Source organism: Carassius carassius, chromosome 29 (genome assembly GCF_963082965.1).
Source record: "Carassius carassius chromosome 29, fCarCar2.1, whole genome shotgun sequence".
In the NCBI taxonomy this organism is placed as follows: Eukaryota; Metazoa; Chordata; class Actinopteri; order Cypriniformes; family Cyprinidae; genus Carassius; species Carassius carassius.
Window position 1 is genome coordinate 17826748 of NC_081783.1, and position 144179 is coordinate 17970926.

Below are 144179 nucleotides of genomic sequence, written 5' to 3' on the forward strand. Positions count from 1 at the left end.
ATCAGGACCCTCCGCTGCCTTCTCCCTGGTTTTGACTATTAAAAGTTTACAAGTTTCAGAAATTCGACAGATACGTTCTATGTGTATACTTATTTGAAACGAGCATTACTTCAAAACAGTGTTTGAAGGCGATTACATTCATGACACGCGCCCTAAAGACGCACGCAACACAATATTACACATTCCTGATGTGTAATATTTTCTGATTTCCTTAATGCTGGGACTCGCTGAAAGAAATGAGTCACTGGTAAAGAAAGGAAGTGCAGCGGTGTGCGAGTTTAGATCTGTAAGTGCCACGAGACGCGCCCTGGACAGACACATGGAGTAAAGAACACTCCGCTTTTCAACAAAGAAGGTATGTGATTATTATCAACTATGTGCTGTAAACAGTGTGTTTCATTTCAGTTTATTTATTACGTGTGATCGCGCGTGTAAGAAAAGCTTTTGAGGAGAATGACTTGACTACGATACAGCGAAGAGTTTACCCATTTTATTTCATACATTAACATGCATTTTAATATTTAATGGTTGATAGTCCACTATTAAATAATATAAAATTCCATGCAACTTTATTGGAACTATATTTTTCTATTTGAATTAATAATTTTCTATTTGATACGAAGCATCATATAGTGTTTAATTATGTATTATTACAAAGAATTACCTGGAGTTGTACATTAATGAGCGTTGGTGATATGTAATTGTGAAATATCCCTATGTGGAAACTGAAATGAGGTAACAGCTGCGCATTGGCCTATATTGCGCAATGTTTTTAAAAATGGAATTTGTATCCCACAGAATGTATTGTTCTCCATGCGGCTACTGCTTCTTCTTTTTTTAGTGTGATAATATAGGGCAAGATGCCCTCCAGGACAAGATAACCTCCCCATTTTTCTTTTTTTTTTTTTTTCTTTTTTTTTAAGGTTAATTGTTTTAAATTTGTGTCCCTGGAAAACAGTTATTTGTGGCATTATATGTTGAATATTAAAGCTTTGTTTTTGTGTGTGTATTTGTTAATAAGAGATTTGTGGGCGTACTGATGTTTCTAGATTTAAAGAGTAAAAAATATTGTTTTTATTTTGAAGTAAAGACGATTTTGTAATTTTGGGGATTATTATTCTGTAATTCCACAATTTAGATGCACATTTCAGACTAATTGATTGAAATTACATGGTTTGAATTCAGTTTTGCTATTATGACATATTGTCAATAAAATAATGCACATGTAGCTATATATGAATATGCTATTTAATTCATAGAATAAATGTACTGTTCATTTTAATCTTTTACTAAGATTCTGCTTTGTCTGTCCTTAATTATTTATTTATACAACTAAACTGTCATAACAGAAAAGAAAATAGATCTGATTATATATTATTATATCAATTACAATGAGAAAATATAAAAATAATAAGAATATATAAGTAGGGTGGTAAAATTGATATTTCTGAATAATGTTACATTTTGTGTTATAACAACTAAATTGTTTATATTGGCAAATGTTTATATGTATATTTCTTCACAACACATTTGCTGCTACATCATCATCCAACACATGGTAAACTTATATCTAAATATGTTACAGTTTAAAAATAAATGCACATTATCTTGCTCTTTCATACCCTAATATTGATGGTGTTTCATTTAGAAATAGTGTATTATACATATCTACTACCGAAGCCCAAATGACCATATTTTTATGGTGTGTCTATGCTAATAGATGTCATTTGATTACTTGAAGAACATTTTGTCTGATGTTACTTATTTCTATATATTTCTGTATATTCTCTTTAGATAACCAGATGGAGAGCGATGGAAGCTCCAGCACACCGTCTCCACCGGACGTGCACGTATCTCCTGCAGATGAGTGTGTCGGCTCTGAGGAGACCCAACAACAGCGTTTGGGACGATCAGATGGGGCTCAGGATAAGAATGACACCCAGATCCATGCTGCTCTTCCTGATGAGACCTCTACCCCCCTCAGAGGGACACCCACTTCTTCCAGCACTAAACTATGTGGCTACCTCAACAAGCAGGGTGGACCTCTCAAAGCCTGGAAGTCCCGATGGTTTGTCTACGAGGAGAAGAGCTGTCAATTGTTTTACTACCGTATGGCACAGGATATCAATCCTCTGGGTAAGGTGGATCTGTCTCGTGCCACGTTCAGTTACCCGCTGCAGGAAGAGGAGGGAACCTTTCACATACAGACACCAGAGCGCACTGTCATTCTCAAGGTAAAGTAATCACATGGTTTGAAATAACAGATAAAAAAATAATAATTATTGTGAAGCAACAAAGGGTGACAAGCTAGGAATAGGTTGGTACAGTAATTGTGAAAAAATCACTGAAATGAACAAGGCAACTATAGATTATTTTAATTGAAACTCATTTTATTTAACTACACAATAACATAAAATAAACATAAACATAAACTTGAAGGAAAATTAGAAATGATGCCTTGGTTATTTACTGAAATAACAATTAAGTTTGTTATTGCTATTAAAGCTGAAAACAAATAATAATTAAATATAAAGTTGTAGTACTTTAAATATTACAAAAAGTAAAACCAATAAAAATGAGAGCAGCACATAACAATTACTTAAACTTAAATAAATTGACAGTATGTTCAAGAAATTGAATCACAAATCTGTATCGTCAGAATTTGTCTCTGCAGTTAACTTTGCAGTTGTTTGTAAGTCTCATTGTCCCAAAAGGGGATTCTCATTGAAAACTACTGTTAGTTGTATTACTTAAAGGGATAAATCACACAAAAAATGAAAATTCTGTCATGTTGTTCCAAACCTGTAAGAACTTCATTCATCTCCCGAGCACAAATTAACCTGGCATAGACAGCAAGGGAACTACCACATTCAGGGACCAGAAAGGTAGTAAGGACATCATTACAGTTTTTCTCAATTGCTTTGGCACATTTTTCGAAACAGTCTTAACATTCTCTAAACTGTGAGTGCAAATGTCACAACTGTTTGCAGCAACTTCAAAACTTTATAGCATGTCTGCAAAATGTAGTTACCCAAAACATTTAATTCATGCTTCAAAACCTAGTTATTGTGTCAATAATTTGGCCAAGGCCACCAAAATCTAAAGTATTTTTGTCATTTTGTGACCCACACTGGTCAAAATGTTTAGTTGTTTTTTCACCACAAAAGTCAACCATGAAAATTAAGGGTTTAAACAAAAATCTCATATTTATTGAGAAAAGTCAATAGTATGTAGAAAAAAAAAAGTCTATGAACATTTGTATTTTTACAGTGTTTATTTTTGTACTTCACGTGTATATACACAATACAAGTGTATTTACTGTACATGTAAAGTAACTGACAAGAGTTACAAGATTTCACTTTACATTTCATATTTGTGTATCACCACAAATACACAAACAACAAATAACATTCATGGGGAAAAAAACAAACAAACAAATTATTCTTGGTGGACATCTTGTCGCTCACGTTGGTCAGGCCAAAGATTTTCATCAACATAAAGCAATTTTTCGTCCACATAATTTTTCGTCCACAAAAACAAGAATCTGGGTCGTTTCATGTACTTCTAACTCCATGATTCTCTATGAAGAAACAAAAATGTAACAGTAAATGTATTTTCTTATGGGTTTCTGAAACTTACAGTAAAGGAATACAGGCATCTTAGAAAAACAGGAAAACTCACTAAGTGCACACCAATGGTTTACCTGGACATACTGGTACTGCAACGCCTTGACTCTCTCACTGTTCCTCTCAAATGGCACCTTATAGAGCTGTTTCATAGTCATCTGATGTCTTTTTAAAACTCTGTCTATGGTGGAAATGCTGACAGAATTCATATTTGCAAAGACATTATTGTCATTTATGATTGCACTTTGGTTCTCTCTTAGCCTGATGGAATTGTTGGCTATGACCATGTTGCAAATTTCTTGTTCTTGCAGTTGGTTAAATACTGCTGCTCTGCCACCAGCGCAAGGTTGTCGTGCAATTCTAGAGAATAAATAAATAGACTTGCATTTACCTTTACAATATTGTTGTTTATACTGTAAAAATACTTTACATACTGTAAAACAAAACAAAAAACATATTTACCTGTTTTCCCTACGAAAGGTTTGCACAATTGATGACACTGTGGACCTGTACTCTTCAACCAGCCTCTTCCATTGTAAAACCATGATTTATGACATGATCCACAAGTGTGGCTCTGATTTCATCAGACACTCTGACTCTTCTATTTCCACCTCTTCCTCGATTATTACTTCCTCTACCACCACCACGTATTCTTACACGCCTTCCAATTGCTCTTCCACGAGCATGTTGCTGCAGTTCAGGGTTGTGAACGTCCTCCATTCTCAAAAACTTCTACAGCAGTGATTGTGCTGTGGGCAATCTACATATATATATACGTATATATATATATACTCCCAAAGTTGATTGGTTAAATGGTTAAATGGTTGATTCATATTAGAGGTAATTTGCAATTAGATTGCGAATGCAATTAGAGGTCATGTGCCAATTTAGCAGACATTACAAATAATGTCAATGTCAGATATATTTTAGAATATAGATTCATGTATACTAATTATGATAATTGAATAGATCGTTTTGAATGTGATGGCTTACACAATAAAAAATGTCTGAGAAGTTCTGAAGTGTTTGACAAGTGTAAGTGAGAATCGAGTCATCAGTTTTGATCAACAAGCCATATGCAATTATTTGTTGCCCAAACTGCAGACAGTTGTATGTACTCTTTGCACACATGTGCCAAAGCACTTGCAATTTGCTCAGATCAATAAGAAATTCCAATCTGATGTGAAAAAGAAGCGAATTGTTCAGAGATCTGAACTTAATGTTTTGGGAAATAAAAAAATCATTTGAGAACTGAGCCAAAGCAATTGAGAAAAACTGTAAAATTATCTGTTAAATAGGTAAAATAGTAACTAATCCCTTAATGTTCATTTGTGGGTTAACTACCCCTGTAAATGAGCATATTGTATATTGAAGACAATACATCAAATACTGTCATTATGTATAAACACTTAACTATTTATTTATTGCACCACAATAATGAGCATTGGAAGAAATATATGTTTCTTTGTAACATATACTGAATAAATGCCAGTGTGACTGGGAATGCCCCGTGGAAAAAAAAAAAGGTGAAAGCAAGTTTTATGACTGAAAATTTTTTTTTTATGACAATTACTGATTTAAGATTAGCAATTCTAAAGGTCAGTTGCTTTTCAAAAACGAGATTGTAGGGTATAAATGGGGGAGGTATCTAATACTTTCTTTCTTTCTTTCATTCTTGTCTCCAAAGAGCTTATTATCATTGGGGTCAGACAGCTTTTAAAAGGGCACAGTGATCACATGACTGCACTTCATATTACACGCACCACATACTAAAGTATCAACAGAGAGAAAAGGCTGCTAGATGTACACATTTCGATAAAGTATAAAGTTCTGATAATTGGTCATTGGTTATGTTTTTTTCTTAATTCTTAAAATATGATCACCCTCGAGTCTCTCTTTTGACTGTTACACATTAGGGTTATGTATTGATGAACAACAGTCAAGCATCTTGAGTAAGACAACAATAGTTTCCTCTCAACAGTCTTCAAACATGATTTTGTTTTTAGGCAGCTAACAGGGATGCCCAGATGTACTGGTTGCAGCAGCTGCAGTTGAAACGTACCTTATACAGGGAGCAGCATGCTGAACATAAGTCCATATCCAGACCAGACAACCACAAATTGGAAAGCACCCCATTAGCAAACAACTGCCATGGTAAGAGCCTAACATCTTAGTAATAGTGAAACACTGAATACATGAAACTAAAAAAGACTTTTACTGCATCATGGAAATTACACTGTTTATGAAATATGATTTGGTTGAATGCACTTTATTTTTCCAAGTAAAGTTCAGTTGTTTGGCCAGTCATGTGATACTAAGTTAATAGAAAGTGAAAGATAATCAGAGCCACTCAGATCATGAGGATTATTCCAGGACGCTTGGAATCTGTGCACCAAAATAGTGTTTTAACTGACTGTTTCTATTGCCAGAGGAGCTACTTCCCCTTCAAACTGATCAGATTATAATGAAAAAAGATGAAAAATGAAAACTCAAAATGTTGCCTTGTTATAATTACTAAAATTAAAAATAAATTACATTTAAAACCTAGTAAAAATGTCAAAAGGCACTTAACAATGAACTAAAAATGTAATAAATACTATAATGATATGTACTGTATAGACTACTAAAATATATTCTAGGACCATTATGTTTTTAATTTTTTTGTTTCCTTTTTGTTTTGTGACAGTATTTTCAAGACAAATAAGCACATTTGTATCAACATTTTTATTATCAGAGTGTCACTTCATTTAACTTTGTTTTAATTATTATTATTATTATTGTTGTAAATCTCATTATTGTCAAAACTGATTCTCTTTAAAAATTACTGTAATTTTTGTATTTATTTTTTAATGACGGCAAATACTACCATAATGTATATACTTTTTTTTTCATTAAAAACTGAAAATATAACTGAAATACTTTGATTGCTAGAGTTACTTCACCTTCAGACTTTTATAAATTCTTCTTTCAATATTCTGACTGGGTGTTACACCCAAAACTACATCTGGTGTTCAAAAGAAAATAACAATTTCCCAAAATAGAGGCCATTGTTACTAAACAAAGTTACTAAACCATGGGCTCTGGATTATGAGCACAGTCCAGAGACAGAGACAGGAAGCAGAGTCAAGAAAAGAGGGAGGAAATCAGCAGATTAGCTACAAGGGAGCTGCTAAAATTGACCAATCAGATGCCACGCCACTCTGCAACAATGTTATAGTTAGTCATCATGATCTGTAGCCCCAGGAGGAGGCTGCAAAAGCTCACTCTGATTTTTCGTTTGATATGTCATCAGGACTCATTCGGTCTCCAGACAGTTTGTGCATGTACTGTCTACCCTCATTCTGTTATCTGTCTTAGCAGAAGGGTGTGGAGACATGACTGAAAATGTTACGCAAACTTCAAGACAACATTTAGCAATTCTGGAAAAAGGGTGGGATGGATATTGATATCCATCTGTTTTTTTTTTCATTATACACTACATCTCTAAAAAAAATAAAGAAAATTATAAAAGTGCATGGTCACTAAAAAACATAATATATGGTTTTTGAAGTTTGAAATGTAATTTAAACTGATTTTTGAGGCACCCAAAATGTTTGCCATTTAAAGTGGAAATGTGGCAGCAGTACTTTGATACTAATTGCTTTTTAGTCTATAACAGCTATATCCAGATAACTGGATTAATTAATGAATTAATTGCAAGTTGTTCCCTGTCTCTTATCTTTTCCAATGCATAAATGCATAATTTCCAGGAATCCCAAGTATACAGGGTTGTGCTTCTCGTGCTAAAAGCACATTCATAACTTACTTTCACAGCCATCCCCTTCCAACCTCAGGCTGTGGTATCCAGGCATTAAGCAACAGCTTTCGAATAAGAGTCAAATGCAGAAAAAGAAGAAGTGAAAGTCTGAGCAGCTGAATCTGTAGAAAATCTGGAATATTGCATCACCAGACAAAGACAGACAGTATGGATATTTATTTATTTTTTAATCAATGCTAACTTGTGGTTAGCATACAGATCTTTTAAAGAGTACTTATGTGATAATTAGACATTCCAGGCATGCTGGGACATGTACTGTACCTCACCCTGTGCTAAACAACATTGTTTTGTTCTGTCATTAGAAAAAAGGCAGGCAAAGCAAGATAGAGAAGAAAACAAATACAACATTGTAATGAGTTTTTTATTTTCTCTGTCTTACTCTACCATTCAAAAGTTGGGGGTCAGTAAGATTATTTTTCTTTTTAAAGAAATTAAGAAATAAATACATCTATTCTGCAAGGATTCATTAAATTGATCAAAAGTGACTACAATTATACAATATATATTTCAGATAAATGTGTTTTCTTTTTTTTTACTTTATATTCATCAAAGAATCCTGAAAATAAATGGTTTCCACAAAAATATTAAGCAGCACAACTGTTTTCAACTTTAAAAAAAAAAAAAAAAAGAATGTTTCTTGAGCAGCAAATCAGCGTATTAGAATGATTTCTGAAGGACCACGTGACACTGAAGACTGGCGTGATGCTGAAAATTCAGCTTTGCATCGCAGGAATAAATTACATTTTAAAAAATATATTTATATAGAAAAGTTATTTTACAATTCTCAATATTACAGTTTTATTATATTTTTATCTAATAAATGCAGCCCTAAGCATAAGAGATTTATTTTCAAAACATAAAATCTACTGTGATCCCAGCATAAAAAAAATGGTTGCATGTGTTTCTTACCAAACAATTAAGAAACTCATTAAGGAAATCTCATTATCTGAAAGCATGTTTTGTTATACTGGTCTAACAGATGTATTTAACGCAGTGGGTTTGCTGCTGAACATACTTTCTGCCTTCTCTTACACAGCTGACTTCTTGCCCATAGTGAAGACACCTTCTGGCCTAGTGGGTGAAGAAGCAGCCAGTCTGCCTGCACCTGGGTTAAACAGCCCACTCAACATGTCAATCAAACATCCACTCATTGAGCTGCAGTGAGTACATGTGCTTATGATGTTTACTCTGTCTGTTCTCACAGAACAGATGGGATATTACTTACAGTCTGCGTCAGTGCCTTCCAAAAAAACTGTTTTGTATTTCTTTGAATTTCTGTAGAATTATTATTTTAAGGAAGTTAGACCCACAAGCATATATGTCATTTCCTGGGATGTTATTTTACACAGTGGCCGCGTTGTTTTATGTTCTCGTACTAGACAACATCAGATAAGAGAAAACAGTTATGGGATTTAAACCTGGTATTTTAAAAGGCAATACTTATTTTAATAATAAACCAAGAAATATGGGCTTGTTTTGTTCAATGTATAATGTGGGCATTGTACCAAATAACTGATCTAATATATGATTAGGAAGTAATATTAGTTTCACCTCTGTCTCAGTGAAAGTGGGAAGTTGCTTCTATTTCTTAATAAAACACATCACGACAAACACTATTTCATCGTCATCTTCAATGTCAAACATTATTAAACCGATTACATAAGCATACAAAGGAGCCTGTAAAAAAAATAATTATCAGAAAAATTCTGAAGCATCGCTATTGCTGTTACTTGCATTTACTTTTGAGACTGAAACTAAAAAAATCAGCACTTGACTTACACCAAGTGAGCTATGGGCATGATACAAATCATAAGGTTGGTGCAGTTACTTTTAACCATGTAAAGTCTGACATATGAAATAAGAGTCAGAAAAAACTTGTATGTGTGTGTTTTGTTGAGTATTATATTTAAAGCATCAGATTTTATGACTCATACAGTGTGATATAGGAGCATTTACATCTCTTATTCGTGAAGGGGAAAATAACAGACCCAAACTGAGGAAAAAATATGCAATTTGTTGCTGATGAAGGAATTATACATTTTGATAGCTTGTAATGGTGGGAGTTTTTAGAATTATACTAGAATACAACAAGCTTGTTTACAACAGGTTTTGCAAGAAAAGTTTGATCATGTTTATAATTTACAGGCCTTAGAAATTTGCCTATCAAATAGGCTATAATCCAGTAGAGATTGATTAGACTTTATCTTATGATTAATAAGATGTGCATTGCACAATTAAAACCTACAAAGAGACCAAGACATCCCTTTTCTTCCAAAAAATAAAGTTATTATTGCTAATCAGTTCTTCAGTTGTTTCTCTGTTTGATTTATAGGAACACAATGCGCAGTTTCCGTAACCGGCACTCACAGGAAATTAGACAAAGTGTTTTCCATATTGATGACTCCACTGACAAACAAAAAACACCCTCATCTAAGACATCCAGTAAGTACCACAACTTTCTGACTAGAAAAATAATAAACTATTGTTTCAAATTAAAATGCTCATGGCCACCATCCTCCTTAGCTTTAGCAGTTCCCACAGCCAGTTCTTCTCAAAGCCCAGAATCCCCTTCTAATGCCAGGTCTGAGCAAGATCTCTCCACCATTTCAACAATCAGAAAGAGTAGCAAAGAAACGTCCAAATCACTGGAGCTCAAGGACACATCTCGACTTCAACATGAAAAACTTTACCTGGCAGAAGAGGTCAAAGCGCAAAAGGTAAAGTGAGAAAGTTAATAACCTCTTCAGATTCTCATATAAGATTAATCAACTGAAAGTCATATATGTATGTGTTGTCAGGAGTTGGTGTTGCTGTTGCATAAGGTGCTAGAAGCTGCTCAGCTGGAGAAGCGCACCTGTGCTCAGTTCCTAGCCTCTGAGGGGGAGCAGGAGCGCTTGGAGCTCCTCAGACACGGCGAGCGGCGTGCGGCCGAACTGCGAGACCATCTGGAGTCCCTGCAGCAAGAGAATGAAAACCTGCGGAGGGATCTGAACCAGAGGGACGCCCATATCGCCGAACTCCAGGAGAGTGTCCAGCTCCTGATGTACAAGAATCAGGCCAAACAGGAAATGATATTGAAGCTATCTGAGAAGTTAGCAGTCTGTGGGGAAGACCAGCATTGCAGCAATGGGCTGCGGTCAGAAGCCTTAAAACAGCTAACAATCGAGAATGAGAATTTGAAAGTGAGAAAATACAGCATTTTTACATACAAATATATGGTATTACAATATATTTTTCTATATTTACATAAAATATTGTTATCCTTTTTGTCAGTATTATTTTATTATATACTATATATATATATATATATATAAAATATATATATATAGACTTCTATAAAAAAAAACCTACAACAAAACTTACCAACCCCAAACTTTTGAATATATATCTAATAATATAACTGTGCATTTTTTATGAGCAGTTTATCTACATTTTATGCTTCTGAAATGACTGCACTAAGCAACTTTACTCTAAGCCCAAACATGATCATATCTCTATTTCAGGATGATTTGAAGGCATATAAAACTCAGAACCAGTACCTAAACTCTGAGATCTATCATCTGACGACACTTTGGAGAAAAAGTTGCGCACAGGAGCAAAGTCTGATAGTAAAGGTACATTATTTTTCAGTCAAGGTTTCTTGCACCAGAAACAGATACATTTTTGCTACTGTCTTTACTCTTTTACTGATTGGCTAATCTAAACACTAAATGGCTCTTCCTGAACTGAGAGAATAGTGTTTTGAAACTTCTATATCAAAATTATTACATTACATTATTATAATATACATTACATTTTTATAATATAAGCGCTTAAAAATGGGTCAGAGCCAGTTGCGATGGTAATCTGAGATAGTAAACATCAAGAAGTGTTTGAAAGTTGGATTTAGTGTTGTTACTGTGTGTGTGCCAGTGTGCTGTTCTGGAGGCCAGTAGCTCTCAGATGGAAAGCAGATACCTGGAAATCCTCCAGAAGCTCCAGGAGAATAAGGAATTGAATCCAGAACAGAGAGAAGCAGTCAAGAAGGTGGTTAAGGATGCAGTTCGGGCAGACCTGAGCACTGCTGTCAAACTAAACTCAATCAGGTAAACAGTCCCATCAGTTTACCCCAAATACAAATTCTGTTCACCCTGTTTTTTTCGTCTGTGGAGCCTTGCTGTCAGCAGGCCTTAATAAATCACAAACATTTTCCCATAAATGTTTGTCAGAGTTCTATTTATGTTGGAACTCACAGTTCCCCGACATTCCACAGGGACTACGATGAATATGGATTTAGGATTGCAATGGACTATAAAGTTGAGGACCTAAAGCTCCTTGCTAAGATCCAGGGCCTGGAGATCCGATCCCAAGCCCCGCTAAACCAGGAGGAATGCGATGGGCCATTGTTGGCTCGTTGCGCTCAGCTCCTGTTTGGACGCCCTGAAGGAGAACTGTCTTCATCCACAGAACTAAAGAATCACCTCCGGACGGGCTTACCACGCGAGTACCGTGCGAGGGTTTGGCGTTTTATGATACAGACTAGGACCAAATCTCTAAAAGAGCGTCATCCCGACTGCTATCAGGAACTGTGCGAGAAGAGCAGAACCTCGCCTCACCTGGTGCCCAGACAGATCCAGCTGGACCTGGATCGTACGCTGACCTCCAATCAATACTTTTCTCCTCCTTCAAGCCCCTTGATTCAGAAGCTGGAGAGAGTTCTGCAGGCGTTCTCTTGGCAAAACCCCACCATCGGCTACGTGCAGGGACTCAACAGGTAATTAGCCTCCATAGACATAAAAGAGATTTGGCTTTGATTAGAGGTGATTATAGAACTATTGTGAGTAGTACAAGTAATGGCCTGTCACAAGACCTATTAGACTAAACAGGCCACTTTCTGTTAAAAAAATTAAAATAAAAATAAGGTGTGAATTGGGTATGTTACAAAGAACAAAAAAATGGCAAAAGCTGAATAAGGTTTAAGACAACTATTTGAAAATCTGGAATCTGAGGGTGCAAAAAATCTAAATATTCAGTAAATCGCCTTTAAATTTTCCAAATGAGGTTCTTAGCATTGCATATTACTAAACAAAGGTTCCATTTAGATATATTTACAGTAGGAAATTTACTAAATATCTTCATAGAACAGGATCTATACTTAATATCCTAATGATTTTGGGCATAAAAGAATAAATGATAATTTTGACCCATACAATGTATTTTTGGCTATTGCTACAAATATCCCAGTGTGACTTATGACTTGTTTGGTTGTCCCAAGGTCAAAAATTTGCATAAAAATAGAAATAAATAAAATATAATAATTTTATACAACCCGAATTCCGGAAAAGTTGGGACGTTTTTGAAATTTTAATAAAATGAAAACTAAAGGAATTTCAAATCACATGAGCCAATATTTTATTCACAATAGAACATAGATAACGTAGCAAATGTTTAAACTGAGAAATTTTACACTTTTATCCACTTAATTAGCTCATTTAAAATGTAATGCCTGCTACAGGTCTCAAAAAAGTTGGCATATCTTATTTATTACATAATTTATTTATTGAAACTTGCTGATTTTAAGTGTGGTCTCAGATTCTCTACTTACCAAAGCTATGTGGTAAGTGACACAAATGACATGCAAAGTGATAAATGCCTCGTGTGTCATGCTGAACACGTGCTCACAATTTCATACCATAACATGTATTGTACTGACATCTGCTGGTCATTTGTAGATCAACAACATTCTGATGGAGGGTACCTTACTAGTGTCCAGTTTTTTGAGTAGCAATTGGGAGGGTTTTGTTGTGAAAATCTGGCAACCCTGCTTACAGGCTAAACAGAGTTAGGTGTAGGTTTACTGTGAGGGCCACAATATCTATATGCAAAAAAAAAAGAAAAATAACACCATCAACGCCACTGTGTGCAGACTGGCAGCCATTGCGCTGCTGATACTACAGGATGAAGAAGATGCCTTCTGGTGCTTGGAAGTGATTGTGGACTACATCATGCCTCCCCATTACTACACTAAAGACCTGGTGGGCTGTCAGGTGGGAGCTCCATATTAATCCTAAAACTTGCTGTTTATTTTAATGGTTCAGATTTTCAGTCCCAGATTTTCAGTATGGTCTCAGCCTATTATACACTACTGTTTTTAAATGTTTGGAAGCAAGTATTGAAATATTTTTCACTTTCTTCTTCCAATCTCTCCAGGCCGACCAGCATGTGCTAAAAGATCTCATGTCTGAGAAGCTGCCTCGACTCACGGCTCATCTGGAAGCGCTGAAAGTAGACGTGTCACTCATCACTGTTGAATGGTTTCTGGTGTTGTTCGTTGACAGTCTGCCTACACGCATACTCTTTAAAGTATGGGACGCCTTCCTGTATGAGGGCATCAAGGTACTGTAAAGCATTCTGGGGAGATGCTGTCTAGATAAATACCTGGGACTCTAATAGTTTGAGCTTTCTGGATATTCCGCTGAATATAACCCTCATTTTGACTCTAATCCACTTGTGTAAAATACCTACATTTCCCATCATTTTCACAAAAATGACAAGCCTACAGGCCAAATACGAGGACACAACATTGAACCAATTCCCTTATGTTTCACAGGTGATATTTCGTTATGCATTGGCTCTTTTCAAATACAACGAGGAAATCATCTTAAAGATCAATGACAGTGTTGAGATGTACCAGTTTCTCCGCATCTTCCCCTACACCATTGCAGATGGAAGGTAAGATGAAGGATAGCAAATGGAAGAAAGGACAGAGTACAGAGTGTGAAAAAAGAGCAAGAGTAACATAAAATATACATACAGAATACCGTACAGTATATATAATGACCTAACATGCTCTTCTACAGTATGGAATAGTAATATTATCGTGCATACGATGCATTCTAAAAGTATTAAAGCATTATACAGTAAATTTACTCATGCCTTATGCTATAGGATATAATTATTATTCATGGTTGCAACTTTTAAGGAGTATAAAGAATTTTCAAAGACTTTCTAAAAGACTTTACTCTGTAAAGATATCAGCAGGTATTATAATGTATTGTTTGTGATAAGAAACAAAGGACAGTATATTAATAAGCTTTGTAACCAGAACACATTTTACACTATCAAAATTGCATGATCAATATATATTTTTACTATTGTACTGTAATTTAAATAGTATATATTGGTCCATCTAAATTTATACCTGTTGTATATGTATATACAGTAAATATTACTTCATAAACGTGCTACTAATTCCACAGATCTCGGTTTCTCTCTGGAGCTCCTGGTACTGTAGACAGTGAAGCTATTTTTGCAGCAGTCAGACATCACCATATATAATTCATTGAGCCATAGTAAAAACAAAGCAGCCTGCATCTGTAAGAAACAGAATATGGGTCAGATGCCTCTGTGGTGTGGCTATTTTAAAAAGTATTCCCCTGATACTGTGCACACACCTGCTCACTCCTGTTTCCAGTGCATGGCATCGTTTCAAAAAAACAATGAAGAAAAGCTGGCTTGGGGAGAGTTTTTCTAAACCACAGGTTTCTGCAGGAAATAAACAGAGCAGCTAATTCGTCGCTGGAGTTTCAATCTCAATATACCTCGTCTTTCTCGTCCCCAGGAAGCTGACAAGCATTGCCTTCAACGATATGAACCCACTGCCCATGAAGCTGCTACAGAACCGGCGCGCCGCACATCTGGAACGCCTCCACGCTGAGATTAAAGAGCTGGAGAACTTACGGAAAGCATTCAAAGCTGAACAAGTCCAGTGCAAAGACAAAGAGCTGGACACCCTGGCTAGTGAGGACGAAGAGGAGGTATAAGATATCAAACATAAGCTCTTGATGCATGTGCTCAAACCTTGAATGCTGAGTGAAAACACTAAAGAAAAATAACTCCTCATCATTTATTCACCCTCATGTTTTTCCAAACCCACAAGTATCAGTTCTTTATCAAGTGAATGGAGATGGCACAATAAATTAATCTATGTAACCATATTCCAAGTCTATATAATGGGTGGCTAATATATGATGAGGAATAGACCAAACACAAATATCATTTGCTAAAACAAATCTTTCCATCAGCTACTTTTTAGTGCCTTTATCAGAATGATATGAAGGTGAGTAAATGATAGCAAAGACACTGGATAAATGGTTTGACCAAAACTGTCAGTTTATCAGCAAAAAAGCAGCACTGATCTTAGTATTAGGCGTGTTGAGGACCTAATTATTTGGTCTGATATGAATGTGCAACTACACTACTGTTCAAAGGTTTGGGGTCAGTCAAATTTATAATTATAAGTTCATTAAATCTTCAGTTCTGCAGGGCCACATTAAAATGATCAAAAGTGATAGTAAAGGCTTGTCAAGTTTTCCACTGAAATATTAAGCAGCATAACTGTTTATAACACTGATAATAAGAAATAATTTTAGCAGCAAATCAGTATATTAGAATGATGCTAAATTATTCAATTTAGCCATCACAGCAATTCAATTATATAAATATATATAAAAAAACAACGGAAAACAGGTATTTTACATTGTAATATCATTTCACAATATTGCTGTTTTACTGTATTTTTTTAATCAAACAAATGCAGCATTGAGATTTTTAGAAAACTTACCACAAGCTTTTGAATGGTAGTGTGCATGTAACGTCTTTGGCAAATATTTGTTTTTAAATTGTCTTTTATTGTGTTGTTGTTTTTTTGTATAAAAAAAAAATGGTTGTTTCTACTATGTATATATCACATGCAAGCCTATATTATCAGCATCACGCAGAGTTCACAGACTAATATGATATAAAAAAATGCACATAATAAAAAACTTTTAAAAATAAACGTTCACTTCAGTTTGTCTTCATATTGAGGGTGAACATCTGACACATCTGAAGAAACATTGTACTTTTTTTCCCCCATTTTATTACTTTAAAAAACAGGATACGTATGAAATCATAAATATAAAAATCAAACAAATCAACAAAAACTTAGTTCAGTGTTACAAACAACTTTACTGCAGGTAAGAGCTATAGCTAATATCACACCAGAGGAGTAAACTGATGTATTGCCCATCTATAACTGTGTCCGATAACAGAATTGGTCTATTCCCCGTGTGACACGTGTGAACAGAAGCACAGTTTCCCAAAATAAAGAAAAATACACTCACAATCTCATCTCGAAAAAAATCAAATAAGAACAGTGGCTTGTCGCATAATAAAGCTATTGTTCTATCAGTGTTAAGTCACATGTATTCTAATGCCAAACGGTTCACGTTCCTACAAAAATGGCTCATTGTTTTAAAGAGTTAGAAAAGTCCCAGGTCAGGAGCATGCAGGTCGCGTGTGTGTGTGTGTGTGTATACAGTGGTTATGGGTCTACTAGCTTGCCTCTAAGCACAGCTCATCTGTTTCGTTCTAATACACACTGACAGGACGAGAGAAGTCACGGCTGATACTGAGATGCTTTCAGTGATTTAGAGAAAGAAGAAAAAGGCTGCAAACAAAGACGAAAGCCAACCGGTTTTCCACCAGGTAGCAGAAGAGAGAGTTTGTGCACTTCTTACATTTCCTTTTGTGCACATTTGGCAATATAAAGTGGAGTTGTGAGCCAAAGCCGATGTCAGAGGCCAAAAAGATCCTGTTCCAGTGAATATGACACAGGAGTCTGTATAAAAAAAAAACCTTCTCAGGCAGTAAATGCTCATTGTAAGTTCAGTTTTCCAGTCCAAATCCTTAAGCTGAAACCCGCCGAGTCCAAAGAACTGATCTTAGCTGGATCTTAGTTCAGCATCAAAAGATGTATCTCACAAAAGCTTTTTTTTTTTTTTTTTTGCATAAACAAAACATTTTTAGATTTCTTTTCGCATTGTTGTGTGTGTGTGTGTGTGTGTGTGTGTTTTAAATTTTATTTGTATGCCGTTAAATTACATTACATACATTTTGTTCAATTACACAAAAAATATTTTGTAATAATTATATAGTATTAGGCAAAACATTTGTAAAAAATAATTACAGTAATGATAATTAAGCACATTTCCCTTCAGATTTTCCTGAAAATAATGTCACAATCACAAATAACCTTAATGGGTCTCATTTTCTTTATGCAAAACATTTTTTCCATCCACGTTTTTGTGAGATTCACCCTAAAAGACAAGTTCCACCATTCATCTTGAAAACACAACCTACTTCATCAAGTTCATGTTACCTGATAATACTGTGGGTTGCGGAACCAGAAACTGCAATGTCAAACATTTAAAAGACAATTTTGTTGACAGAGAAGATTTTCTTTAAACATTTATGAAACATCTCTATATTGAATGCGCTATATAACACGGTTTTAACTATAAATGTTTTACAGCTATAATTAATTCATCTTTGTGTTTAATGTATGCCATCTTAGTGCAATATTTAACATGCTTTCAGCATAAGTTTTGTGTGGCAAATGTTAAATCTCTTAAGATTTTTTCTTCTTAATTCATGCTCATAATAACATAACTCTGATACACTGTGTTCATTTCTGAACCCTTCCCCAAAAAATCTCATTTTAAGATAATTAACAACATTTCCCTCCAATGCAAGACACAAAAACATGGAATAAAAATGATAAAGAACAACAATTCCTCAGTCAGTATTTATCAATATGTAACATGACATTCAAAACATCCATACAAAAACTGCACACATCGATTTAGCTAAATCGGACATTTGTTAGAAAACAAAAACCAATAGACTGCAGATTCCTCTGTGCGTAAATTAATTATAAATATTCTCTTCAACACGCACTGACAGATGATGGGTTAGTTAAATTACTGTGAATGGTTAGATCTGTTTAAGGCTTATGAGCTGTTTGTTCGGCACTCAACTAGTCTGTGTAATCCAGCAGGGGGCGACATTCACTCGATTGGTTAAGGCAAAAATGCAAGTTTCATGTGACTCTTCTCTTTCACTGCACTAGCAGAAAATAAAACTGTTTCCTTTCAAGATACTTTGCATGAGTAGGAAGACTTAAGTTTGATGCGGATATTAAAGTCGGTGCCCCAAGACATCTTGCTAGATAAAGACCAAACTCTCCATTGGTTGCAAAGAATCAAAGCGAAAGAGAACAAATATTGTGCTGTAAAGACAACTATGTAAAAGTTAACATTGGTTCATTTCTCCCAAAAATGGAAATGCAACATTTCGCCCCCCCCCCCCCCCTAAAGGTTGGATGAAGAATTGCACCCAAGGAGAGCTCAGTGCTTTATGCTGTGGATCAACATCAGGGATGCTCATGCACTTAATTTCTGTTGAGTGAGGCAAAGTCATGTTACTTTAACAACCAAAGACAATGTCCAAGCCACGTCGCAGCACCAGAATTGCCCCGCTGCTGATTTATGAACAAGACTAGTCTTGTGTTTCTGAAGTATGAACTGTTTTGAATTAGCTCTGAAGATAAGGTACACATCAAAGGTTCGGAATTATTACAATTTTACAATTATGGAAAGAATCTCTTATTCTCACCAAGGCTGCATTTATCTGATTAAAATACATTAAACACAGTAATACTGTAAAATATTTCTATAGTTTTAATATATTTTAAAATGTAATTTATTCCTGTAATGCACAGCTGAATTTTCAGCATCATTACTCCAGTCTTCAGTGTCACAAGATCCTTTAGAAATCATTCTCATCATTGTTAAAGTTGAATATGGTTTTGTTGCTTCATATTTTTGTGGAAACCATGATAAACTACTATACAAAACATCTGAATTAGAAAAAAAACAACTTATCAATGGTAAAGTTGTGCTGCTTAATTTCGTTGTGGAAAACATGATTACATTTGACCAAGTTTCTTGATTGATGAATAGAAAGTTCAAAAGAACAGCATTTATTTTTGATCAAATAAATGCAGCCTTGCTGAGCAAAAGAAAGTTTTTTCCAAAAACATTAAAAAAAAAAAATCGTAACCATTCATATTTTCTTGTAGTGAAACTGAACTGTTATTGTATGTTTTATTTGTTGTTTGCATGTGTTTTTTGCTGTAATTTCACTCATACTCATAGTAACAGCAACTGTGGATTGTAGTCAGAAACCATTCATGTCTTCCTCCCAGTTTAAGGTAACCAGAACCAGTTTCTATCAGCACTAACAGTCACTTTTTCAGTTGACTTTTACAGTTTTATCGCAACTCAAAAACAAACTAAAATTACAACCATTGGAGGGAAACCAACCAACCAACCTTTACACACAAATAAAATACAAGGACAAGACCCTCATTTTCAGGCATGGTAACGTTATTTTAGTAAAATAACACAACCGAGCATTTAGTTTTTTTCTATTTTGAAAATTAAGAAATAAAAAGCTTCATTATTTGAATTAAATGAAACAAAAATAACAAGTGCTGCACTGCAGTATGTGGGTTTCTCATAAACGCAAAGAAAACCAATTAAAAAAGGTTTGTTATGAAAAATTGACATAATAAAAACAGTGATTGTAGACATTATTAATACTGTGTTTCACTAGATGGCAACTGTTTTTTTTTAGTCTTATAAAAAGGACATCACTACGAAAAATGCATCAGGCTTTTTAAAATATGCAGCGCTCCAATATAAAGTGCTTCATTACATTGTTATTTCATTGTTTTACAGTTTCTTATTAAAATATTGTATTCCCTGGAGTGAAACCATAGTAAACATGTTACACATTGGTAAAAATAAACATTTTGGAATGTCTTTAAAAAGTCCCATGGGCTGATTTTGGTCAAGCAGAGCTTGTCCCGGGACCCTACAGGAAAGAAACACGTTATTAGTCTTGTTTACTCCTAAACAAACCTACAACTCATCAACTCATCTGGATCTGGAGGAGTTAGTACAGTTCAATCAATTTCAAGCAACAGAATGCCAAAAAATGGGTTACTTTTTTTTTAAATTGCATCACAAAAAAGCAGGTGTGAGAAGCATGCATATGGAGCATACGGCTGTTATGATGGAAACCAGATTCTCAGCCCTAAAACACATCAACACTATTCATAGTAACAGAATTTCAGGAACATGGGAAGTATATGGGTAGTTGACAAATGTATTGTGCACTTTTAAATATGATAATGAATTTCTAAAGCAACTGCATGTAGTTTTGTGTATTTTTGCGACTTCTGAGTCCCCTACAGCTGAGTGGAATTACAGTTGTATTTACAGTGGATAACTGAACATGTCCATTTGTTGTTGACATAAAAAAATCCACACTTTCTGCTGAATTTCGTTTCCTGCTTACCAAACATACATACTCCCATAGCAGACACATGGAATGTTTTTGCTCATCAAATGAAAGTGGAGCCTAGTTTGTGCAAAAAAAGTATTCATGTAGCTTCATAAAATTACGGTTGAACCACTGATGTCACATGGACATTTTTAACAATGCCCTTACTACTTTCAGGGCCTTGAATGCATCTATTGCATTGCTGTCTCTACGCAGGGTAAGAAAGCTCTCAGATTTCATCAAAAATATCTTAATTTGTGTTCCGAAGATGAACGAAGGTCTTATGGGTTTGGAATGACATGAGTGTGAGTGTTTTTTGGGTGAACTATCCCTTTAAATAAAGCATGAATTGTCAATTACTGAGTGATCAGGGTCAGATGGTTTTCTTTAAAACTAACTAGACATCCTACAATAAACTGACTATTCATTTTGTGGAAAATCATACAGAAATGATTAACATTTCATGTAAACAACCCATATACAGTCAGTCCTAATCTCATGCTTCCAAACAAACTGTTTCCCTCCTGACCCACTTATAATTCTAATAGTGAAACTGCATAATTTTCCATTGTTTATCCAGAAAGCAAGGAGTCTTGTGGTTATCAGCTAATTTGCTAATTGAGAGTCGTGGAAATATGAATATGAATATCAGCGTGAGAGATAATGTCTTTATTTTTCTCTACTCTTCTTGTTTTTCCAGCTTGGTAGTTTCAATTATCTTTCCTCCAAATAGCAACATGGTGATTTTAAGGCAATGGATATATAGTACAATACAGTTTATAGCTGCCATATGAGTTCAAGACAGTCAATAAAAAAGAAGAGGCAAGAATGGAATGAAAAAAGATGAAAAAATAATTATAATCCACAGATAGAAAAATAGAAGTTCATGCTCTGTTAGTGCGATGCATAGAAAGTATAGATGAAGTGATAGATGGATGAAGGAGGTGAGGAAGCGTTAGTCAGCATGCAGCAGCAGCCACCGGTGTGTTCTGGAGCAACGTGACCAGGAAGAAGAGGGTGGACGTGGGCAGGCAGACAGACAGGAAGATGATCATGTCTTGTGTGAGGCAGAGCACCAGTGTGTTCTCCGACAGGACCCAGTCCATCAGCACACACAGCAGCAGGTAGTACAGGTGGAACTCCTGCAAGGCCTGCCACTCCGCCCCTGCCACGCCCACATCACCACTCACCATGGCCTTAACCTCCGTCAACTCTACCTCTTCCTTGGGACGGGCACGCTTGCTGCGCCCCCGCTCCTCCATCGCCATTGACCTCCTGCTGTTCTCCACAAACTCCTACAGGAGAGGAAAGTAATAAATCAAACTATAGTCCAGTACAACTGCTTCCTAGAGGCTGTTGTCACACTCGGTTTGATATCTTAGTCTGAAACCCACTATCTCTGCAACCATTCGCTTGGGTGAACATGCAAATCATATCTCAACCCCAAAATAATACAAGTAATAAAAGATTATTAGCTTATGTAAGAAGCATTAAGACCTTTAAATGATAATTAAGCAAAAAAAAATTCCCCAGATTTTCATTACTGTAACGTGAAAAAAAATCAAATACTGGCAGAACAAATACTGTTTCTTAATCACTATAAATTAAAGACAGAACATACTATCAACTTGTATAAAGCACATATAGGTACGTGTAAATTAAATACATAAATATAAATTGAAAATAACTAGAATTATTTTTTTTTTTAAAAACATCCAACATGTAAAACATCTGGATTCATTATCTGCTGACAATTTGGGGGAATATAAAAAGTATTCAAATATTATTAAAAAGCAATGGTTTTAAAACGTGTCTAAATATATATGTAAAGCTTAATTTAAGAAAAAATGGGGTTAAATGTCTGTTTGATGCAAGATGCCTTGCAAGAAATGCTTACAGTAAGATATTTTATTTGGAATGTTGAAAAAGTGATTATTTAAAAGCATTTACACTGGAAACAAAATATTGGTTTACAAGAAAAAGAATTCACTCAAAAATTGCTAAAAAAAATTTGTAAATTAATTACAAAAAAATTAATGTATAGCAGATAGCAGATCACTTCCGCAACTTTCATAACAACTGCAAATTCTATTCCACATTCCTTGCACCAGAAGACCATTTTCAAGCAGACTAGGCTACAGTTCCTCAGCATCCAGCTCGAAAACAGCTTTCCCACCAAAAACGTGCTGAAATAGAGCCAGTAAGTGCAGACTGAACAGATATTCTCACCCAAAGCAGCTCTGAGAAAGAAAACAGCTGACGTTCCAAAGTTAGTTTTTTTGCTACAACCTTTACTGCTAGCGACTTCGCATTTCTGAGCTTTCTGTGCAGCACCCCAAGGCTCAAACCTTCACCTTTGATATCTCAAAGCTGTTGGCTACACGATTTGGCTGACTATGTAAAAAAGTAGAAAGCAGCTTTAGAGGAGTGCACAAGAAACCACCCTTGTGAGTTTTTCCCCTTGAAAAATCAACGAGCTTTTCAAAACAAAAGTTGAAAGTTGTCCAAAGAGAATATCTGGGACACCATCTGAATCTTAAAATATTAACGTATCCAGGCCAGCAGAGAGCCTGCATTCAAAAGACGAACGAAGCTACTACACAAAATAGAAACGTGACTCAGATGGCAAGTGCGCTCTCAACACTGAGACTATTTATGGCGTGCTGATCCAACAGTAGACATGAGAGAATTGCACAGATTCTCTTCAGCGGTGACTCACCATCAGGGCCTTGTCCATGTAGAACTCCCCCCCGTGTGTGCCGTTGTTGTATTTGGTGTCGATGGCAAAGCAGAGGAAGAGCACGTCCACCACGATCTCGAAGATGGACAGGAAGCAGTGTGCCACAAGGAACGCGAACAGACACACGATGATGAGCGGCAGGACCCACTCGGTGTAATCTCTCTGATAGTTCAGCGCTAACACCCCAGAGAACGCCGTGCACGCCACAATCAGGATCTGCACGGGGAGAAATATGCACATGATGATGTGTCTTTTAGGCTTCTTAACTAGTTCATCCAGACTTACTTTGAAATCCAGCTTCATAAATAAGATGGTTGAAGTGACTTATCCGTTTAAAACATGGTGTGTTAACATAGGTATACTAGTCAAGGCACATCAACACAACCAGCATAAACCAGGTTAAACTACCATATACTTGTCTAAACTTATTAAGTTGAAACTTACTGTCTAAACTTATTGCTTATTCTTGAGGCTTTTAGTGCATGTCTGTTGAACTTTTGGACTTCCTATTCATCAATCAAAAAGCTTGAAAAATTGTATCATGGTTTCCACAACAAAAGTGTTTCAACATTGATGATAATAATAAGAAATGTATCTTGAGCAGCAAATCCGAATATTAGAATGATTTCTGAAGGATCATGTGACACTGAAGACTGGAGTAATGATGCTGAAAAATCAGCTTTGCATTAAAGACATAAATTACATTTTTAAATATATTATAATAGAAAACAGTTATTTTAAATTGCAATAATATTTCACAGTATTACTGTTTTTACTGTATTTTAATCAAAGAAATGCAGACTAAACTGCATTATTCGAATAACAGTTTAGCTGGCTGCCTTTATCTTTTTTTTTTTAATACTTAACGACCACTATGAAAACTCATCTGTCTTTCACCTTGCCCAGGAAGAGAACACAATCTCCAATGGTGTTGATGGTTGCCACCCTAAGAGCGTTTTCCACCAGGATCATAAAGGCGTCGCGGGCCGAGGTGCAGAAACTGGTGCTGTTTATGGCCGTTGCCGCATATGCATTCTTGAAACAGATCGCAAAAATTAATACATCAAACAAAAAGAGCTACAATTTCTACTTCAATTTGCACTGTATGAGTTATCCATCGACTAACCTACCTGATTCAAATAATTGAGGCACTTCTCCAGACACCACAGACAGCAGATACAGGCCTTCAGCATGCAGCGTGCACAAGCGTTTTCCTGAAACAGAATCAGAACGAGCGCAAATATTTTCCACAGTGCATGTCTGATGCACATTTGTCAGCCTCTTGCTTTATGCTCCAAATCTGCCTCTTTAAAGCTGGCACTGTTATCTATTAGAGTTCATTATATTCCCAAGATCCCCAGCCATATATCAAGTAAATGATACGTCACATAAGTGGAACCCAAGAGGACAGTAATAAATTGCTTTCAGTACTATCTTCAAAAAATACCCACCCAACACACCAAGATAATACCAAAATAAGTATGTAGAAGAACATTTTCAGACAAGTAAAGTAATGATCACCTGACTGCTGATTCAAAAAGCAAAAGCCAATTCAATATATTTTTCCACTTAGCTTTTAGCCACTGCATTATTCTTAAAAAGGCAAGTCAAATTTGAGCCCATTTACTTTAGTGATTTTATTGTGCATTATTTATTAGTAAACACCATTCTAAAGAAAAAAAAAACGAAATTGTTCACCCAGGATTACTATTAATAAAATTAAAACCATAAAAAAATGAAGATTTGTATTTCTTAAAATATAATTTAAACATTAACTAAAATAGAAAATAGAAAAAAACTAGTTTCTTTGAACTTGAAGTATTAAAATAACTAAAACTAATAAATAAAAACTATATAGACATTCAAAAAACTGATAAAAAAAATACAAATAACACAATGAGATTACTAACCGTAAAAACATGAAAATAAAATCAATTCTCAACCATGAAAACATTTAAATACAAAACTCATAGTAAGCATATGATCTTCCTAATGTTAGTTAATTGTGTATGTAATAGTCCCAAAAACTCTAATGAAAACTGTTTGCCATCAGCATAAATATGCATGACATCAGTTAAGATTCTTGCAACGAGAGAGATTTGCAATTTAGATCCAACAACCCAAGGACACGTCAAGCGAACTGCCTCCCTACCTTTCCTTTGAGTTGGTTGTGGATGTACATGAGAATGAGGCGTGGGATCTTGACGAGGGTGATGATGAAGGAGCCCTTGGCCACAGTGCCCAGGTGATAACGCACCAGCCGCAGCACTGATGACAGGATGGGCGTCACCGGGAGTTTGGTTTTGTCCCTGCATTGATATGAAATAAATTACTGCAAAAAAAATGCAGTCTTCTTTCCAGGTGGCAACTGTGAGCTATTTCAAGAACAACTTCATGAATACAGGATTAGTTAAAGAAAAGTACAATTATAGGCTTATAGTTCAGCCAAAAATAAAAATGTGCTAAAATGTAGTCACCCCTTAGGCAACAAATTTGCATAAATTTAGCATTACATCATTTGTTCACCAATGGATCCTCTGCAGTGAATGGGTGCCGTCAGAATGAGAGTCTAATCAGCTGATAAAAGCATCACAATAATCCACTCTAGTCCATCAATTAACGTCTTGTGAAGCAAAAGGTCCAAAATCCATTAACATATATTTTAGCCTGAAGCAACGGTTTAAAGTTATACATGGAGATAAACTGGAGTTGTGTGGATTATTGTGATGTTTTTATCAGCTGTTTGGACTCTCATTCCGACGGCACCCATTCACTGCAGAGGATCCACTGATGAACAAGTGATGTAATGCTACATTTTTCCAAATCTGTTGAAATTAAGAAACAAACTTATCTACACCTTGGATGACCTGAGGGTGAGTATATTTTTAGCCAGTTTTCATATTGGGTGAATTATTTTTATACGCAAACTCAAGCAGACAGAAATGTTAAACGTGCCACAACAAGGGACTCAATTCTAGCCATCTCTGCTTTTTAAAATGTGATCAAAGGATTTTATATATATATATATATATATATATATATATATATATATATATATATATATTAACAGCATCGCCTTTAACAAGAAAAGAGGTATTTGAGGGCATTTCCACAAAAAATACAGACCTTGTGAAATAGTAGGTTACCACCGCACCAGCTACGGTCATCTGCTGACAAGCAAGGATGAACTCACTGATCCAGATCAGTCCCACTGCGTGGTACCAGGTCATGTACTGCAGCACTCCTGTGAGCCTGAACTCAACCAGCCCAGTATCCTCGCTCTTCTCGGGGTTCCCTGTGAACATGAGTGTACGAGTGCTGCAGCCTGAGATTACACATTTAAAATGAGAACGAGATGCACATGCAAAGTCGGTTCATTTGTGCTGCAGTATGTAAATGTCCTACATTATCTGTACTAAATGACTTGAACAGAAGGCTTGCACACATTACGTCTGAGAAAAAAGCTAAGCAAAGCAATTCCTAAAATTGTTCATATTGTTCATATTTTTTTGCACATCTTTACTTCAAAGTATGCGTTAAAGTTATTTAAGGGACAACCAAATATAATTATATGATGAATGATAACAGACTGCTTTTAAATAAAAATAACAAACCTAATACCTTGAATATGTTTCCTGAAGTGAAATCAGACATCAAAACATTATGATGTACTGTATTAGGAAAGATAACTTTTTAATACGTTTAAAACCTGGCAAAGAATGTATTGTGACAATAAAATAATAATAAATGAATAAATCAGAACAAAATAAAGATTACATAAAAAAATTTAAAAAACTAATGAAAAACAAAATAAAATAATAAAAAGAAAGAAAAAATTATTCGAATTACCAGACTGCTCCATGCATCCGATTGCACTATTGTATATATGTTGCACTTAAAATGCAGATCCATTATAGAATGTGCAATTAGATTTCAAGTTTGTGGTTTAATGGATATTTAAACCAAAAATAATGAGAAGTCTGACATCATTTACTCAAGTCATGACTTTCTTTCTTCAATAAAAACAAAATTAAGTTGTTAAACAAAATGAATGCTGTTTTTTTCTCCATACATTACAGCCTCCATACAGCCTAACTAATGAAAGAAGTTGATTTTTTTGTTTTATTTTTGAAACCCACAGGAATCTTCATCTCACCAGTGGTGCCGAGGAAGAGGAGGACCATGATCCAGTAGACCCAAAACAGAGAAAGAGCAAGGAACGTGCAGAAGGGCTGCAGTGCCAACAGTGGCAGGTGGATAAACACTTTTCCCGCCACGTGGAACAGGGCGATGGTCAGAGCAACCCTCTTTCTCATAAACAACATCAGAAGCAACAAAATTCCCTGCAGGAGCAGAAAGATGGAAATTAGCAGCATGACACAGCAAAAACACCAGCCTGGATCTCTTCATATTTCACTTTCCATTTCTCTGAGGGCTTACAGTGAACACGGTCGCTGAAACAGCGTAGATGAGCAGTCCTTGAGCGTGGTTTTTGGTGTTCTTCATGCCACCGTTGGGTTTTTCTGTTTCTCTCAGATCTTTAGTCGTGGTCTCATTCATTGTCATTCTATAGTCTATGTACAACCACCACAGAGCGCTGGTACCTCCTGAGAAAAGCCAAGAACAGACGTCATATTCACATTCAACACTGCAAAAACAGGTGTAAACCTAAAACCCAAACTTTTAATGATGATTCAACTTTGTGTGAGACTGCATTACTGTGCATCCCTTTGGAACAGACACATAGCTCTGGCTGATATCAGTTTTGTCTGTTTTTCAGGCAAAAATACTATTTAAAACACAATAATCTCTTTCCTGAAGTAGAATAAGACATCAAATCATCATAACATACGATATTAAGATAGATAACTGTTAAGTACTTTTGAAACCTGAAACAAAAATTTATATTTTGAGAAAAATAAAATGAAATAAAATTCATGATATAAAATAAAACAAAATATAAATCTAACCAAATAAAATAGAGAAATATATATACCCATTTAATAATGTTGTTTTATTTTATATATATTTTTTTTATTTTATTATTATTGTTTTATATATATATATATATATATATATATATATATATATATATATATATATATATATATATAAAACAATAAAATAAAACAACATTATTAAATAGAAATATAATTAAATGAAAATAAATAATAAAACTATTAAATCGAAGTAAAATAGAAAAATAATATGTATATGAAATAAATAGAAAATATAGCAAAATAAATGTTTAAAATATAATTTTAAAATATTAAAAAATATACAGTTTTGTGCAAAAATCTTAGGCCACTAGCATTTTCACCAACAAAAATGGTTTTAAGTCAGTTATTTCTATATTTTGCTGTAGTGTGTCAATATTAAATATCAGTTTACATTTCCAAACATTATTTTTGCAATTGATTGTAATAATCCAGAGAGATTTGAGTCTAACAGCAGCCAGTGCTCCACACAGAGAACTGACCTCACCATCACCGTCTCTCTGGAATAACATGAAGAAACAGTTGTCATTCAGCTTCAACTTTGCTTTATTGTCATTCTTCCACATACACAGTATACAGAAGAACAAAAAGTTTGTTTCTGACAGACCAAGGTGCAAAGACACTGACCCCTGTTGTCATGAACACGTGTGTATACTTGTTTTGTCAGACATAAGAGTACATTAAATCCAGACAGACTGGATGATGGTGAGATCAGATCCAGTGTGGAGCAATGGCTGCTGTCAGACTCCTTGTGCAAACAAAAATCTCACTGGATTATTACATTTAATGGCGAAACATAATGTTTGGAAATGTAAACTGGTATTTTCTACTGACACACTACAACAAAACATAGAAATAACTGACTTAAAACCATTTTTTGTTGGTGAAAATTCTAGTGGCCTAAGACTTTTGCACAGTATATATAAAAATAAAAGTGGCCAAACTGTTCTAATTAGATTGTGATATTCTGCACTCAAGATTAGGATGTGCAAATAGAAAAAGAAAAGATGCCATTCTCAGCTTGGGAAAAGAGCGGAGAAAGCAGACTTGCCCAGGGAACCCAGAATCACCAGTGCAGTGAGGATCCAAACCAGGACAGCAGAGATGTAACGAATGATCACCATGAGGATCATGGACAAAACTGCAGCATGCACAAAACAGGATCAGCAGTTAGAGGAAAACTCCAGACTAAACTACAATTAGTAGTTCAGCGTTATCTAAATGCATTGGAATATGAATCTTAAAAGTGTTGTAAATGCTGTTTCATGTCATCTTAAAGAGAGGACAAAATACTTCAGCTTTCATTTGATAGTGGTTCAAAATACTGTAATAATTACAATGGTGCATCGATTTAGATGTTAATGCTTTAATAGTGTAGAACTTAATTAACCTTGATTTGATATGGATAAACTTTAATTATCCATTTCAACTCATTTTACAGATAAACATACAATCAGAAAATTGAATCAAATGAGCCTCAGCAGCAGCAGCAGTCAGAGAAAGTAAACGGTTACCTAACGCCAGCAGACACAGCCCAACAATGATCTCTTTGCTGGCTGCCACCCCAGCAATCAGCCTGTTTAACATGCTGTTATCACTGACAAACGTGACCACCGCTTCAGCAAACTTAGCATAGCAGGAAATATCCACCGGCGTGCAGCGGTTAAACACTGGAAGAGCTTTGCTGCAGAGATCGAAAAGGCCAGAGGATAGAGGACAGATCAAGAGAGAAAATAGCTGTGCTTTACAGGGAGAGTTTGTTTGTCAAGAGTTTGTTTCATACCTCTCTGGAACTGGAAGTTTGGGACATTTTTCGAAGCGCTCTGAAAGGCTTGGGTACTTATGACCAGGTAACTCGTATGAACAAAGCTCGGACCCTAAAAGAGAAGAAAAAGATGCAATATTATCAACATCACCCCTATAATGCTAGGTCATGCTAAGACAGTCTATAAGTTTGAGATTAAACAAGCTCTGGCTAAGAATAGCTTAAATCTAATTTTAATAAAACATTTTAGTTAACAATAATAACACTGATTCAATGGCTAATTCACAAAAAAAATATGACAACAGAAATATTTTCATTATATTGACAATGTTTTGTTTTCAAAAGATTTTGGGGAAAAAGTGGGACTTTTATTCATGTGATCCTAATCTTCTTTACATGGGCAAACATCACCCTGTCATTAATTGGCCAGGCCAATATATCGGTATATATCGGTTTCAGCAGGGATGTGAAATGAGACTAATTAAATCACTGTCAACTTACTAAGCATTTAATATGAATGTAAACTCCATTATGAACTTTCCTTATGTACAGAAAATACAGTGAAACTCCAGCCAAACAATGATGTCATTCATACTCTCCCTTAGTGTTTGATGGGACGTGTCAAACCGTATAGACAGCAAGACTGGACTACAAACAATCTTTGTTTGAATCTTTATTTAGTTAGTTCAACCCTGACCGGGTCTTACCAGCTGTGCCTGACAGAAACATATGTGTGTATTTATGTGTGTGTGGTGCTCTTGTTGGAGCCCCTGAGTAAAAAAATATTGAAAAGACACACACTCGGGGGCACAACCATATATATGATGGACACTTTTGTCTCTTCCATGGGTAGATGTCAAGGTCCTGCCATTATATCTGTGATGATGACATCATGTTACATGCCCTCAACAGCTAGTTGGTTGATCAACTCACCATTCATCATGGCAAACTTCTTGAGGTCATAGTAAGTTGCCAGTTCCTCAGAGGGACATTGTGACACGCACAGCGCCATTGACTTAATTTTTCTCTGAATGATGTCTATGTTGCACGGATCCAGGAAAAAGACGAATCTGTGAATAAAACAATAAAGTTAAAATTTTCAAGACAGTAAGAGTATCCAACTCAAATCTGATGACAAATGAAATACCAAAGCAGGTTGTTTATTTCGTGGAGTTTGATCGGATACCACTGTGGGATTTAAAACATGGCATTGTGAGATAAAGATTGACTCTGAACAGCAGATATTTTTGTCACATGACTATCCAGCCCTGTTTTTTGGCAGAGGGGAACTGAGAGCTTGTTTATGAGGAAAGCCTCCTCTACGGCCATGGCTTTACTTCAGCGTTTCATGCATTGTGAAGTGGGCACGGCGCCCACATGGGGACGAGGGACCCATTGTCTTGTGTGTTCAGCACAGAAACAGACACACGCTTGAGGAAAGAGCACTTCAGCATTAGTACAGAGCTTGTCAAAACAGCCTGGCCAAAGAAAAGGTTTACTGTAAGAACGTAGCCCAGATCTGACCTGAAGCTAGTCTAATGTGGAAGCATTGGAAGAAATAGCATCTTAAAAAATCTCAAACTACAAATTCAGGCATCTAGAAAAGCTTAATTTCTGGAATCATGGTTCCTTGAGGGGAACGAGATGCTGTGTCAGAGAACGCTTTGGGAACGCCTCCAGCATGACTGGCTCTGAATCACGTGTGTAATTAATCCAATTGATGGGCAAGACGTCAAAGGCGGGTGACGTCAGAGACCAGAAACTTAAAAGCATGTGTAGCAAATCCAGCATTAGCCTCTAGGAAGTCAAGTCAAGTCTGCTTTATTGTCAATTCTTCCACATGTACAGTACATACATACAGAGAATTGAAATTGCGTTAATCTCAGACAAATGGTGCATACAGATAACACTAACAGTAGAGCCTAAAAAGCTAGATCAAATATAAAATATAAAATACAACTATACAATAAGGGCATGTAAAAAAAATTATGAAAAAAAAAAAAAAAGTTAAATATAGCAAAGCAAGACACATGGTAGATAGAGTGCAAACCAGTGAAGTGAACAAACAGTGCAGATAAAAAGATTTTAGTGCAAAAAAAGCTTATTCAGTATGACTGAAGTGACAATGTATTTAAACTAACTGATGAGATGAGTAGAATAGACATCAGTTCTATGCTGAAAGAGATACTGAGCAGACCAATGCTGCACAAAGTGACTGGTGCATGTCATCATATGTTAGTGGGGGGGGTGGTGGAAGGACCTGGGGATGTGGGATCTTGGAGGGGGGGTCATAGTTCAGTGGTGCCTGGGGCAGAAGAGGGAAGGGGGGGGGGGAGTAATTCGGGAGTGAGTTCAGCTTCCTGACAGCCTGGTGAATGAAGCTGTCCTTCAATCTGCTGGTCCTGGCCTGGATACTCTGCAGTCTCCTCCCTGATGGAAGCAGACTGAAGAAGCTGTGTGACGGGTGAGTGAGATCATCTGCAATGCAAAGGACCTAGCAGGTGAGGCGGGTTCCATAAATGTCCCTGTAGGGAGGGGAGAGAGACACCAATGATCTTCTCAGCTGCTCTCACCATGCGTTGTAGAGTTTTCCGGCAGGACACGTTGCAGGCACCATACCACACAGTGATGCAGCTCGTCAGGATGCTTTCGATGGTGCCTCTGTAGAAGGTGCACATGGGGGCTGGGGCTCTGGATCTTCTGAAGAGGAGGGGGCTCAGCACACACCCTTGGGGGGCCAGTGTGATTCAGTGTGATGGTGCTGGATGTGGATGTGCTGGACTGCTTAAACATATTCCAGTCAGTGGTGTCAAAACAGTCTTGAAGAGCCTCTGACGACTCTTCCTGTCACACTTGAATTTGTTTGTGAACTGGTTTGGTGACTTCAATGAGTGGTCTGTATGCAGACATTAGCATGACAGTGATGTGGTCTGAGGCACCGAGGCGGGGGAGGGCTTTGTATGCTCCTCTTTGTGTGGTGTAAACAAAATCTAAGATGTTATTACCTCATGTCGGAAAGTTAATGTTTTGGTGTATTTTTGGAAACACACTTTTTAAGTCTGCATGGTTGAAATCCCCAGCTATGATGAGAAAAGCATCAGGGTGGGCAGTCTGCTGCTTACTGATGTGCTGGTACAGTTCATTTAGTGCATCATTCCTTTTGCTGTTGTTCGGAGGAATGTAAACAGCAACGAGCAGTATGGCAGTATATTCCCTCGGCAGACAGAATGGCCGGCACTAAATAATGATAAACTCCACCAGGGGTGAGCAGTGTTTGCAGACCACAACAGCATTGCGGCACCACGCATCATTGATGTAAACACAAAGCCCACCGCCGCGGGTTTTACCTCCTTCGACGAGAGCTCTGTCTGCTCGATAGCATGTCAGCTGATTGAGCTGAATAGCGCCGGCTGGAACGCTGTTGCTAAGCCATGTTTTTGTGAACACAAAAACACAACAGTCTCTAACAGTCCTCTGAGTTGAACATAGTAGTCGGATGTAGTCCAGTTTATTGTCCAAAAAACATACGTTAGCCAGTACGATGGTGGGGATAGCTAGCTTGTGTGGGTAAGCCGCTAGTATAGCCTGGATACCTCCGCGCTTACCCCTCTTCTGCTTCCTCTCACCCCGTTTCTGGCGCCTCCGCTGTGGGCGAGATGCAGTGGTGGGGGTCGGTGACGGTGTAGGCCTCCGGAGCAGACCGAGGTCTTGCAGCTCTTCCGCGTGCGCGGAGTTTAACTCTGACATCCAGCAGAAACTCACATCTGTATGCGCGCTTAAAGACAAGTGGACGCGATGAAGACATACAAAAACACTGCAACTCACAAGACAAAATACACAAAAACACCATTCTGTCAGGAGCGACAGAAGCTGCTGCGTGTGGATGTGCCACCTTCTTGTTGCTTCAGGGAACCAAGCACCAGCAGAAATGCCGAAAGTGTGGCACTGCGACGCAGCGTCTCATTCCTTCAAGGAACCATGATTACATGCGTAACCGGAGATGTTCCTCTTCAGGAACTTGAGCTGCATCAGAGAATGCTTTGGGAACGAGAATGCCCACGCCGCCAGACATTCAAATCTCTCCCTAGTGTGTGAACCTGCACAGCTAGCGCAAGAGAACAGAAGAGCCTGGAGTGGTTTGCATATCTAAGCCATAGAACCTGACAAACATTATGGGTGTGGGCCAACCTGCAGCATTGCAGATGTCCTGCATAGATACACTGCTAAGAACGCCTTTGAGGCCGCCACACTTCTAGTGGAGTGAGCCTTGACCCCCAAGAGCGAGGGGAGATCAGAGGACTCATAGGCTATAGAGATGCCATCTACTATCCATCGACTGAGGGTCTGTTTTGCAGAGGGAAGACCTCTTTTAGGGGGAACATAGCAAAAAACAACTGGTCCGCCATTCTCCACTGGGCAGCTCTGTGGACGTGTGTGTCTAGTGCTCGCATTGGACACATACTGTAGTGCCTTCCAGTAAGTCACTTCGGACGCCTCAGGGGTTTCAATAGATTGTTCGTTTTATTCCATTGATTCTCTCAAATATAAACTCAAAATCGAAAACATAAATATGGATGACGAACGACGTCACCCATCCAATACTTGCAATAAAAAATAAACCGAGAAGTAAATAAATTGAAAACCATATGCCTGCTGGCGTCCATGCATTTCCAACATCCAATTCCAAACTTTCCAACACCTCAAGGATTCCTCCTTTGTCTACCTCTATGCCACTAATTGGCGCAGGTGTGCAATTTTAACTCTTTCTGTTCCAATGCCTTCCAAGGCCGCAAAGTCATAATTCACCAGCAGGGGTCATTAAAGTAACTTAAACATAAATGTCACAAATGGCTCCTACACACCGGCCCTCTTATTGCTACCGGCTAAATAGGTACAATAACAAAAAATAAAAACAAAAATATGGAGCCATATCACAATATACACAGTAAAGATATAAATCTGTCAAATCATCAATCATCAGAATTGTCCACACATATACAAACATGAACACGTAAGTTTCATTCGAAACACGTCAAGTTTCTTTCAGTTCATTCGTGACAATGTTAATTTCAATTCAAATTAAAGTCCATCAATGTAATAATGCAATCAATGCTTCTTGTTCAGTGTATAACATAAACAGTCCATTATGCCACAAGAGGCATTGTGCATTCAAAAGTTCATTTTTAGTGTGTATGTGAGTGTTTGTGTATGTACGTATGTGCACGTTGCAAGAAATTCCTTGCTCAAATAGTCCGTAGTCCATTGTTCGCGTGTAAAGATCAGTATACATGTCAGTTCCTACAAGGTGAAGTAAACATTACATATACATTGGACATTCATTTTCATATTCACATTTCATTTTCCAACAATAAGCAAACCTTTGTAATCTGTCTGTCTACAACACTTGTCTTTGTTTTTAAAGTCAAACTGCGAACAATTCCTTTTGAATCTTTCATTGTGTTAATAACTCTCCCCAACATCCAAGATCCTCTAGGGGCAGTAGGGTCTGCAATTAACACAATGTCACCATTTGCATAATTTCTTTTCTCTTTAAACCACTTTTGTCTTTCTTGTAGGTTTGGAAGATACTCTCTAACCCATCTTTTCCAAAACATATCAGCTAAGTATTGTACTTGCTTCCATCTGCGTCTACTATACACGTCTGATTTCTGAAATAAGCCAGGTGGTAATGAGGGTTGTCCTTTGATGAGTAAAAGGTGGTTGGGTGTTAAAGGTTCAATGTCATTTGGACTATCTGGGTTTGAGGTAAGTGGGCGACTATTCATTATGGCTTCTACCTCACAGATGAATTTGTGAAGGGATTCGTCGTCTACTATTTGATCCTTTGTTAGTGATAGAAGTATTAGTTTGACCTGTTTTATTAACCTCTCCCATACTCCTCCAAAGTGTGAAGAGGCAGGTGGGTTGTAAGTCCATTCTATGCCCTTTTGTTGCAGAGCAACTTGGAGTTTGTTGCTTTGGTTCCATTCCTTTATGGCATTCTTTAGTTCACGATCAGCTGAAGTCAGGTTAGTTCCATTGTCAGATCTTATTTGCCGTACTTGCCCTCGTCTGCTTATAAATCTGCGGATTGCGTTGATACATGAATCAGTGTCAAGTGAATTGGCTATTTCCAAATGTATTGCTCTAGTTGTGAAACATGTAAAAATGACACCATATCTTTTCACTTCACTGCGTCCTCTTTTTACTATAATTGGACCAAAGAAGTCTGCTCCAACAAAGGTAAATGGTGGTAAATCTGGTGTTATTCTTTTTTTTGCAAGTCTGCCATTTTTTGTTCTCCTAAATTTGAATGTAGGCGTCTACAGAATACACACCCAGACCGTATCTTCCTAGCAAGGGACATTGCTGCAGGAATCCAGTACTGCTGTCGCAGTTTGGCCAACATATGGTTCCTTCCACAGTGGCCTAGTTGTTCATGAATGTGTTTCAACACCAGTTTGGACACATGATGGTGTTTTGGAAGAACCATAGGATGTTTTCGATCCTCTGGTATAGCCATTCTGCTTAATCTCCCTCCTGTACAAAGTAATCCATCTTGCAGAATAGGATCAAGCCTACGAAATGTGGCTCTGGCGACTGACATGAACGTTTTCTTTTTGCAAGGTTTTGATTTCTTCTGGAAATGCCTCCATTTGAGTAAAGCGTACGATTGCATTTTCTGCCTTTTTGACATCTTCTAAAGTAATCTGCTGTACATTCATGCATTTTTTGACTGTTTGCATTTTTCTTTCCACCAGACATTGTTTCTCTGCATTTGAGTTCTTAATGCTCATGTTGTTAAGTATTTCCTTTCTTTTCAGACTTAATTGCAAGAGAACGTCTTTTAGCTTAAGTAGCCATGCTACTGCTCTGGTTAGATTGTTCCAATTTGAGTGATAGTGTACGAATGTGTGAGTAGGATTTTGTTCTTTCTTTACGATTAAGTTCATGATGAGAACATCCTTGTTCACTTCCACATCATCATCATCTTCTTCATGTGTTTGTATGGAAATGTCAGAATTTGTCCATTCAGATTCCTGACATTTGAGAAATTCTGGACCATTCAGCCAAACCTTTGAATTCAGAAGAGCACTGGCTTTGAGACGACGAGATGCACAATTTGCTGGATTTTGTTTAGTGTTTATGTATCTCCATTGTTTTACCTTGCTCATTTCTCTGATTGTGTTCACTCTGTTAGCCACAAATGTTTTAAATCTTTTGTTCTCATTCTGAATGTACTTCAATGTTGATGTGCTATCTGTCCAGAAAATGGAGTTCTCAAGAGCAAGTTGTAACTCTGCTTTGATCAGTCTATCCATTCGTACTGCCAGTACTGCTGCAGTGAGTTCCATTCTTGGCATTGTAGTTTGTTTCAGTGGTGCAACTCGTGATTTCCCCATTATAAATGAGGTGTGCACTTCATGTTCTGAATTTGTGAGACGAAGGTACGTGTCACAGCCATAACCACTTTCAGACGCATCACTAAAGTGGTGTAGTTGTGCAGATGTTATCGGATCAAAGCTTTCTGGCTTGAGACATCTGTTGACTCTGAGCTCCCCAATGCAACTTAGACCTGCCATCCATTCATGCCATAGCTGTATGTAGTGGTCTGGTAGGGCTTTATCCCAGGCATAATTCAGCTTGCAAAGATCTTGCAGAATGTTCTTAGCAGTAAGGACGAATGGAGAGATGAAGCCAAAAGGATCGTATACTGAGGATATGATGGACAATATTCCCCTTCGAGTACATGGCTGATGTTTCAGGCTCACTGCAAAAGTAAGTTTGTCTCTTTCTATGTGCCATTGTATGCCAAGAGTTCTTTCTGTAGGAAGATCACTGGATTCCAAGTTAAGGTCTTTGACCTCCTTTGCTCTGGCTGCTTGTGGGATGGACATTAGGACTGTTCTGCTGTTACTTATCCATTTGTGCAAACGAAAGCCTCCCATTGAGCAAGCTCTTTCAAGCTCTTTGCACAACATCAAAGCATCAGCTTCAGTGGCCACCGATTTCAAGCAATCATCTACATAAATGTTTTGCTTAATTGTTTCCACTGTTTCAGGCAAAAATAGATCTTTGAAATCTTCGGCAGTTTGTCTGAGGGCGAAACTTGCACAACTTGGTGAAGACGTTGCCCCAAATAAGTGCACTGTCATTCTGTGTTCTTTCAGTTGTTGACCTGTATCACCATTTGGCCACCATAGAAAGCGCAAAAAGTCCACGTGCTTCTCCATAATTCTCACCTGGTGAAACATGCTTTCCACGTCTGCCATAAGGGCGATTGGCTCCTGGCGGAAGCGCAACAGGACGCCTACCAAGTTGCTGGTGAGATTTGGACCTTGCATCAATTTGCTATTCAAGGATATCCCCTGGAAGGATGCGGAGCAATCGAATACAACTCTCAGGGAGCCCTTCTTTGGATGGTGCACTCCATGATGTGGAATGTACCACACCTTTCCGCTTTCTGTTTCCAGTTCATCAGATGGCACAGATTCTGCGTGGCCCTTTTCAAGCATTCCTTCTAGAAATGCAGAATATTCTCTATGATATTGTTCATTCTTTTCGAATTTTCTTTTCAGAGACATAACACGTTGCTGTGCCTGTTGGTAGTTGTTTGGCATTATTACTTCATTTTCTTTAAAAGGTAACGGTAAGTAATAATGACCATTTCTTAGTTCCTTTGAACTTTCCATCTTAGACATGAACCGTTTGTCTTCGACTGACATCTCTGATTTCTTCTCAGCTGCCAGTTCTGGAAAATCTTGATGATACTGTTTAATCAACAAGTCATTCAAATCTGCTACAGATATGCGATTAACTACAGTACATGAGTGACTTCCTTGCGTTTGACATGTTGTTTCTTGCATGAGCCCATTGACGACCCATCCTAAGGGTGTTCTAACAGCATATGGCCCATTACCTCTACTGTTTATGACCTTCCAAGGCTCCATAAGCTTTGCAGCATTTGTGCCTATTAACAACTCAATGTCAGCATCCAATTTTGGAATTTTCACCTCACGTAAGTATTTCCATTTATCTATTGATTCTTGTATTGGTATGTGTCGTTTTGAAACTGGTAATTTTGTTTGAGTATAGACTTCTGGGAGTTTATGATACAGATGGCCTTCCATACTGCTGACTTCAAGACCAGAGACTATACTGCGGTGGACATGTTTCTCCTGTCCCAGTGTGCACAAGAGTATTGTGGTGTTTTTACCGGTGATGTTTAGCTTTCTTTTCAATGAGTCTGTGCAAAATGTAGCTGAGCTACCGGGATCCAAGAATGCATGAGTATTTATGACTTTATCTGAATTTGAGACTTTTACTTTTACTGGCACGATAGCAAGAGTGCATTGTTTTGATTGACTGACCCCCATTAGGTCATCATCTTCTACAGAAACCATAGCACTACTCAGTGGTTTGTTTCCAGTAAAGTCATCTTTAATTCCATCTTTTTCCTTGCCAGTGTGAATGTGAAGGATGGTTGGATGAGACAGAGAACATGTTTCACATTTCATTCTGTTCTTGCAGGTTTTGCTGACATGTCCCTTTGTTAAACATCCAAAACAAATTCCATTTAGTTTCAGGAATTCTATTTTCTCACTATTTGGTTTAGACTTAAACTTTTCACAATTTTCAAATGTGTGATTTCTTTCACAAAATAAGCAAGGCCTTTCCAGAGCACACTTGCTTGCATTCAGTTTGTGTCCATATTGTGACTCGTTCTTTTTTATTTCAGGTGCCTGAGCAACTGTAGTGGCAAAGCTGGTCCTCCCACTAAGTTTGATGAACGTTTTTTGTGGTTTAGGTCTTGACGTTACTTTGCTCTCTGTTGAGTTGAGTATGTCACCGAAAATTGGATCAAGCATTGCTCTGGACTGTCTTTCAATAAAGTCTATCAAGTCCTTGTATGTTGCTCTGTGTTTGTTATCTTGCATGCTACACACATTTGCTCGCCATTTATCTCTCAGCCTAAATGGAAGTTTAGACACAATGAGTCTTAAGTTGGTGGAACTTTCAAGCTCTTTTAGGCCATCAATGTCTTGCATTGTATTGTAGCAGCCATGTAAAAAGAGAGCATATGATCGCAACCCATTGCCATCCTCTGGTTTGATGGTTGGCCAGTTCAAGGCTTTATTCATGTAAGCAGATGCTATTTTATAGCTGTTTCCAAAATTGTATTCTAGTTGCTTTTTAGCTTCTTTATACGCATTGGAAGAATCCATATGCATAAAGCTACTGACAAGGTTTCTGGGTTGATCTCTTGTATACTGTTGCAAGTAGTATAGCCGGACATCCATATTAGTAGTTTTATTCTCAATACATTGCTCAAATGCTTTGATGAATGTCCTATATTGCAGAGCATCACCATTAAATATGGGAATTTCTCTATCTGGCAGAAGAAAGAGTGTTTGCTGTTTCACCAACATTTCAGTGATTTCAGTTTGTCTTTTTAATACATCAGTAACATTTGTATCATTGCCATTTGGGTGAATCTCGCTTCCTATTGGTACTGAGACGCTCTGATTTGCATTTTGTTGTGCACCTACAGTTTGCCTAGGGTCAGTACGAGGAGCTGATCCTTCTCTTTGGAATCTCACTGGTCTTTGTACTGTTGTATCATATTCCATTGGTGTACCGTATTTGTATACGCCCGACACTGAACGTTGTTTTTCAGCTTCTCTGAATACTCTAACCTTTGCCTCTGCAGCAGCAAGTTCGGAATCTATCACCATTTTTTCTTTTCGTGCCTTTAATTTTGCAATGATATTTGCTTCTTCGATATCAAGATCAATTTTGTTATTCAAAGCATGCGCCTTTGCTAGAATAGCCGCACATTCTGCTTCGGCTTTTAGATGCATGAAAGATTCTCGTGACGCGCAACTGAGAGCGCTTGTTGCTTTACAGCTATGCGTGACACTGTGCGCTACTTGAGATGCGCTATCTTGGGACTTAACAACATCGTCCTGCTCCTCTTCTTTCTCATTATCTTGATCAACCTCGAGCCAGTTCGTGACACCTTCTAAGAAGCTTTTGAAAAGGTGATATTTGGGTTGGTACCAGTCTAAGTTATCGGCCTCCTTTTCGTATGCATCTTTCGTCAATGTTTGTACAGTTGCTTGTAAACTAATAAACTCAGCGAAAAATCCATCAAACGAGTTAACTTGTTTCCTAACAGTTTCTTTGTCCTGTCCAGCTTCAATAAGACTATTGATTTCATTTCGTTTGCGTGTTAAAACACCAAGCTTCCCCCTACGTGTTGCAATTAACTTAAACAATTATTTTTCTTCGTACAAATCCTGCTCTTCAGGTTCTTTGTCTGACATTTTTTCAAAGATTAACTCAAAAATTCAACACAAAAAAAATCGATAGCATTTCAAAGTCAACACATAAATGAGAAAACAAACGCAAATGAAAGGTTCAGTTTGTGATGTAAGCATGACGGCTCACATTCAAAGTCATTGTATGAGCGCAGCGGCTCACTCCAACTCAGCGTTTTACTCACAAACGTCCAAGGAGATAAAGGTTAACGTCATCAGCGGGAAACGTGTATAATCCACATACTTTAGAGAATGCAGCTCCCAATCTTCCAAGTATCCTAAGGGTAAATACGTAAATCAAACTTTCCAAGCGCAGGTGACTTTCAATGTTACAATGCAGCAGGTTTCACTTTCCAATAGCAGAGGTTTTCAACTATGTAGTGCCTTCCAGTAAGTCACTTCGGACGCCTCAGGGGTTTCAATAGATTGTTCGTTTTATTCCATTGATTCTCTCAAATATAAACTCAAAATCGAAAACATAAATATGGATGACGAACGACGTCACCCATCCAATACTTGCAATAAAAAATAAACCGAGAAGTAAATAAATTGAAAACCATATGCCTGCTGGCGTCCATGCATTTCCAACATCCAATTCCAAACTTTCTAACACCTCAAGGATTCCTCCTTTGTCTACCTCTATGCCACTAATTGGCGCAGGTGTGCAATTTTAACTCTTTCTGTTCCAAAGCCTTCCAAGGCCGCAAAGTCATAATTCACCAGCAGGGGTCATTAAAGTAACTTAAACATAAATGTCACAAATGGCTCCTACACATATTACAGTTTAAGCTTTTTCTGGTCTGGCTCCCTGAAGGGAGGAGGACTGAAGGCCTGGAGTATGACAGGCTGTGGTGTAGAAGAGGGGACCTTAGGGACATACCCCATTTGAGGGTAGAGAAATGCTTTTGCCAGACCAGGCACAAAATCTAAATAGGAAGGGGCCACAGAGAGGGTCTGCAGGTACCCAACTCTCTTAAGAGAAGATATCGCCAGCAGAAAAGCAGTCTTTATAGTGAGGTGGCGATCAGAAATCTCCTCAATTTGCTCGAATGGAGGATTACAGAGAACCTCTAACACCTGAGCCAGGTACCACGTAGGGACACGAGAACGTACAGGAGGCCTCAGTGAAGTTTCCACTTCAAGGCATACAGTTTCCTCATGGTCTCAACAACCTCGGAGGCCACACCCATAACTTCTACAGCTCCGGGGTGGATTATAGTGCCCTCCACTTGTGAGAGGAGATCCCTCCAGATGGGAATCTCCCCTGGAGAACCGTGGAGGAGGGAAATCATGTCCGAGAACCATGCTTGGCCCAGCCATAATGGGGCTACTACCAGCTGAAGGACCCTGTCCCGGCACACTCTAGCTGCAGAACTCCTGGGAGCAGAGCAATCGGGGGAAAGGCGTACAGGTGAAGCCTCTGCCACAACTGTACCATGGAGTCAGAGAGTAACAGGGGGGACAGTGTGATGGCTCTTGAAAAAAAAACTCTACAAATCTGCTTCACCACCTCGGAGTGAAGCCGCCGTTCCCCTGGGCCTCGGCCCCTGCCTCGACAGGATGTCTGCTCCCATATTGAGATGCCCAGGAATATGCACATCTCACATTGAGAGGAGTCTTTCTTGGGCCCACACAAGGATCTGGTGCACCTGCCTGTAAAGGGGGTGCAAACGCAGACCTCCTTGGTGGTTGATGTAAGAGACCACTGCTGTGTTGTTGTTGCCCACCAACACATGGTAGCCTCTTAGGTCTGGGAGGAAGTGTTTCAGAGCTCAAAACACTGCCAGCATCTCCGGGCAGTCTATGTGCCATGTGAGATGGTGACCACTCCAGAGACCATAGGCAGGGTAGCCACTCATGAACGCACCCCAGCCGGTGAGGGACGCATTCATCGCTAGCGTTACAAGGCGACAAGGAGCTCCTAGCACCGGGCCCTAAGACCAGAACCAAGGCTTTCTCCACATGTCCAAGGCATTGCCGCATGACCTTGATCATGCTAAGTGGGTTTCCTCTCTGGGAGAAACCCTTAGTCTTGAGCCACCACTGTAGGGGTCTCATGTACAGCAGGCCAAGAGGTATAATGTTAGACGCAGCTGCCATCAGACTCAGCAGTCTCAGAAACTGCTTGACAGTGAGTGACAGTTCTTCTTTCACTTTCGTGACTGCGGTGAGGATCGACTCGATCCAAGCAGGTGACAAACGTGCCTTCATCGTGGTCAAATCCCACACCACGCCCATATAAGTGGTCCTCTGTAATGGAGATAGCACACTTTTCTTGGCATTTAGTCTTAACCCCAGCTCTCTCATATGGGCGAGAACAACATCTCAATGTTGAACCATCATCTGCTCTGATTGAGCTAAAATCAACCAATCGTCAATATAATTCAGTATGCGGATGCCCAAGAGTTGCAGCGGAGCCAGAGCTTCATCCACACACTTAGTGAAAGTGCGGGGTGAGAGTGCAAGGCCAAAGGGACGAACCCGATATTGGTACGCTTGGCCCGAAAAAGCAAACCTCAGGAACTTCCTGTGAGTGGGAAGGATGAAGATGTGGAAGTATGTGTCTTTTAAATCGATCATTACAAACTAGTCATCTGACCTGATCTGAGACACAAGCTGTTTGAGTGTAAGCATCCTGAACTTGAGTCGCATGACTGAGCGGTTCAACTGACGCAGATCAAAATGGGACGCAACCCTCCATCCTTCTTTGGAACTATGAAGTACCGGCTGCAGAACCTGGACTCTCTTATGTGAGGAGGGACCACCTTGATGGCCTCCTTCCTCAAGAGGGTGTTAACTTCTTGTTCCATGACCAGAGCCTGCTCAGGGCCCACCAGAGTGGGAATAACCCCGTTGAAATGAGGCAGAGGAGAACAAAAACTGGATTCTGTAGCCAGGGCCATAGCTGGGGTTTGCGGGGCCCCGGTGCAGGTTGAACCAGTGGGCCCTGTATGTTCGTTCTATTTATTTATTTGTGCTATTTACACAATGTTTACGTTTTTTTTTCAAGTGTCCAGGTACAGAAACCGAATAATTAAATGTAAAATAGCACTGTATGGTCTTCACTGTAAAAATTAAATATATAATCAAACCAAAATTTATTCAGAAACCTTCAACATTTCTAACATCATCACAGTTTATTTGCTATAGTTTGGAAAATGGTAAAAAAAATATGACAGGAACTCAAGAGTTAAACTGTCAGAACAAATTAATCTTGATAATGTCAGATAACTTTGATAGAAAGGAATGTAATTAATTACAATCAACCAAAACTTCAGACAGCTGTTAGTATGACAATATTTACACAACTATCAATACTTTGTTGAAAATTACCAAGCTATGCTTAATTTTGTTCAGTCTGAGGTGTGAAAAGGTTGCTTTAGCAATTCAGGAAAAAAACATGTATAAGCAACACATGGTGCTTCATATGGTGTTGAATAATTTTTGGTCCCAATTTTATTATTATTATTATTATTATTATTATTATTAATATTAATAATAATACTGTACTGTATACTGAATTTTTGGTATAATATGTCACAGTTCGCTTTATTTTGCTATACTCACTTGCATAAATGTATTATAGTGTCATGATTACAAAGTAATTCAGTCAAGAGTAGTGAGTAATTTTTTTTCTTTAATTTTCTTGCTAAATTAGGCGCGGTCACTTTAACAGTGAACAATGAATGCATCCAATATAATACACATCAGATTTTTTTCTAAACGGTTTACTTTCACTTAAGACAAAACCAAAAGTTTTTTCGAACATCCTTTCCAAGACGGGTATTTTAACACATTTTGAATGTATTTATTGGTACAAGAGTACAAATTCTGTGTTCAAGCGTTTTGAGACTCCTCTCTCTGCGTGAGCCCTGAACACCAGAACACTGCGGGTGCTGAATTGGTCTCTTTCACATACTTTTCTGTTTGTTCAAACAGAGATTTGTATTTGTTCGTTCAGGTGCAGGAGGAAGTTCGAGGAGAACTTCGCAAAGGAGAGCTTGGTTCAGTGTTGCTGCTGTGAGACGCGGCTCTCTCTCCGCGTGCGCACCGACCACAGCGTGCGAGTACCCAGCTACTCAGTTCAGCTTTTCCGCATCTTGTTTTTGAATGCTTTAAACCCTTTTTAATGTTTTAATTGACAAGTGGCCAGGCTTAAAAACGTGAAAATTTTAAGTTTTCGTTACCACAAGCAGTAGTGGCCTGTCAACTGTCCTGAGCATCTTTTTAGGCTGGCCTCAGCCAGACAGTTGAGATAGCCGGGGCCCCCTCTAAGTTGTGGGCCCCTATAATCGTCACCACCTTTCACCCCACTAGCGACGGCCCTGTCTGTAGCCTCTCTCTGCATTGTGCAGGACCAATTGAGACACATTTGGCAGTAGTTTCCACGCTACCAAATAGTCTACTAAGGGAATCAGTCTCTCAAGACTGACATCTGGTGTAATTAGAGTAGCTAGCTCAGTGCCCTGTAATGGCAGACTGGCAGGAGACAACCAAACTAACTGTTTTAAGGACAACTGTAACTCTGGGAGGGTTGGCAGGACGATCTCCTGAGGGCACTGAGGCGAGATGGGAACCGTGTAATGCGGTGTAACCCGCTCTACCCCAGAAAGGACTGCCCTCATAAGCCCTGGGCCAATGGTGTCAGGGATTTTTGGCAGAGGATCTCTTAGCCTTAAGGACAGTCTGCAGTTCCATTTTAGGCTTAGAGGCCCCAAACCCAGAGCACCGCTTCGACCCACGGTCCCGTTTCAGGGGAGCATGCGAGGCGACACTCTGTTTTTGTGCCTCAAAGTTTTTCTCTTGTTCCTTGAGCAGGTCGGCTTGGTACGCCTGTAACACCGCCATGGTGTGCAGACATGCACCAGCCTGACCTGCTGCCAAGTACCCTTTGCCCACCAGCTCTGAAGTGGTATGCAGTGGCTTGGAGGAGAGTGCCGGAGCCTTTAAAGACGATGCCGTTCCGGGAGACAGATAGCTCGCGAGCATCTGTTCTACCCGGGGAATTGTCTTATAACCACGCTCACTCATCCCCACCACATGGCCATAATGATCGTAAGCGGGAATAAAGAGGCGAGCCAAGAATGGCTTTGCCCATTATTTACACACCTCTGAAAAAAGGCAGGCTCCAGCACTCATCCAACTTGCTTTTCTGCAATTCAGCCTTTTTCTCTGTGGGCCAATCAATGTTTAACTTGGCCACAGCACAAATTACCACCTCCAAGACATCTTGGACATACCACCATCAAGACATACTGGAGGGACTGAGGGGGCGAATCCTTACTGACGTCCACCATGTCAACCTCCTTGGAGGAAGACTGGTGAAGTGCCGAACCCACTCCCCGGGGAGAAGTAGCGCCAGAGCGCACTGCCGATCTCAGAGAACGGATGCTGGATCTGGTGGGTAAAGAAAAAGCAAGGGACTGGCCCGTCTCCATTCCCTCCGCCAGATCCATCTGTGAACCCCACAAGCGTAATCGCCGCTCCGCTTGGCGGAAGCGAGATCAGTGCCGTGAGGAGCGCTCAGGAAGGCTCCCTCGGCAAAGAGACCCTTCCTGGAGCGGAGAACATGCAAGAGAAGCTGCTCAAAAGCCGACTCTGCATGCTCCGGTCCGAGGTAGACAACGCACAAACTGTGTGTATCCACGTCCGTAATGTAACGCGGGCAGGGAGGAACACACAGCTTGAAACACTGCCTGCCCTCACCCAGTTTGTGTTTGGTCTTGTCTCATGTTGTTGACATTATTATGGACAAACAACACTAAATAAGACTCACAAACAAATATCAGACTGACACACACAGAGAGCAACTCAATTCTCTGCATGTATGTACTGTACATGTGGAAGAATTGACAATAAAGCAGACTTGACTTGATTCCTAGAGGATAATGCCGGCTTCACCGCACATGCTTTTAAGCTTCCTGGTCTCTGACGTCACCCGCCTATGAAGTCCATCCATTGGACTGATTATACACGTGATTCAGAGCCAGTCATGCTGGAGGCGTTCCCAAAGCGTTCTCCGATGCAGCTCAATTTCCTTAAGAGGAACTGGAATTTTAAAGGGACATCATGAAAGAACAAAGGACAAAGAACAAAAGTTTTATTTACTACATAGACATACACTGATATTTAAAAGTTTGGGGTCAGTGAGGTTTCTTAATGCTTTTGAAAGAAGTCTCTTATGCTTACCAAACTTGCAATTAATTTATTAAAATACAGTAAAAACAGAAATAAATAACTTTTGTTTTAATATTATTTAAATATTTTAAAATGTATTCCTGTGTTTGAAAAACTTTTTTCAGCATCATTAGTCTTCATCTTTGAGAAATCATCTAATGTGCTGATTTGTTGTTCAAGAAACATTTATTATTATTGTCAAAATTGAAAGCTGAATATTTTTGTGGAAAACATGATAATGGATGAAAAGTTCAAAAGAACAGCATAAATTTGGAATATAATTATTTTGTTACACTGTAAATGTATTCTTTAATTAATTAATGTGTGGTGAATAAACATGTTAATTTCTTCCCAAAAATAAATAAATAAATCTTACTGACCTAGCCTGATGAACAAAAGTGAGAAAAATCACAGGCATCTAGAGGTTAATGCACAGAATGTTTGGCAACTGAAATTATTCTGCCAAAAATAGCAGAATAAAATGTGTTTTTGGCCAAATAAGCGAAAAAGTAGGGATGCACTGAATGTTGGGCAACCGAATAAGCAATTCTGAACAATGACATGACGTGATCAAACAGAGGTGTGCACTAATGCAGCAAACCGCAAAAAGTCTCAGAGAAAGACGCAAAAATCGATACAAGCACCAACAGCAAGAGACTGTTTAGTGCTGCATCTCATGCCTCCAATGAGAAGAAGAAGGGGTGGTTGTTCTCTATGATGATTGAAATCGTGAAATGGTCTTAAAGGTTTAGTTCACCCAAAAATAGAAATTAGCCTGTGTTTTATTTACCCTCAAAGCATCCTAGGTGTATGTGATAGGGATGTTCATTGCGGTTGTTTTTCCTAACTGACAACCAACGCTTGTTCAAGTTCAAGTTCAAGTCTGCTTTATTGTCAATTTCCACATGTACAGTACATACATACAGAGAATCGAAATTGCGTTACTCTCAGACCCCGGTGCATACAGATAAAATTAACATTAAAGCCTAAAAATCTAGATCAAATATAAAATGTAGATACAACTATACAATAAGGGAATGTAAAAAAAATAAATAAATAAAATAAAGGGCATATAATAAAATTTAAAATAAAGTTAAATAAAGCAGCACAAGGCAAATGACAGATATAGTGCAATCAAGTGACAAAGGGCTCAAGAGCAGTTATTTTATTTAACTGACTGATGAGGTAGTGGAATGACGTCAGTTCCATGCTGAATGAGGTAGTGAGCAGACCAATGCTGCACAAAGTTACTAGTGCATGCCATCATATAATTTGTGTGTGTGTGTGGGGGGGGGGGGGTTCATAGTTCAGTGGTGCCTGGGGCAGAAGAGGGGAGGGGGGGGCAAGTTCGGGAGGGAGTTCAGCTTCCTGGCAGCCTGGTGGATGAAGCTGTCTTTCAGTCTGCTGGTCCTGGCCTGGAGACTCTGCAGTCTCCTCTCTGATGGCAGCAGACTGAAGAAGCTGTGTGATGGGTGAGTGGGATCAGTGATGCAGAGGGCTTTGCGGGTGAGACGGGTTCCATAAATGTCCTGGAGGGAGGGGAGAGAGACACCAATGATCTTCTCAGCTGCTCTGCTCTCACTATGCGTTGCAGAGTCTTTCGGCAGGACGCGTTGCAGGCGCCATACAACACAGTGATGCAGCTCGTCAGGATGCTCTCGATGGTGCCTCTGTAGAAGGTGTACATGATGGGGGCCGGGGCTCTGGCTCTCCTCAGTTTGCGGAGGAAGTAGAGACACTGTTGTTATTTCTTGGCCAGTGCTGCGTTGTTTTCAGTCCAGAAGAGGTCCTCTGTGATGTGCACACCCAGGAACTTGGTGCTGCTCACTCTCTCCACAGTCACACCGTTGATGGTCAGAGGAACGTGCTGAGTGTGTGCTCTCCTGAAGTCTACAACAATCTCCTTTGTCTCCACATTCAGAGAGAGATTGTTGTCACTGCACCACTTGGCCAGGCGGCTCACCTCACTCCTGTAGTTTGTCTCATCTTTGTTGCTAATGAGACCCACCACAGTCGTGTCATCTGCAAACTTAATAAAGAGGTTGGAGTTGTGTGAAGGTGTGCAGTCATGGGTCAGCAGAGTGAAGAGGAGGGGGCTCAGTGCACATCCTTGGGGGGCCCCAGTGTTCAGTGTGATGGTGCTGGATGTGTTGCTGCCGACCCGTACTGCCTGAGGTCTTCCAGTCAGAAAGTCCAACAGCCAGTTGCACAGCGAAGTGTTGAGCCCCAGCTGAATCAGTTTGTAAATGAGCTGTTGAGGGATGATTGTGTTGAATGCTGAACTGAAGTCTATGAACAGCATTCTGACATATGAGTCCTTTTTGTACAGATGTGTGAGTGCTGAGTGGAGGGTAGTGGCGATGGCATCATCGGTCGACCGGTTGGACCGATATGCAAACTGGAAGGGGTCCAGGGAGGGGGGGAGGGCAGACTTGATGTGGTGCATGACTAGCCGTTCAAAGCACTTCATGAGGATGGGGGCAAGTGCAACAGGACGGTAGTCATTGAAGCAGGATGGAGATGGCTTCTTCGGAACTGGAATGATGGTTGTAGTTTTGAAGCATGTGGGAACAACAGCCTGACTCAGTGAGATGTTGAAAATGTCTGTGAAGGCATCAGTGAGTTCTGCTGCACAGTCTTTCAGTACACGCCCAGGGATGTTGTCAGGACCCGGAGCTTTGCGTGCATTGATCCTGCTGAAGGATCTCCTCACGCTGTCTGAGGTCAGCGTCATCACCTGGTCGCCGGGAGGAGGTGGAGTCTTCTGTGCAGTGGTGCTGTTTTGTTGAGCGAAGAAGCTGTTCAGCTCGTTCAGTAGAGAGATGTTGCTGTCACAGGTCTGTGGTGGGGGCTTGTAGTCCGTAATGGTCTGTATCCCCTGCCACAGGTTCCTAGTGTCTCTGCTGTTGCTGAATTGATGAGCTATCCTCCTGGAGTGCTGTCTCTTAGCCTCTCTGATGCCACGGGACAGGTTGGCCCTGGCTGTTCTCAGGCCCACCTCATCTCCAGCTCTGAAGGCAGCGTTCTCTGTCTTCAGGAGTCTGTAGACCTCCCCTGTCATCCATGGCTTCTGGTTGGCCCGGACAGTGATGGTTTTTGTGACCGTTACATCATCAATCCTCTTGTTGATGTTGATGTTGTTGATGTTGTTAACCGATTAATAACTGTTAATCGACAAGATTATTTTAAATTAGAATTTATATAAATTAGAAAGGATAAGTGTCTGTGATCTGTTAAAAATGCTAACATTTGTTTCCCAAAACAAAAGCAACAAACAACAGAACATGAGGATTCACATGGTCTTCATATCACATCACACACCTGCAGCGCTTCTGCGAGGGGAGAAAAACCGAATAAAGCTAGGCTATATATAGTGAATAAATAGGCCTATACGAGAAATAGATTTTTACTTGAATAACAAATTCCGAAAATGAACGAAAAACTGGAGGGTTTAGGTTCATTTTTGTGCTGCGCGAAATGGAAACAGATGTCAGAAAGCGGCATTCTATTTTTCTTTAGGGTTATTTTACACACAAAGATTTGTTTTTATTGTGAATGTACACAAATAAAGGCAAACCGTTTACAATTACGATTATCTTTATGACTAAAAGGAGAAGTAGCTTCCACTGTTAGAAGGGAAAAAAAATCAAGTGATTGTGCTGGCGCTGCATGCGTGGACAAAGTTAAGCTTTGCTACTTTGACAATGCAGCCTGTTCATTATCATAATAAAATACAGTCAGTCATACAAAAAACACACTGCTCAGTTTAAATATGTAATAAAATCTATGCTGTGAAGTGTTATCACCGTACCGCCATGATGTTAGGCAAAATATTGAGAAAGTGCATATCAGAACAGCATGCAAAATAAATGTTTAACCTGCAAGGCTTTAAAGCACATGCAAATAATGTACTTCTGTGATTGTAAATAAGTGTAGTGTCTAGTTGGTGTACCGCTGAGATAACATTTGATGTGAATGTGTGACGTGTTGTACAGTATATTGAGACAGAGGCACGCTGTAGCACAATACTATGGTATTCGTAAAGAAACAAAAACATTTCAACTTACTTCTACAAACCTTTGAGCCCTTTTATGATGACTTGTGGTACCCAAGCACTGTAAATACTAAGTGAAATAGCATACTAATTGAGCTGCTGAGCAAGTTTACTATGTCAGAAAAGCCATACATATGGAGCTGATTAAGTGATGCAAAAGTCCAAAAGTTTACAAATCATGCATTATGGTAAAAGTGTTTTGAGGTCATAACACAGTATTGTCCCAGGAACCACACAAAAATCATTGTTTATAAATCAATAATCTGGCTGTGTAATCATACATTTTTGTGAAATGGAATAAACGTTGTTGGTGTTTTACTGCCACTAGTGTTCACTGGAGCTTGAAATTGCTGTGAATTTATATAGGTATATTTGTATAGCTATGTTTTTGAAGTTTGCAAAAACATATGAAGAGATGCATATTTCCAGCGAGCCTAGGTCGGCATTGTGATGTGTGTGCGTGTGTGTGCATGTAAAAAGGAGAAAGATATGGAAATTAGTGTAGTGCTGCTCAGGGGTGATTACACGTCTCTAGTGGTTCTTTATTTTGAGCCACAGTTAAAGCTGTAATAAGAGGAAGACAAGAAATGAGCAGTCACGCCTTCCTGTAGGAACAACTCACTCTAGGTGGTATTTACCACATCCGTCTCTTTTATGACATGAATAAATAAAGCAATTACTCAGAGCTATATGGCTGTAATAGGATAAGCAAACACCTAGACACGTACTAATTCACACAAAGGCAGCATCACCCTCATGAAAAAAACAACTAAATGTGAAACGCCAAAATAAAATCTGCTAATCACAAAAAAAGGATTCTGTAAATGGCCAGTTGACATGACATGTAATTTTACTGTCCTCAAAGGCTATAATTTTTTATGACTGCACAGCAAAGAACTTTCTTACCATAAACATAAAATAATATATTCAAATTGTGCATTGTTTCATTAGCAATTTCATGTCGAATGTGACTAGAAAATTGCCCTGGTAGGTGATTGCCCCCATCATGAACTGTGAAATACAGACATACATCAAAATGATTATCATGGATATAAATGGCATTTAAATACACTGCTATTTAAAGGTTTGAGTTACGTAAATTACGTAAGCACTTCAGCAAGAAAAAGAAAAAATTGGATGCTTACCAATGCTTCAGTAGAATATATAAATTTTATTTATATATAATTAAATTTAAATTAAAAATTAAATTAAATTAAATTAAATTAAATTAAATTAAATTAAATTAAATTAAATTAAATTAAATTAAATTAAATTAAATTAAAATTTATGCATTTAGCAGACGCTTTTATCCAAAGCGACTTACAGTGCATTCAGGCTATCAATTTTTACTTATCATGTGTTCCCGGGGAATCGAACCCCCAACCTTGCGACAATATATATATATATATATATATATATATATAGCAAATTATTATTACATATTATCAGTTTTCTATTTGAATATATTTTAAAATGTAATCAATTCCTATGATGACAAAGCTGAATTTTCAGCATCGCTACTCCAGTCTTCAGTGTTACATGATCCTTTAGAAATCATTTTAATTTGCTGCTCTTATTGCTGCTTTTATAATCAATGTTTTTTTGGGGGTGTTTTTGCCTTTTTTTCTGCTTTTCATTCAATTATTTTATTTCAGGATACTTTGACAAATATAAAGCACAAAAGAACAGCATTTATTTGAAATAGGAATTTTCTGTTACTTTTTTAATATCTTTACTGTCACTTTTAAACAATTTAATCATTCCAAAATAAAAGTACTAACTTATTTCAAGAAAAAGAAAGAAGTTTTGAAGAGTAGTGTATGTTGACAATTTATATATATATTTTTTACTTTTTCATCATCATCATTATTATTATTATTATTATTATTATTATTATTGTTATTGATAGTGATTACATATTTCCTTAAACATGACATAAATGCTCTTGGTGATGCTTAAAAACCAATATCCAAACAAGAATAACACATTTGTTAAGATTTTAAGTCATTTGGTAATACAAATAGAGAAATTACCCTAAATATTCTGTCATCTGCAATCCTGTATGACTTTATTTCTCCTTCAAAACATTAAAAAAAAGATATAATAACACTGGGGTCAAAACAACACAGGACCCCGTTGACTTTCATCATGTGGGCAATTAAAAAAAACACTACTTTTATCTTCCACAAGTCGACAGATGGAAAGACATAAGGGTGAGTAAACAATGACAGAATTTTAGGTTGAGCATCTCTTTAACAGCTTAAAATTGCATTTGTATGAAGCCTAAATATCATTAAATATAGAGGTAAACCGAATGCCCTCCGCAAGTGCAGCCATCTATCTTTGACAGCTCCAGCAAGACATTTTCAAGCCATTAAATTCACATCTGCTCTTACAAGCCAGTGAATACTCCACCAAATGAATCACTATGCCTCGTGATGAGTCAGATCTCAGACCCATCTCTAAAAAGCTACGTACAATTCAGTTCAACCACACCTGAGAGCAAAAATACCATCATTTGACAGTGCTGCAAATGAAAAGGCCCACAATACTGGTCTTTTCTGCAGGCTAGCACCCATTAAGGGCTGCACACTGTGACAGTACCTGTCCTCAGGGCCTGTACTGAATTATTCAAGGCTCGTGTGTGTAGCTCAGATAGTCCTCTGCGATCTCGAGGTGAAACGCCAGCCGTTTGACATTTTCATTGATGTGATAATCGAAGGGCAAGAGCTGGAGCACTCTGATTTTACCGCTGACCAATAACGATGGAAAAAAACGGGTGTGTAAAAGCAGAGCATGAAAGAAAAAATGAGGGTTTGTGATGGGGCCAAGTGTAAAAAATAAATGGGTGAGAGAGGGAGGGAAGGCAAGCTGACTAACTTTCTGTCAGTATGGTCAAGACCACTCAGCCGGACCCCTTCGATGGGCTCGTTGCGTTGGCCGCATGTATTCCCGTAGCTGTCATATCCAAAGACGAGCCGCGCCGCCCCTCCAGTCGCGATGGTAAACCCACAGATGCCACACTGGAATGAGAGTCAAAAAAAAAAGAAAGAGTCAAACTCATTTGCAGCAAAGGCTAAATAATTAACAGGACAAACATCATTACAGAAAAATTCAGTTCAGTTCAGTTCAGTTCAGTTCGAGTTTATTTATCCCTTAGGAAATTGGTTTTGCACTGGTGCTGCACATCACAAAAAACACTCACATAGCAAACACTCACATAATAAACACTCATGATTACAGATTATTTAACATTAGAATAGCAGTTGGTATGAATGAGTTCTTAAACCTCCTTGTTCTCCCTCCCATTACTCTATATCTACGTCCTGATGGAAGAATAACAAACTCTTTGTGTAATGGGTGTGTTGGGCAATTGATTATCGCAAAGGCTTTTTTGACAACACGTCCTTTAAAAATGTCCTGGGGCAGTATCTGCTGAACTCCAATCACTTTCGAAGCAGTCTTTATCAGTTTGGTTATTCTGTTTCTGTTGGACAGGCTGATACAATCAAACCATACAATGTCACAATTAGAAATTACGGATTCAATAAAGCTCCGATAAAACAGTGTCATTAACACTGAGCATACTTTAAAAGAGTTCATTTTTCTTAAGAAAAACATACACTGCTGAACCTTTTTACAAATGGCATCTGTGTTAGCATTAAAATATTCCAAAAAAATTTAAAATTTAAAAATTAAATTTTAAAAAATTAAAAAATTCACCACTAAATCAAAAGATTCTTGTGAGTTTCTTCATTTGTGTAAGACATGCATGTTGAGACATACACTAACACTAACATTTTCAATGAGAAACTGCTGTGAGACCACATACAATCACAGCCAATCAGAATACATTTCATGTCTACTGGTATGTGGAACAGGATATTTTAGAGCAGTGAGATTTCACACTGGCTGGAGGTACCCTGTAAAACACCACAGAAATAGAAACCAAAATGACGCTCATCGTGGCTGGTTGCAAAAACCACAGCACGGTGACAAAACACTATTTATCAAAAGAGAAATTTCAAGAAAAAAAGCTGAGCCATAAAATATTTAGGCCTGGTGTTTCTGCAATATCATGTAAACAGTGACGGATGAATGAATTATCATGGTAGGATGTTGTATTATATGGCTTCTCACTAACTATCTATCAAAAGAAAACTAAAATCCATTTTATTTGACAGTAAAATTACGTAAGCACTTAATATTACAAGCATGGGAAGATGGCTGCTGCATGTTGTGTTTCCAAATGCACATTAAATCAAACTCAGAGCACATGCAGAAATAATTTCATGTGGAGCAGCATTTAGTGCAAACTGAGCCGCTCCAAACACTAGCAGATGAGCGGCTCATGTGTAGGAACACTCTGAAACACAAAGTACGCTTATTTATTATTATTTATCAACACATTTATTTATTAATTAAATCACACTACGCCATATTGTGATTTTGATTTTATCTCAAATATTCATGCAGCTCCAGCGTTAACTATTGCTTTTAGTTTTTTTTTATATATCTTTTATTGTGTTTTTTTTTTGTGAGAGATGAAAAAGACCACAGGATGTCCAAGAATCCTAAATTCTACATCTGCTTCACATCATAGTCCTGATTTGCCTCTCTGTGTTTATTTTTTGAAGCATGTACATTATCTTTCTTTTCACAATAATAAATAAACAAATGCATGGATATGAAATACAGAATTGCCCTGGACATCTTACTGTTGAATGCAAAAACTGACCAATTAGAACTATAAAAATCCCTGTTAGTATATCATTAAGCAGTATATCAAAACTACCACTGACTATAATACACAGTGTGACCAGGAGTACTTTCATAACCTGCATATATGAACATAATATTGTTATGAATAAGGTGAACTGTTGACTTACCATTCCCATAAGGAACAATGTAAATAAGAGGAACCATGGCAGATCCGTGCAGTTCCGCTCCTCCAAAGGTTTCCAGTCTCTTTTTGGCCTCTGAAATACAAAAGACACAATGCTGGCTGTTCAATCATGCTTAAAATGATGATCATTTAATTTCAAACAACATGTCTTCACATTAAAGACAAACTGATAAGCAATACTGTCTTCCAACATTTATACTTTTTGCACTTAATTGGTTCTAAACTTTCTGATACAGAAATTAAAAAATAAGTCTTTTCAAATAACACTGCCCATTAAATTGGGAAAAAAAACATTAGTAAAAAAAAAAAACATTTACATTAGTTAGTTATTTATTACTACTATTATTATTATTACTGTATTGGAGTATTATTGTATGATTTATGATTATTATTATTATTATTATTATTATTATCTATTACTTCATAGGTCAGTAATTGATAATAACTATATCACTGTATAACTTTGTTTTACATATCAAGCACTTGAATATAAAATGATCAAGTAAAAACAACCTAAGTCAATGTCTTCTTTACATAACTAGTTAGCATGCTGCAGACGTTAAACAGTATTTTCATATAAGGCCTCGCAATTGTAACCTGTCAAAACGGGCACATTCAAAAATCAATTTCACATAACGGGAACCGACCACAATTGATATGCATTTATAAATAACCCCCTTTGTGAAACCAGTGTGTTATAAGAGGACAGCAGACCCTGTAAACATCTTATCTAACACACTTCACTATGATGATGGGAAGCAAAAAACAAAGACAACGGTCTAACGCGTTGTATTTTATAGCAAAGGCGAAATCATCACATAACGGTCATTATCAAATGCATTCATCGCTATGTGCGAGCGCATAGGACATAATAATAGGATTACATGCAGGGCAAGCGACAGTACAGCACTTCATTGGCCCGTCAAAGGCGATCAGCCGTGAAACAATGTATCACAGCGACAGCAACAATGTAACAATGCATCAACACATCGGCACCAGACTCGAAACACGCTATCACGGTTTGTCGCGGCCAGCATCGCTTACCTCTGCGCTTCCACAGCATCCCATTGCCGGAGGGAGGTTAGGACCGCAAAAAAACTAAACGCTACACCGCAGGAAAACAATAACCCCAACTTGCAGGGAGTTGACGGTGTTTTTTTTACCCTGCATTAATCGCGCGCGTCGATCACATGAATCTAATCGGAGGGCTTTCCCCGGATATACTGCATAATAATGTTTGTTCGCTCCTTTCGCTCCAGGTAAAAGGGATTATTACTTTAGGATTTATCGCCCAGCACTTCCTGGTGGGATGAGCAGGTGCAGCCGGAAAAGAACGGCAGCCGTCCATTCACAGCACGAGCTGGATGAGGAGGAATGCGCGCTGAATGTAGGGACGCTGGAGGAACCCGGGAACTTCAAACCTGCGGTTTCATTCTGGACCGTGTGTCTAGAATAAATCTAGTTTAAAAGATAAAGCTTGATAAAACAAAATATTTGTTGACTTAACAATCACATTCTAAACAGAATCGCTTCACTGCTTGTTTTGAAGAAATCGAGAAAAAAATTGATTTGAAATTATAATTGTTTAGCGTAAATTTTTAATCATGTTTCCAACATCACGCTATTACAGATTCTCACTGTCACTCAAATCCTGGAAAGGGGAATGGGTGCCGTCAGAATGAGAGTATAACAGATGATTAAAATGGCCCAATAATCCATATTTGAAGTGAAAAGTCATTAAATTGTTTTTAACTTCAAATCATTGCTAAAATACAAGTCTTCTATACATAATATTGCTTTCTCCAGTGAAAAAGTAATCTTGTCTGAATGAGGAGAGAAATATGCATGCAGAGATGAAGTACAGTTTACAAGTAAAAACAGTTCTAAACCAACATCAGTGGATTTTAATGTGAAAGAAGAACAGGGGATGGACTTTTTTTTTACTGGAGGAAGCGTTATAATGGATAATGGAAGCGGTGGTTTAAATTAAAATGTCTTATAATGAGTTTATTTCTGTTCCGATGAAGAAACAAACTTTGTGTACAAACTATCCTACTGTGTACCCAAGGAACTACATTACATTTTCCAAGTGATTTTGATGACGTCACTGGAGGAACCATTCTCAGTCTTTTTCACAGTCCATGCAGGAATGTATGGGTTCCATTTTTATGTTTCTTAGAAAGCTGCCCATTTAGAAAAAGCGGGTCCAGCCAGTGGAGAGTGATCTCAGACTCCCAAACAGGGCCTTAAATATCCTTTCACTTTCAAAACACATGGAAAGGTCAAAATGTGTGGGAGCTACAGTTATTGTTAATTCTGTAGCAAAAAAACACATGTACCCTAACAGTAACTGTAGTAAATATAATATTTCTGATGGAAAGTAAAGTTGTATATAGCTTCATATGGAATTTAGTCATAAACATTTCTATCTTCCGGTGATATAAACATGAAATAACCCTGACTGAATGAATTTAAGAAAGATTAAGCTTTGGCTTAAGCCAGACCTCAATGCATATGCCTACAGATTTCTATAAAATTCTATAAAAATGGAAGTGAAAGATCACTGTTTGACCACTATGAGCAGCACAAACATCAGTCGATATGGTCAACATCACCACCCTGTTGGGAATCTGCGTCACTGATGCCACTCAGTGTGCTAGTCACTGTGAAAACTAAAGCAAAACACACACGTTTATACAGGAACTCTATTTCCAAAACTCTTCTTTGTGTACTTAAACTGGAGATGTCAAAATTTTAAATAGTAGGCTACTAGAATAATAGTAAATTACCACAATAGTTGATAGTGTGTTAAGAACAGCGTAAGAACTCCTAAAACTCTCAGAGTATTCAAAATATCACCAAATGAACTTGAAACTTCAACTTTTAATAACTCTATATAAACTTAGACATTGTATATAGATACACTAGATTCCTGCCTTTATTTGAAAGTTAAATCAAATAATTTCTTTGAAAGTAACTGTTTAAGAAAGTTGAACATATGTAAATAAATATGGATTTATTTTACAGCTAGGCATTCCTTCGTGACAAACTAAAAGTAAGAAAATCTTGTTTTTTTTTTTTCTCTTTGTTCTGTTTACTTTTAGAAGTCGCACTTTTAATTTTGGCCTGTTCAAAACTCGTCAGTGATTTGAATCGCATTAAGATAATGTCCCACCTTTATCCAGCTGGACCTCGGCCGATAGAAGCTTGATGTTGACCGTTTCCCCTCGCTCATCTTCGGCGGTGTGCAGTATCAAAGCGCTCAATCTGTGAGGGGTAGAGCCTCAGCTCAAAAACCCCAGCCCAGAACACAGAAGAGCTGCATTATTCCATTGTTCTCTGTAGTACCAGGGAGAGAGTGAACAAAGTGAGTTATTGTGTGTGTCACGGAGGAAACTGAGGAGAAAAAAGAGAAAGAAGGAGAGAAAGAAAGAGGGAAAATCCTCTCCACATTACTAGACAATACATTGATTTTATTGTCAAACTAAATGTGATTTAATGAGTCTGTCCACTAGAGGGAGCTCATAAACAACAAATACAGTATTACTCAAAACGGACGCTTATACCTTTCAGAATGTTTATACCAGGGGCGTAGATTACGCGGGGGACGTGTCCCCCCTACTTTTAATATCATGGAAATTCGTCCCCTGCACTTTTTCAGTCAAATGTGTTCGCATAAAGGCTTTCAATAGCTGGTGTGAATAAATAAAACTCAAAGAGACAGGATAGTCTGCGCATGACCTGATATTTTATTCGGACCCAGAATACAGCGAGATGAACTTCACGTAGCGTTAAACACTCGTGCAGTGTTTGCTTGTTTCATTCATCCTCGAAGCCGGAGCGCGCTCTCGCGCAGAAAGTCATAACAGAAAACTCCTAATATGGACAAAAGCGTCCAGCTATCGCTGAATGAAAACTATGGAGGAATTATTGGGTCAGATTATAAACTAAAAGTCTAAAACTAAAAGTCTTAAACCAAAACTAAAAATCTAAATTTGAAACTTAAAGTCCAAGTCGAAAATTAATTTGGTATTTAGGATTGGGCATTTGGTATTTAGGATAGGGAATTTGGTATTTAGGATTGGGCATTTAATCATTTAGCCATTTAGGATTGAGGATTGGAGATTTGGGGATTTAGGATTGGGCATTTGAAAATTTAGGATTGGGCATTTGAGGATTGAGGAGTGTATGCAAATTTGGAGGCATGGCCCAAATACTGGAGGCTGGGTTTGAAATGCCTGGTGCGCAGAGGCACCTTATGGACAGCATAGGGAGCTCCCAGTGCTAAGGAGCACACTGTAATGAATCCAAATGGAGCGAGTGAGTGTGAGCGAGGACTGTGTGATAACTTCAACTTAATGACAGCTTTGTAACATTTGTGTTACAAACATTTGTAGACAGACATGAATGTTTATTCATAACCGTACCGAAAATAAGTAAATATTGTTAGCTGATGCTAACTGTCTAGCTAACAAGCTATGTTTATAAATTATGTCCAAATATTTTTATTCAACCACCTATATATATATATATATTACATCTGGGGAGAAAAGAAAGGATGTGATGTTCAGTACATGGTAACTACAGTAATTATCAAAGTGGGAAGAGATGCACCCCGTTTGGCCAGGGGTGTTTTTACACCACAGACAAGGTTTGAGAAGGAAAAAATCATTATGAAAATATAATTATATTTTCTTACTGGTGAAAATCAGATGGTCAACTCTGCTTTCTCTCAGGTACATCACAGTGTAAGCTTCACAGTGAACATTACTCTCGTCAACGTAGTCCATATCAACAACAAAAATATATCTTGACTCCATATAGTGGTTATTTCGGAAAAAAATCCCAGGTATTTTGAGCAGTAGGATTATAAAAAAATATATGCTAATATAAAATTAAATTAAGTAGCCTATATAAAATTGCAAACATCTATCTTTCAGTCCTTTTTAATTAAGTACATAAAAAATTGAGTACTTTTGTACTTTCACTTGAGTAAAATTGAAAAAGGAGTACTTTTACTTTTACTGGAGTAATATTTTATTATACGTATCTGTACTTTTACTCAAGTACTTGATTTGTGTACTTCGTCCACCACTGCGTGTGTGTATGTATATACTCAGACCGGCCCGTCTGGCACCAACAACCATGCCACGCTCAGAATTGCTTAAATCATCTTTCTTTCCCATTCTGACATTCAATTTGGAGTTCAGGAGATTGTCTTGACCAGGACCACACCCCTAAATGCATTGAAGCAACTGCCATGTGATTGGTTGATTAGATAATTGCATTATTAAGAAATTGAACAGCTGTTCCTAATAATCCTTTAGGTGAGTGTGTATATAAATACACACACGACATATGACATCAAAGAGAGTAGACGCTCCTTATGCTTTTGAATCGCTCTCGCAGTACTTTAATGTCATAAACCGATCGTTCTTGCAGTGTGCAGCCCAGTTCAAGTCGAACAAGCCTAATTTATTTTCTCTCACAATCTTTATAAAATATATATAGGCTATATAGCAAAAAAACAAACAAAAAAAACAAACAGAAACAAGACCATCTAGTGGCAATGTGAAAGGAGTGTATCTACTAATGTCAGATGGGTTAACTGAGTTTAAAAAACAAAACAGCATGTCCCAATATAATGATACCCTCCTAAAGCAACTAGTAGCTAATGTTAGCATCTTCCCTGCTGCACTGTCTACTGCTTTCTCGTCGTCAGACCGATTTTACTCCTTTCATTGGTGACTTTGTGTTTGAGGCCACAAATGTAACAAAGCTGTCATTAAGTTGAAGTTAGTGTGTTCCTTAGCACTGGGAGCTCCCTATGCTGTCCATAAGGTGCCTCTGCGCACCAGCCATTTCAAACCCAGCCTCCAGTATTTGGGCCACGCCTCCAAATTTGCATACACTCCTCAATCCTCAATCCTCAAATGCCCAATCCTAAATCCCCAAATCCCCAATCCTCAATCCTAAATGGCTAAATGATTAAATGCCCAATCCTAAATACCAAATTCCCAATCCTAAATCCCCAAATGCCCAACCCTAAATCCTAAATGGCTAAATGACCAAATGCCCAACCCTAAATAGAAAATGCCCAATCCTAAATACAAAATGCCCTATCCTAAATACCAAATGCCCAATCCTAAATACCAAATTATTTTTCGATTTGGACTTTAAGTTTCAAATTTAGATTTTTAGTTTTGGTTTAAGACTTTTAGTTTTAGACTTTTAGTTTATAATCTGACCCAATAATTCCTCCATAGAAAACAGTTGTTTTGACAGAAGAACTGAAACTTATGGGAAAAAAAAGACATTAATATACGATTGCTACAATATATGGTTTTTCAAGTCATCTCCAGCAGGTGATAAATACAGTACATGAACAAAACAGTGCTAATTCACATAGATTTATTACAGTATAGAAACTATTCTGCCTTTTTATGTGATAAATAAGTGTTTGTAGTATATTTTAAAAAAAATCATTATTATTTGTTATAGTCCAGCAGTTATAGATTTCTAAGCCAATTAAAAGCTAGAAATTAGAGAATAATTAAAGTTGCCTATAATATCCACTACCAGTCAAGTCTGTTCTTTAGACTATTTAAAATAACTGTTTTCTATTTGAATATATCTCAAAATGTAATTTATTGAGATTTTAAAGCTTGCTAAATAAAAATATTAATTTCTATAATTTCTTTTCCAAAAAATTTTTTTTTTGGAATGATATACAATTTTGCAAAGGCTTTTTGTTTCACATAAATGCTGATCTTTGGATCCTTCTATTCATCAAAGAATGCAGAATTTTTTTTTACTAATGTTTTAAATATTGATAATCAGCAAATCAGCATATTAGAATGATTTGGTTTCTAAAGGATGTGACACTAAAGACTAGAGTAATGATGCTGAAAATTCACCTTTGATCACAGGAATAAATAACATTTTAAAATATATTAAAATAGAAAATAGTTCAAAAAATATTTCACAACATTACTGCTTTTGCTGTACTTTGGATCAAATAAAAGCAGGCTTGGTGAGCAGAAGAGGCTTCTTTTAAAACAATAAAATCTTACTGTTCAAAAACTGTTGACTGGTAGGCTATAGATTACAGAAATGTTCTATTGTTATGTCTTATATTATATTGTAATGTACATATATATATATATATATATATATATATATACATACATACATACATACATACATACATACATATATATATATATATATATATATATATATATATATATATATATATATATATATATATATATATATATATATATATATATATAATTTCTGTCCCCCTCACTTCTGAAAAGATGGCTACGCCCCTGGTTTACACTGTACGCTAAAGTATTACTATATTTTGAATATTATAATAATTATTAAATAATGAAAGTCACAAAGATGTTTTCTTAAACCTCAGTTTTCAAAGCTTAATATTAACTCAAATCTGTTTGGGTTTTCTATTCACTCTTTAACTTTGCTGGTATAGTCCATGTCAGTATGTTAAGTTCTTATTATCTGTTTTTCTACGTGCTTGGTACTGCAAATATAAGGGTCATGACCAACATTATGTTTATGTGCAATCCTACTCCATGTTTATGTGCAATCTTCAGCAGTTTTAGTGAACATCTTGATTATTATGCAAAAATTATACATGTTTAGAATATATTCTGCAGTCTCTAAAGCAGCTAGGAGGCTGTTTCGCTCTAACAAACAAAACAGGCATGTTTTACTCCTTAAACCCATGTAGCCTAAACTTTCCCCTTAAATGTGATGAAACAGCATTGACGTGTCTGTCACACTCTTCTGAAGTCAGCATGTATTCCTTGTTTATTAGTCCATTGTCAGCTTAGGCATTATTATTGTTCCATAAGAACCTTTACTCTATTTCTAACAAAGAGTAATGTGATATTTATGTGTCATATTAGCATTCAAGCTCTCTGCTTCTAGCTTTCCATGCTACCCTTTCAAAGAAAGCGTCAGCTGCTTATATTTTATGGACATAAAACCTTGCAGAAACCTTGCAGGTATTTCCTCCGCAGGACACACTGACCTCAGAGCAGAGGAATGACCCACTTCACTAAGAAACCAAACTCTATAGGAACTTATAGGAAACGTACATAATATCCTCAGATTTAAGCATCACAGTTTAAGCAATTTGTATTATTATTAATTAAACTAAATAACAAAATAATATATTAATTTGTTTATTAGGGTGACCATACATCCTCTTTTTCCTGGACAGGAAAAGGATTTCAAAATTGCCTAAAATGTCAGGGTTTTGGTTTTATTTTTCTATTGACATGCTCTATAAAGTCATCGTACATTATATGTAAGTGAATTTGCATTGCTTTGACCATTCTCTGTAGATACATCCTTCCTGCATGTCACAATGTTACGGCAAGTAACAAACTGAATTAAATGTGAAATATTTTTTATTTTATTTTTTTTTATTTTTTTTTACAGAATAAACAGCAGAAAAAAGTAGTAGAGGCAAGCCTAAAATGCATAATTATCCAAAGAAGACATACAACAGGAAAAAATATATATTTTTACAGTAGCATCTAAACTTGTTATTATAGCCAGTGTTTCAGAAATGAAACCTAACTGGCTTCATCTGGCGAATTATGACATTGGCAACATTTTCCAATCGTTTTTTTTTTATGGTAGCAAGTGTAGAGCATGTGTTCCCAGGGTTTTATACAGATGTTTTCCCTTATTTCATCACCCTCCTCCACTAAAAATGTCAGAAATATTTCATGATTCCTGTAGCAGAGTAACTGACAGCAGTGGACTGTATGTGCCAACAGATAAAAGCACTACATGAAGTGGTAATATCAGCTGACCCTTCCTCCAGAAAGTTAGATCATAGACAGGTTACTTAAGTTCATTGGCTGTTTGACTGGAGCTGCTTTCAAAACTTCCTATTGTCTTCTTGATCACACTGCGTACTAAGAAATCATCTTAGGATTGTCATGTATGAATTGTTTGGGAATTAAATTGTCTGTTTTGTTCAGCTAGTATTATGAAATACCGTTACTGCCCCTATAAATGAAGATATCACTAGAACATTAAACATGGGTAAATTTAGATACTGAGCTCTGCAGCATTTCTGAAAATTAAGATGACTCAGTGTTTGTGTTTCTCACAATGAATACCGGATTTGGTTTGACTCTAGGTCCAGGATTTTACAGAATTTCACCAGCTTTCACAATGCCAGTTACATCTAGATTGCAACATCACTGACAAACAACATGCACGGAGAAAGTAAATGTTGGCATTTGCCATGTCACACGATTGTATTCAGTTTGTACCTGTGTTTACTCAGATGGTTTATGGAAAATAGTTCCCTGATCAGGATCAAAGGATTAAGAACACAATAATAATAAGTGGCAGTGCATAGCTTGATACATCTTATTCTGGTCCAGTTCGAATTCTCTGCCTACATTCACCAAGAAAAGCCATCAAAAAACAATACACAGCCTACCTGGCCATCACAAGCCATCTTGCAGATACACCAGATACAGTTCCTAATGCCTGGACATCGAGTCCGTCGAGCTGAAGATGACCTTTAGCATGGTTCCCATAAATGGTCTTTCACTTAGCACTTCATCTTCACATTCATGGATCATTTCCCATCATTGCAGATGATTAAACTTGGATAAATCCAAAATAAATGGTAATATAAACCTTATTTACCATTCTTCAACCACTGTGAAATTTCACTGGCTATATATAAATATGTGTGTGTGTGTGTGTGTGTGTGTGTGTGTGTGTGTGTGTGTGTGTGTGTGTGTGTGTGTGTGTGTGTGTGTGTGTGTGTGTGTGTGAGTGTGTGTGTGTGTGTGTGTGTGTGTGTGTGTGTGTGTGTGTGTGTGTGTGTGTGTGTGTAGGCTGTATTTAATATTTTCTTAGCAAATTGCCTTTTTGTATTCAAAGACTTTAATTACGGTTGAGTATTTCATCTCATCAACTCTATACAAAGAAATAGATCCCAATGGAGTGAAAAGGGAAAGGGATTGTGCCAAGTGTTGTAATATGCCAGATTGCTTGCTTTTAAGACCCCAGACTGCGTAAAAATACTTTTCCATCATATATGTAATAACTCTTTTATATAAGATTCTGTCATTTATGGCCATTAAAAAGCAAACAAAAAGTCATATTTTCCCAAACACCAGTAGAAGAGGCATGTTTGATCCCTGTGTTGTTTTCATGGTAGTCGTTTGTCAGCAGATGTTTGTAGTTATGTCGTTTAAGAGCTGTTTTGGGCTCCACGTGTTGATCCAGACGCAGTTAAATGAGCAGCACACTGGATGACCGACAGTAACCCCGGCGCTCAGAGCGGATGCGCTATAAAACCACTTCAAAACCTTCAGATGCTCCTCCACACGAGAACCACCGACCAACACCGGCGTCAGTCCAGAAGGCCGAGTATACATCCGATTTATTTGGATTACAGTGAATGTCCATCAGCTGTCTGGTAAGATATACTTATGCTTCGTCTTCTTTGACATCGTTATGTATGTTTTTAATGTTTTGGAGAAAATGAACGGCAAACGCAAATGTTTCAGGTAGCGTATTATGGAAAACAATACAAATACCATGACAATATTTTAGTGTTTATGACGAGTAGACGTTGTCAAAGGAAATCGTTGAATGAAAGTTAATTTGGTTGAAGTAGCACTTCAAATAAAATTGTGCGACACGTAGTTTTTATTTAACTTAAGAACAGCTGTTATCCTTCAGAAACAAAACCTGACGTTTTTTAAAAAGTAAAAACAACAACAAAATAGCAAAAGGTGACAACGTGTGGTTCTTTATCAGCGGATTAAAAAGACCAGAAGTGTTGTAAGAGAAAGGCAACAGAACAATGAACAAGACAGACAAAGGTAGCCTACAAGTATCAATGTGTTAAAACACGAAACACTAAGTTTAAATTCCTTAAAGTACCAAGGGAAATCAAAGTGATGACAAATCCACAACCTGGAGTAAAAGTTAATTAGATGTTTGACCAATTTTGGTTGAATTACAGATGGAATTTTATTTTTAGAAACTCTGAAAACATATACAATTAAGTAGACCTAACATAACTACTGTACCAAGCTAAATTAGTGGTAGTGTTTAAAACATGAAAAATGAAAAAGAAAACATGTCTACACTTATATATATGAAAGCTTTTACCACCTGCATCTGTAATAGTGGAAGACATAATGTGCAAGTTGCGGGAAAAGAAAAGCTGTCTGAATTCTCAGAATGAAATGCAGCCTCAAGCATTTCAGCTGAACATAATGGGGAACACCTGGAATTAATAGTTAATGACCAGACGAATGTATATATGAAAACGCGTAGAATGCAGTTTGTATTTGTCATAGGGACAGTCAAGTTCTATCGTGATCTGTGCATGATGATAAAGAATAACCTAAATATTCTCACAGGTCTCTGGTGCTGGGGTTTGGAAGAGCCAGCATTAACATTTTCCTGATTTTACTTTACTTTTTGTAATATTTTGTCTAAAGGTTCAATAAACAACAACAACAAAAAATCCTATTATTTCTTATGTCAGGCTTTACAGGCATAGGTTATGTTTCCATCCAAGCTCATCACAAACCTGATCATTTCTGTTTTAGGTTACCTGATTAAATCACTGAAAGGGTCAGACAGTGAGAACAATGTATGCGTTAGATGAAGATCACTCAAGAATGTCTGGACCCTTTTCGCATTTGAATAGCTTTGTTAGCATAGAGCAAGGGCACTATGATTCTCTCCCTGACTTCCAGCAAATCTGTGCATTTTAAATGAAGCTCTTTGATCAAATGTGACCATTAAGAGGGAAGCTACCTACCCCAGAGACCCTAATGGCCTGTGAAATAACTTGCTTGATTATTCTCTGACACTATAAAGTACATCACTTTCAGGAATTCTGGGGATTGGCCTTCCCTAAAATAGGGCAGGAGAGGAGAGATGAAAAGGGAAGACGTGAGCGAGCAGCAGAGAGTCAGATAGGAGGGCTGCACTTTGTCCTGGACTTTTGAGCTGTCCTGTTGGTCTTTTTCACTCCGTACATCTCCGTCGTGTCATTGCAGTTGAGAGCTGAGAGTGAAGAGGGACCCGAGTGAAGATGTCTATCTCCACTCAGCTGGGTCTGCTGTTGTGGAAGAACTTCACCTACAGAAGGAGACAAACGGTAAGCACCACAGATTTTTTTTCCGATTTTCCGAATTGTTTTTAATACGCCATCATAAAAAAAGAATAACATTAATTAAAATACAAATATAATTTTATGCACAACATGTTACACATTATGTAAAATTTGTTATCGTTATGACAGCTCTTCATTCCTTATAATATAAATCTAGAATCTTGAGCTGTTTACAGTCTATAACAATCGACATATTAAGTAAGACATTTTTACATAATTTCAATACAGAATGCTTTTATACTATGATTCAGTATTTGTGTTGCTCTTCTAGAGGTAAAAGTGATGCAAATACAGACAGACATAGAATTCAAATCTCCATCACCTCAAAATAGGGTATATTACTCTTGAAACCATTACAAAAAGCACTGTGGTTGTACCATACTATGGTAATTTGATGTATAGCGTGGTACTGTAACGTGTATATTTACAAAGTACCCAAATGTCTTGTTCCATAATACAAAAAATTCAGTGCTTGATTTAATTTAACATTGTTAAATGGCTTGACACAGTACAAGACTGATGTATTTACATTTTTATGCATTAAACTAAATAAGCATTACCCATAAAAGTGCTAAAGAATGACTATAGATCGAATGGTCAGATGGGCTTCATTCCCCGTTGGATCTGTGTAGACATGCCATGTTCCCAGTGGATGTTCCTCTCTGAGGTTGTACTATATCTGGTTTGTCTGATCGATCCCCTGTCATGTATTAATAATAAATGTTGTTAATAAAAACCTGCCCTTGATGACATTACATACCAGAAGCCCTTACCTTAGACATTAGCTTTTTTCCTGAGAACTCTATTAGTCATGTTTCACTGGGGCCAAAGATGGTCTCTAGTGTCTGCACTTTGCAGAAAACGCTGACAGTTTTTGTCCTCTTGTGTTTGACTTGTTCAGCTCCAACTGCTGACGGAGATTGTGTGGCCTCTCTTTATTTTCTTCATCCTGATTGCTGTGAGGTTGAACTACCCGCCTTATGAGCAACATGAATGTAAGTATACTCCTCAGTTTTGTACCTGTTAAAAGAGAGAAATCACATTTTAGAAGTAGCGGTGTTGTGATGTGTCTACACAATGCATCATTTATCCTGTTTGGTAGCATTAATTTCCTGACATGGCATTGAAAACTAAATGGATGCCATGTGTTGCATGCGAAATAACTTTTGCAATGTAACTTGTGCATATTAATTACATTGCAAAACCTAAAGACATGGTGCGCATTGTGCAAAAACGCACGTTTCGTTCCGTTCCGTGGTCTTTTATGATCTATCATTATCAGATGTGTCAAACTGGCAGGGTGTTTATGAGTTCATAATGATAACTGGAGTAATTGGTGTTCTCTTAGTCACACTGGATGTGTATAAAGATGATGCTATCAGGAGCATGTCAGGATTTAAATAGTGCCATATATACAAAGTGACCACCATTTCTGGGCACAAAAAAAACACAAAATGGTCTATATTTTAATATTAGCTAGTCATCCGATTCATGTTCACCTGATTCAGCTAATAAATGCGTTTATCAGTCTATCATTATTTCTTGTTTTTTAGTTTTTATTGTGCTTGATTGGCTTTCTAATAGATACATTTTATATGTCACCATGTCCTGAGTAATGCTACTGATGCCGAGTTGTAAACTAGCCAGGAATTCAAAACACAAGTCTTGACTAGTGTTCATTTGAAAAGACATCCTACAATACAGATCCGATTTTGTGAGATTGTGAACTTTCTGTTCTTCTTTATGGAACGGTGAACCTTTGTCACAAGATCTTGTTGACGTACAAATGTGTCTGTGTGCTACCACTTTGGTTTATAGAGGAAATAGAAGGTCCTGTGTATAATTTCACTTCTCCCAAAGTCTGGAGTGTGCTGATGGACAAATAGATTTGTCATATGCGAGTACATGCATGTTGCAACTTCTCTTTGTGAAGTGATTAAATGGACAGAAAGAACAATGTCCATCATGTAGGTAATAATACATTTTAAGACTTCAAAACCAGCAATATTAAGTTGCCTAAGGCTGTAAATACAGGATTTTGGAATTATTATATTCCACAAAAATAGAAGATTTTTTTGTTGTGTGATATTTTTGAAAATGTATTAATGCTGTAAACACAAGATTAATGATTAAGTAGATGAAAAAAAAAATCTTGCATTACAGTATTTTACAAGAATGCGCTTTTCTTGTAAAATACTGTCATGACTTTTTAAATTAAATTCAACATAAATTAAAAGGAGCAGGACAAACATTACCATTATACACACATCTTTTACATATTAAAATTTTAAATTTAAATTTAAATTAAATTTATGAAAATGTAATGTTTTTACATTACTGTAACGGGAAATCGTGTTTGATTACATTAAAAACATTTTCATTATATGATTATCTTTCTTTTGATATTATGACCCAGTTATGTTCTTAATAGATATTTTGAGGGGTATCCTGTTATAAAATATTTGAAATTAAATAAATATATGAGGAATTGAACAAATAGCCCCTGAATTGATTACGTCACGTTTTAAGTATTATCTTATCTTTGCTGTGCTCAGCAGTGGAGCAGCTGGCAGTCTTAAGGTTGACTGATAGCAGACCTGAATATTTGACTCATTATAGAAATAACAGTGAGTCTTTGGGGAGGCATAGGTCGCATATACCATTTAGGTAATCACTTGATAAGGTCCCCTCATAAGGTACGCATCCTCGAGGAATGGACAGTCAGATGTTTGAATCAGAATCAGAATCAGAATGAGCTTTATTGCCAGGTATGTTCACACATACAAGGAATTTGTTTTCGTGACAGAGCCTCGCAGTGCAACATAACAGCGACAGAACAAAAAACACAATAAGGAATAAAAAATACAAAAAAATACAAATAGGTGGGTAAGGATTGACAATATACAAATTGACGATGTATGGCAGGTATATTAAAATGAGCATTTATGTATGTACATGTATATTATGTGGAAAAATTTTAACTGTACGCTAAGTATGTGTGTTGGATAAATAAGTGTATGTGTATATAAATATAAATATAAGTAGTGTAGTGTGTTTCATGTATGTACATGTATATTATGTGCAAAAGATTTACGTGTACGCTAAGTATGTGTGTTGGATAAAAAGTGTAGTGTATATAAATATAAATAGTGTAGTGTGTCCCACAGTTATTATCAGCTGTTCATAAGATGGATTGCCTGAGGGAAGAAACTGTTCCTGTGTCTGGTCGTTCTGGTGCTCAGTGCTCTGTAGCGTCGACCAGATGGCAACAGTTCAAAGAGGGAGTGTGCTGGATGTGAGGGGTCCAGAGTGATTTTAACAGCCCTTTTGCTCACTCTGGATAAGTACAGTTCTTGAATAGATGGGAGGGTTGTACCGATAATTCGCTCAGCAGTCCGGACTACCCTCTGTAGTCTTCTGAGGTCCGATTTAGAAGCTGAGCTAAACCAGACAGTTACTGAAGTGCAGAGGATGGATTCGATGATGGTGGAGTAGAACTGTTTCAGCAGATCCTGTGGCAGGTTAAACTTCCTCAGCTGGCAAAGGAAGTACAACCTCTGCTGGGCCTTTTTCACAATGGAGTCAATGTGAATGTCCCACTTCAGGTCCTGAGAGATAGTGGTGCCCAGGAACCTGAATGACTCCACTGCAGTCACAGTGCTGTTCATAATGGTGAGTGGGGGGAGTGCAGGGGGGTTTCTCCTGAAGTCCACGATCATCTCCACTGTTTTGAGCGTGTTAAGCTCCAGGTTGTTGAGAGTGCAACAGACAGCCAGCTCTTTAACCTCCTGTCTGTAAGCAGACTCGTCACCGTCCTGAATGAGGCCGATGAGTGTGGTGTCATCTGCAAACTTCAGGAGCTTGACAGAGGGGTCCTTAGATGTGCAATCGTTAGTGTACAGGGAGAAGAGTAGTGGGGAGAGAACACAGCCCTGGGGAGCTCCGGTGCTGATTGTACGGGTGCTGGATGTGTATTTTCCTAGTCTCACTAGCTGCTGCCTGTCTGTCAGGAAGCTGTTGATCCACTGACAGACGGAGGTGGGCACGGAGAGCTGAGTTAGTTTGGGCAAGAGGAGGTTTGGGATGATCGTGTTGAAGGCAGAGCTGAAGTCCACAAACAGGATCCTCACATAGGTCCCCGGTCTGTCTAGGTGTTGCAGAACATAATGCAGTCCGATGTTTACTGCATCGTCCACAGACCTGTTTGCTCTGTAGGCAAACTGAAGAGGATCTAGCAAGGGTCCAGTGATGTCTTTCAGGTGGGCCAGCACCCGTTTTTCAAACTGGCAAGACGGATTATGGTTTTATTATGGTTTTATTACTGGGGAAAAAATGCTTTTTTTCAACTTTTTCAGATATCATTGCTCTATGCCAGTGTCTCGATTATGCTGGTTTTATCGTGTAGACTTTCTTTTTTTCTGCTCTCAAAGAAAGCCTTAATGTGGAAACTCTTTTCATTCCTCTTCAATGAGGTATTTCATTTAGTCTCCCTTTATTTGTTGCAGGTCACTTTCCCAACAAAGCCATGCCCTCAGCAGGCACCCTGCCCTGGATCCAGGGCATCGTCTGCAATGCCAACAATCCCTGCTTCCGACACCCAACCCCCGGGGAGTCTCCAGGAGTCGTTGGAAATTTCAACGATTCCATGTAAGTTGTTGCCTACAGCGGAAGATTTCAAAATGACACTATAATGTGGCCAATTACGTGTAATACAAGACCGTGCATGCAGTTTGGTAGTAATTCCGATTTCTTTTTCAGAATCTCACGCTTGTTTTCTGATGCCAAGAAGATCTTACTGTATAGTCAAAATGACAAGAGCTTAGATGGATTCAAGGAGCTTATCAGTGCAGTTAAAGTCATGCAAAGCAACACAGCTGGTGAGTACAGAATTGCCTAGAATGAAAACAGTTATTCATGTGTTTCCAAACATCAAATGCTGCTCTTCTCCATAAAGTGAAGGCATAAAGTGACCAAGCTCTAAAAAGGACAAAACACATCATTAGTAATCCATATGACTTGTGTGCTGTATTTCAAGTCTTCTAAAATCATATATATATATATATATAACTTATATTTTCATCAAGTTTGAATATGCAATTTGAGCCCTCCAGCTTTGAGCCCTTTTTTTAAATAAATGACTTAAAAACTTATATTTTAGCTTGTTCATTTTTATGCTCCACCAGAGTTAGTTGGGTTTGCAATTACAAAGGGCATAAATGTCATGTTTTTCATTTTTGGCTGAACTATGTTATGTTTTTTGCCCTTTTCAGCAATTGTACTCTTCCATAGCAAACAGATCTCCTTGCATAAAGTGACTTATCCTAATTATCAGTTAATCCTTGTTAATATATAACGAAAGGTTATTGCCCATCAGTCTTTGAGGATTTGTTGGGATAGTGCAATTTTTCCATTGGGAGAGGAGGAAGTGGGTGGATGAATGAAGGATCAAGCCTTTTTATACAAGCCATGACAAGTAACTTTCAGGGCTTGTGTGGGTGTAAATATGCACAAACATCCCAGAATCCATTCCTCTAGCATTACCTGCCCTATTCACTTAGTGTGTGCTGGGTATACTGCATGAATTGTCTCTTCCCGTTCACAGACTTCTCTTCTCACGCTAAGTGAGCTTTAATTGCATTTCTCTGCCTAATGGAGAAAAGTTTGCACAGCCAACATCACAGAATGTCTGTGGTATAAATATACAGAATGTATTTACCAAAAAGTGAAGTATGATGACATTTTTAGATCTGTGACAGAGTGAAATGGGGAGATTACTTTATTGTTTTCATAGATGACAGACAAAAACAGGATCAAATGGTCCAAAACTTATCAAAATTCACAGTTAACCGTAATACACCTTCAGAATAGAGTTCAGAAAAGTCTTGAGGGAAAAGAGCCATGTCAGTCCACCTGTTCAATTAAACCTTCATTATTGTCGTGTATAACAATAGGAATGCTTTGAACTCGCCTTCCAGTCACTGTGGGGCTTGTCGTGGCATCCGCATGCTGCGATCTCATACATTTTTGTCTTTATTCTCCTCTTTTGATTACAACTAATGGCAACACACATAAAAGGGTTGAGTTCTCTGGGTTTAGGTTATATTTATCGCTTGAACCCATTCACACCTAGATCATTTGCTATGATTAGCTGTGATGCTGAATTCACAAAGAGCTTTAAATAGCTGCTTTACATTAGCCTCATAATAAGTTACAACGTTTACGAAAAACATCATGCCCAAAATATGAGGCTAACTGTTGTAATGGCCAAAGAAAATTGTAATGTTTCTGTTTGGTTATTGAGGGTTTAGTTGAGCAAATGACTTGTATATTGACATAGCTGTCCTGATCACTACTACTTAGATGGTTTGTGCAGTTTCTGGAAAACAAAACATAAAGGTATACTACTGTTCAAAAGTTTGGGTTCAGTAAGATGATTTTGTTTACAAGAAATTAATACTTGTATTCAGCGAGGATGCTTTAAAGTTGTCTAAAGTGACAGTAAATACACTTATAATTTTACAAGAGATTTCTGTTTGAAATAAATGCTGTTCTTTTGAACTTTTTAGTCATTGAAGAATCAGTTTTCAGAACAACTGTCTTAAACACTGATGATAATAAGATTTCTTGATGAAATCAGCATATCAGAATGATTTCTGAAGGACCGTGTGACATTGCAGACTGGAGTAATGATGCTGAACATTCAGCACTAATTGTCATCACAGGAATAAATTACATTTAAAAAATATATAAAAATAAAAAGCCATTATTTTAAATAATAATACTGTTTCACAATTTTAGTGTTTTTACTTCATTTCTTATCAAATAAATACAGTCCTTTAAGCATAAGAAACTTTCAAATACATAAAAAAAAAAAATCTTACCAACCCCAAACTTTTGAATGTCGGAGTGAATTTCAAGACAACAGTTTAAACTGTCTGAGAACTGGATTATGGGTTTTTTCACCATGGCTCATTTAGACTCTTTAGGCCCTCTCATTTTATGCTTGCATACACCTGTACTACCTTAAAATGCCTAACAGATGTAATTGGCCATGACTTTAAAAGATGTCCCTGCACATGTCTTTTCAGACCCTAGTTTACTCCCCTATTTCTCTCCCTTTACCCTCTTTTCAAAAGAATAATTTGTGGGGAAGCGATTGAATAGTTCAGGAATCTGCCACCTCCTGGGGCTCCGGCCCTCCCTAGCAACAAACACACTTCCAGCCTTTGTTTCCCTGAACAGCACAGATGGAAGACATGGAGACAGTTGGGCTGCTCCGGGTGAGGGTTATCACGGGTAGTTGTCAGCTAGGTGTGAATGGCTACACTTTTCCATACACATCAGGTATAACTTTACACGTATGGATTGGAGATGGGGTTTCTACGATCAAGCAACATGAGAGGCGTCCTCAAATTTACAGACTTTATCCCAGTTTTTACACACCCAGTTTTTTCCATCAAAAAAGGGATCTGAAAAACTTTTAGTCTGACCAGTCTTTGACTTTCAGCAGATCTATCTTTGCATTTTAGGATTTTTGTTTTGACTGTGATTTGTCATATTCAACAGATAATGTAAAAAATCTACTTCACGTTTTAAGATTCATATGATTAAGGAATTGCATTATTAGCATCAAACTTTTGAATTATAGTTTGATGCAACAGATTTAAGGAAGGATTTCTCACACAAGTCTGTCCAATTTTTCCTGGATTTGTGTGGACTACTTCAACCTCTGTTTTAAACTCCAGAACATTTAGACTCCCTGTACGTTGTTTGTGGAATCACACGATGAATCAGTCATCGTTTCTTTCCACGCCCAGGTCAACCGTACTTACCGGCCTGCTCAGACATGAACCTGAACCTTGAAAGAGGAATGAAATTTAAGGAGAGCACACGAGTGTGTAGTTAACACTCTCAAAGGCTCTACACCTGAATGAACAGCTCTAAATTCCAGCAAGTGAGAGCATGTACTCTGATTAAAAGTTTGAGGTTTTGTAAGAATGCAATTTAAATGTGAACTAATAGTAAATGGGGTGTGTTTCCAAAAACATTAATCCTAAAATGTGGGGGCGGGTCTTCTGAAATTAAAAGTCTGGTCAAATTGCTGAAAACCGATAACTACAGCCATTGTATGGTGGTTTTGTGAAACATTGCTTAACACGCACACACTAAAGTGGTATGTTTGTCCTTAGGTTTCAAGCTAAAGGACTTCCTCCGCGAAAATGAAACCCTTTCCATGTTCCTCCAACAAAACGCCTCCTTTTCCCATAATCATTTGCAGAATATTCTGGATGCTGATGTGAATCTTGAAAAGGTGAGAATTGAAAGCATTATTTTGAAGAATAAATGGTGGCCATGACTATTAAGGTACTTCTTCCATGCCCAAAGACCCAAACCTCACACTTGCTCTACTTTAACTACACCACATACAGTTTGGAAGGCATGGTCATAGTTTCTGGGTCCTTTTTGATAGTTTACCCCACACATGCTGCTAAACTGACCCTAGGAATCTATTAAAGAGAGGCAACCAGCATGCAAATTGATTATTGTTTGTAAATCAATAGCTGTTATCCGTGTGACATGCCCTCGGGACATTACATAATCTAAAGTCCTCATAACTGACCATGGACAGCCTAGTTTTACCCTAATGTACCCTCTCATTCAAGGCAAATAGTCTAAGTGCCTTATGATTCCCCTGCCCTGATAACAAACTCATGGGTCATATAAACAGCTCTGTCCCCTTCTATCTCCAAAACCCCTCACACAGATCACATGAACACCTTTTGTCTGCTCTCACTCCTACTGCTTATCACCGATGCTCCTCATGTTTCAGGTGCTGATCAAAGGTTTTGGCGTCCATCTGAGAGACATGTGCAGCACCACCACACTTGAGGATTTTGTGAGCATCCCAGATGAAAGGGTGGCGAGATTCACCCAGGAGGTCATCTGCAGCTCTCCCAAAAGCTGGCTAGACCAGGCCGAGGGACACTTCAAGTCCAACTTGGATTTCCTCAAACCTATTAAGGTAAGAAACATGGTACAGTGAATCAAAATGAACAGATTTAATAAATGTTTTTTAATAATAAATAAATTGGTATTACCATAAAATATGTAATATTAAATAAAATTACCATATAAAAATATATATGTCAATGTCATAAATTCCACCCAAAAATAAAATAAAGAAATAAATAAAATAAGAATAATAGTAATAAAATGTCTTTTTGGTGGGGGGGGGGGGGGGGGGGGGGTATTTATTATTATTATTATTATTTATTTAAATAATAAATTTCTATTTCTATATATTTTAAATGGTAATTTTTAAGGGTCAAATAATAACATGTTTAACTAAGATTTTAAATATTAAATAATTTTTAAAGTAATGAGAATCATAATTGAGAGCAATTTAAAAAAGAGAGTAATTTAAAAAAGCAAAAAAAAGTTATAAAAGATTATACACTTTTCTTTTTAATAGTCAAGAAAATAATTTCACAGTGCACAAAAAATCCTAATGGTCCTAAAGGCACTTAATTTTCTACATGCGATTCAGATTTTTACATTCTACCATTTAGCATCATCAGTAAACTTTGTTCATTTCATAAGTGTCCAGATTATACATAATTTGTTTTTTTGTTGCAGAGGACACAAGCGGTTTTACTGTAGACAAACGTAAATGGCAATTCTAGAGCTCTAGACGAGTCCAGATGGGGTGGCTTTGTTGTCAGGAAAAGGTGTAAATTAAACTGTTACTTAATAAATTCTCCCACCTTGTGTCTGAGGGTGACAGAGGTCATCATCTTATCACCTAAAGAAGTGCAATAGAGTCCTCCGCTGCTGTTGCTGAGTTGTTAAAAACAAAACCAGGTGACTTTAGCATTGGCATGCAATGTGCTGAGACACAAACAACTCAACAACCAGCTTAAAGAGAAAGAGGAAAAAAGAAAGAACGAGTTAGCTGCTTATGACGAGCGTGGGAGGACGCATGTTGTTGCATGTTGCCCTACACACCTACCTTCATATATATCCTGAAGGCACAGCTGGTAGTTACAACAGCTTCAGTTCCTCTCTTCTGCTTCTCCCTATGAGCGTTTAAAAGAGATACGAAGATGTCCGTTTGACTCACAGATCTCACTGGTCAACAAAAGATGATTTTGACTCATCATTACAATTCTTGGGAGTGAAGTGCAGTGGAAAACCAGATTAATATGTCATCTTAGTTTTATTTCGCTGGCTGATGGCATGTAGAATACATGAAATAAATATGGACTTGTGTAACTTTTATGGTTCTCTGATCATTTACAGACATGCAAATTAGATAGAAGTACTTACACGAGGGTAACTAAAGGGCAACTAACTAGATTTGATTTAACAGTCATATAAACTGAGTGACACACAATACTGTAGATGACATAACCTATACAGGTTTATGCATATTATAATTTCAGTTTCATTAAAAAAAACAACAACAAACATTAGATAAAACATAATTTTATAGCATATATATGTTTATATTTTATCTAATAAAATGTAAAACAAAATGTTAATTATATAAATAAAACACACTATAGTACTACTTAATTTTTTTTGTTATGTGTGTGTGTGTGTGTATATATATATATATATATATATATATATATATATATATATATATATATATATATATATATATATATATATATATATATATATATATATATATATATACATATATATTATTTTACATATTATTTTTAATCAGTGTATTTAATGAAATCTTTTCTCTGCTTTTTACAGTCGGAGATAAGGACTAATGCCACTGATGTCCGTCTAGTTGCCAAAGCTACAGACAACCTTCTGGAAAGCCTGGGATTACTGGCTGTGGAGGTAGACTTCATATTATTCACTTATCATCAAAGTTTATGCGTTTATCACTCCAGACAATGTAGAACAATCCTGAACAGTCCTGTGAAATGTCAAACAACTGCAGTACTTGTAGTTGTCTATCATATTTAAAACAACCAGCACACAGTAAGGCTCTAGAATCATCCCATGAGAGTGTAAGTGACATTTAATGGCGAGGACAACTGCAGGGCCAGTGACGCAGCAGTAAAGGTGTCGCACTGGGCCTGTATGTGTCGATGGGTTCGGTAGGGTCTCGTTTGCCAGCTGTAGCAGTGCACAGCAGGAGGAAGAGAAAGTTGGTTCAGCTCCTAGCTGGACAGATATACAACCAAGCACAGCTGAACAAGCATCCAGAGAGAGAGTAACACAATCTACTCAGCAGTCAGTATCCAAAAACCGCAAGAAAGACGTTTGCTTAACACAGCGAGATGGGCGTTCATGACCTGTTTGCCCATACAAAAGCCTCTCTGTTTTCTGCTCAACTGAGAGGGAAACCTTTGGCTATTCAAGTCTACATGAATGGAGCATTAAAGTCAACCCACTGTCTAGTTTACTGGCTCACTTTCACGTTTGAGACGGATGGTGAATTCCATTAACCTTTCAATGTGTTGGTAAGAGAGTAGACGAAGTGCAAAAAACATTTTCATTACTCTAGTCTTCAGTGTCACAATATTCTTCAGAAAGTATTCTAATATGTTGGTTTACTGCTCAAGAAACATGTTCTATTATTATCAATGTTGAAAACAGTTATGCTGCTTGCTAGATTCTTTGATGAAGAGATATTGCAAAAGAACAGCATTTATTTGAAATATAGATCTTTTGTAAGATTATAAATGTCTTTGATGTCCCTTTTGATCAATTGAATGCGGTTTCTCTAAATGAGCTTACTTATTGCAGCATTTTGGTTGTGGATCACGATTTCCCAAAAAATATTAAGTAGCAAAAAGTTTCTTGTGCACAAAATCAGCATATTAGTAATAGTGTGGGTTTATTCTATTTATTCTGGAACTCAGAAACTGCATGCAACTTTTCTCTGTACAGCTTAGTGAAGTTTAGATGGCCCATTATTCCTTGATTTCTTGCTCTTCTCCCCCTCTGTGAGAGTGTTTTGTTTTTGCAGTAGGACATCTGTTGCACCCTCCGCCCTTCATTCTCTGTGCACTTTTACACAGAATCAGCGGCACGTGATTTGTTTGCTTGCTGAGTCAGATCCGTAAGGCTCACATAGTTTTATCCTGCAGAATGTAGAATGTAGTTGTATGCTGTACACCACACCTGTTTCAAAACAAAAGACGGGCAGAAGCAATTTACTTTGTGGATGTGTTCGAAATAACTACTGCTTACTGCATACTGCCTACTATTTTTTTGTTTAACTGTACAGACTGTGTACTCGGTATAAATACTGTATACTACAGAAAAAGGTAGAGTAGTGTGCTTAACAGAACCTCCAAAAAACCAAGTTTACTGAAGAAGTAAAAATACACCTGTAGGAAAGAAAAAGCAATAATAATGTGTTTTATTTGTTTCTCTTAGACAACAGTCAGATTAAATGGAGACACACAGACTTTTTCTTAATATTTATAATAAAAATTAAAGTGTTCTCAGGGCATTTGGGTTTTTTAGATGTGAAATGTCTAGACCAGCACAGAATAACATTTCTTTTCCTGTCAGCCAACCTCGAAAAGCAAACCTCCCAGCTTAGAAATGCATTTATGATAGACTTTTATTTTATGTTTGACAAAACCCTTTGTGTGTTGAAAAAGCAGAACCAGCTTTTCATGGGAGGGTTTGTTTGTCTAAAGTGGGTTGTGTTGGGTTTTGTCAGGCCCTTGGGGCATTGACTTTCTGGATTCAGAATTGTTGGGTAAAACCTCTAAACATGAGCTACACAATGACAGTAGCTGTCGAGGATTAGGCAAACACTATCACTAACATTATCTCTCCTAATAGCAGACAATTTTCTTTCTGATGAAATGTTACAGGGATAGTTCTCCCAAAATGTACATTCTTCTGTTATTTACTCACTCTCAAAAACTGTATGACTTTATTTCTTGAGTGAAACACAAAAAGAGATGATTGTTTTGCTTCTTTTCAGTTAGAATGAATAGAAACTGGAGCTTTCATGCATCAAAAAGGACACAAAAGCAGCATAAAAGTATCATGACAGCAGTTCAAACTACTTGTGCACTAATATTTCAAATATCCTTTGGATTTGTGAGTTATTTGATTTAGTTTACAAAAACAGTCTGAATGATTTGGTCACAAACCAAAGATCTTCAGTGAATAATGACTTGAACTCTGTTCTGTTCCAAATATTGTTACTATGATATGGCTTTAAAAGATTTGGATATAGTGTGCAAGTTTTTTTAACTACTTTTATAGTACTTTTGATGTTTGAAACTCTCTGAGAGTGATTAGTCATTTTCATTATGTGTCCTTTTGTGTTCCACGGAAAAACAAATTCAACAAATTCTTTAAAGATACACCAGTTTAATATAAAACCTGACACGCCTGTTTAACAAACTAACGGAAACCTCTTAAGTAAATTTTTTGTGTATCAGCCGTCTTGACTTGGCGATTATAATTGTATCCTCTGTCATTCTTTCAGCTGGCCAGTATGAGGAGCTGGAGTGACCTGCGAAACGAGATCCTGTTTCTGACAGAAAACGCCACCGGCTCACCGAGTCTGATGTACCAGGCTGTGTCCCGTATCGTGTGTGGACACCCGGAAGGCGGTGGCCTCAAGATCAAATCCCTCAACTGGTATGAGGACAGCAACTTCCAGGCGCTGTTCGGCAACCACAACGACAGTGATGACGAACCAGTTTCAGTCTATGACAACACCAGCAGTACGTCAAAGCTACAATAGTGTTTAGTATTTTTATATACTATTATAGTTTTCTATTAATATTTAGAATTAGCTTTTGTCTTCATTTTTAGGATTTTTTGTCCTTTTTTTGTCTTATCATCTTTATTTTATTTTATTGTATTTCTTTATATATATATATATATATATATATATATATATATATATATATATATATATATATACACATTTATTAAATTAAATTAAAATTAAATTTATGCATTTAGCAGACGCTTTTATCCAAAGCGACTTACAGTGCATTCAGGCTATCAATTTTTACCTATCATGTCATGTCATATCATATATATATATATATATATATATATATATATAGCTTTAATTTATTTCACATTTAATCTTTGGATATTGTAATTGTAGTAATTTAACTTCGATTATATTTCAGTTAACTGCCAAGTAGGGCTGCACGATTATAACAAAAATCTTAATAATAATTCCCTTGAAATTGTAATTGCAATTATTAATTACGATTATCACAATTTATATTGAAGCTGAAAACACTCTGAAAACTGTAAAAGTTTTAGTGCTTTTCTATAGTATTAAGCCTCAAATGTTAACTATATAAATTGGATTGGTTTCTTCTTTAAATTATAAAAAAGTAAAAATATGAAGGAAACATTTATTTTTTAAGTTTCTTTTTTATACAGACACACACACACACACATATATATATATATATGAATATATATATTTAATTAACTTGATATATCATAAATTCTATGTCTCAGGGCAGGTTGATGTTTAAAAAAAAATCAATACATGAATACAGAATTTTCCTATAAAATTTATGTTATTTTATTGCACCTTTATTTAAATTAAATAAGCGCTTTTTTATAGTTTTAGTTTTAGTTAACAATAATATCCCTGAAGTACATCAGAAATGACCATGCTTTTTCATAAACAAAATGAATTGTGCTTGAAATATGATACTAGCCTACTACACAATAGTGGTACAATATGATGCAGAGCATGCAACATTAAATGAATGCTAAATTGTCCTTAAATGCATCTTCTTATTTATTGTGCTTCTAGCTCCATACTGTAACAACTTGATGAAGAACATGGAAGCCAGTCCTATCTCTCGAATGATCTGGAGAGCACTGAAACCTCTCTTGATGGGGAAGATCCTCTACACGCCACACAGCCCTGCAACACAGAAGATCATTCATGAGGTAACCATCCTGGAAAAAAAAAATGTGCATGGTACTTGCCATGATTTGTTGATAAAAATCTTTGTTCTTTCCCAGGTCAACAAGACATTTCAGGAGCTCGGAGTTCTACGAGATTTAGGCGGAATGTGGGAAGAAGCCAGACCGAAGGTTTGGAACTTCATGGAGAACAGTGACGAAATGGATCTGATGCGGGTATGATCTGGCTAACTCTCATTACTGCCTCCATTTGGCTGGAGTTTACCAATGTTGAAGCTAATTTTAATTTCCATTTCATTGTTCTTCTAAACACAGATCCTTCTTCGAAACAATTCCACTGCTAGTTTCTTCAGTGCCCAGTTGGCTGGGACTCAGTGGAGTGTGGAGGATGTTATAAGCTTCTTGTCTAAGCACTCCGAGGACACACGTCCCCATGGAACAGCATTTACGTGGCGGGATGTCTTCAATGAGACGGATCAGGCCATTATGAGCATATCCCGTTTCATGGAGGTCAGAACAGCTCTCTTCATGCTACCTTTTCCTTTCTTTTCTCCTCCTACACGTGTCCTTTCTATCTCATAATCCATCTGTCTCCCACATACATACTTTCACATCAACAACCATTCATAAGTCACATAGCATGTCGCAACCAGCACATTTGTCGAGAGAAAGGCACATGCAAGAGGTGTTTGTACGTCCTGTTCCAATGAATTGTGTGGGTTTTTTCGTTTGTAATATGTCTAAGTCAGCAACATGACGTATGTTGATATAACAAAATGAGATGTGAAAGATAAAAAGGAAGTGAAAATCAACATTAATGTAAGCTCAAGTGATGTATAACATGACTAGAGAAGACAAACAACACGCAGTCATTTCTAATGGGTCAAAAGTTCCCTTTTACAGTAAAACAAGACCAAGCTATTACGGATCACATAGATTATTTTAGGTCAGCTATAAAAGTTATTGATTAAATCACCCACTGTAGCATGTTTATAATCTAATATGGTTAAATAAAATCAACTCATTATCAAAAGATAGATAAAGCCACATTGTGACTGAATGGTGTTGTTTTTTTCACAGTGTGTAAACCTGGATAAACTTGAACCTGTGAGCACGGAGGAGAAAATGGTGAACGAGTCCATGATTCTTCTGGATAACAGAAAGTTTTGGGCAGGAATTGTGTTTCTGGACATTCAGTCCAACAGCTCTGAACTTCCCCAACACGTCAATTACAAGATCCGCATGGACATCGACAATGTGGAGCGCACAAACAAGATTAAAGATGGGTATGTTGGTGTTTTCTTTTCTTAAATGCCCAGTGATGGAAACGAGACTGTGTGCTTTGAAATCACATGCTTATTGTGTTTTTTGGTCGGCAGGTATTGGGATCCCGGTCCTAGGGCTGATCCGTTCGAGGATTTGAGGTATATTTGGGGAGGATTTACTTACCTACAGGATATAGTTGAACACAGCATCATCAGAGCAGTTACTGGGACCAAAGAGAAGACTGGTGTTTACATCCAACAGATGCCTTATCCATGTTATGTAGATGATATGTAAGTATTGCACTTCACTGCAAATAAACCTAATCGAATAAAAGAGACTGCAAATTATGAAGGACTGTCTTTAAACTATTTCCCCTGCAGTAAAAAGACTTCGTGCTAAACTTTCAGAATGTTCTGTAACAGTTGGAAGTGGAACAATTATTTAATCAAATCTTTTTTCCTGTAGTTTCCTTCGCATTATGAGCCGTTCCATGCCGCTTTTCATGACTCTGGCCTGGATGTACTCAGTGGCCATCATCATCAAAGGCGTCGTCTATGAGAAGGAGGCCCGGCTCAAGGAGACCATGAGGATTATGGGATTGGACAATGGTATCCTGTGGTTCAGTTGGTTCATTAGCAGCTTCATCCCTCTTCTCATCAGCGCAGGCCTGCTAGTTCTTCTACTCAAGGTACTAAAAAGACTTCAGCAGATCTTAAGACCTTAAGTTGTTTTCTAGGAAGCACACTTTTTGCCTTACAAAAAAACATTAAGTACTCAATTTAGTTATGACAAACTATTTATACTGTAATGCAATTTTGACTTTTTTTTCTGTCATAGGATTTTTTATGTAATGAAATTACATTTTTATTATATTAAATTAAAACAAAATGAATTAAAAACTACATAAAAATAATGAATAAAATAAGAAATATGAAAATAATAAAATATACAAGAAATAATGCATATCAAGAAATTTACTGCAAACAAAAATGTAAATAAATAAAAAATAAGAGATAAAGCTAATTCAAAATAATATAATATAAAATAAATATGTAAATAAATAATACTAACTTAGTAATAACACTTATTATTATTAATACTATTATTGTTGTTATTTTAGTATCTTTGAGATACTAGTTTGTATTTATATTTTGAACAATTTATTCATATTTATATTTTCATTTTAAGTTTTAGTAATTTAATTATGTTTAGTTCAAGTTCAATATTTATTTATCCATTTTAACATTACAGTTGATAGGAATTTATCTTGGTATGCTCATACATACTTTATGTAGTTTTAGTAATTTTTGTTTTATATGTATATGCATGTGTGTGTGTTTGTAAAACACATTTTTTTTTTTTATTTCTGTTAGTTTTAGTTTATATATATATAAAATATACCCTATAGTAAGCCTGATTATTATTATTAATTGTAATAATTAAAGCTGATTTCGTTTATCTTTCCAGATGGGTAATCTCCTGCCATACAGTGACCCTGGCGTAGTCTTCCTCTTCCTCGTGTCATTCGCTGTGGTAACCATAATGCAGTGTTTTCTGATCAGTACGGCGTTCGCACGTGCCAACCTGGCAGCGGCTTGCGGTGGCATTATCTACTTCACACTCTACCTGCCTTATGTGCTCTGTGTGGCTTGGCAAGACTACGTGGGCTTCAGCGCCAAAGTCATTGCTGTAAGTTTGTGACAACATACCAAAAAATTTTTTTTTAAATATCAGTTACAAAGTGCAAATGTGTATGTGTGCAGCGTCATGAATTGTTGGCCTTAGGTTATCATACAGTATATTGCATAAGAAAACTAATTTATACTGCTCTCTTTATCTAAAATGACTTACAGGTGCGATGAGAATATCTTAACTGTAAAATCGCACTTTAAACCCATTGTAGGCTTTGGTTCCGGACTCTAGATTACAAAGATTCTTCACTTGGGTGTTCCTGCTGAAACTAGTTAAATGCTTGTGATAGATTAAAGGTCTGGGCCACTAATTCAAGAGTTCAGTTAGAGGTTAGCCAGTGTTACTGAGATTACTTTGACCAAGGCACTTAACCCTAGATGGATTGATCCTGCGCAGTTACCTGGTTACTTGTCTTTAAACTCCAGGTCCTGCTGGAACAACCTGAGATTAAGTGTCCAGCTAAAGGGCACAGATTTAATAGGGAATATCAATCAGTACATTTACAGTACATGGATTTTTGAAAGTAATTTGAACTATTTGAGTTAAACTAAACTATTTTTAAAGATCATGATTTAATCTGACTCAAATCATACCAGATAGTTTTTTTCTTTTTTATATTATATATTATATATTTTTTTGTATTTTTATCTAAACACTCCCAAATCATGATTTACTTGAGAACCAAAATTATATCCGTTTTCCGAGGGAGTTATCAAAATTAAGTGAATTCATGCTTGAAATGAGAAATAAATCTGCCTTGAAGGGTTAGAAAAATAAAATAATTTACCTTTTACCTTAATTTTTTTTATTCCCAATTTTAAGCATGAACTAAAAAAGCCAGACTACTCATTTTATGTAATTTCGCTTCAAGTAAATATATCATGATTGAATGAATTTTTTGATATTTGTACAAGACAAAAATACTGCGTGAGAAATTCCCTTTTTGCATTATAGATAAACCTTGACTAGCATTATAAGTGGACTTCAGCTGGAAAAAACAGAACACTACTTACTTCTAATTTGGTTGTATTCACAGAGTTTACTGTCTCCAGTGGCATTTGGATTTGGCTGTGAGTATTTTGCCCTGTTTGAAGAGCAGGGCGTGGGCATCCAATGGAATAACCTCTTCTCCAGCCCAATGGAAGAAGACAACTACAACCTCACCACCTGCCTCATCCTCATGTACTTTGATGCCTTCCTGTATGGGGTCATGACCTGGTACATTGAGACTGTGTTCCCAGGGCAGTATGGCATTCCCAGGCCATGGTACTTCCCTTTCAGTAAATCCTACTGGTTTGGAGAGAGCAACACAAAAAATACTGCCGTTCATGGAAAGAAGGGCAATGCTGGAGGTAAGAAGTTTTTATAAGGGATACACCAATATTAAAATTCTGAACTGATGATTGTTTTCACATTATGGCCGATTACTGACTATAAAGCTACATTTTTTAGCTATTTTTAAAAAGGCTGGTTAGTGTCAGTTTAGAGCTTTGAATTTGTTCACTATATATAAACTTTAATACAGTTGATTAATTGTTTTTTGTGTTGTTGTTTTTTTTAAAGCCGCCTGCATTGAAGAGGAACCCACTCACCTTGAATTGGGAGTTTACATTAAGAATCTTGTGAAGGTTTACCATCATGGCAAAAAGCTAGCAGTCGATGGGTTGACACTTGGCTTCTATGAGGGGCAAATAACTTCTTTCCTAGGTCACAATGGAGCTGGAAAAACCACCACCATGTAAGTTCAAATTTCACTTTATATTCATCCTAGATTTGTCACTTTTATAGTAGAATGACTTCTGAAGGATCATATGGATTGGAGTAATGGCTGCTTGAACTGAGTTTTTTCTTTTTTTGGTTACAATATCTAACCCACCAATTTGCCTTCATTGTTTTAGGTCTATCCTAACTGGCCTATTCCCTCCCACCTCTGGCACTGCATATATCATGGGCAAAGATATTCGCTCAGAGCTCAGTTCCATTAGACGGAGTCTCGGAGTGTGTCCACAACACAACGTCCTCTTCAGCATGTAAGTGATTTAATTCAAAAACAGCACAAGTCACACACTAGTTGATGTTAAGATTGTATAGTTCTGTGGATTCTAATCTACCTGTCATATTTCAGGTTGACAGTAGAAGAGCACATCTGGTTCTATGCCCGTCTGAAGGGTCTGTCTGAGGAGGATGTGAAGGCTGAGACGGAGCAGATTCTGACTGATACTGGCCTTCCACACAAACGCAAGTCCAGGACCAGCCAGCTGTCAGGTGAGTGCCATTACAACCTCTGAAATTATGATTTGATGGTTGTTTGATTTGTTGCAAACTGACATTTTTGTGCTCCTCAGGTGGTATGCAGAGGAAACTCTCGGTAGCCCTTGCTTTTGTTGGAGGGTCAAAGGTTGTCATTTTGGACGAGCCCACTGCTGGTGTTGACCCATACGCTCGAAGAGGCATCTGGGACCTTCTTCTAAAGTATCGTACAGGTAACTACTCCATTCATTTTGGATTTAAAAACAAAGAAAATTCCATTAGATCTTATTGAATGAATGAAGACTTTGGGTATTTCTTAGGTCGGACTATCCTTCTTTCTACCCATCATATGGATGAAGCAGATATTCTGGGCGATCGTATTGCTATCATCTCCCATGGAAAGCTTTGTTGTGTGGGCTCTTCGCTCTTTCTTAAGACTCAACTTGGAACTGGTTACTATCTTACCTTGGTGAAGAAAAACACTGAGCCTTCTCTCAGCTCATGCAGGAACTCGAGCAGCACTGTGTCCTTTGTTAAGAAAGTAAGTGCACTTTGATTTGTGCACATTGATTTGTTGTTTAGCTTATAAGCTAAACACTGATGTTTCATTGTTTTTTAGGATGACAATGCATCTGAGAGCAGTTCAGATGCTGGTCTAGGTAGTGATCAAGAGAGCGAGGCCGCCACTGCAATAGGTAAGACACCACCTGACCTCATACTTTAAAATGATGAATAACTTTTCAGTTCATGAGATTATAACTGAATCTTCACTAAAGTTTCCAATATGTCCTGCAGGAACTACATGGCCTGAATCTCCTGTTGTTCCTGTTGATGTAGACCTCATCTCCAGTCTAATCCTGAAGCACGTTCCTGCTTCTCGCATGGTGGAAGACCTCGGTCATGAGATCACATATGTGTTGCCGTACGAGTCTGCCAAAGATGGTGCTTTCGTTGAGCTCTTCCATGACCTGGATGATCGGCTCGCTGACCTTGGCATTTCCAGCTATGGTATCTCAGATACTACACTTGAAGAGGTACTGTATGTGCAGCTTGTCTTGGCTTTTACCTGTCAACAAAAGCTATAGGATGTCAGCTATGATTTTTTACTACATATGCAAGTTACTAATCATCTTTCTTGGGTGTCTTTATAGATTTTCCTTAAGGTGGCAGAGGACAGTGGAGTTGATGCTGAAATCATCTCAGGTAAATTTGTACCTCACTATTAGCTCTCTAGTAATCTGAATAAGCAGTACATAGACAAAAATCCAGAAAAGATCTCATCTTGTATTTTTATTTTGTTAGATGGAACTGTGCCAGTTCCCAGACATAGACGACATGCATTTGGTGCTGACCACCAGAGCTGCCTCAAACCACTGACCGAAGATGATGACAGCAACGACTCTGACGGTGATCCAGGTAAACCTTAAAAGCCCTAAAACATCTATAATACTGTATCTTTACAGTAGAGTCAGCCATAATATTCCTGTTGATGTATTTGATTACCAGAATCAAAAGAAACAGACTATTTGAGCGTTTCCAATGGGAAAGGGTCATATCAAGTGAAAGGCTGGAGTTTGAAGAGGCAGCAGTTTGTGGCTTTATTGTGGAAGAGATTTCTGTATGCTCGCCGCTCAAGGAAAGGCTTCTTTGCACAGGTAGGAATGGGAAATATAGTCAGTAAAAAATAAACCTAGGCTCCATTTACCAAAAGTATCATAAGACTAAGGGGATCAAAGAAACTGTTGGTGCCAATGGTTCCTACGATTCCCAAATATATTGTAAGCCTAAGTAGATCGTAGACACTGTTAGTGCCAGTGGTTTCTTTGATTCCCCAAAACAATGTAAGCCTAAATAGATTGTATACACTATTGGTGCCAATGCTTTCTTTCACAATCCAATTAGATCGTAGAGACTACCGATGCCAGTGGTTTCTATAATCTAGTTAGGCCTATGCTATTTTTGGGAAACACAGCCCATGTCAGTACAGTTCAGTTTTGATCAACTCACTTTGATTCTCTTTGCAGATTGTTCTTCCGGCTGTGTTTGTGTGCATTGCTCTGGTATTCAGTCTTATTGTGCCACCATTCGGAAAATATCCCAGCCTGGCTCTCAATCCCTGGATGTATGAAGAACAGTTCACATTTATCAGGTATGACAAGGATGGTTTACTCAACATTTAGATGAAATAATGAACTGAAATTAAATACAGTGTATTTTCATTACAGTGATGATGCTCCACATGATATAAGCACGCAAAAGTTACTCAGCGCTTTATTAGATGATCCTGGCTTTGGAACACGATGCATGGAAGGAGAACCAATTCCGTAAGTATCTTTTTTTACGTACGTATTAAACCTTTATTTCTTTAACAGCTAATATTTTTAATTGAAGAAAAAACTAAGCTTGTCGTCTCCCTTGGTTTTAGTGATGCTCCCTGTACAATGGGCGATGAGGAATGGTCTACACAAGAAGTTTCAGAAAGCCTGATGGAAATTTTCACGTCAACAAACTGGACCATGGACAACCCATCACCTGCTTGTGAATGCAGCTGTAATGGCAAAAAGAAGATGCTTCCAGAATGCCCTGCTGGTGCAGGTGGACTGCCACCTCCTCAGATTAAGATGAGTGAAACTGAGACCCTCCAGAACCTGACGGGACGAAACATCTCAGACTATCTTGTGAAGACCTATGCACAGATCATTGGGAAAAGGTATGGCCTGATAGTCTATCCTATCCACATGAAATGAAGTAGTTCAGTATAGCATCATTCAACACATTAACAGACTGTTTCTTTCATAGCTTAAAAAACAAGATATGGGTGAATGAATTCAGATATGGAGGATTTTCATTGGGAGCTAGAAGCACTCAGGTACTTCCTCCTGCTGAAGAGATCGACGACGCCATCTCCAGAGTCAGGGAAATCTTCCAACTGGGGAAGGTAAGTCGAAACGTTGACTCTTAGGGAATTAATCAGATATTTCTCCGGAATTGTGGATTAAGTATTTCTTCTTATCCTACGATTGTAGGACTCAGGATCAGCGGCCGACCGTTTCTTAAAAAGCCTGTCTGCCTTCATCAATGGGCTGGACACTAAGAATAATGTCAAGGTGAGTCACAACTGGATGACTGCTATTTTTAAACCCATTATAGACATTCTAGTGAACTTGAAATGATCTTTATTGACATTTTTTTCAGATATGGTTCAATAACAAGGGCTGGCACAGTATTGGAGGCTTCCTCAATGTAATGAACAATGGTATCTTGCGTGCCAACTTACAACCTGGCAGAGACCCCCATCAGTTTGGCATCACTGCGTTTAACCATCCACTCAATCTGACCAAGGAACAGCTTTCTCAAGTGGCCCTGTATGCATTGAAACTGATTGAATGCAATTTAAATAACGTTAAGCACATTGTTCATGTGGGTCTAATCTCTGAACCCTGATTCATGGGATTTCAGAATGACCACCTCAGTGGACGTGCTGGTTTCCATCTGTGTGATCTTCGCCATGTCCTTCGTCCCTGCCAGCTTCGTTGTCTTCCTCATTCAGGAGCGAGTGAATAAGGCCAAGCACATGCAGTTTATCAGCGGAGTGCAGCCATACCTCTACTGGCTGGCCAACGTTCTCTGGGATATGGTAAGTGTTTGATTTCACTTTCAAATCTTATAATGCACCACTCACCTACATGGCTGCTGACCCAAAATCTCTAATGCACATTTCTGCCTGTTTTTGGTACAGTGCAATTATGTAGTTCCTGCTACTCTGGTGATCCTGATCTTTGTGTGCTTTCAACAAAAAGCCTACGTCTCTGCAACCAACCTGCCTGTTCTTGCCCTTCTACTGCTTCTTTATGGGTAAGACAGACAGATTCACTTATACTGATAATTCCAGTAAGGAAATAATTTATGTAGGTACTGACTGACAATATATTTTTTGTAAATGGAAAGAGAAATAACTGATTATAAACTACATTTATAATATAAATATAATAAAATAGGGGAGAAACTAAAAATAGAAAACAATAGAGAACAAAAATATTCAAATAATAATTACATTTTAAAGTATGTCTGGGTATATTTTCTAAAGAGACTGGAAAAAATTGAATACAACATAAAAAATAGAGGAATTTTAAGTACATTTCCTAATGAAGATAGAACAAACATAATAAGAAAATGTATAAAGTACATTTATGTAATGGGAAATAAACTGAATATAAAAAAGAAAAACGGATTATAAACCACATTTGAAAATAAATAAATAAATAACATATGTTTAGGTATATTTTCTGAAGAAAATGTGAATGGTTCTTGTCTTTAAAAAAATATGTCTCTTAGACAGTCTGATCCCTAGATATTGCTGGGGTCCTACATGGGGCCTCTGTATATATCTGCAGTGAAAGAGCCCACCCTCGTATAGATAATACACTCTGTTCCGCAGATATGGAAAAACCCCTCTGGGGTCCCATATGGGATTATACATTATGCTTTCCAAAGTCAAAAGAGCCCACAACATGAGAATCTTCCTTAGTGAAAAGAGCCCACCCTCATGTCTCTATGATATAATAGTACCTAGATATGCTTGGGGCCTGACATGGGACCTCAATACAAAGCCAATTTGCACATAACATTTTCTCTGATAATAAATACTTATTCTTGTCTCTCTTCAGATGGTCCATCACTCCTCTTATGTATCCGGCTTCATTCCTCTTCAAAATACCCAGCACTGCTTATGTGGTGCTCACTAGTGTCAATATCCTCATTGGGATCAATGGCAGCGTGTCCACTTTTGTCATGGACTTATTTGGAAGTAATGTAAGAAATTCATTTTTTGGTTTCATCCTAATGCAGTCTTACGATTTGCTATTCTTAGCAGTAATTCTCAAGCACACAACATGATTTCTAATGCCGCTCATCCTCTGCTGCAGGAGATTGGTGGCATAAATGACATCCTGAAGAACGTTTTGCTCATCTTCCCGCATTTCTGCCTGGGTCGAGGTCTCATCGACATGGTGAAGAATCAGGCCATGGCTGATGCCCTGGAGAGATTTGGTAAGATTAGCTTACTCCACTTAAAATGTTAAAGGATAGTTCACCCAGAAATGAAAATTTTCATTAATTTCTCACCCTCATGTCATTCCAAACCCATAAGGCCTTCATTCATCTTTGAAACAGATATTTCTGATGAATTCTGAGAGCTCTCTTGACCCTACCATTGACAGCAAGGATCCTAACACGATCAAGGCTCAGAAACATAGCAAAGACATTGTTAAAATAATCCATTTGACATCAGTGGTTTAACCATCATTTTACAAAGCTACAAAGATACTTTTTGTGCGCAAAGAAACAAAAATAATGACCAATTTATTCAACAATTCATGCAATGTATGTATATATGGATATGCTGTTTACTTTCACATCAAAGTGTAAACAACGTAAACAGCATATCTGCATACGGTGCTGCTGACGCAGAACAGCAAATGTTGTTTACGTATGTTATACTATCCAAAATGGTGCTATAGGGTGGAGGAGACAAGTTGTTGAATTAAGTAATTTTTTTTCTTTACACACAAAAAGTGTTCTTGTAGCTTCGTAAAATTATGGTTGAACCACTGATGTCACATGGATTATTTTAACAATGTCCTTGCTATTTTTTTGAGCCTTGATATTGTCTATGGTAGAGTCAGAGAGCTCTCAGAATTAATCAAAAATACTATCCTTTTAAATTTTTTGACAAAGATTCCATGAATAAGAGCAATGAAGTTCATTTTTTTACCTCATCAGCTTCATCTACTATGTCTACTGTATTACCTGTAACTACTCCAAGGGTCATTATTATAGATGCTGAATGTTCTCTTACTTTGCATTAGGTGAGAACCGTTTCCGTTCTCCATTGGAGTGGGACATGGTGGGCAAGAATCTTTTTGCTATGGCTGTGGAAGGATTGGTTTTCTTCATCATCACAGTCCTTATCCAGTACCGTTTTTTCTTTGAACCCAAGTAAGCAACATCACAACACGACTTTCTGAAACAAATTACATTTATATGAAATGCTAATGAAATTATGGATAAGAAGATTTAGAAGATCTAAAGTGATGGATTAATCATTTTCCACAGGTCTTTAAGTGCCAAGTTGACTCCCATTGGAGAGGAAGATGAGGATGTGGCCAGAGAGAGGCAGAGAATCATGAGTGGAGCTGGACAGGGAGACATTCTTGAACTCAGACAACTCACTAAGGTCTGCAGAAATCCTCTGCTAATGATCACAGACATCAACTTCAGTATTTCAAATTTAGTCAAATAAATGGGGCCCTCATCATTATGTCATCCTTGTCTTTTCAGGTGTACAAGCGGAAACAGAAGCCCGCTGTCGATCGTCTGTGTGTTGGCATTCCTCCAGGAGAGGTAATTCATGACAGCTGGCTCATGATCAGCCTCATCCGAATGAGTCATGTCTACTGTAAGACCACAAACTTTTCTTTCCTCCTTCTTTCAGTGTTTTGGTCTGCTTGGTGTCAACGGAGCTGGGAAGACAAGTACTTTTAAAATGCTGACTGGAGACTCTGTGGTCACCAAAGGAGAAGCATTCTTGGCTGGGAAAAGGTATGGACAGTAAAATACATTTAGTTATTAAATTAGAACAGCGGTACTTCCTTATAGCAACTTAGTCTATTATAAACACATAGGTCATAGGTTAATCTTAAAATTCTGTGAGTGTGGATCCATTGTTCGATTACCCTGCTCTTTCTCAATTCTAGTATACTCCGAGAAATAGATGAAGTACATCAGAACATGGGCTACTGCCCTCAGTTTGATGCCATCAATGATCTGCTGACAGGACGGGAACACCTGGAATTCTATGCCATCCTGCGCGGTGTACCCGAGAAGCAAGTTTGTGAGGTGAGCAGAGTATATAAACTAAAATGAGTATTTAAACAGTGATTCGATATCATTTTATTATTTTAATATAATTGTAATTTTATTTTTTATATAATTTCAAGGTATGTGAGATTAAGGGTGAATCATATAGATCCCTGTCATATTTAACCCCAAATAAAAAATAAACCCTGAAATTGTACATGCTCCAAAAAAATTAAATAAGACCTATTTTTCACATTTGACATGTATAAATAACAAATAAGGGCTTGCACCATCATATTGTTCATTTAAAAAAATAAAAAAATAAAAGCATTTAGACTGACTTAAAGGTATGCTGATTTAATTAAAAATAATATAAAAAATATATATAAAAATAATATATTTTAGTAATAATTTCCAGTGACAATACAGTGAATTACAAAAAAATATATATATTTTGCATAAATGTTTAGCATTGACCATTAAGCACATTTCCCCATAATTCTCATCTCATTATTGTCATGCATAAAAATGATTTATACAGCCTTCAACTTATGCTGATTTAAACTTAAAATACACAAAAAATATTAAAAACATTTATGTATTATAGTAATGATAAATCACAATTAAGAACAAACTGAATTCCAAAAAATATGATATATATATATATATATGTTTTCTTTGTTTTTTATAATATTATAATATAATATAATATAATAAATTCCTTGATTTTACGTTAAATGTTACCTGGTTTTGTGAGATTAACCCTAATAGGAACTATTAATATGTTGTTTCTTGGGCAGGTGGCGGAGTGGGGAATCCGTAAACTAGGCCTCGTGAAGTATGTGGATAAGAAAGCAGGAAGCTACAGTGGTGGCAACATGCGCAAACTCTCCACCGCCATATCACTCATTGGAGCCCCACCAGTGGTCTTCCTGGTATGTGCATTTCCTCAGACACACACACACACACACACACACACACACACGTATACACAAAGACACTTACACAACTGGCTCGAGGTCTTATGCCTCCCAGGGTGAGTGTCTGCAAAAGAATCAACAAAAACAACATTAGTCTAGATCAAATGACCACTGTTTGCTTATTCTCTCAGCTGGTTTTCCCGCTCTGGTTGTATAAGAAGTTCAAGACTATGACACCCCCAGAGCTAAACTACCCTGACCTCTTTAGCCTTTGCTTTCAGAGAGGCCTCACAATGGGTTCATTACACAAAGATCACATGAGCACACTTAATAGCCAGCAAGCCTGTTTCGGTTCACTTGAGTGTGCGATACACTTGTGAAGAAAAGATGGTGTAGCTAATCAGTGTGTGTTTCCTGTTGAAACATGGTTGAATCTGAGCCTGACAGTGCTTTTGGTTACAGGATGAGCCCACCACTGGAATGGACCCCAAAGCACGACGAGCACTGTGGAACTGCATCCACAGCGTCATCAAAGAGGGACGCTCTGTCGTACTTACCTCACACAGGTACATTCACCACAATCAAAGTTTATGCACTTAAACTGAACACTAACAGTCAGCTAAAGTTATAGACAAGGACATTAAGTGAGCTAATGCTAGACAGCAACACTGGCAGCGTTAATGATAGTATTGTTTTCCTCTAAAATCTCCACGTCTTCTTAGTTTAGCTTCAATTTATGCTAAGCTTAGACTTTCATCTATCACTAGAGGGCAGTATTTAATCGGTTTTCTTCCATACTAACCTGTGTTCTGTTCACTCTTAGTATGGAGGAATGTGAAGCGCTGTGCACCAGGATGGCCATCATGGTGAACGGCAGGTTCCGCTGTCTGGGTAGTGTCCAGCACCTGAAGAACAGGTAAGATCGTGAATAATAGAGTGCAGCAACCGGGTTCTAGAAGCAAGAATCCCATTCATTTCCTCCATTGGGGAATTGGTTTTCAAAAACGTATAGACAGACCTACTGTGTGCTATGAGGTTGTTAGTCGATCATCTATGCTTTTTTGAATTCGTCAGTTCAAACTATTCGTTATTTTTAATTGTGTGTAACAATGGAATTCTTGTGGATAAACTACATTACCCATGATTCTGCAAAAAAATCTCTACCAATCAGAGAACAGCAACAAATCAATAGTTTTATATTTGTCATTTTAATCAATTGTCATTACCAATGCTTCATGAGATTGTAGTTCTTTCCCTCACTGAAATCATTAAGTACACAGCCTTTTTGTCCAAATTTCATAGATTTTTTGACTCTTAATTAAAGTTTTTGATTCACCTTGTAGGTGGATGGTTTAGTTCATGCTATATTTAAGCTATTAAAGGTATAGTGTGTTAATTCTGCACATTAGCGGCATCATTGAATTGCAAAAATAATGACTCAAATCAAGAACATTAAGCATAAAGCATAAATTACTTTTTACACATGTAGGAGGGTTTTGATGCATATATATGTATGTGACATCACTTGCTCCTCTTCCTGCAGATTTGGCGATGGGTACACCATAATTCTGAAGGTTGCGGGCCCAGATCCTGACCTGCAGCCGGTGATGAAGTTCATTGAGAGCGAGCTGCCAGGAAGCACCCTGAAAGAAAAACACAGAAACATGCTGCAATACCAGCTTCCCTCGTCCCTCACCTCCCTTGCTCACATCTTCAGCATCCTCACTAAGAACAAAGAGTTTCTCAGGATAGAAGACTACTCTGTGTCCCAAACCACTCTGGACCAGGTAAGGGGGCATTTCCAACCCTAAAATATAACTGGCACATTTCTGATTAGGGTTTATGTACTGGGAACAAGAGGAAGTTAAACAACAGTCAACTGTTGAAAGGATAGTCATCATTTACTGACAGAATTTTTATTTCTTGGTGGACTATCCTTTTGGGACATGGCATATGATTAGTATTCATTAAAGACAACAAAAAAATTGGTACTACAACAACGTAGTATAATTAACTAAAACTTAAGCCATTAAAAACCTTTGTATTACTTAAAATGAAATAAACGCTAACTGAAATCAAATGCATTTAAAATATATATATTTTAGCTAATTGCCAAGGCAGAATTTTTCATGTTAAAGATTTTTCATGTTTAAGCTTAACACGATGTACTACAATAACTAAAACAAAAACTTAAATAAAAATTAATAAATATCTTAAAGTTTGTGGAAGTAAATAAAATATATTAAAGTTACTGCTAAAATATGTCAAAAGCCCCAAAAAAACATGAAAATTTTAACTAATTTAAATTGCAAAAGAAAAAAAACTGATTTGAAATATTAATAAAAACACAAAAAATTATCTCAATGCTAAGAAAATAACATTGATTCACAACACATTTAATTCCCATAGTGTTTAAAGTGAATGTTTGGCAGTAAATAATGTAGGTGATTATTGGATAAAATTACTTTTTCAGCAGAAAAGTTAGATATTTTTACATTTTAAAAAGGAAAATTACAACAATTTAAAAACTTTTTTGTAAAAAAATGTTTTATATTAATTTCTGCCTTTAAATCGCATAAACTAGTATAGTATTTAGTATATAATTATATTTATAATGTTTCTTTTTTTTATCTTGCTGTGATTACTAAATACTCTTCTTCCCAATCATCAGGTATTTGTTAACTTTGCCATGGACCAGAGTGACGATCACTCAGACAGCTCCATTCATCGTAAAGACACAGCAATCAACATGGCCCTCCTGAGCCCTGTGTCTGCTAAAGAGAACACTGAGAAGCCAGTAGAAAGCTTTGTGTGAGCCGGAGACTCTCTTTACACTACATGCTAACTGAAACCAGTGGATTCCACATATTTCACAATGTTTCTGTGGCCTTTGAGCTGCGGTCTGCCGTTCTGACCTCTGTCTGAAGATAAACGTCTTCACCGGTCAGCGGAGAAGCAGATACTGCAGCTGAGACACTCAATGCAAGTCAATGCAAAAAGAAATTAAAAAGACTTCCCTCGTGTTTCTAGCCTGGCTGAATCCAAACCACGTTAGTCACAGTGTTAAAAACTTGAAGCCAAAATTTCTGGACAGACTCTATTTTGTGCAGTCGTCGACAGAGATCGATTTTCATCGTGCAAGATAATCGGCTCGATGGAATAATACCAATGATCGATAATTCAGGGTCAGTGTATTTGTATTTTTATTTTCTTAAGACTAGAAGACTGGGAATCACATGCTGAAGAATCAGAATCGTTTGTGTGGCCCAGGGCTGAACTGCAAAACTGGAAACTGTACTATGTTGAAATGATTTTGTCCTTGATATGTCTTTATTTATAAACAAGCAATTGTTTTAGGTGTTTTAAATAGTCAGAAGGGGCATTATTTTATAGGCTGTTCTATCCAAGAGTGCCTCATGTTATCTTAATACCTGCCTTTGTGCATGGGCAAAACAAAAAAGTGATTGATTTCGTATATATATATATATATATATATATATATATATATAAAAATAATAAAAGACAGTTTATACAACTAAGCTTTTCGGTTACAATATGTAACAAATACCTCGACTGACACGGGACATCCTAGTGGATGCTCCAGGAGTCGCATGAACAACTTCGAAGGAAATCATTTAAAACATACCATTTATGTGCCTTCTTTCATATAAGGGAATCTGGTGTGCCCTTCATTGGATCTCTGAACAATTAAATACAGAAATCAATAAACACAACACTGATTCCAGCTGTATAACATAGCTGTTCATTACAGTAAGTGTGATCTGTCCATACATTGAGTTTAGATTGTTAAATCAGTATTTTGGATCTCACTGGGATTGGCGACAGCATTGTCTGCCTTTCATCCAAGCACTTTACTTGCTGTGTTAATTGGAATTTATTTAAAGTCAAAATCTGTTAATCTTTTTGCACTGGATTCTCCACAGACAATGTTTTTGCTGTTTGTCATTTACTGTTTAGTATTGGTTTGGGTTCGACCAAAACAACAACAACAACAAAAACCTTCAAGGAAAAAAATGTTTTAGTGCCACAGTGATGTTCCTCATTTAATACCTGTTTACATTTCAAATTTATGGCTGTGGATTGTATGTTACTCGCTTTGTACACTTACTGTATTTAGACAATTAAATGACAATTCTACAACCCTAACACTGTTTGATCTGTGACCTCATATTTGGGACGTTCAACAGATGATTTGTTTTCAGTGTCAGTCTGCTTAAAATGTAACCAAAAGAAGCTATTGATGCAAAAATGCACATTTTGACATTTCTGACTTTGATATGTAAGCATTTATTTAGAAATAGAATGACATTGTGAAACACTGTGCAGTAGCTTGAAGACAGAAGTCTTACTGTGATGCAAAGCATTATTTTGATTCACAATCATTATTTGACCATAAGCAGAAACTTGCTAGAATTAAATCTGTTTATCAGTTCACTGATCTCATGCACTGCATAAATAAAATTTCCCTCTACATCTACATAAGTTTGGAGTCAAACCATGAAGCCATTTTATTTCATTGGTGAGAAAGCACAGGGGAACATGAGTTTGTTCTTCTGTGATACCAGGTACACCGCACTTTCCCTTACTGCAAAAAAATAGAAAATACAAACAGTAAAATAGAAATATATTATTTTTCAGAGACAGAAATTCCCAGAATGCTCTGATAATAATGGTATGATAATGTCCTGTGTAATGAGTTATATTTAAGATTGACCTGCCGCCACCACTCTGGCGTCTTCATGAGATGTACGCCGTATCGCTGCCCGCTCGTCTGCACTCTCATACCACCATAAAACATGCACTGTGCATGGAAATAACAGAACATAAATATTATATAATAAAATATCTTAAACTGTGTTCCGAAGATAAACGGAGGTCTCACTAGTTTGGAACGACATGAGGGTGAGTTATTAATGACATCATTTTGATTTTTGGGTGAACTAACCCTTTAACGCTGCATTTTGATTCACTATGAACTGATATAGCAATTATTCCATTATTATAATTTCATGAATAGAAATATTTTTTAACATGATGAATGTCTGTACTGTTGTCTACTTCGTTGACTAAAAGTACCCCCCCCCCCAAAAAAAAAAATTCTTGTCTACACTCACCTTGATTGAGCGGTCCAAATTCAGAGTGAAAAACCCCAACTGCATGGGCGTATCGTGACCCGGTGTGGATGCCCACTGCTGCCTGAAACGCCTTGCCCCACACCGCAGGACCGCCTGGCTTCATCTGGAAGGTGGACAGCTCGAAAACTCCTACAAATAAACAAAATTTTAAATAAAAAGCCTATTAGATAATTTTGCCAATTAGAGTATTTGAATCTGTGCAACTTTGTTTTGTCAATAATTTATGAATTTGTATGCACAATTATAATGACAGAAAGGGGACTATTTGGGAAACCTCTTTGAAAACAATCATTATGATCAATGTATAAGTTGTAAACATTTTATGCTTAGGTTTATATCCCCTATAGTACCATGTGAGCATGCACTGGTGACCCTCTGAAAATCAGTGTATGAATGTTAATGCACATAGTTGTCACCTCCATCTTTGGGTGGCTTCTGAACTTTGCTCCATGGTACGAGGTACAACACCTCATTATCCTGAGAGCTCAGCATGGGCATCGCTTTAGAGATGTACTGCTCAATCCAGTTGGGGTCTTGAGCCAGGGCTGCCCGCACAGATGCACGCTGAGCATAGCTGTCTAAACACCATCACAGCAAAGACAGAAAGAAGTGTTTCTTATAGGAGTAGCAAGTGAGCTGCATTGTGCTTTTAGACATTTTAAATAAAATGCATATTATCTTAGTAAGATTACTTGTTAACTGTATTAACACTAAGAATGTTTAAAATTGTTATACCTCATTTGTGTTATGGACATTTTGACCTGGAGAGGATTTTATTTTTCCTGAAAATGCAAGTTAATGTTATCACATTAGACTAAAAATTCTGGTCAAAAAGGGTATAAAAACTTCCCCCCAATATTTTTGTACTTTTTATTTTTCCATCTTGCACACTTGTGCTGTTCCCAGTCAAAACTTCCAGACTACAAAAAAATGCTTGTACATTTTTTGTCTTGTTTTCTTTCAGTTCCCTTTCGATACTTCACTCATACTGCGTATGGGGAAAAGCTCCTTTTTTCCTCGATACTGAAGCCTTTTCAATAACGCAGTGCAACTGCACTGCCATTGGTTAAACTTTTTTAAACCAATGACAGCACTGCGTAGCTGCGCGAGCCTGTGGCGATGCAGCACGCCAAAGACCGCCAAAATGGGCAGGGCGAATGGCTATATAAGCAGGCAATCGCCAGAGGAAATCTGATCTTATTCCTTCAGCGATGACTTCACTTCGCTGGATCTTTGCTGAACGCCTTTGGCTGGAACGAGCTCTCGCCGTCAAAGAGGCACCGCAGCGGACCAGCTGAGACCGCAGACCGCCTGCAGCACCGGTGTTCTCGCAGACAGCCACTCTTAGTGCCGATTTCGGGCCGCCCGCTTCCCGCTTCCGGCCGCTTCTCAGCGATCTCCTGCCGCCATCCGGCGATCACAAAAGAGCTTTTTCCAGCAGTTTTCACCGCTCTAAAAGAGCGTTTCTAACGCCGTTTTATTGCTCAGGCAAGAGCCCCATCTACAAGACGCCTCTACGCCCAGATATGGTCAGTCTTCGTTGACTGGTGCTCAGCACAAAACGAAGACCCCGTTGAGTGTGACTTATCTCCGATACTGTCATTTCTCCAAGAGCGTCTAGACAGGGGTCTCACCCCTTCCAAGCTCAAGGTTTACGTAGCAGCCATCGCAGCATTTCATGCTCCTATTGCTGGCCAATCAGTGGGTTGAAACAGCCTCATTTTGCATTTCCAGAGAGGTTCTAAGCGGTTGAAGCCCCCACGTCCTCTCACGGTTCCCACTTGGGACCTTCACACAGTCCTTGGAGCACTCAAAGAACCTCCCTTTGAACCGCTGTGGTCAGCTGACCTTCGGCCCCTAACGCTCAAAACCGCTCTGCTACTTGCTCTTGCATCGGTCAAGCACGTTAGCGATTTGCAGGCCCTCTCGGTGAGCCCTGCATACCTTGAGTTTGGGCCCAATGACTCGAAGGTCATTTTGAAACCCAGGCATGGCTACTTCCCTAAAGTGCTCTCGACGCCATTCAGAGCACAGGTGATTTCCCTCTCAGCTCTGCCTCCGTTGTCAGGTGAGCGAGAGCTGGATTTACTCTGCCCAGTGAGGGCTTTGAGGATATACGTTGAGCGGTCACAGCCGTTCAGGCAATCTGACTAGCTTTTTGTCTGCTTTGGTGGCCGCACCAAGGGGTCTTTGGTCTCAAAGCAACGCCTCTCGCGTTGGATAGTTGAAGCTATCGCCTTATGTTACTCCTCTATGGGCCTTGAGTGCCCCATAGGAGTAAGAGCCCACTCTACTAGAGGGATGGCCTCTTCATGGGCCTGGTCTAGTGGTGTCTCTATCAAGGACATCTGTGAGGCGGCCGGCTGGTCCTCGCCGTCCACTTTTGTCAAATTCTATAACTTGGATATCCCGACCTTGCACGCTCGGGTTCTTTCGGTTTGATACGACGGCCTCTATCAGACTCCGTCATCATACCACCTCCAGAGAGCTAGCTCCCTCTTAGCAGTGTAGTGTCAAGGGTTCGACGGCTCCGGCCCTCTCACTTATTCTCTGGACCCCAGGGTGTTCAAGATAAGTCCTGTCGTTCCCTAACGTGGCACGGTGCGGTTGAATTCGTTCCCCATACGCAGTATGAGTGAAGTATCGAAAGGGAACGTACTCGGTTGCGAACGTAACCTCGGTTCACTGATATACGGAACGAGTTCTGCGTTATATGCCGTGCCACGAGGCTACGGCTTCAGTGTCGTCGATTCAGTCGTATGACCTGATTTCCCTTGGTGATTGCCTGCTTATATAGCCAGTCGCCCTGCCTATTTTGGCGGGCTTTGGCGCGCTGCATCGCCACAGGCTCGCACAGCTTCGCAGCGCTGTCATTGGTTTAAAAAAGTTTACGGATTAAACCAATGGCAGTGCAGTTGCACTACGTTATTGAAAAGGCTTCAGTATCAAGGAAAAAAGGAGCTTTTCCCCATACACAGTACTCGTTCCGTATCTCAGGGAACCGAGGTTACGTTCGTAACCGAGTATGTTAGTACATATTTTGTTTTACTTTCTGGAACGGATCAATTGTAGGCAGTTTCTGAGTGGGGAAAAAAAATCATTGTGGTCATTTTGAGATTACTCACTTTAAAAAACTGGGGTGCATAAGATGAAAAAAAAAATTGATCCACAATTTGGTGATAATATAGCATAATGAGAGATTAACATTGATTTTTTTTAGTAATATTTGACCAGGAAAAGAATTGCCAGCACAGCACAAGTGTTTTAAATAAGTAGTAATGTGGGATACCTCCCAACCCCTAGAATTTAAGAGTAAGGCTCCCTAGGAGAGAAATTGAGATGTTTTGTTGCATTTTCCTTATTGATGAATCCTATAAAGTTTTTAAAAGCATAGATTAGACATTCAAGAATTCAGTCATTCTCACCGTACTTCCAGATGTGGAAAACCTGATTAAGACCTCCATATTCCACACTCCAGTATCCAACGAGCTCTGAGTGGGCTGTCCGCAGGTGGATCTTCTCATTGGTCAGTTTGAGGAAGGCAGCATTGAGATGTGGCTGGATGTAATAGGTGCGGAACTCATAGAAGGTTCCGTGCTGCTGCTGAGGTCCAGTGGAGATCCATGCCCTGGGCTGCTTGGGAAATGGAAAACAAACTGCTAGTGTCACCATTTGGTCATTACTGGAACGGTTCAACTTAGATACAAGTTCTACACTTGTCTGAATATATATGAACCATGAGATCACATAAAACTGACTCAAAGAAAACACAGCTCCAGGCTACTTTTTTATTTCAATTTCCTAGGATTTTTTTAAGGCAAAGCCCCCCATTCTAAACAATGAGTGGATTTTAAAAACCTTGAAACTAACATGTGATGTTTAAGATAAAATGTACAAATGTTTACATTCTACAGGCTTAGACAAGTCAATTCCCACCGAAGTACAAAGGTCTGGAAATTGTGTCCCGTATCCTGTATATATGATATACAGCATTTTATAACTAATATGCAAGGACGTGTTAAAAACTGAACAGCTAGACACGCTGTATAAATATAGAAGGATCAAAAAGTGTCAGACCACATTGGGAATTCATTTTCTTTTGGACCTTTAAAGATGAAAATGAAAGAAGAAAGAAAATGTGTTTTTGCTTTTATTTGCATTATAAATCAAATAAGCAAAGCCTTGTGAACTCCACTAAAGGTCAGGTTTTCCTAATTTTCACTAGATATTATTTGGATCTTTCTTAAATCATGCTGTTGAACAAGGACATCAGGTTTGACAAATGTTTGGAGCTTATGCAGCTCAACTGCTGCTGTCATAAAGAGTCATATTAAGACATTTCAACTTTTCACAGAAACTGTAATGCTCATAATATATTTTGTTATAAATTTTTGCAGTAGAATGTAAAATATAAGCAATTTGACCAGTAGTCTCGAACATTTGGAACTCACTTATTAATATATGCATGAAAAATATGGACCTTTTTAATGAAACACATTGTGCCTATGAAACACTTTTGCGATGATTCCATGCTTTTGTAACCCCTGCCCCTGCCAAGGTCTTAACAAACAATGTAACAATGGAGTTACATGATCATATGACTACAGTGGTGGGGCGTCCTCTGACACACCACAAACTAGCGTTCGTCTTTTAATTCAGTGCCATTAAAAAGTAACACAGGTTCAGAATCATCAAATTGTTCCGTAAACAAAACCTGAACTGTTGAATGTGAGCCATTTCCCCATGTGTAAAACTATGATTGAACTCACCGTAGTTTGGCTTTTCACAGACAAACAGTGTTCTGCGTGACGTGACGCGTTCCGGAAAAAAGCGCGTAATTGTATCATTTTATCAGTTTGTCTCTGAACGATTGACAAGCCAGACGTGCAGGACTGAACGAAGGTCACTGTCACTACGGAAGCCGATAAGTACCAATGCACAAATTCGCTGCATAAAATCAGCTCTTGTGCAATATGTAAATTTATTTTAGTGAGCTGTTTTTATTTATTTATTTTGTTGTTGTTGTTGTTGTTGTTGTTGTTGTTGTTGTTGTTGTTGTTGTTGTTGTTGTTGTTATCAACCTTTAACGTATTACATTTATTTAAAAACGTACAGCATAAGGAAAGAGGTTGTCGCGTTAGATGTTTCTGACGTAAACAAATACTAATCCTTACAGTTTGCCTTAAAAATGTTAGAAAAGTTTATATATATATATATATATATATATATATATATATATATATATATATATATATATATATTTTAATAAGTCTCTTCTGTATATTTTGTGTGTGTTTATTCACCATTTACTCACAATATGCAGAATCTTTATTTATTTATTTATTTATTTATTTATTTGCAGAACACACACACAAGAACATTTTAAATTTACAGCTTTCAAACTCCAAAACACATTAAAAATCCATAAAAGTATCAATACGATGATTTGTGATTTTTTTTTTAAGTTAATATACCGTAAGTTATTAAAACGACTGACCACCAAAAACAACAATTGTCATAATTTACTCACCATTCCAAACCTGTATGCATTTCTTTCATCAATTAATTATTATTATTATTATTTTGATCAATTTTCTATGTATTAAGTTATTCAAAGATAGCATGTTGGGGGGTATTCAATAATTATATAATAATAATTGTAGTTTTAAAAAATCATGTAGAATATAGTACCTTATATTTGTTGCTTTAATTACTTGATTTATTTTTGGTTAAATTTGCCAGGATTTCTCTGTTTTGTTTTGGGCCATATTTTCACTCTACCTCTATACCTCTATATAATTGTTTTCAGAAATTTTCAAGATGAGGTTCTCTTTTGCTAGACATATGCGTTTTTAAGTTCAAAGTGTTTATCAATCCAATATTCACTGCTAAATTATGTAGTAAAATTTTACATTACATAATTATTGTTAACTGCATTCCATTTTTGTGGAATTCCATTCATTTCACTTTGGGGCCAATAAACAGGGACACACCTCCCAGCCAGACCCGTTTTGAGGGATATTATACACAGCAATGCATTTTGGATTGTGCTCAGCAATTTTTGGACAGACTGGAATGTTTATCCCTTAATAAAGAGAGTGACAATAGAGAGGCTCTGTTCTCAGTGTTGTTGATGGTGGGTAGGTGGAGCAGAGAGCCGTCAAAATATCAGCTCCTCTCCTCCTCCTCCTCCTCCTCACTTTCAAACTATATGTTGCTGGGCATCAACAATACAAAACTCATAAACGAGCTGGAAGTCATCAGTTACTGAGTAAAAGCTCTCTGCCTGAACAAATACAGATTACTCTTTTAAAATCCAGAGTTCTTTCATTTAAGTATCATGACTGGAACAGCAGTGGTTCTGATGAGCCTGGTCCTCATCCTCTCTGTGGGTAGGTCACTCCTATTGGAATTTTTAAAAAGCACTGTTATTATTTGAATCATTGATGTGTGTCATTTGCAATTTACTACATCATTATTGCAATGAGATTAATCCGACAGTACACATTTTTTTTAGGTGCAGAGGATAAATCAAGACTCCACCGCAGGGTAAGTCCATTTATGCACTAAAACTCCGAACAAACACCTATAAGAAGATGATTTATGATGCAGAACTATGAATTGTGTATGTTTTTTTTTTAATCTGACAGCCTGCGTGTGGGGGTTTGAGTGTCAATCAAGCATGCCCTCTCAACTATTCTCCCGTATGTGGTAATGATGGCATCACATACGTCAATGAATGCACCCTGTGTGTGCAGAGAATGTAAGTCCATTGATTTGCTTTTGTTTGTGTTGGATAACAGCATTACTGTACGGATTTTGCTGTTAGTTAGTAAGAGTTATGGTACGGATGCTGGGATTTTGAATCACTGAAAGGGTGTTTGTTTTTTAGGCACACTAATGCAGACATTTTGATTGTGAAAGACGAACGATGCTGAGGTGGAGGACCTTATGAAATCATCGCTTTGCTTTTTATATCTATTTTTGTTTAAGAGTGTTGTTTGCTATGCTCATCCAGGGGATGTGATCAGCATACCTATAAACAGTGGATGTGTGAACACCTAGCAAATGTTAAAATTAAAAATATTAGTACTAAAAGTGTCAGTTTTATCACATCTCAGTGAATAGTGTTTGATTTTCTAAGTCTTTAAGATTTCATGATACTGTCTTTCTTTAACATATTTTATTCTATAATATAAATGTATTCCTTTATTTCTGAAGGAGCTTGCTTTGAGTGCAATGTTTTAGGAGTGAAGTTTTGGAGTTACAGCTTATTTTTCTAAATATAAAAGGTAACAAAAATGGAAATGTGACATGATAACAGATGACAAGCAGTGGGAAGACCATTTATACATTTACCTTTTATGCTAATAAAATAAACATACATGGCCAAACAAATGTTTAGACTGACCAGCGTCACTTTGTCTTACTTTTCTTTGCATGATCTTTTAACTCTCTTCAAAATTACCAAGGAAACATCTCGTTCTATTAAAAACATTGCTGACAGAAATTTTGGATTTGTGTCAGATGCAAGTCATTACGTTTTTAAATCTTCTAAAGCAACGGATGTTTCGTAAACTGTGTGGCGGAACAACATTTTCAGAACTGTATTTTTTTGAGGGACTCTATAAGGTGACGTACCAATACAATGACGCCCTTGGCCCGGCTTACATGTTTTGATACCACATACTTCCGGGTGAACAATAATATTTTGTAAACAGCATAATGTTGAATATTTAAAAATACAACGCGTTTTAAGATAAACACTCGTTGTAGTTCATCACGAGATAAGAAAATAAACATTTGATTCATGACAGCAATCCGGTTACGCCTCACACATATTCCGAACTAACGGCATGATTTAAGTTAAACATATTAAATAACTCGTATTTTTCCTGAATATCCTCATGTTAAGACTGTTATCGGTCAACTTTAGAGGACTTGCAGATCACAAGACACTCTTAAGTCTTAATTTTAGTACATCATCTGTCATGGCCAAAAGCAAATTTGAATACGTGAGAAACTTTGAGCTCGACGACGACACATGTTTGAGAAACTGTTACATTGTGGTTCGGCTAGATGGACGCAACTTCCACAAGTAAGTGCTTCTGTACACTTACAACATGCTATTGCAGTCTTGTGTTTGTACAATTTCGAGGAGGGTAGAAAATGAGTGATGATTTTCAAAGTGATCTTTTTGATTCCAGGTTTTCTGAGCAGCATAACTTCATGAAACCCAATGATAACCGAGCTCTGGGTTTGATGAGCCGCAGTGCCCGTTCAGTCATGGAAGAGCTGGAAGACATCACTATAGCCTATGGACAGAGTGATGAGTTCAGCTTTGTGTTCAAAAGATCCACCACTTGGTTCAAAAGAAGGGCCAGGTACAATGCTGTAAATAAAGACATTCCCAGAATCTGCAGCTGGATGTTGTCCAGTGTTATGCTTTCTAGGAAACTCACCCATTAAATATTTGCATTTCTCTCTACAGTAAACTAATGACCCATGTGACGTCCCAGTTTTCCTCTAGCTTTGTTTACTACTGGAAGGAGTATTTTGAGAAGCAGCCGCTGCTGTACCCACCCAGCTTTGATGGCAGGGTGGTTCTGTATCCGAGCAATCGTAACCTAAGAGACTATCTAAGCTGGAGACAGGCAGATTGTAAGTGAATGGATTTTGTAATGGATTTAGTGATAAAATGTGTTTGACTGTAACATGCTTAAAACTGTATAATATAATGAAGTAGAATCATTGTTGACTTTAGCTTTTTCCTGTGATTGTACTTATTTAATGACAAGCCTTTGATTGTTAATATGGTTGTTGTATTAACATGTTTGCTTGTAATGGAGCATGAATGTACACACATTCGATATGTTTATAACAAATATATTGTTTTATTTTGATTATGCATTAAAATATAAATGCAAAATAAAATCCATTATTTTAAGGGGTCTTAGAAATTCACGTCTAGCTATAGAGACTATTTCAATATTTAACAATGGATTTAGAATTGTTTCAGAATCTCACATTTTTTTTAATTTCACATTTGTTATTTCTGTACAGGTCACATTAACAATTTGTACAACACAACGTTTTGGACGCTGGTTCAGAAAGGTGGACTGACCAAAACACAAGCTGAGGAGAGACTTAGTGTATGATCAATTAAAGTATTATTTCTTTATTTGAGTTTTTTTTATGTTTGTTCTGATTTGTTTTCTTTTCTAGACCAGTTATCATATAGATTTGGATCGAGAATCTGGATTGAGAATGCTTGTCACTAATGTAATATAAACATATCAGTGTATAAAAGCAGACTAGGTTTTGTCTGTCTTTTAGGAATATTATCCAATAAACAGATATAACCAGACACATAATCAGTACTTAATTACCAATATAATACAAAAATGTCTAATTGTGCCTTAACAGATTATATTTAGTATATTTAGTTATTTTGTCTGTTCACATTACATAACTGTAATGAAGAAACTAAATGTTGCATGATTTTTCCCATATACAGGGAACACAAGCGGCAGATAAGAATGAGATCTTGTTTTCTGAGTTCAGTATCAATTACAATAATGAATCCCCAATGCACAAAAAAGGCACAACTTTAATATGGGAAAAGGTAAGCTGCAGTTGCAAAAATAATTCTTTAAATTATCTATTATTTTAAGTGAAAATTGTATTTCTCAAATTCTTTACTATAGGTGAATGAAACCACAACTAAATGGATCAAGAAGCCAGATGAAGGAGAGACAGAAATTAATGTAACCCGGATAAGAAAGAAGGTCACAAGTCATTCCTCTGATATCATTGGAGATCAGTTCTGGGAAGAACATCCAGACATTCTGGAAAGCGACCAGTGTTGATCACATGGTTGAAAGACTGTACCACACCAAATGCAAGTTCATTTTTCTCTTTGGTATTTTAATAAAAAAAATGAAAAACTCTGTGTTTTATAGTTTTTCTAGTTTGGAGGAAAAACAGCAGTATGAAGGGGGCTGTTGCCATGTTATTTTCCCCTCCTAAGATTCCTAGAAGAGATAAGGAATAACACAAGGATCGTATTCTCTCCTGCAGGGGTGAGCATCTGTTTCGCCTCACCCCCTACTGTTTCCTTTCTTTAAAAAGTCAGTTTTTTTCTCAAGCCAAATTTCAGTGTCATTACATATCCTGTACAATGGGGCACATGTAATTAAATGATAATTAAACAATTACTTTAAAAAATATTTCAGGTTACACTAAGTCCACAGCATTTGTGGCATAATGCTGATTACAACAAAAATTACTTTGATTTTTGACCCCTTTTTCTTAAAAAAGGAAGAATAAAGTTTTAGTGACAGTTTTATGGTAGAAGTAAAATGGCCAAATTCTGGATGATTTCAAATAAAAAAATGTCAATCTTATAATTCCATAAAAGCACATAAAATTTGTGCGTTGTTTAAAAAAACTGTTCAAGTTGAGCTCAATCCACAGCAAGAGTTGTAATGTTTATGTCAAAGCTTTAACAGATCTGATGTAGTGTGTGCTGGGCTGGTCCAACCTGTACTTTGATGTTGGACGTAATTAGATGAAGTCAGAGAATTATTGCTCACACAGCATGTAGTCTGATCACAAAATCTCTCTCTCCTTATCTGTGCTTCTAGTTTTAATGAGTCACTGCAAGCACCAACATCTTCCTTCTACTCTACTCTTTCTGCTAGCTGTTTTGAAGCCAAGGTGTATATTATTACACACAGTGTTGTGTTTAGTGTGTAATATGGTATCCCTGACCTTGTTTCGTGCTTAACTTATGACAGCAAATATACACGGTCACTGTAACAGCTGTAAGTGCCTTTCAAGACCAAGCATGAACCTGATATTTTTACCACTAATATTTAAGCAAAGGTCAGTATTATAGCTCTCTCAGTATGTACACTGCTGATGGAAATCTCAGTTTATTTTAGTTTTGATGAATTACACTTCACTCTGTGCTAGTTATTTGGTGTCAAGGAGTATTTTATTTCATATAAGGTTATATTGGGCAACCCTGACCTCATTTTGTGCTTAAATTATAACAGTGAATACTGTATAACAGCATGTTGTGACTGTAACAACTGTACATGCCATCAAAGACCGAGGACGTCTATTAGTTCAGGTGTTATTTTTCTTCATCATAAATCATGTAATTTTTATTGTAGGATTCTGTTACTATAATAAAGACGTGATAATGTAAATAGCCGGATGGATGCATAGATAGATAGATAGATAGGTAGATAGATAGATAGATAGATAGATAGATAGATAGATAGATAGATAGATAGATAGATAGATAGATAGATAGTTTTTATGAATGGTGGAGGCAGGCTGAAGCGGGGAGGTGCTTAAATGATAGAGAGCTGTAAAGATGCGCTCCGGCTCTCACTGCCTCTGTCGGTCTCTGCAGACACACACATACCGGTGTTGTTCATCATGAATGCTGTTCATAATCGATGATAATTCATCGTGCACGGCTCGTTTATTTCGTGCTTTTTTATTTATTTATTTTTATTTTTACATTTTATGATGCATTTGGATCGCTGCATGGTCGCGGGCGCAGTGCAGTTCCGATTATTTGTATTGTTATGTTGTTGTTGTTTGCATCTCTCTTTAAGATGCGCTGCACATGGCGAGGACATACACACGGGTGAGTGTTATCGTTTATAGTCATTGTACAAGAATACTGAGTGCTCATTTTTGTGTTTCGTGGAAGATGAGCGCCGGAACTCTAGAAATTGTGTCAGATTTATTATTTATTGGTTACGTGATTTATTTTTTTGCACTATTAGATCAACGTTGGCATAGAGACTCATCTCGCATCCATGACAACCCGGAGCACTTTATCACTTATCCACAGTGGATCAGCTCAGCCAGACACAAACGATCTCATGAGAGCTCTAAGGTAATGAGACAGACTCTTAAGAACTGTTGACTCTTAAGAACTGCATCAGAGGTTCATTGTGCTTTATATCGTCAAACTACACATTTGCAGGCTTAATTTGTCGTAAGATGGCTTGTGAATCAAACATTTTAATTTTCTAATTCAATACATTACATTTCAGAATAACAATTTCAGTGAAAAGTTGAACTAAAAATGTTTTCAAAAGTCTTGGCGTATTGTCATTAACTCCTTTGTGTATGTTATTCAGAATTATTTAAAATAATCGAAAAATCATCTTGTGTTTAACCTATTATAAAGGCAAAAACATTTGACCTTTAGTGAACCAAAGTTCAACTAATCAGTTTAACAAAGGTGCTTTTTTCAAAAGTGACTTAAATGACCTTAGAATATTTCTGCTTTTAGCATATATTTAGTTTAAATTTGCTTAATTTAGTTTTTCTCAGTGTATGTGTGTGTGTGTGTGTGTGTGTGTGTGTGTGTGTGTGTGTATGTATGTATACACACACACACACACACACACACACAGAGAGAGTATATTCTTCTCTCACTATATGCTCTCATGTTTTTGGACCCCACTGTATATATAATACCTGTAAAACAACTTGCCTCTTTCAGTGTTTTTATTATTTTTTTTTTTGTACATTATCATGTATCTACCACCATTTTTGCATAATTGAATTTATTGGGTAATTCTATTCTAACCTGATTGATTTACCTTCCCAGCATCCATCTGAGGCAGAGGTCAAAATTACTGCAGGAGGAGAAGATCTGATTCTACAGCTCCAGAGAAATGAGTGAGTTTGTGCACGTAGTTGTATAAATAAGCATCTCCATTCACTGTCCCGCTTTACTCCACTATAGCCACATATAACTTACCAACTGGAGGTGTCGTGATATATTCGCAATGAAATACAGTTCATAGCGTTGTGCCATAAATACACATCTATGTGGTTTCCCTTTTCATTTTGGCACAAGCAGATGTGCATGTGTTGATGGAGTGCGAGTATTAAGCCATATGGAAATGGCATTTGATACGCCTGCTCCAGGACACAGGAAGCTGGGCGCATCACATGGTTTACTTTCTCCCCCAGGAATGCATTGCAGAGTAAGTAAATTAGTGGACATGATAACAGACAACAGTATAAATCAGGTCGATTGTTTCTGAGGTGTATCATTGGAATTAAAGGGATAGTGACAGGACTTCAAAAGACCTCCCGCTTTGCTTTTCCGTGGCAAGGATTGTGCTGGATGCCTCAGAAAACCCAGGTTGCAACCAGCATAATCTAGTCTAGTTTTGACATAAAAAAGTATTTTTGTTTTCCTATGGAATCTGATCTTCCTTAAATCAAGATACATTTACTTGGGATGCAAATGTAAGTTTTTAAAAATGTAACAAAATTATATTTATGCATAAAACAAGAACAAATATCTGTCAGTGTGTTATGAAAGCTTGTTTTCCCTTTGAATTAAGCTGAAGTCTGAACCACTTGGCAGATTTTTGTTCTTGCTTTACTCATACAATTCAGTGGAAGAACATCACTTTTATGTGATGCAGTGTGATTAGTACTACATTTGAAGTTGTTTCCGTATTCTGGTAGGGAGCATTAGTATTCTTTTTGTGTAAAATGTATAAAATAGATTATTCTCTTGATTTATTCTTAAACATTTCTGTAAGACTTTAGGGACCAATTCTCACTGTTAACTAGTTGCTCATAGCATGCATGATTAACATATTGGCTGTTTATTAGTAGCCTACTTAAAAAGCACATATTCTGCATGACCATATTCTACATCCCTGATCCTACCCAATACCTAAACACATTGTTAAAAAAAATAATAATTAATGATTTGTTAATGGTAAGAATTGAATCTTTAAATAAAGTATGACCAAAATGTATTTATTCTTATACATAAAAAGGTACTTCTATGGCATCCCTTTTGGAACCTTTATGTTTATAGTGTACATTCTGCCTCACGCACAAATTGTGAAACGGCTGTGGTGCAACTCTGCAAGTTGTGTCAGATTAGTAAAGGTACTATCTGAAAATCAGAGAAGATTGTAAAAGCCATGGGCTACCAACTGAAGATCCATCCAGAGCACGACTCCATGGTGTCTGACTGAGATAAGCCCAGGGGGCAACACCATGCTGTGGGCATTTGTTACAGATGCAACTTTGTTGAAAACGTTCTTTGGTTTGATGAAAACAATAAGTACTGTTTTGCAGGCACTACATTGTGTCCGTTTATTTTTAGGAAGGATGTGGTTGATAATTCGCAAGAATTTAATCCTGTTTTACACATAATATTGAGTAACTAATTCGCAGAGACAAGTTGTTATAGGATTCCAATCTGATGCAATGTCAAACTGTTAAGAAGTCATGGTGACTGACCAACAGCAGTGTTTTGAAGAGCAGCATCATTAGATAATGATAAAATTTCAGTTCTGTTGTGTGTGAAGTATTGCAGAAATATAGAATAAATGGAAATTCAGGATTCATATCCAAGCACTGAATATTAATACAAGCTGGGTTTAATTTCCTCTTGTGGATAATTTTTAAATTGTGTGACAAGATAAAAGCAAGGGAAATGGTTTTAAAGATATCCATCTCTGTACGAATACTCGGGTTAATACTAATTGGGGTCAAGTTTCTCATTAATTCGAGATATTTTAGATAGTCTTTTGTGTGTTTACTATGAGTCATTCCTACTTCTGAAAGCCTGTGAACTAGTGTGTATCCCTCTGTTTAGCCTTTTAACCTCCAACTTCACCCATGGGTTATTCAGTGGGAAAAACAATCAATGCTAATTAGGTTTCTTGACAGATGATTTTGAGTGCAGGAAATTATAACATAAATTTCATCTTCTCTCACATTAAACTGCAACTGAGGTCTCACTAATATACAATTACATACTGAACTGATAAATCTTTAACAGTTAAAGCCAGTTTGTGGACTGCATGGTTTTGTATATATGCACATGAATCTTTAGCACTTTCAGCTAAAATTTTATATGAAATACACTCCATAATCGAGTGCAATCCATCTCAGAATGCTAGTATATAATATAAATGTCTTAGCTTTTAAAGGATTTTGTTGCTACAGTATAGTTGACTCGAGGGAATGTTTGGCTGTCAGTGATGTAAATGTTAAACATTTTCTGCAACAATGGTATAAAGCTGAATCTCTGTGCTTTCTGCCTTCTTGTTTAGTCGTACGTCTTATTTGCTCCATTTAAAAGTAAGTGCTCATGCATAGAATATCAAAAAGCAGCTGTGAATCTCCAGGCATCTGTAGTCAGTGGCCGTCATCCAGGATAGATCCATCACAGGCTGAAGGAAAAAGCTTTTGTGTGTGTGTGTGTGTTTGTGTGTGTGCTGGAGGGGTATCCAGGCTTTTATTCTAATGAATGTTTGCCCTCATGGACCCAGAGGAGGTGATTGGGTTTAGATCCAGCCAGGGCTCTGCTGATTTAGTTTTTTTGAGGGTGGCAAGTCTGGGCTATGACTTGAAGGTCAGTCGAGAGATGTTATTCATGGCTCAAGTTTTACGTAGCAGTGAACCCCAAACTAGAGTCCTTGTTCTCTTTTGCACCCATATACATTAGGATAATTCATGCTAGACTCTAGACTGTGTCTGCTGATCTGGCAGTACAGTTTCTCTCACTCTATCCCTATTGTATTTCTGTCTGTTTTCTCTCTCCATAGGGCTGACAGATCTCAGAGGATACATTAGTCTGGGGTCTGTCGCCGTATCCTCCCTAATAGTTATTTCTAAATGCTTGCTTGTGACATCAGAATGATACATAATCAGGGGATTGTTAGGTCACTAGTGGTTATTTATTAATAAAGTCAACCTGAAATGTCATTCACAACCATTTTGCTTTTATAGTGCATCATATTTTGGAATCAAATAGAAATTAGGTAGAGGACGACTTGGGTTTACCATCTGGAGTTGATTAGATTGTAAAAAATGGGTGTTAGGTAAAAAAAAAAAAAATGTCGGTTTGGTGTATTGACCTCTTTTTATGAAATATTACAAAGACTAACATTTGTGCACCAACAAAACATTCACAATAAGTCCAGGAATGTGCATTAACCCTGTAAATCTGGAAATAAAAGTCAGGAAAATGTTTTATTTTTATTTATTTATTTATTTTTCTCAATGATGTATGGACAACCAAAGTTACTCCAGGCCTGTAAATGTACATCTTTAAGTATAACTAACAAAAAAAAAACATTTCTTCTTAGGTTTACTTTATAAAAAATAAGTATGGACTTTAAAGCAAAAGATTACACCTGTAGAATTGTACTAAAAAGACTATCAATCAGACGACAGAAAGTTTCGATCATGTTGATCATTTAGAGGCCTCAGAAATTTGTGTATGAAATATGATACAGTCTTTATAGGGTTAAGAAAGTAAATAGGTTCAATATAGATTTTATGTTGCGTTTAATGTGTGCGCTCTTTATTCTGTTGCTTTTGTTTATTTTCTGAAGCATGCATCGGCTCGTTTGACTTTCAGATGACCCCTCTGGGAGGCTGACTGGCTGTCAGTTAGAGGGCAAAGTGCTCGGACAGGCTTTTAGGCTTGCATACGCTCTTGCAAAGGGCAATAAAAGCCCCTCCATCACAGCGATGGCCAAGGCAATGCCCTCAATTACATCATTCTCCCCTCCAGCCCATTCTCTCTCCTTTTTCACCCTTTCCAATCATTCTCTGTCTGTTTGTGATGTCCTTATTTCATCTTTCTCTCTATCCCTCCTCCCACGCCCTCCATCTAGAATGATGTCATTTGATATGAGGAGAAAATGTGGCCCACTGACCCTTGAGACGCAGCCCGTCTATACTGAAATGAGCTCTTTGTTTCAGCTGCTGCCAGACGGCCGTGTCTCAAACATACAGCTCGTCATCACTGCATCTGTCGGGCCCCGTTCCAACTCTTTAGCTCCGAGGGGTGGAAACTCATTCCTATCCATTTTGCATCTTTGTGTTGTAATATATGAATATTCTTTTTTTATGTTACACAGAGGGAGGGAGGAAGAAAAATGGTTTATTATCATTTTAATTGTCAATGTTATTTACAGCAAACTTGAGCTAAGGAATTTGACAAAAAGCTGATTTGCATGCAATCCTGTTCAATTTCGACAGAACACTAAACTTTACAAAGGGCCTTTATTATTCTCAAATCGAACAGTTTATTGGACCTTTAGACAAAATCTAGAAAATAATAATAACATTTATATGTTTTTTTAAGTATTATATTTTTTACACACAAAGTGTGACATAGGAGAATACGGAGCTCATACTCTGAGGAAAAAACACCTTAATTATATTCAGAGGCCTAAAATCAAAAACATTCACATTAGTGCAGGTTCTTATATTTATGAGGCCGGAAATGACTATTAAGCTTGTATATCAGTGAGATCTTTATAAAAACAAACCACTTACATAAAATACATATAAATATCAGTTGTCACTCTATATCATCCAGTACTATGACTTAAGCTAATATTTAAATTCTTAGTTTTACGATTGATTCTGTCGAGTGTTTATTGTGTGGGCAAAACATAATGCAATGCAATATAATATCGTTTGAGAGATGTTAAATTAACAGCTTAATAGCATGATGTATCATTTTTGATATACACAGTTTTTTTGACGTTTTTTTTTCTTCCTAAAATTGATGGAATATCAGTGTTGGGAAGGTTACTTTGGAAATGTAATAGGTTACAGATTACAAGTTACCCTGTTTAAAATGTAAAAGTAGTGTAACTTTTTCAATTAATTTATTAAAGTAATGTAACTAATTACTTTTGAGTACTTTTTGATTACTTTTCTAAATTTGTGAAAATTAAATAATAATAAATAAAATCATATACATAAACTCAAATACAGTTATCTAATAAGCATGTGACGTATTCTGTATAATAAACTCCTGAAACATTAGTGTTTTTTTTAAACTGCTGTCTCTTTGTATATAATGTGATGATAGTTTTCTCAAAATAAGTAAAATGCATGAAGTGACACAGAGCAGTTCTAGAAATTATGTTTATGTGCTCGTGTACTCCTATATTGTGGCAGCAGAGGTTGAAAACACTGCGAGCTTCAGTAGGCCTATGTAGTAAATGAAACCATGTCTTTGCCATTAATTTACAGGAGGGGCGGACTGGGAAAAAAAATCAGACTGGAAATTCAAATTCATACAAACAAAATAATGGACAAAACAATTTTTTGTATGGACCTGACATAAAGAAAGGTTTAAATCTTTAATTTGGGGACATGCTAAATAATTAAAAGTTCTCTCCTGAACGGCACCTTCACTTCCATTTTTCTCTTCAGTCTCTTTATTTTGCCCTGTTATCCATCTCTCTCATGACTTTAATACTCAAGATTGAACAAAACTATACTGTACAATACAATACTCTACAATACTACAATATATTTATAGAAAAATCCTGATACTGTACACGAGTCATGTTTTTCCCTTACAAAAATTGACCATGCTTTTATTAGCCTATATAAAAGTACAATAACCTTGTTTTGTTTTTTGTTTTGCAAATGGATTTCTATTTATTTTTAAATAAATAAATTTGTAAAATAATTTTTGGTTACCACAGTTAAACAATAGTAACCATTTTCTCTGGATTATTAGTAAAATAACAAAACTTTAATTTTCGTAAGGGTTGAGTTGTTGTCTGTCCTAGCTTCCACAAAAAATCTGATTATTTTTCAGCTAAATTACTACTGTAACATTACAACAGAAAATAATGATGTCCTTTGTATAGTATTTTGAGTGATGACTGATGAGCAACGTGCTGCTGCTTGATTAAATAAATAAAAAAAACAAAGGCAAAAAAAGCATCTTTACAGATGAAACTGACCTGAAACCCTGAACAGGAGTTCTGCTTCTCTGCTCCAGCTGTGCGCTTCCACACTCCATCAGAGTTATCACTCTATTCTCTCTCTCTCTCTCTCTCTCTCTCTCTCTCTCTCTCTCGCATTGATTACTCTAAATCTGATCCAAACCGTTTGGCGGAGGCGCGGAGAGCGCGCGAGTCACGACTTACAATTCATGATTTATTAGAGATTTAATTATCAAATGGCGGATTCGCAAATGATCGCTTTAGTACATTCGGCAGGCAATTATACAAAAATGATATTAAAATAGCGGGCCAAATCGGCTGCCAGGCCACCGGGAATTGTCCCGGTTCTCCCGGTGTCCAGTCCGCGCCTGATTTCCTATAGACACACAGAACGTGCAGGAGTCATATATTGCATTTTGGGAGCTTAATATTCACAGACACTAGTCCATGTCATGTTTTGATTCAAGTGTACTGACCTACTTTTGATTTAGTCATCCAAAATGTGGCATATTCCGTCCGCGTTAGGCATTCCGTTTTTATGACTGGATTCTACGACTGTATTTCCGCATCCCGGGAATTATTAGGGCGGTATGTCTCAGAATAGTCAGTGCAATTTGGGAAAGAAATCAGTTAAATCTGTATGTGGATGTGTGTAAATATTCAAATGTAATCCCCTTTGTAATCGATAAAAATTTCATTAGTAACTGTAATTTAATTACTCATTTTTTCTTAGTAACTGTAACTAATTACAGTTACATTGATTTTGTAATTAAATTACGTAACGCCGTTACATGTAACTAGTTACTCCCCAACACTGTGGAATATGAATACAATATGGTTATCAAGTAAGTTTAATCAAGTTGGTTTAAGTGTTCGTCTTTTAAATATTACTAATATTATAAAATGTATTCTTATGTTTACTTTATAAAGATAAAAATTTCACAACAAAAATACAGTATGCTAAATAAAAGCCTTTGTAATAGAGACACATTTTTTTTTTATAAAGATGGGAAATAAAATTTGATTGCCAAACATTAATGGGCGGTCACGATGATTGGCGCGTTAAGAAAACAGTTATTCAAGGGCTCCTTGTACAGTTAGTTAGTTTGGGCCACACTCAAACTCTCTACAGAGTCTATTTTTGCCAGCGCTTGTTTTATAGGTGTCTATTGTAAGTGTTTGTTATCGCGTAGCTAAAACAACTGCCAAGGCGCCACTTAAAATTTCTGTTAATCGCCCACCTGGTAGGCACAACATCCTTCTTTCTCTCAGTAAAATTCCTCTTTCTCACTCACTCTGTTTTTCTAGAGCCTAAGGGACTATAGCATCATGCTCAGCCAGAGTCAGTTTATTGTGAATTTATGAGTCTTCTTGTTTGCCCAGGGGCTGTTTAAGGCTGGGCTCAATATAGCATCACATTTTGGGTCATTGGGCGGCAGTGTGGCAGATAAAGTGCAAGCCTTGTTTTAGTTCCCTCAGCAGAGGGTTGCATCAACAGGCGTGTGTTGTTTGAGAGGGTATTAGATACACTCAAGAAGCCTTTTGGCCTACTACCCCATATTTTGTCTTGAGTGCTTTTCCACACTCTTTGATTCTATTTGGAAGCAAATGACCTTGGTGGTGTTCGCTGTCAAATGAAAGATTTTGACATAGAAAATTATACGCCTTTATTTGTCCTTCAAAACCTGACTGGGCCACCAGTAGATGTTGCTTCAGTTTGTTGTTGTCTGTTAAAAAGGTGGTCAGTGCACACTTTTCTTTTCAAAAGCAAGACCTCTTAAGTTCCTATACTTAATTAGAGTTCAGCGCTAATACATTTGATTACAGGGTGTAAAATTTTCATGCATAAGTGTTTTGCATGTATTTGCATATATTACTTTAAAATCAAACAGGAGAGGCTTTTATTTTATGAATATCGATCACAATTCAATTCAAAAGTTGAATTGTATGTAACTGTAAAAACCTGATAATGTTCAAATCACTTCTGACATAGCTTCTATCCAGAATTGCCTTCATATTAGCATTAGGGGACATAAACTGTTAATACTGTATGTAAGTTGCTGCTGTGAAATATGATTATACGACCTTAAAGGACCCATATGTTATCGTATTTCTACTTGTGGCATTATTTTAAGACCCAGTGTATAGCAGAAGGGTGTATGACCGGTATATCTCTATGCACTTGAGTCCATGACACTTTTTCTCCCTGGCAGAGATCCAGGGTCTTGCAGAGCCAGTGCAGACTTGTGCTGCCTGGTGGGTGTTCCTGTTTGGGGATGATGGAGGTTGTGGCCCAGTAGGTCTGGACGTTGTTGTTGGGCCAGCTTATTTAAACAAAGAGGGACAGATGCTTGAGATGTATATGTTTGTGTATGAGAGAATGAGAGACAGAATGAGATCACAATATGTGGTTAGGTTTAGACAAGCTCATTAGTAAGTCAAATTGTCACATCAAATCTAATTTTAGTTTTAGTCTGTTTCAGTTCTTATTTTGTTGGTGTACATACTGCATCATTTAATTTTTTAAACAAAAGTTAAAACAAGGTGGTACAAACAATGTGGCATATAAACTGGCTGTCTTTGTTGTATGCTGGTGTCAATTTGTATGTCAGATGTGGGGGTACAGAACAAGAAAATCATCATAATCAAAATTATTACTGTGTCTTCAACGTATATCTGAGATCTGAGTGTTATTCCAAGCCATTGTGAAAATCGTTTGTTAGTCTTGTTAAGGGAAATTAAATATTTAGGGCCAGTTTAGCACTAGTGGTCTTGTTTCAAGGAGGAGAAAGAAGAGTATATAAGTACGATAAACAGACTGTTCTCAGTCTGTAAGCATTTTTACTGAGTATCTCTGATTCTCAAAGCATTCAGCCACTTTAGATGACTCTTTAATGAGCTCAAGGACATTAAAGGAAAGAGAACTCACACTGTCAGAGACATTTTCTGTGACGAAATCCTCTCATATCATCGTGATACGAATCAAATCTGGATTTGTGTGTGACTCCAAAAAAGGAATGGAAACAAGTTGGAAGTGTTTATGTTATTCCTTTATGGACGTGATGGAAGTTGTCTGGTTATTTACCAGCTGTGCGCTGATTAAATGTATAACTGAACAATTTTGCCTTTTTTGTATGTTTTCCTCCAAGGGAGCTGTTCTCTTCTGAATATCAGGAAATATGGTACAATCCGAATGGAGACCGCCAGTTTTCCAAGCCTGCCAACAGGGTGAGTGCTGGATCCATTCCACAATCTTTTACTTCTAAATTACATATTAATAGCTTATATTGTCATCGTAATCTTGTTGACACAGTATGCTAATAGGCTCTAAATCACTTTAGAAACAAGTCATGTGTTTGGCTTTGCCTTTATCAGTGCTTAAAGTGATAAAATGATTCAGTTATGTCTGATGTTAATTTTGTGAAAGTAATTCCAGATTATATAAATCAATATGACATCCATTAGGCATATTCACATGTTTTTCCCTTTCCTCTGATGTTAGGTATAGGATACACACACACACACACACACATATTTATATATTTATATATTTATATATTTATACATATACATATACATTTACATACACACACACACACACGCACGCACACACACACACACACACACACACACACACACACACACACACACACACACACACACACACACACACATATATATATATATTTATTTATTTATATATGTAAACATTAACATATTTTGTTAGATTACTCAGGATTAGTAACTTACTCAAAATACTTTAGAATACTTTGAAATACTTAAGCTTTGTAACACAAAGAAACATATTAACTTGATATCTTGTTTTTATGCTTTCCGACATCTACCAGCCATAAGATTTGTGTTTTCTTTGCATTTTATTTTTAAGAACATCAATTTTACACAGAATTTCTATGAACAAAAAAAAAAAGCAATGTCATTTAAATCTTCCAATCGATATAAATTCAATTTGAATACAATGAATGGGATTCTGTGCTGTTTCATGCTGCATTCCAAGCTTCAAAACGAATCCAGCCACACCAAACACATAATAAAAGAAGCCAAAACAACTGCCACAGTTGTCCAAGTTATACAATAGATTTGTTTAATGAATGGACCAAACTTTAAGTGAAAAGAGTTGCAAAAGAATCACAGAGTCAAAATTAACAGGGCACGTTTCCCACGGTTGCAAGCAATGTCGTTCTTAATGATGCTTTTGGGAAAAACATCTCTGGGGTCACAATATTTATTTATTTATTTCTTTTACAAAATGAGATTTAAGACAAATTATAAATGAAAATGTGTCCTTTTATTATTAGACAAAAGACAAAATGCTGCATATTTCTTTGTGAAATTTAAATGTTAAATAATAAAGCTTACTAGAAATTTTAAAACAAATCCTAAATCAAAAAAAAAAAATATATATATATATATATATTTATATATATATATATATATATATAGTGGACCTAGTGTATATGATGTATATAGTGTTATTTTGGTTCCAGGATCACTGTTATTATCATGGGTCAGTCAAAGGGATCCAGGGGTCAAGTCTGGTCATCAGCACCTGTGCTGGACTCAGGTAAGATCCACAGCAGATCTGCATACATGCATTTTTATTTATTTTTGAATTGCCTGTTCTTTAGCTCAGAGTAATTATTCATAATGACAACAGGATTGCAATCAAGTCATTTAAAAAAAACGTTTTACAATTATTTTTGCAGTTCCCCTTAGTGCTACTAGTGGTTCAGAAATTACACTTTCAAAATCTAACCAGGTGAAATCAAGATAAATCATTGCCTAGTTTGAGCTATAGCTTCATTTTCAGATTTATACACGATACCTTTCAGAAGAAAACACACTACATTTATTTCTTCTTTACTTTATATTTTATTTTTATTTACTCAATTTATTTTTATTTCGATTTTCTTTTCTTTTGTTTGTCAGATTTATATTTTATAATGTTATTTTGCATTATCATGCAGACCTGTATATCTTGTTTAGTAATTGGGACTTTCACAAACCATTTTAGTTCTATATCCTAACCTGTCAGACTCTAAAAACTACAGCACTAGTGCCATCACTTTGCATCATGAGGATATATTTTTTGTTGTGCAAAAGTTCTAGTTTATTAGCCTGGAAGTGAGTTCAGCGAGTTCACTGTAGTAGCATGGCCTGGTCTCTGAGTGGGCCGAGGGTAGATGTATAGAGTCCTGTTGAGTGCTTCGATGCCTTCCGAGACTCAAACAGGAGAAGAACAGACATGCATTGACTGATCCAACAGATCAATGAATATTTAAGCATGCACAGCTTGAATGGGTGAGGTTTGACTGGAGAAGGGGAAAACTAGAGCATTGTATAGTGTATACACACTCCCTTCCAGATGATTTTCATAGCTGCGGTGTATGATTCCACTAAATGAGAACAATGAAGGCATTTTGTCAATGTTTTATGTATTATGGACGTGTCAACAGATATTAGTTGAAATTTGAGAATGATGTTAATGTTACTGAGCATTCTAGAACTTTGTAGCATTTATAGACAATTAGCATTTCCATGAATCTTAATCTTATGTTTTGGCTTCTTTTTATGGTTCTTGTGTTTTGCGTTTCTGCAGTGGAAGCATTTTCATTGATAGTTGGCCATCACTGCACATCTGTGAAGGATTGTGTGTAACTATGCTTGTATTTGGGCAAAACTGGGGTATCCAGGAAGCAAGGAAATCTGTTTTTGCTTAAATAACCAAGCTCAGCATAAACACAAGTTGGCTATCAATTCGGTTTTATTCCTATCTTTCTTCACCCTCCCATCCAGGATAAAGATCATTTTGTGTGGTGAAGCTACTCTGCTTCCGGTGCAAAACCCTGATGAGTGGTTTCCATCCTGTCAGCCTGTTTAATTGTCCATAACTACAATTGTCCCCTTTGTCATTCAGTCTCAATGTTTAAACATTCTCGTGATTGACATGTTGTCTTTTCAATCCCCAGGGGCATGATAACAGTCAATAACAGCTTGAGCTACATGATCGAACCGCTAGCTAACCAAACACACTCTCAGGGACATGTCGTTTTCAACGCTCAGAGTCTGAAACTGCCAGTGAGCACCTGCGGACACTACCATGAAGACGGGAATCACTCGGAAAGCCTTCAAGAGCTGATTGATGTCATGGCAAAGCCTCAGCAGACCAATAGGGTGAGATCATGAGTAACATTGAACCCTTGAACCAAATCCAAACTAGAGATCCTCTCAAATCAGTGTATGTTTAGATAGTATTTTAGTTTTAAAACTATTATGTAATATAACATTCACCCAGGATAAAAAAGTAGCTAGTTTTAGAAGCAATAAATCTTTATTAATAAATCCAAATCTGGATAAATCTGTAAAATGTCTGTACACCACTTTTCTTGACCATGTATATCCAACAATTGAAATCAAAATATAAGATTGTATTCCCATACAGAAAATATAATTATGTAAATTTGTAAAAATATTTCAGAATAGACTACCATGTGTCAGAGATCTTTTAGTTTTTAGTTGTTTATATATATATACACACACACACACACACACACACACACACAGTGTTATGAAAAAGTTTTTGCCCCCTACCAGTTTTTTATTTTTATCTTTTGCATATTTGTCACACTTGAATGATTCAGATCAAACTACTTTTAATATTACACAAAGATAACTGAGGAAATACAAAATCTAGTTTTACAATAATGATTTAATTTAAAGTTAAAAAAGCTTTCCAAACCTACTTGGCACTACGAGAAAAAGTAATTGTCCCATAAATCTAATAACTGGTTGTGCCACCCTTTGCAGCAACAACTGCAATCAAACATTTGCTATAACTGGTAGTGAGTCTTTCACATCGCTGTGGAGGAATTTTGGCCCACTCTTCTGAATTGTTTTAATTTAGCCACACTGGTGGGTTTTTGTGTATGAATAGACTGTTTAATGTCATGCCACAGCATCTCAATCATATTTTAAGTCTGGACTTTGACTTGGTAACTCTAAAACCTTAAGTTTGTTTATCTTGAGCGATTCAGAGGTGGACTTGCTGGTGTGTTTGGGATCATTGTCCTGCTGCTTAACACAAGTGTGCTTGAGCTCGTGGACACAAACTGATGGCCAGATATTCTCCTTCAGTATTTTCTGATAGAGTACAGAATTCATGGTTCCATCAATTATGGCAAGTCATCCAGGTCCTGAAGTAGCAAAGCAGCCCCAGACGTCGTTGTGCTCTTGGAGTAATTCTGGTAGGCCAAACACTCCTGGGAAGGTTCACCACTGTTCCAAGTTTTCTCCATTTGTTGATAAGGGCTCTGAGCATGGTTCGCTAGAGTCCCAAAGCTTTAGAAATGGCTTTATAACCCTTTCCAGACTGATACTTTACAACAATTTTGTCTCTCATCTGTTCTTGAATTTCTTTAGATCGTGACATGATGTGTTGCTCTTTAAGCAAGCTTCACTTTGTCAGAGAGCTTCTGTTTAAGTGATTTCTTGATTCAACAAGTCTGGCCGTAATCAGGCTTGGGTGTGGCTAGTGAAATTTAACTCAGCTTTCTAAAATAATGTGGTTAATTACAGTTCTTTCATGATTTAAAAGGAGGGTGCAATTAATTTTGGGCCGGATAGGTTTGGGCAGCTTTTTTCCCTTACTAAATTAAATAATCATTTAAAAACTACTTTTGTATTTACTTGCGTTATCTGTGTGTAATATTAAAATTTATTTAATGATCTGAATCTTTTAAGTGTGACAAATATGCCAAAAAAAAAAAAAACAGGACGGGGGCAAAAACCTTTTCACGGCAATGTGTGTGTATATATATATACAGTATATACAGTATATATATATATATATATATATATATATATATATATATATATATATATATATATATATATATATATATATATATATATCTCTCTAAGCTGTGGTGTTTACATTAGTATATAATTACAATTTTTTTTTTTTATATAATTTTTTTTTAAATTGCCTATATTTGTTTAATGTTTCTTGCTAGGTTTAGGTTATTGGAATTGTACTTTTTTGTATTTTGTTCAAAGTTTTGAGAAACATTATACCAGATGAATATAAAATATAAACTTTAGTTTAACCTCCTTAAAATGACATTAAGTAGACATTTCTTGATTAAGCACCTGCTTTCACATTTTGTTTAAAAAAGAGTTAAGAGTTCAGGCCCTATTTTGTATATTATTCATGGAAAGTACCAGTTAATAAACTTGTTATTTAAATAAATGTGAAGAGCTGACTAAAGTGGTACTAAACCAAGGACACATTGTTCTTGCGTTGGCTTACATGAATAGAGTGTCTGTCCCTGTCCGAAAACACAGGATGTCCCCCAGTCCCAATTAGTCATGTCTCACAGTATTTAAATTCATAAACTCAGACTTAGAAGTAGTGACTCAGCACTTCTTCTTTAGTATATCAAATTAGCCTAACCTAGCCTCAAATTATGCTTATCCCTATCTTTTCTATCTCTTCCTGCAGGAAAGAAGGGATGTCAGTAGTAGCATGAAATACGTGGAGCTGATGGTGGTGGCCGACCATGCAGAGGTAAAATCTCTTAAAGGTGCAATAGGACATCTTGGAAATGGCTAACTTTAGCCTGATAGCACTGAAAGTGAACGTCCCACCATTCCTGCAAATTTCCGTCCAAAGCCATGCCTCCTGAACGCATATACGCACACAGACCAGAGACAACATTACTACAATACATCAAATATGTCATTAACCTGTGAGAAAACTTTATAGCAAAGAGATAGAGATTTACTCTTGTCTTATTCATAACAATGTAGATTAACTGTAACAGACGGCCAATAGACTCTGCTCAAAAGATAAAAAAAAATATATAGAAACACGACGTATGAGATGTTTAATCAGTTTCAAACTGCTTCAGGTTAAAATGTTTCAGACAGTTTGCTTTTCGTTTTATTAGCATTTTTTGTAAGTCATATGTATCACATAAATCATCACAATTATAAGCCAGCTGGCTGCTTTGGATAGAACTGTCTGGTAAAAAACAATGACCGTTAGCTGATAGCTCTGGAGCTTCAGATCTTGTCTGTTTGTTGACTCACTCCACTGTACCTCTGCAGATATGACTCGTTTCCTGTCATGACTCATGATAGAATTATCTCATTGTCAACACCTATGTCAGTGGTTCTCAACTTGACTGGCCTTGGGACCCATGTTTTTCCATGGTCGTCAAGCCGCAACCCACTTACACACATATTTTATTAGAATATAGATAACATATCAAATGTTGAAAGTGAGACCTTTTGAAATGTCATGCCAAATATTGGCTCATTTTGGATTTCATGAGAGCTACACATTCCAAAAAAGTTGAGACAGGTAGCAATAAGAGGACGGAAAAGTTAAATGTACATATAAGGAACAGCTGAATCAACTTATTTTTCCCTTAAAATGATACATTTTCTCAGTTTAAACATTTGATATGTCATCTATGTTGTATTCTGAATAAAATACTGAAATTTGAAATCTCCACATCACTGCATTCTGTTTTTATTCACAATTTGTACAGTGTACAGTGAATTGGGTTTGTATATAGAAAAAAAAAAAAAAACAAAGCAAATTTATTTAAAAAAAAATTAATTTAAGACTGTTAAAAATATTACAATTTGACCAATACTGAATAAAGAAAAATAAATATACATTTTTTGTTGTTGATGTCATTTCTGTGGCCGTACAGTCCGCGACCCACCAGTTGAGAAACACTGACCTGCATGACACAAAATTTATCTCAGCCATCTATGGTCAAAGAGGCATATTAATAGTGTCTCTTTTTCAGTTTGTGAAGCTCGGTCGGAGCCTTGAAAATACCAAAAAGAGGCTGCTTGAAGCAGCTAACTTTGTGGATAAGGTGAGATTGTTGTGAAGTGTACTATTAAGCACACTCTTTATCATTTACCTGCTTCTGGACACTTAATATATTATGTGATTTGATGTTCCCAGTTTTACAAATCCTTTAACATCCGTGTGGCTCTGATCTGGTTGGAGATCTGGAACGATCAAGACAAGATCACTGTGACCGACAACCCCTACAGCACCCTGGGTGCATTTCTGACCTGGAGGAGGAAACACCTGCCACAGCTGCCCAATGATAACGCTCAGCTAGTAACGTCAGTCTTGCTCTAGCTCCTCCCACCTCATTAACATATGAACAGATAATAATGATCTCTGATAATAATCTTGTTTTTAGTTTTAAAGGGGTCATGAACTGAAATAAATTAATTCCCTTGATCTTTTGACATAAGAGGTCATTGTAATATAAAAACATCTGGTAAGTTTTAGAACTCAAAACTTTCTCGTTAGTCTAAAAACAGCTTACATTGAAGACAGCTCAATACAAACGACAGCTTGTGGAATGTACATCTCTATGAAGTAAATAGTGTGCCTAAACACCACCTCCACAGAAGATGATCAATGCCCGTTTCTACATCACTGCCTGTTTAGCCCCGCCCTACCAATTCACACCTATAGGACCCTATAATACACCCGGCACAATGCGACGCAAGGTGTTTGCTAGTATCAGTCCAGCGCCGTTCGCATATTCCCATCCTTTGCCATGTCGTTTAATTAGCAAATGCATGCTGGCGCAATGCTATTTTAAGGAGCTGAAAATAGACTGCGCCATAGACCAACTCAAACCTGGTCTAAAGTCTGGCGCAATGGCACTATTGCTTTATCTGTTATTACAGATCATTTGATATGTACAGAATACTTGTGTTTTTAATCAAGAACACAGCAGAGTCCATCTATGAAGGATGTAGGCTGTCAAACATACACAACTATTAGCCAATCATATCAGTGGGTCTAAAATCTTCCACTCCTGTTCAAACACAGTGTTGTGTTGAGGGGGGTTCAAACAGATCGGAAAATAGCTTATTCTAAATTATGATGGTTTTTGATGTAGAAATCAAGTGGTCATCTGGGAATATTACAAAATAAAAAACAAAGGCAGTACATGACCCCTTTAAAATTCTGTAATTTATTCTGATATGTGGAAATCTTTTATCCTCACAACACAAGAATATGAATCACTTTGATTCCTGTAGAAATGACTGGATATTGCACATTAATTGTGCACTAACAATAATTTGCTAAACAATGGTAAAAGTGACTAGTCCAATGCAGTTTTGAGGGGTTTCTCCCAGTAAAAAATCCTCTATCGATTCCTAAATCGCCTGAAGCAATTTTATAAAGTTGTGTGAAACAGATATTTCTCGTTTCACACAACTTTATATCCCTGATATATCCCTGATCTAGACTTTGAAAGATGGGGAAATAATAGCTGGGAATAATCTATGTTGGAAATGTAAAGAGGTAGAGGGCACTTTTACATACAGTATGATTTGGGAATGTTCTTTAATACAGCCATTCTGGCATAAAATTCTAAAAATATTTGAAGAGTGATTGTGCTTTAATTTACCTGTGGAACCACAATTTAATATGGAAAAAATAATGCATTTACCCTTATTAAGATTGGTTGTATCACAGCTGCACGGATGATCTTGCGCAACTGGAAATGCCCTAAAACCCCTGATTTGAAAGATTGGATTCATGGGATGATTTGAATTGCATCATATTAGTGCATGTTGGGGAGACAGACTAAGAGTGAGGGAGAAATGAAAAAAAAAACATGGGATCATTTTTGGCTGCTTATAAAAATGGTGTGATGAGCAGGACTTAACAACGGTTTAATTTCCATGTGCTTTTGTTTTGTTACATTGATGGTGACAAGTGGCTGAATATGTAATTGATTGGAAAGGTGAGTATGGAATACTGTGGTGATGTACGAAGTTATGACTGTTGAACAATAAAAAAGTTGAATTACGCGAGTTTGAAAGGAAATGTGAGAGAGGAAATGATAAAATGTTTATTTTTGGGTGAACTATTCCTTTAAATGTTCTGCTAGTCGGTGCATTGCTTTGATTTGGTTCCTCATTAGTTTTATTGGTATTTCATCAGTAGTTTTTGTTGTTTTTGTAGGGGTGTTTCTTTTAAGGGCACCATCATTGGTCTGGCTCCCCTAAAAGCCATGTGTTCTGAATACCAGTCCGGTGGAGTCAATTCGGTAAATTCACCTACAGCATTATTCCAGTTTTATAGCCATGTACGCTCAGTTTTTGTTTCATCTGTCTCTTCCTCTACAGGACCACTCTGAACAACCTGTGGGGGTCGCTGCCACCATGGCTCATGAGATGGGGCATAACTTTGGTATGAGCCACGATAGTCCAGGCTGCTGTCTCGCTAATCCCAATGATGGAGGCTGTATTATGGCTGCTGCCACAGGGTGAGAACCAAAGATGCAATATCATCTCAGATCTGCATAACATTAGTAAATGATGACAGAATATAAATTTTTGGTGAACTCACTTTAAAATCAACTTGACATAAAAGTCAATGTTCTTCAGGGATCCGTTCCCTCGTGTCTTCAACCCCTGCAATCAGAAAGAGCTGAAGCACTACCTGAGCTCCGGCGGAGGGAAGTGCTTGTTCAACCCTCCCAACACCAGGGTCATGTACGGGGGTCAGCGCTGTGGAAACGGATACCTGGAGGAAGGAGAAGAGTGTGATTGTGGGGAAGTGGAGGTCAGGCGAGAGTTTCATTGCTTCCTCTGTTTCCTTTTCTCCCACGCTTTTATTCCGATTGATCTTTCACTCTCACATTTTCCATTTCTGTTTCCTTTACTACAAAGGAGTGCTCAAGTCCCTGTTGCAATGCCAACAACTGCACGCTAAAGATTGGAGCGGAGTGCGCACATGGAGTTTGCTGTCATGAGTGCAAGGTGAATCCCTGCAAGACTCATCTCACGCGCTCTCTCTACAACATTCCTGTGGTGACAAACAAACAAAAAAGGATTTTTAGCATTACATTTTTTTACCTGATTTGTTAGTGTTACCTTAAATATTGTGAATTAAGGAATAAATAAATAAATAAATACCTAAATAAATAACGTTTTTTTTTTGTACTTTGTGATGTTTAAAGTAAATAAGCAAACAAACTAACAAATAAGGATTTTTTAAAAATGTTTTTATGACTATAATGGTAAAAATAAATAAATAAATGTTTTATAATGTTTTGTGATTTTATGATGAGTTTAATTAAGGTAAATAAGCAAGTAAACTAACTAACAAATAAGGATTTTTAAAAATATTTTGATTACTTTAAATGGTAAGAATAAATAAATGTTTTTTAGTCTTCTGTGATTTTATGATGAGTTTAATTAAAGTAAATAAGCAAACAAACTAACTAACAAATAAGGATTTTTTTTAAATGTTTTGATTACTTTTAAATGGTAAGAATAAACAAACAAACAAAAAGCATGTGGTGTTGCATTAGAGGTTAGTTAGAGGATTTTTAAGAGAGTAGTTTAAGTAATGTTGTTGACCTTAATTATTAATTCATCAGTCAGCTAATACAACAAGGCTTTTATTCTCAAGATTTGCCATCTGCAAAAAAACAATTTGTTATTAAAAAAAAGTTTTATTGGATTTTAGACAGGTCTCAAATGCAAGTGTAGTTCTCTGTCATTATTTTAAGAAAAACAGACTGTATTGTAAATGAGTAGAGTTTGATCTGTTTGTTTTCTCACACTCTTGACCAGCTGAAGAGCCCAGGAGTGATGTGCCGTGCTCCTTCAGGCTCCTGTGACTTGCCTGAGTACTGTGATGGGAAATCAGAGTCCTGTCCTGCTAACTTTTACCTGGTGGATGGCAGCAGTTGTGCGGGTGGTAGTGCCTACTGTTACACAGGAATTTGCTTGACGCTGGAGCAGCAGTGCCTCTCTCTATGGGGCAAAGGTCTGTGTGGTGCTAAGGTCTGATGAAAGTCCTACAGTTTAAAAGTAACACCATAAAACCAATATTCAGTGAGTCACTGTCTCCACAAATATAGCAGTAAATCAGCATATTAGAATGAATTCTGAAAGCGTAATGATGCTGAATTAACTTTGCATCACAGGAATGTATTAAAATTATTTATATATATTTTTTCCTTTTTCAAAAGAAATCCATGTTTCAGTGTACTGTAGTTTACTGTATGGCAGATACTGTGCTTGGCTGTGATCTTAGTATCTGAATGTGAGGCCATCTGCTGCTCTCTGCAGCCATCAGAGAAAGCATTTGAGTCCATCTGAGATATACCTTAGATTATAGCATTCACATAACCATTAACTTAAGATATAAGATAATTTGTTTGTTCTGTTCTGTTTCTGCTGTAAGGCTAACTTTCTGTCTCTGTGTCATAGATGCCCATCCTGCTCCTGATCTTTGCTTTACTGAGGTAAATAAAGCAGGCGATACCTATGGAAACTGTGGCAGTTTCATGCGTACATACAGGAAATGCACTGAAAGGTGAGATGTACTTACTTGTAGTTAGACTACTGATCAAATGTTTGAAATAATTACGATTTTTGTTTTTTTCTGGAAAGAGCTCCGTTATGCTCAACAAGGTTGATTATTATCAGTAATATTATCTAATATCATTTCAAAAAACTTTTTCTTTTGTAATACATTTTAAAATGTAATTAATTCCTTTGTTGCAAAAGCTGAATTTTCAGCATCTTTACTCCAGTCTGTAGTGTCACATGATCCTTCAGAAATCATGCTAATATTTGATGCTCAACAAAACATTTCTTATTTTCAATGTTGGAAATAGGTTTTTGTTGCTTAATATTTTTGTGGTAACTGTGAAAGAAAAATAAATTGTTATGCATTAAATAAATCAATTAAATTGACAAATTAAATAATCAAATTCATTAAAACATCACAGGAATGAATTGCATTTTAAAATGTTATATTAGTCGACCGATATTTGTTTTTCAGACCTGATTATTACAGATCAAGTAGACTGAAAATCTATGTTTGTCTGGTGTAAAAATGAAAATGAATGTAAAATTTAATAACAACAAGGGCTCTGAAAAAAACTTTTCCAAATGCTTTTAATTTATGTAACTGGCAAATCAGTTTTGAAAATCACCGATAACTATAGAAATGCTTAATATCGGCGCCGATAACCAGTTGACCCCTTATTCAAATATAAAAGTTATTTTACATTTTTAATAATATTTCAAAATAGTACTGCTTTTAATGTATTCTTGATTCAGTAAATGTAGCCTTGGTGAGCATCAGAGATTTCTTTGAAAAGCATTATTAAATCTTAATTATTCTAAACTTTTGACCAGTAGTTTATGTCATCATCGTTTGGGCCTATCACAGACGTTCTGTTGGTCTTCTATTTAGGAATGCTAAATGTGGGAAGATTCAGTGTCTGAGCACTGCCAGCAAGCCTTTAGAATCCAACGCCGTCGCCATAGACACCAACATCATGGACGGTCAACAGAAGATCCTGTGCAGAGGGACACACGTGTACCAGCAAGGTCAGGCTAATGAGGAGCAGAGTGACACCCTAGACCCAGGCCTGGTTCAGACTGGGACCAAATGTGGGGAGAATGCGGTAGGTACTGATAAACTGAATAGATCTATCAATTTAAGTGTATTGAGAATTTATTACATTAACTTTTTGCTTCATTTTCTATCTGAACAGATCTGTTTTGAAGGGGAATGCCGCAATGCGTCCTTCATGCAAGCTGATGAATGCAGTGCCAAATGTCATGGCCACGGCGTACGTTCATATAGCTCATTTATATGTAGAGCTGGCTGAGCTTTATTGTTCATACATGGTCAATTTATAGCTACTGAAGCATGTCCTCTTAACATCATTTCCTCTAATGGTAAATACTCATCTATTACGACAAGTGAAAAAAATTCCTCACTGTTCTCGCTATTAATCACATGTGGGTTTTGTCCATATATATATATATCACTAATTCAAGTAATGAGGTCACTTGAGGATATGACAAAAGTGTGTGGGGAAATTGAAATATTTTTGGATGTGCTAAACTCACCGCAGACTTCAGCATTATAACCAGTTCCACTGAATGTAGGTCACTATTACTGTATAAGCCAGTGTTTTTTAATAGAACAAAATCATTGTCTGTACTGTGGGAAAGATAAAAAAATATTAACTCACTCTTGTGTTGTTCTCTAACTGTATGATTTTTAGAAAGGAATATTTCTGAAGACATTTTAAGCAGCTTTTTTTGCCCACAGTGTCTGCCAAGGTCCTAAAAGAACAAAAAAAAATACATAAAACAAGCAAAGAAAGTACTGTCATCCATATTTTGCATTCTATATATTTAAAGTCTACTGAAGCAATACAAAGTTTAAAAAAAAAATCAATTATATCTCATAAAATATCATTATGGTAACACTTTATTTCGATAGTCCACTTTAGACATTCTACTAACAGTAAGTAACTTTGCAACTACATGTCAACTAGCAGTTAGTAGAGTATTAGTAGACTGTCTGCTTAATATCTTCTAACACTTTCTTTGTCAACTTATTTAACTAATCCTAAACCTGACCTAACAGTCTACTCTGAAAGTTAGTAGACATGTAGTTTCAAATAATAAGATTTAGTTGATATGTAGCTGACATGAAGTTGACATGTAGTTACAAAGTTACTTATAGTTAGTAGATTGTCTAAAGTGGACTATCAAAATAAAGTGTCAGCTTAATAACTGTTGTAGCCACATCAAAGCTAAAATAATACGTCTAATCTAATGGTCTATATTGTAGTCTGTTCTTTTCAGGTTTAATTTTTGAGCGATCTATTCCTTTATATTGTTTTTCTAAAAATGTTTTTGCATTTTCCCCTGCAGCTTTGTAATAATAACCACAACTGTCATTGTAACTCGGGTTGGGCACCACCGTTTTGTGAGACGTCGGGTTCAGGAGGGAGTTTGGACAGTGGGCCTGTGATCACACACAGTACGTCAACAGGCACTGAATGAAAAAAAAAATGAATATTTCATTGAATGTTATCTTAAATTTGCTCTTTTGTTGATGCATTTTGTTCTTGTCTTATCTTATGCAGGCAACCTTTATCTTGTTCTGGTTCTCCTGATTCTTTTTGTCCTTCTGGGATTGGCTGTCCTTGGTGTCTGTTGGCGCTGCTGCAAACAGAAGCTCCTTTCCACCAAAAGCCCCACCCTTCCTGCTACCCAAATATGCATCAAGTAATCTAAATTCTTAACTGTCAAATGCAAACACATTTATGCAGTGATCTTTATGTATTTGGCCCTTCTTGCATTAGAAAATGTGTTATTTCTCTTCTTGTCAGTGTTCCAGACACCCCTGAGACTAAAAGTCACACCACGGGTCATGTCAACCCAGTGTTCCTGCCAAAGAAATCTCATGCTGATGATCAGGTGTGAAGTTGTTTTGTTGTCAGCGTGGGTTTGCAGTAAATGCATCCAAAAGCACAATTTCGTGGATCATTGGCTTTGTTCCAATAGAGAGCAAAAATATTCTGTATCCAACTCAAATCCATTTAGATGTCTGTCGATCAAACAGCAACAAACCGTCCATATCAGTGCTGTTATTAACTAAAACTAAAGCTATTAAAAATTTTTTCGTTAATTTAAATACAGCTGAAATAAATTGTATATATTTAAAAAAAACTATACTTAAAATGAAAAACTGTAAATGTCAACTAACAGAAATGAGTAAATTAAAGTGAACTAAAATAAAATGAAATATTTTAAAAAGCAAATAACAAAATGAAAACTAAAGATATAATATATTAAAAGCTAATTCAAAACTATTAATAAACACTGATACGTATGTGATTTTAAATCTTATTAAAATCTGCTTTTGGGGAATGCACAGGCAAGATGGATTTCAGGGGGTTTATTCTGTCATTTTGGACACAATAGAAACTAACCAGAGCTTAGGGGAGAAATGCCTCAGATATTTACAATGTGTGAGCAAAGATACCCATGAAAATCAATTTCTGGGGTTGAATATCATCTAAAACGCATACTGACATGAGCAGTGAAAAAAATCCTTTATTCATCTTTCAATGCAGTGACAGCGACTCTTATGTCTCTTGGCATTCATTCGTTACTATAGCAACTCATGTAGAAATACTGAATATCGACTACCCTGTCTGACCAACTTGATACACTGATTTGATTATTTACAAAATGATAGTGTGGAAATTTCATTTGAATTGGTGCAGCCATTGTCACTGAAAATGACCCGCATTCCACCATCCCAAGAATCCTTCTGAAATGTATTCATTGTTATGATCAAATCGATTATTCATATTCATATTATACTTGTATTCTTCAGGCCAGTCCTCGAGCGAATCCTACAGGTCCACCCAGATCCAAACATTCTGCCGTTCGACCCGCTGTGAAACCACCTCAAATCCCAGCCTACGCTGCACACACGCAGAGTTTACAGCATTCAGAGTCGCCCAAGCCATCTCCATCAGCACCCAAAACAAGACCGCAACCACCCAAGAGACCCCCTCCACCCTGTCCCATAACCAAACCCTCCCAGCCTGCAGAAGTGAGTGTTTTCCTGAGCAAATGCACCTCTAGATCAGTCATGCAGTGCAACATTTCTTAACATTTAGTCTATCTGCATAATTGTAGTGGATTGATTTGATGTGCCAAGCAGGTTATTTAATCAGGTAAATGTTCTTTAAAGTCTTCGAGTCAGTCGACCCAACAAAGGATTCACACATTTAATGGAGTGGAAACCCTGTTAAGAATGTGGGTGAAATATTTAGGTACAACCATCAAGGGAACCATACAATGGAACTGTTTTCACTTTTAAGCTGAATACAGATACAAAATACTTCAGAAATGTAAAAATTTCAATTAAGGAAAAGGGTTCACCTGACAAATGATATTCAACAATTCAGAATTAAACCAAATTCAGTTAAAAGAAATCTATTCAAACTGCAAAATGAACTGATTAGCATAATGCTAGTTTGAACAAACTTGAGGGTTCTTGAAGGCTTGATTGTATATGGACCGATTTATATACTTCTATTTTGAACAGTGGACCAATTTAACAAATTAAATTTTCATTTGATTTCCACAGCAATTAAGAACGGTTGGTTTACAACCCTAGTGGCCCCATAGCCCCTCCCCCTTCGGTACATAATTAAAGCTGTGACAGTTGAGTGAATGAAATGTCCAACATTCCTCACTTAGTTTGTTTTTTTTTCTTTCTTTTTTTCGATAAGTGCATCATCTGGGTATTTAAAGTGCACTTTTTCTTTTTGGAATTTTCAGTGTGAACGCACTACTTGCACTATATAATACTGCAGAAGTATGTGATTTGGGATGCACCTTTATTTTTAAGGAATAATTATACAATATTTCTTCAATGTTTTAATTGTAATAATAAATCTCCCTTTATTTTCCAAAAAATAAAAATAAAAAATAATTTTCATTAATTAAAAGATAAATTGAATTTTTTAACACAGATTTTCTGAAGAAAAAAATCCTAAGGTCATGGACACTTTTCACAATACTGTGATGATGCGTTCAGTGGTCATCAACAATCATAAATCCTCAAAAGTTTTTCATATTTGTATTTTTTTTAATGTGTGTACATTTATAACACTATTCTTTGTATTATATCACATTTGCAACAAATTATGAAAAAAAACTGTTAATACTAATAACAGGGGGTTTAATATATAATGAGCAAGGGTGTTTCTTATGCAGCACCTGTGGGAGGGACGGTCATGAAAACACTATTGTGGAGTTTTTCTTTTGTTATATGAGCAAATGGGAATGTAAGAAAATATATTAGTGGTACTCTCCCATTCACTGCTCTTCAAGTTAACCCAACTATGACGACTTCCACTGCTGAGAAATCCAGAAATGGGAAAAACATCCATTGTAAGAATAAATGAAATTAGTTTTTCTATCTCTAAATAATTAGACATGCTAAAACATTTGGTAACAATAAAACATCAAGTGACTAAAAACAAGTGACTCAAATCAAGTGACTCAAAACATCATGTCTGTCACATAATAAATTACTCTGATTGTGGATTATCAAATATTTGTCATGTTTCATCCAGATGCTGCCTAAGAATGGCGTGCCAGTGTCACCAGCCATGTTGCAGAAAGGGGAATCCAGCCTGATGCCCCCTTCTGGGCGTTTTCAAAATGTCAGGTAATCAGAAGGGAGAAGTCATAAGCACAGAACACTAGCATGCTGTTAGAAATAATAATAATAATAACTATTATTATAAATCATTAGTTGGTAATTCTTCATATGATTGTGTTTTAGGTTTCAAAGAAAAGTTTCTGGAAAGAGCTGAGTCACTGTGAAGGTCATTGGAGTGCTATATTGATCAACTCTGCACCTTTAAGATGTCTGTGTGTGAGTGACCAATCAACCTGTCTCGCTCATTGTGATCTCCGCCTTATTGACTTGAACAGAATGAAGTATAACTTCCAACTTTTTTCAGGGGGTGCCATATGTTGCATTTTCTTTATTATATCTATTTATTACAGAGACCTCAGTGAAAAGAAAAACAAAAAACTATGAAGTATGGCATTATAATATAATAAGAGCATGGGTCATCTAAAAAATATCTTGCACCGAAAATATGAAATGTTAATTTTTGCACGCAATAGTAATACATTGTAAGTACTTTATATACAAAGAATGAACTGGAAAATGGGAGCAGATTTGTCTAGTCTTGAACTAACTTGCACTGTCAGTCCAGTTTAGTTTAGTACTATGAATAATCTGTACTCAGGAAACAGCTCTGCAACTGGGATATAAAGATTTTCATAGCAATAATAATTTAAAAACTTTTGTGTTAAATTCTATAGCACTGGGTTAAATTCTGTGTAGTCATATAATATGTATAGTATGTTCTGTGTAAGAAGATTTTAAAAAATGACCTGTCTTGAAGGGTGTTTGCAATGATGCTGGACAAGAAAGGGTTAAAATTACAAATGGTGCTTTCCTTTTGAAATTTTAAATGAGAGAAATTCTCTAATTACCTTTTTAGAAAACTCTTGATTCAATGTTCTGTTTAATACGTCAATTAACCCAGGGATTTAGGTTTAAATAACCTATAAACATGTAAATATGTAGCTATTTTAAGTTATTTTTTTTTCTATGGTAAGCAGTCATTTGATGGGGAGGGATCTCTGGACAATGCATTTTTATTATCTCCTTTCTTAATGTTTTATGACCTATTATGACCAATGAACTTGTTTTCTGTCAGATTTTTTATGTTGTAGTTAAACTTCATACATATATTTTAAAATGCAATGACGCCTTAAATTTGGGTTTACATGAATGTTATTTTATTGGTTATAGTGTTTATCATTGAAGTGTTTATGTACTTGTGGATGTTTAGTGTGGCTTGACATTGCACTGCATAGGAAGTCAGAAAAAGTCTCTCATTTTTTATTGCATTTTATATTACTTAATTTTAGTTTCTTTATTAAAAAAAAAAAAAAACATTGTCATATTTAAAATGCTGTAATGCAGTGCCTTCCACGTGATGCCAGAAATAAATTTTCATTTTATCTTTAATATCTTCATTTAATATATTTTCATTAAATTTTTTATCCATCTATTCAGTTTATATTATTTCTTATTCTTGTTATGATTAAATAAGAACATTTGTGTAAATGTTTGAAGTACAATAATATTTCTATATTCCTGCCTTTATGCAGAATTGCACTTTTGAATGCCCTTATGAAAAAGTACAGTCGTGGCCAAAAGTTTTGAGAATTACATAAATATTGGAAATTGGAAAAGTTGCTGCTTAAGTTTTTATAATAGAAATTTGCATATACTCCAGAATGTTATGAAGAGTGATCAAATGAATTGCATAGTCCTTCTTTGCCATGAAAATGAACTTAATCCCAAAAAAACCTTTCCACTGCATTTCATTGCTGTCATTAAAGGACCTGCTGAGATCTTTTCAGTAATCGTCTTGTTAACTCAGGTGAGAATGTTGACGAGCACAAGGCTGGAGATCATTATGTCAGGCTGATTGGGTTAGAATGGCAGACTTGACATGTTAAAAGGAGGGTGATGCTTGAAATCATTGTTCTTCCATTGTTAACCATGGTGACCTGCAAAGAAACGCATGCAGCCATCATTGTGTTGCATAAAAATGGCTTCACAGGCAAGGATATTGTGGCTACTAAGATTGCACCTAAATCAACAATTTATAGGATCATCAAGAACTTCAAGGAAAGAGATTCAATTCAATTCTTGTAAAGAAGGCTTCAGGGCGTCCAAGAAAGTCCAGCAAGCGCCAGAACCGTCTCCTAAAGAGGATTCAGCTGCGGGATCGGAGTGCCACCAGTGCAGAGCTTGCTCAGAAATGGCAGCAGGCAGGTGTGAGCGCATCTGCACGCACAGTTAGGCCAAGACTTTTGGAAGATGGCCTGGTGTCAAGAAGGGCAGCAAAGAAGCCACTTCTCACCAAAAAAAAACATCAGGGACAGATTGATCTTCTGCAGAAAGTATAGTGAATGGACTGCTGAGGACTGGGTCAAAGTCATATTCTCAGATGAAGCCCCTTTCCGATTGTTTGGGGCATCTGGAAAAAGGCTTGTCCGGAGAAGAAAAGGAGAGCGCTACCATCAGTCCTGTGTCATGCCATCAGTAAAGCATCCTGACACCATTCATGTGGGGGGTTGCTTCTCATCCAAGGGAGTGGGCTCACTCACAATTCTGCCCAAAAACACAGCCATGAATAAAGAATGGTACCAAAACACCCTCCAACAGCAACTTCTTCCAACAATCCAACAACAGTTTGGTGAAGAACAATGCATTTTCCAGCACGATGGAGCACAGTGCCATAAGGCAAAAGTTATAACTAAGTGGCTCGGGGATCAGAATGTTGAAATTTTGGGTCCATGGCCTGGAAACTCCCCAGATCTTAATCCCATTGAGAACTTGTGGTCAATCCTCAAGAGGCGGGTGGACAAACAAAAACCCACTAATTCTGACAAACTCCAAGAAGTGATTATGAAAGAATGGGTTGCTATCAGTCAGGATTTGGCCCAGAAGTTGATTGAGAGCATGCCCAGTGGAATTGCAGAGGTCCTGAAAAAGAAGGGCCAACACTGCAAATACTGACTCTTTGCATAAATGTCATGTAATTGCCGATAAAAGCCTTTGAAACGTATGAAGTGCTTGTAATTATATTTCAGTACATCACAGAAACAACTGAAACAAAGATCTAAAAGCAGTTTAGCAGCAAACTTTTTGAAAACTAATATTTATAATTCTCAAAACTTTTGGCCACGACTGTAGTATACTTCAAGTTTATTTTAAGTCAAATAAATAATTAAGTTAAGTTCAAGTATATTTTTAAGTATACTTCATGTAGCAAGTATACAAATATCAGTGTTCTAGTAGTATACTTGTAAGTGTACTGATTCAATACTCCTTGGGACTAAATTGGCCCACTTTCTAGTATATAAAAAGTATACTTTTAAGTATCGTTTAAGTAGCAAACTTTGCATACACTACTAGTTTACCTCTATGTTTGTAGTTTGTACTGCAATTTATACTAAAAGTGAACTTATAGGTTCACTGATAGTTTACTAATTAA

The 144179-nt window shown here is 37.0% G+C and overlaps 7 protein-coding genes across 11 annotated transcripts; 5 read left to right on the forward strand and 2 right to left on the reverse strand.

The window, feature by feature from the left end:
• The first annotated feature begins 204 nt into the window (after positions 1-204).
• tbc1d2 (TBC1 domain family, member 2) lies at positions 205-18756 on the forward strand. 2 transcript variants are annotated; one of them, XM_059516122.1, is made up of 15 exons: positions 205-355; positions 1795-2234; positions 5633-5780; positions 8480-8603; positions 9776-9885; positions 9967-10160; positions 10242-10625; positions 10947-11057; positions 11356-11528; positions 11696-12196; positions 13349-13469; positions 13633-13818; positions 14033-14154; positions 15044-15239; positions 18621-18756. In XM_059516122.1, exons 2-15 carry the CDS (start codon positions 1803-1805, stop codon positions 18627-18629), a joined length of 2811 nt encoding a protein of 936 aa, XP_059372105.1. In that variant the 5' UTR covers positions 205-355; positions 1795-1802; the 3' UTR covers positions 18630-18756. The 2 variants fall into 2 exon arrangements, with proteins under 2 accessions (XP_059372105.1, XP_059372106.1); XM_059516123.1 differs by lacking the exon at positions 18621-18756 and having other exon boundaries at positions 15044-15273.
• Positions 18757-20191: 1435 nt separating this feature from the next.
• Positions 20192-59970, reverse strand: LOC132109783 (choline transporter-like protein 1). Of its 2 annotated transcripts, none has more exons than XM_059516124.1 (15): positions 59788-59970; positions 56596-56685; positions 54587-54729; positions 31088-31224; positions 30173-30266; positions 29904-30073; positions 29441-29530; positions 27833-27999; positions 27549-27735; positions 26519-26687; positions 25545-25701; positions 24523-24606; positions 24290-24427; positions 23372-23608; positions 20192-21947 (listed from the first exon to the last, which is right to left on the reverse strand). In XM_059516124.1, the coding sequence occupies exons 1-15, from the start codon at positions 59845-59847 to the stop codon at positions 21612-21614; spliced, it is 2259 nt and encodes a 752-aa protein (XP_059372107.1). In that variant the 5' UTR covers positions 59848-59970; the 3' UTR covers positions 20192-21611. The 2 variants fall into 2 exon arrangements, with proteins under 2 accessions (XP_059372107.1, XP_059372108.1); XM_059516125.1 differs by lacking the exon at positions 59788-59970 and adding an exon at positions 57657-57991.
• A 6986-nt stretch (positions 59971-66956) lies between these two features.
• On the forward strand, positions 66957-100229 carry abca1b (ATP-binding cassette, sub-family A (ABC1), member 1B). Its single transcript, XM_059516126.1, has 47 exons — positions 66957-67101; positions 68705-68805; positions 69722-69815; positions 73326-73467; positions 73579-73697; positions 77010-77131; positions 77651-77842; positions 79591-79680; positions 82307-82547; positions 83615-83754; positions 83830-83946; positions 84046-84240; positions 84811-85016; positions 85110-85286; positions 85462-85684; positions 86464-86685; positions 87725-88040; positions 88252-88426; positions 88587-88718; positions 88814-88953; positions 89034-89171; positions 89259-89479; positions 89558-89633; positions 89734-89972; positions 90090-90141; positions 90241-90354; positions 90445-90593; positions 90963-91087; positions 91164-91262; positions 91364-91648; positions 91738-91876; positions 91965-92045; positions 92134-92303; positions 92398-92575; positions 92678-92793; positions 93606-93750; positions 93864-93987; positions 94806-94935; positions 95053-95173; positions 95278-95340; positions 95432-95538; positions 95694-95835; positions 96597-96731; positions 97179-97282; positions 97540-97632; positions 98260-98503; positions 99388-100229. Exons 2-47 carry the CDS (start codon positions 68740-68742, stop codon positions 99529-99531), a joined length of 6843 nt encoding a protein of 2280 aa, XP_059372109.1. The 5' UTR covers positions 66957-67101; positions 68705-68739; the 3' UTR covers positions 99532-100229.
• Positions 100230-101000: 771 nt separating this feature from the next.
• nipsnap3a (nipsnap homolog 3A (C. elegans)) lies at positions 101001-106759 on the reverse strand. 2 transcript variants are annotated; one of them, XM_059516128.1, is made up of 6 exons: positions 106642-106759; positions 105298-105505; positions 102289-102450; positions 101852-102001; positions 101452-101538; positions 101001-101322 (listed from the first exon to the last, which is right to left on the reverse strand). In XM_059516128.1, exons 1-6 carry the CDS (start codon positions 106717-106719, stop codon positions 101246-101248), a joined length of 762 nt encoding a protein of 253 aa, XP_059372111.1. In that variant the 5' UTR covers positions 106720-106759; the 3' UTR covers positions 101001-101245. The 2 variants fall into 2 exon arrangements, with proteins under 2 accessions (XP_059372111.1, XP_059372110.1); XM_059516127.1 differs by having other exon boundaries at positions 105298-105508; positions 106642-106735.
• A 1244-nt stretch (positions 106760-108003) lies between these two features.
• On the forward strand, positions 108004-108990 carry LOC132109786 (probable pancreatic secretory proteinase inhibitor). Its single transcript, XM_059516129.1, has 4 exons — positions 108004-108264; positions 108390-108421; positions 108523-108635; positions 108765-108990. Exons 1-4 carry the CDS (start codon positions 108213-108215, stop codon positions 108808-108810), a joined length of 243 nt encoding a protein of 80 aa, XP_059372112.1. The 5' UTR covers positions 108004-108212; the 3' UTR covers positions 108811-108990.
• A 485-nt stretch (positions 108991-109475) lies between these two features.
• LOC132109788 (probable tRNA(His) guanylyltransferase) lies at positions 109476-111823 on the forward strand. Of its 2 annotated transcripts, XM_059516130.1 has the most exons (6): positions 109476-109970; positions 110080-110256; positions 110364-110533; positions 110936-111024; positions 111390-111497; positions 111580-111823. In XM_059516130.1, the coding sequence occupies exons 1-6, from the start codon at positions 109780-109782 to the stop codon at positions 111739-111741; spliced, it is 897 nt and encodes a 298-aa protein (XP_059372113.1). In that variant the 5' UTR covers positions 109476-109779; the 3' UTR covers positions 111742-111823. The 2 variants fall into 2 exon arrangements, with proteins under 2 accessions (XP_059372113.1, XP_059372114.1); XM_059516131.1 differs by lacking the exon at positions 109476-109970 and having other exon boundaries at positions 110190-110266; positions 110460-110533.
• Positions 111824-113277: 1454 nt separating this feature from the next.
• LOC132109789 (disintegrin and metalloproteinase domain-containing protein 19-like) lies at positions 113278-141366 on the forward strand. Its single transcript, XM_059516132.1, has 23 exons — positions 113278-113537; positions 113680-113792; positions 114516-114586; positions 123804-123882; positions 125160-125236; positions 126642-126846; positions 129173-129238; positions 130494-130565; positions 130658-130824; positions 132695-132779; positions 132859-132998; positions 133120-133297; positions 133405-133494; positions 134314-134509; positions 134956-135061; positions 135950-136163; positions 136254-136331; positions 137431-137539; positions 137646-137787; positions 137892-137979; positions 138905-139126; positions 140661-140755; positions 140873-141366. Exons 1-23 carry the CDS (start codon positions 113414-113416, stop codon positions 140901-140903), a joined length of 2748 nt encoding a protein of 915 aa, XP_059372115.1. The 5' UTR covers positions 113278-113413; the 3' UTR covers positions 140904-141366.
• Positions 141367-144179: the final 2813 nt, after the last annotated feature.

Bases quoted from the DNA above. Each gene is read 5' to 3' on its own strand.
- LOC132109788 (XM_059516130.1), top strand. From the start codon at position 109,780: ATGTTAAGACTGTTATCGGTCAACTTTAGAGGACTTGCAGATCACAAG. The intron at 110,257-110,363 runs GTACAATGCTGT...TTCTCTCTACAG, and splicing joins TGGTTCAAAAGAAGGGCCAG to TAAACTAATGACCCATGTGA. The intron at 110,534-110,935 runs GTAAGTGAATGG...ATTTCTGTACAG, and splicing joins AAGCTGGAGACAGGCAGATT to GTCACATTAACAATTTGTAC.
- nipsnap3a (XM_059516127.1), bottom strand. From the start codon at position 106,719: ATGATACAATTACGCGCTTTTTTCCGGAACGCGTCACGTCACGCAGAA. The intron at 102,451-105,297 runs GTGAGAATGACT...GATGGTGTTTAG, and splicing joins TTTCCACATCTGGAAGTACG to ACAGCTATGCTCAGCGTGCA. The intron at 102,002-102,288 runs GTGACAACTATG...GTTTATTTGTAG, and splicing joins GAAGCCACCCAAAGATGGAG to GAGTTTTCGAGCTGTCCACC.
- abca1b (XM_059516126.1), top strand. From the start codon at position 68,740: ATGTCTATCTCCACTCAGCTGGGTCTGCTGTTGTGGAAGAACTTCACC. The intron at 89,172-89,258 runs GTAACTACTCCA...GGTATTTCTTAG, and splicing joins TCTTCTAAAGTATCGTACAG to GTCGGACTATCCTTCTTTCT. The intron at 89,634-89,733 runs GTAAGACACCAC...TATGTCCTGCAG, and splicing joins CGAGGCCGCCACTGCAATAG to GAACTACATGGCCTGAATCT.
- tbc1d2 (XM_059516122.1), top strand. From the start codon at position 1,803: ATGGAGAGCGATGGAAGCTCCAGCACACCGTCTCCACCGGACGTGCAC. The intron at 12,197-13,348 runs GTAATTAGCCTC...CACTGTGTGCAG, and splicing joins TACGTGCAGGGACTCAACAG to ACTGGCAGCCATTGCGCTGC. The intron at 13,819-14,032 runs GTACTGTAAAGC...TATGTTTCACAG, and splicing joins TCCTGTATGAGGGCATCAAG to GTGATATTTCGTTATGCATT.
- LOC132109789 (XM_059516132.1), top strand. From the start codon at position 113,414: ATGATGCATTTGGATCGCTGCATGGTCGCGGGCGCAGTGCAGTTCCGA. The intron at 137,540-137,645 runs GTACGTCAACAG...TATCTTATGCAG, and splicing joins TGGGCCTGTGATCACACACA to GCAACCTTTATCTTGTTCTG. The intron at 140,756-140,872 runs GTAATCAGAAGG...ATTGTGTTTTAG, and splicing joins GGGCGTTTTCAAAATGTCAG to GTTTCAAAGAAAAGTTTCTG.
- LOC132109786 (XM_059516129.1), top strand. From the start codon at position 108,213: ATGACTGGAACAGCAGTGGTTCTGATGAGCCTGGTCCTCATCCTCTCT. The intron at 108,265-108,389 runs GTAGGTCACTCC...CATTTTTTTTAG, and splicing joins GGTCCTCATCCTCTCTGTGG to GTGCAGAGGATAAATCAAGA. The intron at 108,422-108,522 runs GTAAGTCCATTT...TTAATCTGACAG, and splicing joins AATCAAGACTCCACCGCAGG to CCTGCGTGTGGGGGTTTGAG.
- LOC132109783 (XM_059516124.1), bottom strand. From the start codon at position 59,847: ATGAGCGAGGGGAAACGGTCAACATCAAGCTTCTATCGGCCGAGGTCC. The intron at 54,730-56,595 runs GTAAGTCAACAG...CTCTCATTCCAG, and splicing joins CATTGTTCCTTATGGGAATG to TGTGGCATCTGTGGGTTTAC. The intron at 27,736-27,832 runs GTAAGCCCTCAG...CTGCTCCTGCAG, and splicing joins TTTCAGCGACCGTGTTCACT to GGAATTTTGTTGCTTCTGAT.